This window comes from Lepidochelys kempii, chromosome 3 (assembly GCF_965140265.1).
Source record: "Lepidochelys kempii isolate rLepKem1 chromosome 3, rLepKem1.hap2, whole genome shotgun sequence".
Lineage (NCBI taxonomy): Eukaryota > Metazoa > Chordata > Testudines > Cheloniidae > Lepidochelys > Lepidochelys kempii.
Window position 1 is genome coordinate 21,110,519 of NC_133258.1, and position 144,179 is coordinate 21,254,697.

General features: G+C 44.6%; 1 protein-coding gene and 1 non-coding gene across 4 annotated transcripts; both read left to right on the forward strand.

Moving 5' to 3' along the window:
- The first annotated feature begins 6,541 nt into the window (after positions 1–6,541).
- On the forward strand, positions 6,542–84,798 carry HS1BP3 (HCLS1 binding protein 3). Of its 3 annotated transcripts, XM_073335914.1 has the most exons (8): positions 6,678–6,868; positions 17,452–17,617; positions 32,178–32,385; positions 34,634–34,838; positions 62,846–63,003; positions 63,476–63,611; positions 64,099–64,176; positions 82,988–83,075. In XM_073335914.1, the coding sequence occupies exons 1-7, from the start codon at positions 6,828–6,830 to the stop codon at positions 64,136–64,138; spliced, it is 954 nt and encodes a 317-aa protein (XP_073192015.1). In that variant the 5' UTR covers positions 6,678–6,827; the 3' UTR covers positions 64,139–64,176; positions 82,988–83,075. The 3 variants fall into 3 exon arrangements, with proteins under 3 accessions (XP_073192014.1, XP_073192015.1, XP_073192013.1); XM_073335913.1 differs by lacking the exons at positions 6,678–6,868; positions 64,099–64,176 and adding an exon at positions 6,542–6,632 and having other exon boundaries at positions 82,988–84,798; XM_073335912.1 differs by lacking the exon at positions 64,099–64,176 and having other exon boundaries at positions 6,679–6,868; positions 82,988–84,798.
- Positions 6,572–6,653, forward strand: TRNAS-AGA (transfer RNA serine (anticodon AGA)). Its single transcript has one exon. It is a non-coding gene; the product is annotated as a tRNA-Ser (tRNA).
- Positions 84,799–144,179: the final 59,381 nt, after the last annotated feature.

Sequence of the window (144,179 nt, forward strand, 5' to 3'; positions counted from 1 at the left end):
CCCTTACCTGGTGTGACAAAGTCAGACCTGACAGTTCTGAAAGGGTGGTTGAAGGCAGCTATATCAGTCAGAATGGTTAATGTCCTTTTTCCTATGAAGTGAAAGGGGTTACCTTAGGTTAATTATGGACACCTGAGTCTAATTAAGGGAAGCCTATGATCTTTAAAAACCTCTTCCAGTGAGAGAGAAAAGGAAGGAGGGATGGGAAAAGCAAGCTACAGAAGGAGGCAGTTAGGGGAAAAAGCTTATTCTAGCTTAAAAGTTGTTTTACTCTATAAGGGGAAATCTTGTTTTTACTTCTGCTTGGGGCGGGGGGCCTTAGTTCCCAGCATAGCTGGGCCCAGAGAGGGTGGCTGGTGATTAGCATAAGAAGAGGCAAGTTAAGAAAAGTAATTATTTTGGTTTTGTTTAAAAGAAGCTCTCAGGCCAAACCTAAGGCCTACCCTGTAAATAAACCAATATGAAATATTAAATCTCTGGAGTGGGATTGAGGGGTTCTTGGATAAATCAATACCAAAGGGAGAAACATTGAGCCCTGATGTGACAAAAGAGGTGCGTTTGTCACACTGCTTATTGAGAGTCTAGTGTATGAATGTACTGGTTTAGTTTAATAGGTGGCTGTAAGGAAAAACAAGCAGGAAGGCAAAAGAATGGCCTGAGATTAGCCATGTCTCAGCAAACATTTGATGGTCTGTACTTTGGGGTACAGATGTGGGGACCCTCATGAAAGACCCCCTAGGTTTATATTCTACCACCTTAGGTTAACAACTTCCCTAAGGCACAAATTCCTTTCCTTGTCCTTGGACAGTATTGCTACCACTACCAAGTGATTTACACAAAAATTCAGGAAAGGGTCACTTGGAGTCTCTATTCCCACAAAATATCCCCCCAAGCCCCTTCACCCCTTTTCCTGGGGAGGCTTGAGAATAATATACCCACCAATTGGTTAACAATGTGAGCGCAGACCAAACCCTTTGGTTTTTAGGACACTGAAAATCAATCAGGTTCTTAAAAGAAGAATTTTATTATAAAGAAAAAGTAAACGAATCACACCTGCAAAATCAGGATGGAAAGTAACTTTACAGGGTAATAAAAAGATTTAAAACACAAAGGACTGTCCTCTGGACTCAGCTTCACAGTTACAAAAACAGGAATAAAACTACTTCTTAGCATAGGGAAAATTCACAAGCTAAAACAAAAGATAATCGAACGCATTTCCTTGCCTTACTTACAATTTTTGTATCTTAGATGAATCATTTCAGGTATGTTTTCAGGAGATGTTGTCCCTGCCTGGTCTGTCTCTCCATCCAGAGGGGGAACAAACAAAGAGAGCCCAAACAAACGCTCCCCCACCCCAAATTTGAAAGTATCTTTCCTTATTGGTCCTTTTGGTCAGGTGCCAACCAGACTATTTGAGCTTCTTAACCCTTTACAGGTAAAGATTCAGTACAGCTACCCAGGAGGGATTTTATGCTACCCTTATCTGTATGTTTATGACAGGGTCATTAAGAGACTATGCCAGGACAGGAAAAGTCCTGGGAATGCAGAACAACAAAAGGACTACAGTTGTTTCAAAAGGGACTCTCTCTCAATGGTGGTAGTTGTTCAGGGGAACCAGACTAAGATGCAAGCACCTGCGAGGGTATATGAAGAAGTCAGGCCTGTTTAGGTTACCATCAGGAAGACTGTAGGTAATATGTAATACTGTTGTGCAAAAAAAAAAAAAAAAAAAGCAAGTATCATTCTGGAATGTTTGTAAGCAAGACACGAGAAGTAATTCTTCCATTCTTCTCAGCACTGATAAGGCCTCAGCTGGAGTACTGTGACCAGTTCTGAGCACCGCACTTTGGGAAAGATGTGGAAAAACTGGAGAATGTTTGAAGGAGTGCAACAAAAATGATCATGGGTCTAGAAAACATGACCTATGAGGAAAGATTGAAAAACTTGGTTTTGTTTAATCTGGAGAAGAGAAGATCGAGGGGGGACAGGATAACACTCTTCAGATATGTAAAAGGGTGCTATAAACAGGAGGATGCTATGGGGTGCTGGAACAATTTTTATAGTGGGGGCACTGAGATCCATTGAACCAAACTATAAACCTTGTATATAATGGAAACCACTTCAAGCCCGGGGGTGTGGCAGCACTCATACTTCCCGCACCTATGGGATGATACTTTGTTTTCCTTAACCACTGAGGATAGGACGAGAAGAAATTAGCTTAAATTGCGGCAGGGGAGATATAGGTTAGACGTGAGGAAAAACTTCTTAGCTATAAAGGTAGTAAAGCACTGGAACAAATTACCTGGAATCTCTGTCACTGGATGTTTTTAAGAACTGGTTAGACAAACACCTTTCAGGGGTGGTCTCGATAACATGTAATGTTACCTCAGTGAAGAAGACTGGACTAGATGACCTATCAAGGTCCCTTCAAGTCCTACATTTCTATGATTCTAAAGCCATGTGTGTGGACTTGTTTTACAGTTCTTGTTTCTCTAAATGCTTTGCACTGATAAATAAACAATACTTGGTTTAAGAAGACTGTTTGGTAATTATATGTGCCACTGGTCGCAGACTCCTGAAGTGAAGAATCACAGTCGGACCTGCTGGGTAAGAACAGTTCATACACAGGGTACTGTAACCCAGGGTCCAATTCAGGAGTGGGTGAAGTGCAGAATTCCACCTCGGAGAGGTAAAAGCATGAAGCCGAGAGGGGGTGCACCCACAAAGGGGTCAAAGGTGCAACTAGCCCTGTACCCGTGATGCTAATCTGCATATTTGTATAGAATCATAAACCTCAATTTAAAAAAAAGAAGTTGTGGGTGAATTTAGTGCTGGTGAAAAGTGTCAGATTGACAGGCAGTGGGAACAATGTCACTTGCAGGACAGCAGCCTGCTAACCTTTCCACACATATTGCTCTACCAGCCTCTCTCCAACCTGACCCGTAGGGACTCAACCTCTTGGAGCAGCAGGGATATTTCAAAGCAGGTCAACACTAAAAACACGGCATCGGCGCAGCTGCATGGATGCAGCTGTGCTGCTGTAGAACTTAAGTGAAGACGCTCCTATGCTGACAGAAGAGCTTCTCCCATCGGCCTACTTAATCCACCTCCTGGAGAGCTGATAGCTATGTCAATGGGAGAAGCTCTCCCTATCTACAGGAGAAGTGCCACCACACTGCCCCTGGAACCTTCTTGACATGAGCCCAATGGCAGCTGGCTGAAATGGTCCCACATGCTACAGACTGGTGAACAACTCCCAGCCCTGAGAACACCGATTTTCCAGGTATAACACTTGGAAATTACTGTGTGTAATAAGGGTTCTAAAGCTCTGCGCTGGAGCTATGGAAAGCACAAGTACACCCCAAATATTTACGTGTCTGACTGAGTCTCTCTTTTAGCGGCATTTTTATCTCTGGCTGATTTCCGACATAATCCAATTTATTTAGATCAATAAGGAGCTGGCACCTGGCCATCTGAGACAGCAAAAACAGAACAGATTGGAATCTTAGAACAGCAGACATCTGCTCAGGCATCTCCCTACAGCACTTAAAAGTCAGCCAAATTGTATCAACAAAAAATAGTGGTGGTGAAGGTCTGGCACACCCAAGACTGAAGTCCTTTGATTAGCCACAGGCAGCTGTCGTGTAAGCTTCATCTTACTGCTTCATCTTTGACTTGGTAGGTGCCTCTGTCTGTCTGTGTCTATCTGTCAGCCAAGAAGGCCTAGTGTTGCCCACTCTCATTATTGGATTTTGAGTTGTACAATATTTCTCAGCTGTCATTTAAAAAATGAAGTACCTTTCTCAGTATTACTAACCCTCACCGTTTAAAGGTCATGAGGCAGGCCCCACCAAATCATCAGATTGCTCTGCAATCATGATTTTTTTTTTTTGAAAGAGTGAATCCTCTTTTTTGGGTATATTCCAATTTTTGAACTCCTCATGGCCACCACCACTGTATATGGCAACTGCAGTTTGCCATTTCTTGCCACAGTTGGTGGTTTTTTAAGCCCCAGATCCTGAAATTATGCAAATATACCCAGATCTCAGCTTTCATTAAAAAAAAGGAAGAAAGAAAGTTTCTAGCTCTTGTGGTTGTGGAGCTAAGTAGAGTCCTATGCAATTCTTTTTAATTTTTTAATTTATTTTTCTGGAATTTCACTTTATTACTCTTTAACATGGGAGGTGTCTGGGAGACCATACTGGATCCAGCCCCAGGGGGTAGAAGACCTGGGGAGGTCAGGTCTTGCCCCTCAGAGAAGAGTGCAGAGCAAGCCCACCCTGCACTCACTCCACAGGAACTGCTCCTGTCCTGCAGGGCTGGGCCCAGGTTTGGCCATTGAAACCTGGTGCCTGGGGACACAATGCCACTCAGGTTTGGCCCAGCTGCACCTCCATCATGATGGGGGTGGTGGTGACCAGGCCAAATTTGAGTGAGCAGCGCTGCAACCCCATGCGCCAGGTCACAACACCTGGAGCAGGGAGCCGGGCCCGGCACCACTGTACAATGGTAAATTATATTGATTATTTGCAAAACACTGAAATTTCACTTGTGAGGACACCAGGTATTTTACAACATCTAGTAGTTTTACTTTGCTTTGTAACAGTCAGATGACTTGGTTACTAAGTTACCCACCACCCATCTTCCTTAACTTGGAACAGACCATCCTGGAGCACCAACCAAAACAATCCCAAACCCAATGCCCTGTACCTCTGTTGCATTAATTGGAGGACTCAGCAGAGGAATCTGGACCTGAAAGGGGATTTGGAGCCTGAGGACAGGTCTACACTACAGATGTATATCAGTGTAACTGCATTGCTCAGGGGTGTGAAAAATCCATACGCGTGAGCAATGTAGTTATACCAACCTAACGTCCTGTGTAGACAATGCTATGTTGCCGGGAGAACTTCTCCCGTCGACATAGCTACCAGCTCTCCGGGAGGTGGATTAACTAGGCCGATGGGAGAAGCTCTTCTGTCAGCATGGGAGCGTCTTCACTTAAGCTCTACAGCAGCACAGCTGCATCCATGTCGCATCCCTATGTCGCTAGAGAAGTGTTGGTATCCAGGGCATAGGGAGAGACATCAACAGCAAAGAGCAGCATAAGGCAGGACCAGCGGGAGGAGGGAAACAGCAGAAGTGAACCCAGAAGTAGCACTTTTTTAGGTGCAGAGAAACTGGCAGGTGGGAGAAGTTCAAATAAGAAACCAGCAACCGGGAACTGTGTTCCCTCTAAGGTGCGTGCCTGCACGGCCAGGAGCCCATGAAGGGCTGCGCATTGGATGAGGAGATCCGCACAGGCGCACAGTCACAGGGGCCTGGACAGGAGAGAGGTTTAGGGTGAGGAGAGGAATAGCGGGTGGGTGGGGAGCTTGGGGTGTGCAGGGAGAGACGTGGCACGGAGAGACGTCTTTTCCTGGCCTCAGCCCGAGCCCCGGAGCTGCTGTGGCAGGGAAAGACGCTCTCCCTGAGCCCCAGGGCTGCTGCGGGGAGAGAGGGATGGGGGGGAGTCCTCTCTCCCCGCCTCAGCCACGAGGCAGCTTACACCCCAAACCCCTCATCTCCGGCCCCACCCCAGAGCCCGCACCCCCAGCCGGAGCCCTCACCCCTGCCACACAGCCCAACCCTCTGCCTCAGCTCTGAGCCTCCTCCTGCACCCTCAACCCCTCATCTGTGGCCCCACCCCAAGCCCGCAACCCCAGCTGGAGTCCTCACCCCCAACTCCAACCCTCTGCCCCAGCTCTGAGCCCCTTCCCACACTCCAATCCCCTTAGCCCCACCCCTCCACACATCACCTCCATATTGATGCACATAACAAAATTCACTCTGCACATGGATGGAAAAAATTAGAGGGAACATTGCCTAGGAATAATTGCATATATGTATATTATGTGTAACTGTGGTTTTTTTGTTTTGTTTTGTTTTTTTTGAGGGATGGGAAAGGATGTATGTGTGGTTAGTGTGTTTCTTTCAAAGTGTGAAAGTAAAGGCTTGATCCTGAAAACATTGACATCCATTACTAACTTTATTGCCTGGCCAGTAGGAGTTTGTAAAATCAGGCCTCGAGTTTTAATAACATATTTTGGTGTTTATTTCGTTTCTACAGAAGAACACAGACTCATGGTACAGTCTGTGTTTTCATGAGTTCAGCTACTAGGGGTGCCAAACAAAAGTGCCTCTAGGTCAGCATCAAAGTGCTCCTTTTGCGCTGAACTGCAAAGAGTTGCATACAAGGCTGAATCATATTCTGTATCTCATCAGAGGGCAAAGGTTATTAAGTGGGGGCATGAATCCTTCAGTGACAAATATATTGAGAACAATTCTGACACATTTTAGTTAGTGGATTCTTTTATTAAAGGTGATGACACTGCGTGGCACTATTGCTAAGATTTGGAAAGACTATGGAGCGGGAACTAGTTAAAGTACAAACACAACAGATGAGCAGCCTATTTCAGCTGGTGACACTGGACTACAGACACCCAGTGCCAGACAAACATTTTCAACATACCAAGAACAAGAGCAAGAGCCAGGAATTTGTAGAGTCACCCTTTGAAAGTACGCCAAAGAAGGTGTAGTCGTGGCCGAGTGGTTAAGGCGATGGACTAGAAATCCATTGGGGTCTCCCCGCGCAGGTTCGAATCCTGCCGACTACGGGTTTCTTTTGGCTTCTTTTCCCCTTTGCAATTTAAACAAACGCCCTCATGGGGCAGAGCAGCCGGAAAACAGGCCGGGGGAGCGACGCCTGCCCAGCACGGAGTCCCTGCGCGGCAGCTGGCCGCTAGCCGGGGAGCGATCGCGGGACTCCGAGCCGGGCCGGGGGCGGCAGGATGCAGCAGGGCGCGGCGCCGGCCGTGCTGGTCACCAGCAGGTGAGGCGGGCCTCCGGGCGGGGAACTTTCCCCGGGCCCGCAGCGGGCAGCTGCCGCTTCCTTCGCCGGGGCGCCCCGCTCCTGCGGCCGCAGCCCGCGCTGGGACACGGCCCCGGGACTCCCCCGCGCCCGCGGGGCTGCGGCCTGCGCCTCCCTTCCGCGGGCTCTGCCCCGACCCTGCCCGGGACTCGGTCTTGGCCGGACAGGGATTTGCGGGGGGCTGCAGCGCCCTCCTGCTGGAGCCTCCCGCCCCAAGCCAGGGCAGCCTCGGCCGGGCGCCCCGCCTGAGCGCTGCCTGCGGCCACCCCCGGGCCAGGAACTGGGCGGCCGCGGCAGAGCCTGGTGCCCCCTCTGTGCCGCCGCGCTGGGGCCTCGGCCGGGCCTGGCTGCCAGGCGCCCCCCCGAGCTTCTGGGCTCTCCGGGGAGCCGCTGGCGCTCTGCCCTGGGCGGAGGAGGGGGTGGGCTAGGCAGCGCTCGCAGCAATCAGCTGTGATCCCTTTCCACAGTGCCAAGGGGGCACTGCGGAGGTGGGTGATCTGAAGGCGATCTGACCGCCTGGCAGTTCTGAATTGCCTCCCTCCCTCTGAACAGCTACCAGGCCAGCTTCCTGCTCTTGAGACTTTCTCTTTCCCAGATAGTGTCACCATTCTAAAGCCTGGCCCGCCTGGGAGGTTGTTAGTTCCTTTACTAAAAAGAACAGGAGGACTTGTGGCACCTTAGAGACTAACCAATTTATTTGAGCATGAGCTTTCGTGAGCTACAGCTCACTTCTACACTTTCCACAGTATGCATCCGATGAAGATCTTTTTATACACACAAAGCATGAAAAAATACCTCCCCCCACCCCACTCTCTTGCTGGTAATAGCTTATCGGGTGGGGGGAGGTATTTTTTCATGCTTTGTGTGTATAAAAAGATCTTCTACACTTTCCACAGTATGCATCGGATGAAGTGAGCTGTAGCTCACAAAAGCTTATGCTCAAATTAATTGGTCAGTCTCTAAGGTGCCACAAGTCCTCCTTTTCTTTTTGCGAATACAAACTAACACGGCTGTTACTCTGAAACCAGTTCCTTTACTGGTATCCAAAGTTATGGGACTGGCAACAAACTCTTGAACTTCAAAGGTTTCAGCGCTGACCCTTGGGTTCTGGGCTCTGCAGGTGAGAAACACAAACGTGTGGCAACAATCCGTCTCTTTCTGTGCAGCAGGACTCCCTTCACATTAGCCTGCCTCTGAATAGCTTTACAGGCAGGTACCGCCAGGCAATGGTTCTGCAAAGCCTGTTATGATGCTGCATGGCAATGCCAGCAATGCCTTCTTAATTGGTGTAAAGTAATCCATTTTAATTTCTGCCCTGCTAGGAATTCTGGATGTGAGATTACAAGTGAAAAATGTGTGACTTCTCTTAAAATGTTCGAGGTTCTCTGCAGCTGTAGAATACAGCTATCTACTGCTATAGAGTAGTGTATACAGTCATCAAAATTATTTATTTATAACCATAGAGCTGGGAAGAGCACAGGCTGCTTTATGGCCTTCTTTGTGATTGTAGGTAATTCATCTAAAACAATTTTACAAATGGGTGATTCGACAAATAATATCCTGAAAGTAAACATTGCTCACTCTTCAGTAAGGGCCTAATCCTACCAGGGGCTGAGGGCATTTGGCTGCTCCTCAGTCAAAAGGATAATAATAATAATAATAATTAATATAAACCTAATTTTTTATAAGAAAAGTTTAGAATTTGTAGAACGCAGCAGAAATTGCGGAGTTCCTAAAATTGTGGGATTGGCATGTTTGTTTCCACGCTTGTTGGAGAATGAGTATGTGCAAGGTACAGTAGAAATACCATCTTTTTGTTCTGTGTTTGTACAGCACCTCGCACAATGTGATCCTGATCCATGAGCAGGTATCCTTGTTGCAACCGTACAAATAATAAATAATCTTGTAAATTAAGTATAGGGAAAAATCTGCATGTGCTTTTAATAGTACCCATTATCAGATGTGCGTAGACCAGCCTTCATCTTTATTTCTGTTTATAGTCTACTGTAAGCTTGGTGATATTTAACTAGGCAGCGTGCCTAGTGGCTTGAGCACTGGTCTGGGGCTTAGGAGACCTGAGTTCTGCTTGTGGTTCTCCCACTGACCTACTGGGTCATCTCCATGCCTCAGTTTCCCCATCTGTAAAATGGGGTTAGTGATACTGCCCTCCTCTGCACAGTACTTTGAGATCTACTAATGAAAAGTGCTATATAAGAATTATTATTATGTTCTATATGTAAAATACATTAAAAGGGGAGTGTTAACTAGTGGTAGGAGATTAACAAACACAACAGATTAACATTGTACATTCCTCCCCCCTTTGCTCTTTGGCTGTTGCTCCATCACCCTCCTTATTTCAGCATAACTCCAGCTGCCCTCCACTCCACTCCCCTTTCTTTTCTCATCTCCCTTCCTTTGTTTTTCCCTTTAGCCCTCTCTCCCTTCCTTTCCCATCTCTTCTCTCCCCCCCTGCAACAGCTGTAATGGATATAATACAATGTACAATCAACAACACCCCATAAAAATCATATGAAAATCAAAATAAACTAACAAAAAATCATGGCACTAACATGTTGTTTGTGAACCATCACTCTGTTAGCTCCGCTTGTATGTTCTGTTGCCTTCCACCACCCCTTGTATGTCTTGTCTATTTAGGCCCCCAATTCTGCCATCATGCTTGCACTTAGCTTTACTGCTAGGGGCATCATTTCAGAACTGTTATGGAAGGGGGAGAAGGAGGCCAAAGTTGTGTCAGTATATAGAACATTATATATGATTATATCATATCCTGCAAAGTCTGGGCAGGATAGAGTGGACGATATATTGGCGCATATAGACCCCGGACAAGTCTGTGGGGGGGACCAAGGTCTGGTGGCAGGCAATTGCCTCCCTTGTCCCATAACAAATGATGCCCTGTTTACTACTATGATAGTCCCACTGATATCAATGGAATGACTCATGGTAAAGTTTAAGCATTTCTCTAATGTTGCAGGGTCGGAGCCTTGGATTGTAAACTCTTCTGGGCAGGGATTGTCTTTTACTCAGTGTAATTATAGAAGGCTGAGCATGGTGGGGCCCCTGGGTGCTACCAAAATTCAATTAATAACAATATTGAGAGAGCCAAAATGTCCTAGGGACATTCATTTTGAAACTTTTAATTCAAAAACTCGAAAGTCGCTTCAGATAATGCATCTGCCTGAATTTCCCTGCCAATCCTTGTGGTTTTAGGATCGCAATTTCCTAATTAAAAATAAATAAATAAATAAATGAAATTCTCTCCCCTGTTACTGTGGGAGAGATTTGCCCAAATAACAGGGAAACTGCACCTGGGAAACAATGACGATGAATCTGACCATACGCAAAGTGCTGTCAAAGGCACAAAGTTAACAAACTGCAAACAAAAATATCATTCCCCTCTCTAATCTCTTTCCGTTATAGTAATCTTAGCTGTTATTTCTGACAATATGAAAAAAGCCCAAAAATCAGTGTGATTTTTTTTTCTGGGCGGGTGGATAGCCCTTTAAGAACTCTGATTCAGTAACCCTTGTAGTTAAACTAGTGTTTTGATCCCAATACATAGAAGTCAGTTGCTATCTTAATATACAAGAATGTTGACTAGCTGCTAGATTTCATCTAGACAAAAGAGTTGTTCCATGGACTGAGGAAGCTGGAATAATGGTAGATGGTTTGTCGAAACATTTTCCTGTTCTTATTGTTGTGGGTGGGGAGAGGGAGAACAGATTGCTTTATGAATCTGCAATATAGAGATGTGTCTAAGGATTTGTTACCAGAAACAGAACTTAGTCAAAACTACCAGCCTGCTGAACTGTTGACTAACTCTTACTGCTGCAATCTGAGTGAGTAAGCATTTGGGGAGTGTTGTCTCTAATGTAAATCCAGATTTAAAACAAAACAGATTTTACTGTCAGATGTCCCTTACTCAGCATTGTTGGCTGCCACTGATGGAGAAGACACTCCAAATAACAGCCATAATTTATATGTGAGCGAAGCAATCTTTTGTGCAAACATCTAAGCAGTATGGGCAAAATTCTGTTTTCTTACATCAGGACAACCCTGGTAAAGTCAATTCACTAGTGTAACTGAGAACAGAATTTGGCTTGATTTTAAAATGAGTCTTTGCCAGTGTTTAGAGGGAAAAAAAGGGAATTTGGACAAGACAGAATACCACATAAAGCATATAACATTAGGTACCTAGGGTGAAATCCTGGCCTCAATGAAGTCAGTGGGCCTAGGATCATGTTCCTTTTCAACACGATCTGTAAAGAGGGGTGGGTGAGAAATTGGGCTAGTGTGCTTGGGTTTTTTTTTGTTTTTTTTAAAATGATTTATAAAGAAACCTCAGTCTTTTTGTTTAAAAAAAAATTCAACTTGGTTTTTACATTAGAAATTATGTCTTGTCTACTCTGGAAAACTCATCAGTATCTAAAGAACTAGTTCAATTATGACATCACATTAAAGCACACAGGGAAACCTGACATGTTGAGAGGGGGAGGGATTTGTAGTTAGATTATTTAAAACTATTTCTTTTCTGTTTTTTTTTAAAGCACATTTAAAACTCTAATACCTAATGAACACTTGGAAGCCTGCCTGTAACAATTGAGGCGTGAGAATTTATAATGAACATCTCTGAGCCTCAAGAAATTCTCAGACAAATCCAGGGAAGACCGGATTTGTCATTCCTGTTATTTTTAAGGGTAAAAACAAGGAGGAAAACAAAATTAATTCAAAAGAAACTCAATTTTTTACACATACACCCCCTTTTTTATTTCACTTTTAAAAAACAGGCAGGGAAGGAAAAACAGGGAGATGCGTGTTCAAATAATATTTAGTGCTATTGATTACAAAAGCACCACTTGGTGGACCAAATTCCTTTTTGGTGGTAGTGTAAAGCTAGAGTTACACTAACAGTGTCAGTGGAATTACTGTAGATGTACACTGGTGAAATAGGAAAACATCCCCATCTCTGTGCATAGTGTTTTATTTTCCAGCCAGTGATACTACACTGTCTGTTTTGTTGAACACAAAGTTTGGCCCTTATAAAATGTCTTGCTTTCTACCAGTGAACAAAGGGTGTAATGGGATGCTGGCATTCCCTCTTCAAAACTATTGTAGATAATTTGGGGTAGCTTCTCAGATATGGAACCAGGTGGGAGATAATACTGTGGATCTTAAAATGGCAGAAGAAGAAAACAAGTTGGAGTGGGATTAAATGAGCATATTGATTGTGTTCTTGTCTAACTTTTTAAGCATTTTGGAAAATGTGTATGTTAAAGCATCTGCCAAATAATTTTAATTTTGTCTTGTGCAAAACATTACCTTTGTTCTTACCAAGCCAGGTGTCGCTGCTCAGTAACATTTCCTTGATCTGTTGGACTTTACCATTTCCAAACAGTTTCATCTTTGTTTCTTTTTCTCTTTCAACAAACATAGTTATAGGTGCATTATCTGAGTACTGTACACAATCTTAAATTATGAACATTTTGACACTAAAATATTGTTAATTGTTTTATATTAAACTTTCTTAATTTGTTTTGGCAAACTGAGATAAAGCTGCTCATGGTCTCATTAATATAGCTTTCTTTTGCTTATGACATGATCCCTTTTTCATTAACTCTTAGGACAGTGGGTAATCTTTCACTCTATACACTCTTATCTGAAATGTCATTACTGCTACCATCTGGGTCTTTGCCTACTTAGCATTTACTTGGTAAAATTCTTCTTTGTATAATACTTGTGCTTTTCTTTCTTTTTTTAAAGTTACGTTGAAAAACTAATCATGCTATTTCTAGCATCAACTTTGGATGCTTACCCTCACGGTATTGCTGGTTTCTGTACAGCACTTTGGCATAATTGAAAAGTGTTATCGAAATGAATTTCAAATGTAGGGCTAGATCCTCCGCTGATGTAATTTGGTATATCTCTATGGCAGTCAGGGGAGCTACCGCAATTTACACCAGCTGAGGATTTACTCCAGGTTTTTTTTTATGCATTGTGCGTACACATAGTGATACAGCACATATACATCTAGCCATTCTTTTTCTCCCTTCTGAAATACAGTGACTTACTTAGGGCTTGTTTAGATTTGAAAAACTGCAGTAGCACAACTTAAGCGCTTCACTGTAGACACTCACTACAGCAGTGGTCCTCACACTTTTTCCATTGCGCCCCGCCCCTTACCCATAATGCAACCTGTCCGCCCCCACTCCCCCGAGCTGCAGCTGAGAGTGGAGCCGGGGCTGGAGCTGGGGACTGAGTGGTGCTCCCTCCCTGGCCTTTGTGGAGGCTGGTCCAGGCCCCGCCGCCTCCTCCCCCCAAAAATATTTCCCTGCGCCCCGCTAGGGAGGCACATGCCCCACAGTTTGGGGACCAGTGCACTACAGTGATGGGAGAGATTCTCCCATTGGCATAGTTAATCCACCTCCCCGAGAGGCAGCAGCTAGGTCAACTGAAGAATTCTTCCATCGACCTAGCACTGTCTACACTAGGGGTTAGGTTGGCTTAACTGTGTTGATTTTTCACACTCCAGAGCAAGGTAGCTGGGTTGACTTAACTTTTGAGTGTAACCTGGCTTTAGAATTTTTGCGTGTTGACCTACACGTAGGTACAGCCTTTCTGGGACTATCCGAACAGCCGGAACATAGTGCCTTGGTGTATACTCTGGAATTTGTAATGTTAATGAAAATACTGTACTGTACTACACGACTTAGTGTACTGCTTTTCCCAAAACCTCCCTCCATTAATCCTTAACCATACTCCACCACAAAACAATAAAGAAGGATCTTGAGAGCACTATCATATTCACATTAGAGAAAGGAAGCTCATTGGCTAGGGCACTTATCTAGGACTCAGGACATCCAAATTCAATTCCCTTCTCTGCCACAGACTTCATGTGTGACATGGGCAAGTCACTTAGTCTCCCTGTGCTTCCCTAAGGATAAAATCGGGAGAATACCTCGTAGGGGTGTTGGGAGGGTAAAGACTGAGAGGCACTCAGATACTACATTAATGGGGCCATATAAGTACCTAAAGTAAATAGCTGTCTGCTACTCAATCTGTCTAAAATATCTTGCACTTGCCTTTTGTCTTAATGGATAGGAGATCAAAGTACAAATTACTGTTGACCTATCACTCAAAGGTAGACACATCTGAGGTAACAACTGTTTAACTAAGCACAGCAACAGTGTACAATGATTAGAACAGGAAGATGAATGATACTCTTTTTGGAAAGTGAATTGGAACATCTTTCATGTCAGATGGATGCCTGGTATCCTCACTGCTCCTATTTGCTTTTGAAATGGTGCCGTAGTAACTGAAGATGGTCACTGTGGTTCTGTTTGGAAGACGAGTTTCTTTTACCTGGCAATAAACAATTTATATTAATAATATCTAGCATCAGCCCAGCTAAAGTTTGAATCAATTTCTGATTAGCTGGTAGTTCTCAATGCTCTTCTTCATCTTAGCTGCCTCGTTCACTTTATGAGCTTCAGCACAATTCCAGTGATCTGAAGAAACCTCTGAAGCACGTAAAGCGATCAGTGTAATAAGAGGGAGGGAGACACTTGGAAAGAAGCAAAAAGAACTATGAAATGTGACCTGTTTCCAAACACGTGGCCATACTGGATAGCAAATACTTAAAACAGAGGCCAAGTTTGCAAGTCCCAGACACAGCTGTTGTTTTAGAATCTACCAAGTAATGTGTAATCCAGTTCTTCTGCAGGCCCAAGTTCTATCAAAACACTAACTTGTCAGTAGGTCTGGCTTTATGATTTGTGGACCCTGTGTAAAGGCAGGGCCCCAAGCTGTCAGAAAGGGAATGGGCTGGCTGATGAACTGCAGAGTTGAGGCTTTGTCTTCATTGCCGAAAGGGAGGGTGTGTATGTCTGGTCTACAATAGAAAATTAAATCAGCTCAGCTTGAAAAATCCATATACCCACATCCAAGCCAACCTAACCCTTGGTGTAGAGAGTGCTAGGCTGACGGAAGAATTTTTCTGTTGACCTAGTTACTGCCTTTTGGAGAGGTGGATTAAATACAGTGAGGGGAAAATCCCTCCCATCACTGGAGTGAGTGTCTACACTGAAGCACTACCGTGGTGCAGCTGCACAGTTTAAAGTGTAGACACAGCCTGTGTGTGTGTTTTACAGTGAGATAACTATTGCACAATAGCTATGTCACTGAAAAATCTTAATAGAGACAAGGCACTGTAGTTTTTACTGCCAGGTAGCTAGCACTCCCCACCCGTGGTTGACCTTGCCTAGTTGCCATGGTAGAACTACAGTGCATTGCCTCCATTAGGACTTTACAGTAGGATAGCTGATGCACGTTAGTTATCCTATGGTAATAACACACTTTTTTTTATCTGTAAAGACAAAACCTTAGAATCTGAATCTCTCTTTGGCTCTCAAGCACATGTTCACATTGTGTCTCAGGCTGTCCCTGCTTTCAAGCAGATTCCTGTTTTTCCTATCAGTGTTCCTTATTCCCTCCTTACTCAGGCAGAACTCTCCAGGTGAAATGCTGGCCCCTTGAAGTTAGTGGCAAAGCTCCCATTGACTTCAGTGAGGCCAGGATTTAACCTTCAGCTGTTACTGTGGACTTTGCCTGAGTATGCAGTGTTGCATAGGTCTCGTGAATTTTAGCCAGATGCAGCTCTGCTTATAACTCGAGGTGCAAAATCCAGGGCTCCTATTCTCCTGGCCCAGAATATGAGTAACTGTCACTGTAGTTGTAGAATAAATAATTTAAGTTAGCTCAAATTTGGTTAAAGAAATATGTGTTATAAAGAAAGACCTTGAAAGTAATGAGTTATAAAGCGAGAAGGAATGAAGTAGGGAGGTTGTCTGGTCCAAAGAATCACTGATGAAATAAGGGGAAATTTCTAAAAAGAAGGGCTCTGACTGATAGGGGTGACTGCAGAGGCTTTAAATAAGACAAAGAGAATTTGTTGTAAAAAGAGCCACCGTGGGCTTTCCCACCCCACATACCAGCATTATCTCCAACACTGGGGCCTATGTGAATGCGGGTGCAAAGGAAAAACTATTGGTCAAGAAGAACGAGGGGAAGAGATAGGGAGGAAAGGGCTTAGGGAGAAACGCTGTTGTAAATTGTATCTGGTTTAAGACTGGAAATAAAAGTGAACTGTCTCAAATTGTTTTTTAGCTGAAGTCAGTAATTGGCAATGACATTGCCTGTTTAAGGGGTATAAAAAGTAAACTCTTAAAAGGTTCATTACTAATACCTGCTTGAACATGTTGGAGCCAGCCACTATGGGTCTAAGCACCACTGGGCTTAGCCCTTTTGCAAGTATCTTGATCAAAGTCTTATAAATGTTTTGCTACTGTTTGGATGCAGTAAATTGCTTGTTGTTTATTGCTTATTTTTTGGGCTTTTTAAGCATGTTTAGAGCAATTGTATAAATACCATTCAGGCTTTGGATTTAATAAAGGAATTTATGGTTAAATTAGTGTCATGATAATATCCTGCATAATAATAATAAATATTTCCAACAGTAATCAATGGAAGTTATGTGTATACCAGAGAGGAGGACAGGGCCTAGAGGTCCAGTCCCGTAATTCACTGTGACAACAAACAACCTTTGCAGCAATAATGTTGGTTGCTTTGGCCCCCGTGGTGTATGTTTAAAAAAAAAAAAAGTATTCTAAGATATCTGAGGGTTCAAAGCAGGCAATGCCACAGAGACTGAGGCTGATGGTCCTTTCTCCATCTCATCTGTGGGTGGAGCATGCTGAAGGTGAGCAAATAGCAGGAAGTTCATTTGTGCACGTTTAGGTGATGTGGCCGTGAAAATCTGTAGACCTGCTTGTGGTGATTTGCATGCTATGAAAAGTGGTTTTGCTTTGGTTAATTGGAGTTGCTGTTCCTTGCAAAGGGGCAGGCATTTTAAACAGAGTAATACAAAGTACAATAGAAGGTATTTCTCAGTAGAATAGAGGATGATTAACCTTTTCACAGATAATCTCAAATAGTATAAAGTAGAAATTTAAATGTAATATATATTTAAAGGGGGCTTAGGTGCTTCTGAAATGGGAGTTAGGTGCTGATCTGCATCTTTACGCACCTAAATACCTTTGAAAATATGACCCTTCGGCTAAAATCCTGTGGAGGTTAGTTAGCAACATATTGGAGAAGTTTCTTTTGGCTGCAGCAAATTTCAAGTTTGCGATTAAAAATGAATGCAAAATACTTTTCAGTCTTGATGCTAAAGTGTATGGGTTTTGCAGTGTATCTTGTTAAGCTGAGTATAGTCAGTGCTGCTTTAAATACTTAAATGTTACACAAGCAACATTTGTTATTTCTTTCACAGCATAGTTGGTGGTGTCATATTTTCACTAGATAGCAATGGTTTAAGGACCAAATTTAATTCCAGCTCCAAAGCCTATTAAAATGGGAGTCTTTTCATTGAATTCAGTGGACCTTGGATCAAGTGTTCTTTGAGGCAATCTATAAAGGTGTTCCTGTCAGTGCTGTCTATATTTGAATCAACATTTTGTTTTTGTTCTTAGGGAAGTTCAGAATGCTCACACAGGGATAGACTTGTCAGTGCCAGAGTACCAGGAAATCCGTGGGAAGATGATGTCTGGCCATGTGGAATATCACATTGTAGCTGTTACCCGACTGGCTGCATTCAAATCAGGAAAGCACAAACCTGAAGATGTGGTTCAGTTTATGGTAAGTAGTTAATCATTGCTGTGTTTGATAAAGAAATCTTTTGGGTTTTTTTCCTCTATCAGCGTTTATTGTTTTTATTCTGTTGTAACATTACATGTTTGATCATATTCATAATCTTCAATATGACAGTCTGGGCTGTTACCAAAATAACAATACTTTGCATCTATAATTGTGCTTTTCAGCCAAACATTTCAAAGCACTTTACAAAAGTAGATGAATATTGTCTCCACATAAGACATGGAGCACAGAGATTTCCTACCCTATCTTCAACATCTTCTGAGGCTACCTATGCTCCCCAAGCTGTTCTCGCTAAGTAATAATGTGATTTATTGAATTTAATATGTACTCTTCAGTGAGATTGGTCTAATTCCCTGTTTATTGTTAGTCATCCTGGCATTTCACCTTTCCTGGGGAAGTCATAAAGTAAAGCTGATTTATAGGAATGGAATTTTATCCCATCAAATATTTTTTGCTCAGTTTTCCTCCGACTTTGTTGGAAAATAGTTTGAGCATGTGGAAGTAATTTTAAACCCTGAGTTTATAGGGTGGTAAGGTATATGCTTCACGTTTGGTTTACTGTTATTATTTGTATTACCATAGCACCTTGGACTTAGTCGTAGACTAGGACTCCATTGTGCTAGGTACTGTACAAACACAGAACAAAAAGATGGTCCCTGCCCCACGGAGCTGACAATCTAAGTATAGAACAGGCAGAAGAGTAAAATGAGACATTATTGGTCAGTATGACAGGCAGTGATCTCAGCACACCAGCAGCCTAACCATTGTCAAATTTTTTTGTAGACATCATGGCAAAGAAGAGTTTTGAGAAGGTTTTGAAGAAGGATAATGAGGTGGATTTGTGCAAGTTTGTGGGGAGCACCTCCCAAAAATGAGGGGCAGCATAGGACAAAGCATGAAGGTGCTAATTTGAAAATGTAACAAGTGGGCAGTGGAGGCTGGATCATGGGCCTATCAGAGTCAGGAGTCAACCTTTTGACAGTGAATGAGAGATGATAGGTAGGGTGGGGATAAGCTGTGAAGGGCCTTGAAAGTGAAAGTTTATGTTTGATGTAACAGAGAAGGGGGAAGCCAGTGGAGGGAATTATTTTGGGGAAGTTTGGCCTTCATTATATAGGACGTCAGACTAGATTATCACAGTGGTCCTTTCTGGTCATGGAATCTATGAATCTGTGATTCAGGGAGATGGTGACATGAACAAAATGATGGGATAGGAAAATGATCTTTGCAGCAGCATTCTGAATAGACATGAGCAGGGCAAGATTGCATTTGTCTAGTCCAGAGAGGCGTAATCAAGACATGAGATGATAAAAGCCTGGATGAAAGTTTTAGCTGTGTGGATGGATAGGAAAGACTGCATGTTTTTGAGTTAGCTGATGTATTCAACAAAGAGAGTATTATCTGTAGTTAGTCAATTGAACTGATTATTTCTGGTCATCATGTCCTTCAAGGTTTTCGAAATAGTAGAGCTCATCCTCACACACTGAGTTTTTATTCAGAGGTTGGAAGAGGAAAACAAGCTTTCCTGATTTTTCAGCTCCCAACTAGTTTCCTAACTATGAATGAACAAGTCATTGAACTGAACTAGTTGAATAAACTGAAATGAAGAAAATAGTTTGTCTAAACCTGCAAAAGAGGCTACTGCAGACAAAAGCTGGTTTCACACTTCATAAGAATGTAAGAACAGCCATAGTGGATCAGACAAATGGTCCATCTAGCTTAGTATCCTGTCTTCTGACAGTGGCCAATACCAGACGCTTCAGAGGGAATGAACAGAACAGACAATTATCAAGATATCCATCCCCTGTCGTCCAGTCCCAGCTTCTGGCAATCAGAGGCTAGGGACACCCAGAGCATGGGGTTGCATCTCTGACCATCTTGGCTAATGCCTATTGATAGACCTATCCTCCATGAAATTATGTAATTCTTTGTTGAACCCCATTATAGTTTTGGCCTTCACAACATGCCCTAGCAAAGCATTCCACAGGTTGACTATGCATTGTGTGAAGAAGTACTCCCTTTTGTTAGTTTTAAACCTGCTGCCTATTAATTTCATTGGGTGACCCCTGGTTCTCGTGTTATTCTAAGTTATAAATAACACTTCCTTATGTGCTTTCTCTACACCATTCATGATTTTATAGACCTCTATCATATCCTATTTTAGTAATCTCTTTTCCAAGCTGAAAATTCCCAGTCTTTTAAATCTCCCCTCATATAGAAGTTGTTCCATACCCGTAATCATTTTTGTTGCCCTTCTCTGTATCTTTTCCAGTTCTACTGTATCTTTTTCTCCATCCTAATCTAGAGAAAGGTCCGAGTTGAAGATGACACCCAAGTTATGGGCCTGACTGGCAGGTAGGATGGTGTTGATATTATTACTGATTGAGAAAAGAAGTAGCAGATGGGGCTTTTGAGGGGCCGGGGAGATTAAGAACTCTGTTTTAGCCTTGTTGAAATTGAACTGGCTACTAGGCATTCACAAAGAGATGTCAGAGAGACCGGCCAAGAAAGAGAGAGGCCTGGAGTAGAAAGGCAGATCTGTGAATTGTCAGCATAGAGATGGTAGTTGAATGTGTGTTTGCGGATGAGAGTGCCCAGAGATAAGGTGTAGGTGGAGAAGAGAAGGGGACCAAGGACAGAGTCCTGTGGAGCCCACACAGAAAGTTGGCAGGTGGATGAGGAGGATCATCTGAACAACATGCAGAAGGAGCAATTAGGATGGAGAGGACAAAATCATAGGAACCAAGGGAGGACAGAATTTCAAGAAGAGGAAGGTGGTCTGTGGTGTCAAAGGTGGCTGACAGATCAAGGAGGATGAGGATGGAATATTTGTTCTGAGCTTTGGCTATCAGGAGGTCATTAGAGACTTTGGAGGCCGCGGTTTCAGCAGAGTGAAAAGCCTGGAAGCCAGATCGGAGAGGGTCTAGGGTGGAATTGGAGAAGAGGAATTGCAGACAACAATTACAAGCAGTGTATTCAATGAGCTTAGAGATGAAAGAGAGAAGGCAGATGGGGCAGCAGCAGGAGAGGCAAGTGGAGTCAAGGATAAGTTTTTTGTTTTTTGTTTAAAATGGGAGCAACTAAAGCATGCTTGTGTTCTGAGGGGAAAGGGCTAGAGAAGAGGGAGCAGTTAAGCAGAAGAGTAAGGGAGGGGGCTGAGAGTGGGTGCAAGGGAGATCTGGGAATGGGATAGGATCACTCTGACAAGTGGAGGGGGTTACAGGAGGAGAGCATATGAGAAAATTCTGCATCTGATCAGAGGGAAGGTGAAGAGAGTTGTAGGAGGGGATGGGAGAAATGGAGGCGAGCCAAAGGGCAGAGGAAGGTCCCATTGTATGTTGTCAGTTTTCTCTTGGCAGAAAATGTTGAGATCCTGTGAGAGGGAGAAGAAGAGGCTGGAGGAGGGAAGGGTTTGAGAAATGAGTCAAAGGCAGTGAACAGCAGCCGGGATTGCAGGCGTGATATTCATTTGAGTTGGAGAAGTAGAGTTGCTTTGCTCAGAAGGTGGCAGAACTGAAAGAGACGAATGAATTAGTCATAGAGGAAGTCAGCTGGTTTCAGGATTTCTGCCAGAGATGCTCTGCAGTGCGAGAGCAGAAGCAGAGGAAACAGATGTAAGGGGTTGGCAGGGAAGACCTGGTGTAACGCCGTCCGACCCTGGTCATCGGTGGGCGGGATCGAATCTGGGATCTCTGGAGCTAAATGCATGAGCCTCTACTGCATGAGCTAAAAGTTATATGGCTGTTAGCTCAGGCTGTAGAGCAGTCTCATTAATATCTCTCTCTAAATGGCCTTGGTGCCACTAGAGGGGACAGAACACCACACCCAGGAGATGTGCGGGTTACACTTGCAATGGCAGAGAGAGGCAAAAGAATCAAGGGTGGAGGAGAATGAAGCATGGAGAGGATCAATAATGATATCAGTGGAAGAGACTAGGGAGGGAGGGCTGAGAGCAAATGAGAAGTCATCAACACTGATGGACTGGAAGGCACAGAAAGGCTGAGTGACAGAGTGTGAGGGAAGGGGCTGATGGGAGATGTTGAAAGAGATTAGGTGATGGTCAGAGAGGGGCACCTTAGCAAAAGAGGGCAGAGACTGGTGAAGACCAAGTTGAGTGAAGAGCCCTTTTTGTGAGTGAGAGAGCTGAACAAGAACTACAGGTCAAATTAAGAGATGGGGTCGAGGAAACATACAGCTACGGGGTTGGATGGGTCATCAGCATGCGGTTGAAGTCACCAAGGATGAGTGTGGGAGATTCTGAGGAGAGGGAGAGAGAGAGCAAGGAATCAAAATCAGAGAAGAAGGATGATGAGGAGGAGTTGGGCAATGGTAGATGACATGGAGGAGCAGAGGAACAGTGAGAAAGAGGAAGAAGGAAGGTTTGGAAGCAGCAGGAACAGGAGAGGAGAAAGCCCTACAGCCCCACCACAGTCTGATTTAAGATGGGGACTGTGAGAGAAGAAGAGGCCTCTATAAGAGAGGGCAGCTGCAGTGTCAGATGGAGGGATCCAGGTCTCTGTGAGAACCAGGAGCTGGAGGGAGGGAGATATGAAGAGATGCTGGATGGTTATGATTTTTTTAGCGATGGAATGGGCAAAGGGGTGGAGGTGGTGGCGGCATGTGGAACAGAGATGTCAATTTTCTGTCATATCCTTGGGAGATCATATTGAATTAAGTTTAAATATCTTTGGGGTCCATTGTAGTAAATGAATGGCTTATGTATTATTGTGGGCCAGGATTGTATGTAACCTCTCAAAGGGAGAGATGTGACAGATGTGAGACCCGGGGTTCTATATGGAACAATGTGCCAGACAAGAATGGATTTTTGGAACAAAAAGTGTTAAGTGGTTTTCCTGGGGAATATCGAGGGCAGAGGTGGGAAAACTGTGGCCTGCAAGCCGTTTTAAGCCGGCCCGAGAGCTGCACCATGTGGCTCGGCCCCGCTCTGGCCGAAGCGCTGGGTCGGGGGCCACACCACATAGCTCGGACCCGTTCCAGCGAGGGCGCAGGATTGGGGGCTGCACCAGTGGCTCGGCCTCTCTCTGGTGCTGGGTCAGGGGCCACACCAGGCAGTTCAGCCCCACTCCGGCATTCCAGCCGGGGCACAGGGTTGGAGGCAGCACCACACGGCTCTGGGAAGCCACGGCATGGCCCTACTCCGGCTCCTATGCTCTCCAATGGGAGCTGCAGGGGTGGTGCCTGCGGATGGGGCAGTGTGCAGAGCCCTCTGTCCGTGCCTCCATGTAGGTGCCAGAGAAGGGACATGCCACTGCTTCTGGGAGCCGCTTGAGGTAAGCACCGCTTAGAGCCTGCACCCCCTGAGCCTCTCCCCCTGCCCCAACTCCTGCCCCAGCCCTGATCCCCCTCCCACTCTCCAAACCCCTCAATCTCAGCCCCACCCCAGAGCCCCCGCCCCCAGCTGAAACCTGCACCCCTTCCCGTACCCCTGCCCCAGCCATGATCCCTCTTCTGCCCTCCAAACCCCTCGGTCCCAGTCCAGAGCACCCTCCTACACCCCAAACTCCTCATACCCAGCCCCATCCCGGAGTCCGTACCCCCTCCCACACCCCAACCCCAATTTTGTGAGCATTCATGGCCCGCCATACAATTTCTATTCCCCTGACGTAGCCCAAAAGTTTGCCACCCCTGATCTAGGGGGAGGTGAATGCAAATTCCCCAACTCCGATTATGCAAAACCCCAGCCTTTTGAAGCTACGTCCTGGGGAGGGGGCCATTATCTTCTGCTCACTGCTCCATGAGGGCAAGATCAAAGGCCCAAGCTATATAAATGAAAGGCTGAACTATTAATGGTAGTTCAGGTTCTGAATCTGAGACAGTTATGAACTTGTCACCCAGTTGTGGGTTTTGAAGGAATTATATCTACTAAAGCCCGAGGCAGGAGTTGGGGTGACCTCTGATAAGCTTTTTAGCATGTGCATAGGTTCTTTTATTGTTTTTAATGTTTTCTCTGTAATGCTTTCACCTTAACAATAAATGTACTTGCTTAGAAAGAACTCTTAACTGCAGGCAGTACGCTGCTTTGAAGAGAAAGCAAAGTACAGATTCTGGCCTTTTTAGGCAGTCTGGCTTGCTGGAAATATCACATTGTAGGCAGGGAACTGCACAACTTTATAAAACCCCTGGTCGGGAGGGAGAGAGATGCGGGTCTCTGCCCAAGACAGGAGCAGTCAGCCTAGAGTGGGGCCTTCAAAGGACCACAGAGGGATTGGTGCAGATGCCCTGAACTGTGACAGGGGGGTAACAACCTTTTATTGACTTGTTCTACAAGGTATAATGTGTGCGTTTAATCAAAACTAGTTTAACAAGGAAGACATATTTCACTTACAAATGTGAAAAACTCTATCCCTACCATTTCTTTGATTTGAACAATATAGCTTTACCTGTTAACCTGCAGTTTGCATGCGTGTTGGTTTGCATAGCATTTGGTATCAGTACATTTAAAATGCAACGTTCATATTGAGTATCAGCACAGCAGTTCACTTCCAAGATGAGTCTTCAAATCAGAGTCTTTGTGCATGTGAAGCTATTTAAACACATCTGTTTGTAAAGCACTGCAGATTGTAGTGTGGGCTGTAGATAAGCATTAACCTTGGGGTCACACTTGCTAAACTAAAGGAAAACTCGGCTGTGTTTCCTTTTAAAGTTCAGAATGTTCTCGGTATATAGAAACAATGGAGTTGCTTTATTTTTAAAACTGAATCATACCTGCTACTGAGAAGGTAAAGCTTAATTAGTGCACACAAACTGCCATTTTCTGGGGCAGAGATACACCGGCTTCTCTTATCTCAAATGCGTTTCTGCTGTTCACGCCTTGTCTTTCCAGAAGTAACAGTCCTCCATTGCCCCCTCCCCTTTTAGAATGCACCCAGCCCTTGATATTTTGTTTTATGTATCAACCTAATACTCAGTGTAATGACTTACTAGTTCACAATTCAATTTGCTGATAAAGTTTATTAAAGGCTAAAATAACCCTGCCCTTACTGTCTCGCTGTCTTGCATACAAAATGCAGCTTTATTATGTATGTACCACACCCACTGATGGTTCTTTGTCTCTTTTATATACGTGTGCATGTATATTTTATCGATGCATGCACGCAAATTTTGGCCTAAAATCTCCTCGTATGCCATCTGTGAATGGGGGATAACATTTCCCCACTTTAGAGGGATGTTGTGCAGATAAGTTCATCGTTTGTGGAGCGCTCTAATACTAGGTGATACATGCAGCTGAAAAGCTCATGGGGTAATGAAACAACACACTCAGTGCCTCAGTTGGTTGGTTGGTGTGCAGTAAATAAGACGTGGGGCCACATCTTGCTGAAAAGAAATATTGAGCATCCTCCTATTTGCACTTAATGAGGCAGGGTGAAAAAAATAGCATGTGATCGTGTAACTATGTCATAATACTGTGGCACAAGATTGCAACCTTAATTACATCTTAACTTCTTATTTTTTGAGTGCTTGACTTTGCAACCTGGGATTGGAATCTCTGTAAAAAGAGTTTGTTTGTTTGTTTTCTCTCGTGTCCTTTCAAAGCCTGCAGTTGTTTCATTTCAAAGGCCACAATGCCAGGCCTCCATTTTCTCGTAGTATGAAGAAGTGCTTTTTTAAAATGGAAAACACAGTTTAAATGTGCATACTGTAAAATACTGCAAAATGAAGAGTTGTACTCAGAAAGCTATCGGGCAGTGAGTTAAGGATACACCATGTCTTCTGCACACTGAAATCCTTGTGAACAAAAAGCACAGGGGCATAAGTTTGGGACGAGGGCTTTGTTGTGGGGTGTGCCTGTCCTATAATGCCCCCTGCTGACCTAAGGAGGCCCTGCAGGCACTCCCTGCTCCAGGCACTCCCTTAACAACAACACAGCCGAAAGGGGGATGTAAGACAAAATTACCCTGACTGAGGTACTACTTTATTAAAGCCAAATAACCTTGAAATAAGGTCTCTCCCCAGGGGATCAGGGGTTGTACAGCCCTCCTCCTTCTTGGGGCTTGTAGTTTCAGTCCTGGGCTCTCTGGCCAGAAGTCTCTCCCTTTGGGCTCAGGGGTTGCACAGCCCCCCTCCTTGTGGCCTGTGGACTCTGGGAGTTCCTCTCTCTTGGGAGAGGTGGTCTCTCTGAGAACACTTCCCTGAAACTGAGCCCTAAAGGCCTTTTAACAGGCCCAAATGTACCTTATTCAATTAACTGCCTACATGGGCTCTTTAAATTAGCTTCTCACAGTAGCGGGGAGCACGGGGGGTACTTAACTTCACATACATCTTGATGACTTCACTGGGATTCCTCATGTGTATCACTTGTAGGGTTGGAGCCAAAGTTTCAGTCTCCACCTTGAACTTCTGGGCAGTTTTCTTACTCTTCCAGCTATTTCAGCATTTTTTTATTCATGATACATCTATGAATGTGTTTCTAGCAACAAAATCCTTCTTAGAATCATAGAATATCAGGGTTAGAAGGGACCTCAGGAGGTCATCTAGTGCAACCCCCTGCTCAAAGCAGGACCAATCCCCAACTAAATCATCCCAGCCAGGGCTTTGTCAAGCTGGACCTTAAAAATCCTCTAAGGAAGGAGATTCCACCACCTCCCTAGGTAACGCATTCCAGTGCTTCACCACTCTCCTAGTGAAAAAGTTTTTACTAATATCCAACCTAAACCGCCCCCACTGCAACTTGAGACCCGGAAGTTCAAGGTGGAGACTGAAACTTTGGCTCCAGCCCTACAAGTGATACACATGGGGAATCCCAGTGAAGTCATCCTAAAGTCTCCTTAAAGTACATGTTGTCTTTTCAAAATGAATATTGTAAATAGGACCCCAGTCATGCAAATACATTTGTGCTTAGTTTTATTCACGTGACATGAGTAGTCTCTTTGAAGTTGATTAGCCAGAGACTTAAATGGTGTGAATTAGTATAATTCTATTTAAACCAATTATGCCAGTTTATACCATCTGAGAATCTGGCCAAAGGATACTACTCACATGAGTAAAGTTAAGCACGTGTATAAATGTTTGCAGAATTGGGGGCTAGAAGAATCACAGGTAATTGGAGAATATTGTCTGAACCACATATTACAGCTTAATAGTATTGATTTTTATTTATTTGCTAGAATAAAAAAAGATATTTTAGATATTTAATCCTGAGACTGGTACATGATAGACTATTCCAGCAGAGGGCACTTAAGCACTGTCTCAAATTATTTTGCATGATGTAATAACATGCAGACTTTCAGGTAGCAGATTAGTATGCTTGGGTTAGAGTATTTAGCACATTCTGTGTGCTGTATTGCACATTATGGTTGGTTGTTGTGGGAAGCCCACAAGGATTTTCAATGGTTTAATTAGTAATAATGTACCAGGGTGCACATTTGCTCTAAATTCAATAGTATAATTAAACACAAATTGAGATTTATGAAAAATTTGCACATTTGGTTTGCATAGGAAGATTAAAATTTTCTGGGGTGAAGAGAAAAAAAGTAATATTTAAGGTTTTTTTGTCTCATCCCAATGCTCAGTTTTGAATTTGAGTGTAATATTTTTGGGGTAGTTCTATGGATTAGTTGCTCTTTCATATTAGTTAAATAAATTAACTTGCTACTTATTACAATTAATTCTACATTTGACATATTGTGCACATCACTGAAGAACAATATCTGTTCTTTTGGAGAAGAAACAAGGAATCTCCTCTCCCCACTACACTGCAGAGCCTATGCCCAGCCCCCTAGTGTAGATGCAATGTGTGCCAACAGAAGGAGTTCTGCCAGTAAAGTGTAACCCTTCTACCAATGACCTTAGGCAGCAACAAGGGCTGGGTCCTTATTTTAGGCAGGGGATTCTCTACAGTTTCTTAATTTTTGGCTCGAACGTCCACCAAGTGATCACTACCAATAACTGTTCTGAGTACCTTTGCTAGGCAAATCTGTGCCCACTTGCAAGCACAGACATTTAAACAAACAAACCTTCATTTTGATGGGGGGTGGGGGAGGCGAAGGGGGGGTTGTGGAGGAGAAAAGGGAAAGGCCAGGTTGAATGGGACAAATATTTACAATTTCACACCTTCCACCACCGTTTACCCCAGGGTGCATAAGTCACAGTCCCAAACAATTGGACCCTGAATGGCTGATGCAGTTTGTTCTGCCTTCCAGCCTCCCACTCTCAGTTCATGGTTCCCCAGCTTCCACACTTACAGTTTGTGATTCCAAGAGTTCAGGAAAATCAGAGTCCCTGTTTCGTAGGCAGCCCTGGGGCTCTACCTGTCCTGCTTTATTGCTTTCAGCACCTAGGACAGGCAGCCTCATCGGAGTCGCTAAGCTGGCACAGACAGTTGCTACAAATCTCTCTGCTCTCGCTGGAGTGCTCTCTGTTGCTCTCACTCTGCTGTTGGAAGCTGTGACCTGTGCGTGAAACCACCTGCTGCTTTTCTTTGCTTACTGAGTGCTATGGCTGGGCCCAACTCCAACCTTGCTTTGCCTGCTGCTCAGGTGACCAGAACTGCTGCTGGGCTCTGGGTTCTGCTTGCCACTGATGGGAACCTTTGGTGAGCTCTGTTCACATAAGGCAATGACAGGTCTTACAGAGCAATTTCAGATACAAGGGGTACAGTGGTTTTAAAAATCCATCAGAGTCCCTACCACCTAATAAGGTGTTCCCAGCACAGCATGTCCAGCCTTTGTACTTCTATCCCCTGGGTCTGTCTGTCCCTGGGCTCTTACCCCACCCCAGCAAACATTGGTTTAATCAGGGTGACTCCTACCCAGTCATTGTCTAGGCTTTGTGCAGGTGGGTTCCCAACAGGGTAATCTCAAAAATATGGGCCCCAAGTACAAAACTTTGTCAAATTATACCCCCGTGTCCCCAAACTACCTGTTGTTTATATGTAAATGAGATACTGTCACTCAGTTGATGGCCCTTGTTGTCCAGCAGATGATAGCAGAGAACACATTAATATTTAAATGAGGTACTGCCTCACTCAGTCTTCTTTGTCTGGCTGAAGTAAATGTAGATCAACAACTATAGTATTACATTAAGATGGTTAAGCCAGATAATTGTGTCTAGAGTAGCAGAGTGTATTGCTGTCATGGCTCCTTTGTATTTGTGGGCATTGGGTTGTTGCATGTTCCATGGTCTGTTCTGTGTGGCCACAGTCGCACGCTGGAGAGTCTTTAATTTTCCATTTGTGCAGCAAGTATCCATATCTGCCATGGTTTGTGCAGATACAGTTTAGGGTTGCCCATGAGCTTCACGGGAGACCGAAGCCAGGGATCTTCCACACTGGGTCTTTCACAAGGTGTCCATTTGTGACTTCTTGGGAATTCCATTTGGCTTTCCAAGCTTCATCAGGGTTGAAGTTGCATTGTTGAAGGTTAAATGCATGGGTCCAAAAGGGCTTACACGACTTCAAGCGGTGGTGAGGGATGTTGTTAAGGTCCTGGTGGGTGGGAAGACATTCGTTTTCCATGATCCACTGGAATTCCCAAAGTATTGCGGCATTGCGGTGAATGGATGGGGGAGCAATGTGCAACAGTACTGGCAGCCATGGCGGTGGGTCGACTTGAGGTTTCCAGTGATGCACCACATTGCAGTGTTCAGTTGGACATCAACAAGTCGAGTATGGCTACTTCTGATCCATACCAGTGCGCAGTACTCGGCTACGGAGTACAAAGGGCCATCGTTGATGTCCGTGACACTGATGCTCCCCAGGTTGTGCTTGCCAGTTTCTGGACCAGGTTGACCCTTGGTCTTTGTCACGCAGTGAGCTCCCCTTGGTCTCCAGCAGGTGGCATCAGAGAGCTCACTCAATTATGTCCCTTCTCTCATAGGCTTCAGGCCACAGAGTTTACAATAGGAACACCACCTCCCCAAGCAGCTGATAAGTGCCCTGCTCTGTTGGCATAGCTGCATGTACTCTGGGTTTTTTGTTAGCATAGTTATGTCAGTTAGAGGGTGGGGTTTTCTACAGACCCTCTGACCGACGTAACTATGTCCATATAAATTTTAAATGTAGACCAGGCGTCTCTCTCACACTCACATGATTTTGGAAGGGATTCTGGTCTGAAACCCTCTCCTGTAAGCTTGTGGCACTTAGCTAAGGATTAATGGGTAGTGACTCCAGAATACCAATGTGGCCATTCCTTCTTTCTTTCACTTTTCTGTTGATGCTGTTTATCAAAAGGAGTTCCATCTATCCTAGGTACCTCTACTACCTGGATGCTCATGTGCATTTAGATCCCACCTACAGACCTGCCCCTACAGTGCTCACAGGAAGTGAGTCTAAAATCCTAGTCAATCACTCCTCTGGGCTTCCCGGTGTATTCTGTCATCTCTTCTTGTCTTGTTTAGATTACATGCTCTTTGGGATAGGTCTACTAGGGTTTCATTATTCAGCACCAAGCACATTATTCAAATAATAAATAATAATATAAAACTTTTTAAACTCACCACTTCTGGATGATAGTTCCAAGTGGCAGCATAATATTAACCTGAGGTTGTTATTACATAAGTGTCCTTGGTAAATCTCAGTTTTGGTTCCTTTCTGCTTCTGTGCTTCGGTTCTGTGGACTTTCTTTTATCCTGGGGCCAGTTACAAATGTTTTGTTCTCTTTCCTATACCCTGAGGCATGGGGCTTGATTCTCCTCTCATTTATTCCAATGTAAATTGAGAGTCAGTCCTTTGAAGTCATTGGAATTACATGAGTGTAGAACTAATAATAAATTGCAGGAGAATGAGGTGCAAAGGGGTTGGACTGCAGAAGAGGAGCTGATGAATAATTGCTAGACAAGTACAGCATTACTTGTTTTAATTACTTCAAACTCTCTAATTGCATCTATCCATATAGATTCAAAGGTTGTTTTTTTTTAAGGCCAAAAGGGGCCATTTTCATAGAATATCGGGGTTGGAAGGGACCTCAGGAGGTCATCTAGTCCAGCCCCCTGCTCAAAGCAGGACCAATCCCCAACTAAATCATTATAATCATCTTCTCTGACCTCCTGCGTAACCATTCACCCATTCATTCCTGTGTCAAGCCCATAATTTCTCTTTGAATCAGACCATATCTTTTAGAAAGACATCTTGTCTTGAATTAAAGACTTCAAGTGATGAAGAATCCATCAGATCACTAGATAAGTTGTTCCAGTCATTAATTACCATCACTATAAAAATATTTGCCTTATTTCTAGTCCTGCTTCCAAACATTGGTTTTTGTGATGCCTTTTCTGCTAAATTAAAGAGCCCCCCTACCATCTGAGATCTTCTCCCTATGTAGGTACTTACAGATTTGTAGATTCCAAGGCCAAAATGGACCATGGTGATCATCTAATCTGACCTCCTGTGTAGCATAGGCCATAAAACTTCCCTCAAATAATTCCTATAGCATATTTTTTTAGAAAAACATCCTGTCTTGCTTTAAAAATTGTCAGTGATGGAGAATCCACCACAATCCTTGGTAAATTGTTCCATTGGTTAATTACTCCCACTGTTAAAAAGTTACATTTTATTTCTAATCAGAATTTGTCTAGCTTCAATTTCCAGTCATTGGATCATGTTTATACCTTTCTTTGCTAGATTGAGGGCCCCATTATTAAATATTTGTTCCCCATGTAGATACTTATAGACTGTAATCAAGGCACCCCTTAATCTTCTGTTTTGTTACGCTAAATAGATTGAGCTCTTTGAGCCTGTCACTATAAGACATGTTTTCCAATCCTTTATTGTTCTTGTGGCTCTTCTTTGAACTCTCTCTAATTTATCAACATCATTCTTGAATTGTGAGCACCAGAACTGGGCACAGTATTCCAGCAGTGGTCACACCAGTGCCAAATATAGAGGTAAATTAACCTCTCTGCTCCTACTTGTGATTCCTACTTATGTGTTCCAGGATTGCATTAGCCATTTCGTCCATGTACTAGGAGCTCACATTCAGCTGATGACCCCCAAATCTTTTTTCAGAGTCACTTCTTCCCACTGAAGGTAGTGACAAGTTCTGAGGTTCTGTGCTGGTTATCAGGTACATTAGCAAATGTGGCAGACATTCAGGCACCAACAGCGTAGAGCAGCTACCTACCAAGGTTGGCAAATCTGCCTTAAAGAGAAGCAGCAAACTGGGAAAAAGATCCATGCAGCTTTTTCCATTAGGATGCTAGCCTGGAGACGTTCCTACTTCCTGACCTCTCTCAGGGCAGGCAGCAAAGAGTCTGTTTGTAGCTGAATGTTAAGGGTCTGTGCTTTCAAAGAAGAATGTCTTGAGTTCTGATCCACGCCGTGTGCAACTAGCTGATGGCCATGCTGTCTGACTGAATACTGTGCTGGATTTTTATTTCATTACAGTAGGGGATCACAGTAATGCTGTGTGGTGAGCTACAAAGATGACAAGCTGACACCAAGCCAGATGGAAAGCTTTTTGGTACTGCATATTTTACACTGAGGCATCCAGGGGAAATGTTTCGTGGAGCATAACTCCCTGCCTGTTTGCGGTCTGTCTTTCACTCTTCTCTGTTCATAAACTAATCCAACATGCATATTTCATTACAGATCTCTAAGAAGTACAGTGAGATTGATGAGTTTTACCAAAAGCTGACTGCCCGCTACCCACAGGCATCTCTTCCACCATTACCGAGGAAAGCTCTGTTTGTTGGGGAATCTGATATCCGAGAACGAAGAGTGGTGTTCAATGACATCATGAGGCTCATTGCCAAAGATTTGGAACTCGCAACAAGTCCTGAATTATTGGAATTCTTAGGTAACTAAAATAATTATATTGCACATGCACTCAGACCCCCCCCCCCCGTTAAAACGATATGAAGTTAAGCACTCAAAAGTTAGGAAATACTAGAATTATGGTCTCCTGTGCAGCCTTAATTCAGCCCCCCGTGTGCATATGCATTATGGTACAGCCTTTAATTGCATGATCACATGCTATTTTTTCCTTCCCTCATTCATTGCACAGGATGGACCTGCTCTGGAGATGAATGAGGGCTGCATATTGAAGGAGGCTGTTGTCTATAGACCTTGCTTTATTTGTTGCTGAAGTTGGAAGATGTGTAGTGAAAGAGACGGGACTGCAGGAAGAGAAAGGATGGTCTTATGGTTCAGGCAGTTGAATGCCGCCCTGGAGAACTGGATTTTGCGCCTACCCCTGCCACAGGGTACCTGTGTGATCACTTAAAGCAATCTTTTCACGAGTGGTCACTAATTGTGTGTTCCTCATTTTCTGGATGCCTGACTTGAGATACTGGGGTCTGATTTGCAGAAATTCAGAGCACTCACAGCTGCAACTGAAGTCAATGGGAGCTATGCCATGAACATATAAAATGCTATATAATGCTCTGAAAAACCAGGCCTTAGGCATCTCAAATTGGGCATCCAATATTAATGAATGCTTTTGACTCTGATCTGTCTGTGCCTCAGTTCTCCACCTGTAAGCGGAGGATAATACACCCACTTTCCTCGCAGAGGTGTTGTAAAAATCAATTAATTAATGTTTGTGAAGCACATGGATACTAGAGTGATAAATGCCATAGGAAAGCCTATGAGGAAATTAATAATTCTGTCTTCATGATAGGATTTGAACAGTGTGCAGTAAATAAGGTCTGGGGCCACACACTGAACAATGAGAAAAGACAGTATTGAATAGCTGCTCCCTAAATGAATGAAGCAGAGGGTCCTGTGGGAAAAACAGGATGTGACCATATAATTAAAGACTGTATCATAATGCATACTCATAAGGGGTTGCACAGGTAATCTTAATTCTGGCATTTCCTAACTTTGGGGTGTTTGACATTGCAACCTTAATAATGTTCTTATAAACACAGTATTTTTGTGAGTAATTTTCTAGGTTTTTTAAAAAGCAAATTGGAAGATTATCTGAAGAGTTGGAACCTTTACATCCACTGCACAGACATCTGCCACTTGAGCTAACAGAGTAACTGATAGCAGTAGTAGGCCCTTATCCTCTGTGTGGACCAGCAGTAGAGGGGGATGCAACACTTTGCCAGAGGCTTTCACAGATATTTTCTGGAAGCAGAGGAATGATGAGACTTGGGAATTTTGGGTTCCGTTCCAGGTTCTGGAGTGGTGCATGCTCTAATACAGAGGTTCCCAAACTTTTCTTATTGCTTATCTCCTTCCATATCTACCAGATGCCTGCGTATTCCTATCCTTCTCATCACTGATACTTTGTGTGTTCTTCGCAACACTACCTGTCTTTAGCCATCTGTCCATATTTCACTGTTACGTACAGATATATTTATAGTGTAAGGTACATAACCGAAATAAAACCCCTTGACTAAGTTCTGAGCTCAGTTAGACTGGACAGTTGCTGGGCAACTGAACCCACGTTGTATGGTGACTGGAGATGAGGGCTGTATATGTCAGCGTCTCTGTGTATCTGTGTGTTCTCATTGGTACATCTTGAAGTAAATTAACTACCTTATTTAATATAACAAATTTCCACAGAGTTTTAAAGCTTCATCTGAGTAGCCTATTATGAAAATGCAATAAATAAAATAATTAAAATCCACATTATACAATTTCTCCCATGTGCTCCCCAGAGATGTCTTGCGTACCCCCAGGGGTATGTGTACCACAGGTGGGCACAGTCTCTTCTATCCATTTTAGATTTTAATTTATGTGTGCAAATTGAAGAATTGCACCACATACTTATCTCAGCTTCATTTTTCATGCAGTCCAGGGTTGTACTTTTAGTTTTCACTCTCTGATGGGGTTTGACCTGAGAGCAGCCCAGATATGTTAAGTCAGTATCAAATATTTCAGATCTAGAGGTGCATATAATGGCATGTTAGTGGATAGGGGGAACTAACTCTCCAGTCCAGATTGCTGGATATAGTTGACAATAGCTGATTGTAAAGCTAGGAACACATTCCCCAAGCCTAACTATTGGGAACAAGTGGAAGAAATTGACAAAAAAAGTATGGCTGTGAGTTTAAATTGGCATGCTCAGTTCTTCATGAATTATTGTTTTTTCGCAGGGACAAAATCTACTAGTGTCATTGACTTGAAAGGTAAAAATGTTCCTGAGGAGGAGGAGGAAGATGAAGAAAATGAAGAGTTAGATTTTTTCAAAGAGGAGAGGACATCCGACATACTCCCTCGGTTTGGGTTAATAAAAGATCAAGATGCTGAAAAAGAGGAGGAAGAGGAGGAAGAAGATGTAGATCCTCTTGGCATAATCAGGTATGACTGTCTTCTTTCTCTGTTTTATGCCATTTTTACGTATAGCATATGAGGCAGGTTTCACTTACACCATTGAAGTTGGAGTTGCAACAATATAAAGCATTTTTATTATGGTGTCCACGTGTGGGCTTTCTTGTTCTTCCTGACTCCGAAGACCTCATATGATCGCGAGCAAAAGCAACAGTATCTGAAGACTCTGAATAATTAAATAAAGACCTACTTAGGTAAACAAACATAGATATCTACTTAACTTGTAATTCTAAGGCAATTATTTTCTTTATTTAAATCTGAAATCCCTCACTAATTCCCAAAACCACTTCTAAATTGCAACAGAAGCCCTGCAGCTAAATTGGCTTACCTATGTAGCCAGGATTGTCAGCAGTGACAACAGCAATATTGTGGATTGTCAGCAGTGCCTAACTTGAGATACTTTAAAGTTTAAAGGATCTTGATATTCAGGAAATGCTAAACAACCCTCCTCCGAAAATCGAGCTCCTTTAAGGTATGTCAAGTCAGACACCCAGAATCACCAGTTACTTCTGAAAATCTTGTCTTAGGACTTTAACACTGCTCTGAACTGGTTCCTCCCTAGGATGGCAACATGGGATGGATCTTTCCTTTTACTTTTCCCATTTAAATCTGAATGTGACTTAACCTACGGTCATTCCCAAGCCTGGGTCTCCCACGCTGCAGTTGGGCCAAGCAGAAATGTTTAATTCTGGAAGCATGTTTTAGAGCTCATTGCCACTATTAGAACAAGTTGCAATTACTAACTTTCAGACGTTCTTTTTACTTAGTGTACTTCATTCCTTGATTGTCATTGGAATAGTTTAACTGTTATTCATTTAGCAATTGAACAGGTTCTTTGCCAAGTATCCAAATTATTTCTTTTTTTTTTAAAGATGGATTTTTAAAAAATGGTTAAATTACTGTTTACAGTGAGACTCTAGGTATAGCAATACTTCCCACAAAATCAGCCTCAGCTGGGCAATTTACAAAAGAAGCTGTCCTTTTTTGGATAGGAAAATGATCTTTTGAGTTAGAAAATGTATTGTTGGATTTGCCACTTACACCAAAGATAAGCTGTAAAGAATTCACAGTGCCAAAATAAACAAGAAGTTTGCTTTCCCGTTCTGTGGTGGTTTGACTTGTGTCTAAAAGTCTGAATCTTTGGATCTCTTGAGTGTATCGAGGGATGAACAGATCTGGCACTTAATCCCCATTTAACTTCCTGTTCGCCACTTCCTACGAAAGCAGCATTCTTGCTGAAATCAATGGAGTTTTTCCTAAGTAAGAGCAAACAAGGCACTTAAAAATATGTACTCAGCTACAGTGGGAATCTCTGCATTGTTGGTGAATTTTTTTAAAAATCAAATGCTTTGAAAAATAAACTCTTAACAGGTGGCTGTTCTGGCATCCAGCTAATCTGGTTCTTCTTCTTTTAAAAAGTTCTGCACAAAGCACCCGTATTAAGGGTGTTACAAAAGCCAGAAATTTAAAGTTGAAATGATAAGCCGGAATCTGACCTTATGTTGCTGCTACACTGGTGTAACTCCGCCAGCTTCAGTGGAAGTAACTCCCATTTTACACCAAGGTAATGGAGATCAGAACCAGGCCTCATGTCTTGAGCAGCTCCTTTTGTGCCTATATTACTGATCTTATGCTACATATCTTTATTTATTATTATTTATGTGTATTTTTGTGGTACTTAGACGCCCAGGACGCCATTGTGTGGAAGCACTGTACAAAAACATAAATATGTGCTGAACCCTGGCTTCAGGCACTCTGCCATAATTCAATGTCACAGTAACATCTCAAATAACATGGCCTGGTTTTTACCACTATAAAATGTAAAAATACCAGCCAATTACTCCCCTCCCCCACTGCAAATAACATCTGTACATGTTGATAGCCTGTGTTAAGTCTTAAGTGAAAGACTGGGTTCAACCTGACCCCACAACAAGGCGGAGAAATGGCTAGTTTTATATTGACAGTGTATTGAGTTTCTCTTTAATCAACAGTATTGTCCATCTTTTCCATTTATTGCACACTTTGAAAAGTATGTAACAGTGACATCTGTGGCTGCTTTTCCTGTGGGAGGCTTTAACTTTGGTGGTCCTGATTTTTTTTTCCTTTTTTGTTTTTTGTTGTTGCTTAACCATATGGGCGTAAAGCTTTAACTTGCAAACATGCTGTACTTGAAACGGCATAGTATGCTTGTGGTTTCCGAAAATACTCGTGCAGCCGATTCTAAAATGTTGCAGTGCGGTTTATAATGAGGAAATGGTGGTTCACCAGCTGGGTAAGGCTCAAGGAAGAAAACAAAAATGAACGTGAAGTCAAAGACATTGAAAATCTACTATTGTTAGAATAGGACGGTAGTGATAGCTGCAAGGCAGGAGTGGTCATTTCATGGTGATTAGGATACTACAGAAGGGATGTGGACAAATTGGAGAGAGTCCAGCGGAGGGCAATGGAAATGATCGGGGGCTGGGGCACATGACTTACGAGGAGAGGCTGAGGGAACTGGTCTTGTTTAGTTTGCAGAAGAGAAGAGTGAGGGGGGATTTGATAGCAGCCTTCAACTACCTGAAGGGGGGTTCAAAAGAGGATGGAGCTTGGCTGTTTTCAGTGATGGCAGATGACAGAAGAAGGAGCAATGATCTCAAGTTGCAGTGCGGGAGGTCTAGGTTGGATATTAGGAAACACTGTTTCACTGGGAAGATGGTGAAGCACTGGAATGAGTTACCTAGGGAGGTGGTGGAATCTCCATCCTTAGAGGTATTTAAGGCCTGGCTTGACAAAGCCAAAGCCGGGATGATTTAGTTGGGGTTGATACAGCTTTGAGCAGGGGTTTGGACTAAATGACCTCCTGAGGTCTCTTCCAACCCTAATCTTCTATGATTCTATGATACTTCTGGCAAACACATCTGCATAATTGAAATGGGCTACATCAGTATCATGCTGAAGTATTTAAAAATTAAACATTCCACTAAACCACTGAAAGGAAAGCCATGGCATGTTTATATCTGAGGGGCAGGGACAGGATTGAGAAGCTGTTTATTGGCAGCCAGAACATCCTAGATAAGATTGATAAGCACCAGAAAAATCTTCATTCTGCAGAGGAAAAGGGTATAATTTGTCAGCTGCTTGGGAAGAGGTTTATTTGGGGTGAAGTGACACAAGGAAAGTGAGACTCATGGAGCATTCAAATGTCTGCCATATGGGTCTGTTCTCTGTCTCCAGTGGAGTCTGATAGGGTCTCTGCAGATATGCAGGCAAGAAATTATTTTAGAATGTTTTACCTTTCTTTTCTGATGGAAGGGGGAGTGTTTCTGAGGGACCAAAATTGGCCATGTCTCACTTTGAAACTTAAGCAATTAAGTAAGTTGTGGAACCTCCTTCACTGGAGGTTTTCAAAAAGAGGCTGGATAGCTATCTGTCTTGGATCCTGCATCTTGGCAGGGGATAAAACCAGGTAACCCTTGCGTCCCTTCTAACACTATGATTCTATATTGGTTGGTTGTGAGAGGCATTTCACTATTTAAGATACTACATAGAAAGATTAAACAGGTATTAGGTCACTAATAAGATCTGTAAAGTACTGGTTAGAGGGTAGATGTCAGATTGTTGAAGGTATGCACTCTGTGCTGAATTTGATGGGAAACGGAGTCCCACAGGGCTCTGAATTCAGTAATCTTGAATATTTGTATTAATGGTTTAGTTTAGCCAAAGCTACCAAGGGTAAGAGCCTTAAATTTGCAGACAATATTAAATTAGAAGGAGGAGTTAAGAGATGTAGCTACAATGAAGGATAATCTTGATAGATTAGAAAAATGGTCAAATGGAATATAGGATGTCAAAGTGGACTTGCATCTGCTCGTAGGGTTGCCAGGTGTCCAGTTTTCGACCGGAATGCCCAGTCGAAAAGGGCGGCCCAACCCTGGTGGCTCTGGTCAGCACTGACAACCGGGCCATTAAAAGTCCGGTCGGCAGTGCTGCAGGTCTAAGGCAGGCTCTGCACTCCCACTGGCCAGGAATCACTGCCAATGGGAGCTGGGGGGGTGGTGCCTGCAGGTGAGAGCAGCGTGAGGAGCCTCCTGGCCCCCTCATCTAGGAGCTGGACCGCTTCTAGGGCGCAGCACAGTGCCAGGACGGGTAGGGACTAGCCTGCCTTAGCCTTGCAGCACCGCTGACCAGGAGTCGTCTGAGGTAAGCCCGAGCCCCAACCCCCGCCCCAGCCCTGAGCCCCCTCAAACCCAGAACCCCCTCCTGCAGCCCAACCCCCTCATTCCTCCCAAGAGCCTCCACCCCCAGCCCAGAGCCCATACCCCCTCCTGCAACCCAACCCTCTGCCTCAACCCGCAGCCCCCTCCTGCACTCCAAATCCCTTGGCCGCCCCCCAACCTGGAGCCCCCTCTTGTACCCCAGACCCCGCACCCCCAGCTGGAGCCCTCATCCCCTCCCTCACCCCAACTCCCTGCTCCAGGATGGAGACCCCTCCCTCACCCTGAACCCCTTATTTCTGGCCCCACCCTGGAGCCTGTACCCCCAATTAGAGCCCTCACCCCCACCCACACCCCCGTCCCAGCCCAGTGAGGGTGGGGGAGAGCAAGCCACCGAGGAGGGGGAATGCAGGGAGTGGGGCCTCAGAAAGGGGCGGGATAGGGGTGCGGCCTCAGAAAGGGGTGGGTCCTCAGGAAAGGGGCGGGGCTAGGGTGTTCAGTTTTGTGTGATTAGAAAGTTGGCAACCCTATCTGCTGGGCCTTGTCATCCCTGCTGCCATCAGGATTCTACCATTTTGCTAAAGTTGTTGGTCCTCAGGCCACTCATTCCTCCCCTCCCCACCCCGCACCCCTCCCACACACATGGACCAGTCCTTGAATTCACAGTTTTATTTGGTCCTATGTTAGTAGTTTGTTATGGGTCTTTGGTAGCGTGACTGTATTTTCCAAAACGTGACTGTATTTTCCCTGAGCCACCTGCATGCGAACCCTTCCCTGATCTGACCTCCCCCCGCCACCTGCAATCCCCTCCAACCTGGTCCGAGCCCCCCCGCTGCCTGTCTGCAATCCCCCGGGGGCTGGTCTGACCCCCCTTCTCCCTTGCACGCGAGGCTGGTCCTCCGAGCCCCTGAATGCAGGCTGGTGGTCCAAGCCTCCCTGCCGCACACGGGGCTGGTGGTCCGAGGCCCCCTGTCGCCTGCCTGCAGGGCTGGTGGTCCAAACCACCCCGCCCCCCCCCCCCCGCTGCACGCCTGCGCGTGGGGCTGCCTGAGGCCCCCTTGTCCCCCTGTATGCAGGCAGGCTGGCCAGCCCAATCCGCTCTTCCTAGCCCCTCCCTCCAGCACAGTGCTGGGGTTGCCATGCTCCCCCCCCAAAAGTTCCTCCACGCCCCCCTAAGGGTCCCACGTGCGGGGGCGGGGTAGGCTGCGAGGTGAGATGCTGCTCACAGCCTGCTCCCACTGCCAGGGAGCCAGCAGAGCCCCTCTGCCTGCGGGAGCAGGGACCCCCTTCCCTGGGCAGGGCATTCCCGGCCCTGGCTTCTCCCCCACGCAAGGTGGGAGCTGAGGGTGGCGCAGCAGGAGTGCTGCCCAGGAGGGCGGTGGGGAAGGTGCAGCAGCAGGAACGGGGGGTGGGGGAGTGGCGAGCCCGGGCTGCTCCTGGGCGCGCTGTCACTGCCCATCCCCGGCTCTGGTGCTGCTGCTGCCGCTGGAGGAGGCGGCAAGGGGGATTCCGTTGCGGGTGTGCGGTGGCGAGAGCAAAGTGGGGGGTGGAGGGCACAGCTGCTTGCTGCTGGCTCTGTGCCGTGATCCCAGAAAATACGGGACAGTTTGCCCATATTTAACAAAAAGTCAGGTTATCTGGAAGAATGCTTAAATACGGGACTGTCCTGTTAAAAACAGGACACCTGGTCACCCTAGTCTTTGGGTGTATGAGCTCACCTCTGAATCCAGTTGAACTTTCCCACATCAGCAGCGACCCCACTGCTCTGTCCCATTCTCTTCTACCAGGGCACTATAATTAGGAACAGGGGCCAAGGCAGCAAGGAAAGGGGAAGGCCCATGTTACAAGGTGGTTGTTCAAATGTACTTTGGACAAGAAAAACAAGCAAAGGAGAACTCATTTCAAATGCTGTATTTTCCTCGCATGCAGTTGTAGGGCAGTATGTGTGTCCAGGAACACAGCTGTGAAGCCTTTAGAGTTCTAAAACAGGCAGATCTTTATGTGCTGTCAATTGTTGAGTCACCAGTGAAGGTCGCAAACCATGCTTGGACATCACTGCTGCCAAGTGCCACAAATATTTGTGCTGATTCCAATCGCATTGCTGTCGGAACTGCAGCTTACAAACCCCAGTAAACAACCCTTCCTTTCCTCCTGTCCATTCACTCCTCTTGAGAAACATTTTAGGGCAACAACCTGAAGAGATTTTCAAATCTGAGAAAGTGGTGTGGTGCCATAGCTCTTTTTTTAAAACTGTGGAGTGTGTATTGCTGATCCGGAGAGGGGCTGAGCCACTCCCCTTTAAGCCAGCTTTCCTTGGCTTTATTTGGAGCCTCAGTTCTCAGCCTCGTGGGATCAGTTCTAAAATCTCTTTGATGAACTGGTTTCTTGGATAGGCTCCCCTGCTGTTTTTAAAAGTCTGGCTTATCATTTCTGTTCCCTTTCAAACCCAGTAGATAGGCGCATGGGAGAGGATGGAAGAGGTGCTCTCATTTCTCTAGGAATTTTATTGCTATAGTTTATCTGTATGTCTGTTGGTACAGATTGATCTGTGTTTTAGCTGTGTTCATTTCTTGGATACTTCCTTGATTCAGATCCCGTCCATCTGCATCAAAACTGAGATCCGTTTGCACAGCCCAACTCTCACCTGTTTCATCACCTTCTGTTCCTTGTTTGTCTGTCTTTGCTACATAACTTTTTGCCCCCATTATGGACTCCTCCCACTGTTTGTTTCCCTGTGGCCTCCTAGGCCTGGATCCCACTCCCTGACGCAGTCTGTATTTCTTGTACATCATGCCTGCTTTAATACACTTTGTCCAAGAGATCTATAAACCCTCTGGGGGAGAACAATGTAGATATAAGATATAATAGAAGTATCAAAGTTGAATTTGTTGCAATAGGTACCTCTGCTTTTGAAAAGATTGCCATGAGATCTTCAGTGGCTCCTATTCCTTGATTTTAATATTTTAACATAATAAACAATAAAATTTGCCATACACTTTCTGTGTATATAAAGGTGGAGGTGTGGAGATTATTTAAAAGCAAACAAGCAAATCCTGCTTCAGAGCAAAACAGAGTTGAGCTAATAAGCCACATGCTAAACCCCACTCCACTTCTGGCAATGCTTCATCACTCAATAATTGCTTCAAGAGTCAGAAAGGGATTTTTCCTGTCCAAGCAGAGCATGATGTAACTGGTGTGGAGTGCTATACAGGGGGTCAGGATGGCTCAGGGAGTGGGTCATGGGTTATAGATAGGGCTCTACCAAATTCACAGCTCTGAAAAACCCATCATGGACTGTGAAATCTGGTCTCCCCCCGTGAAATCGGGTCTTTTGTGAGCTTTTACTCTGTACTTTACAGATTTCACGGCGGAGACCAGCATTTCTCAAATAAGGGGTCCTGACCCAAAAGGGAGTTGTGTGTGGGGGTCATAAGGTTATTTTAGGGGGGTTGCGGTATTGCCATCCTTACTTCTGCGCTGCCTTCAGAGCTGGGCGGCTGGAGCGTGGCACCTCCTGACTGAGGGCCCAGCTCTGCAGGCAGCAGCGCAGAAGTGAAGGTGGCAATACCGTACCCTGCCACCCATACTTCTGCGCTGCTGCTGGCGGCTGCTCTGCCTTCAGAGCTGGGCACTTCTCTCCCGCTGCCGCCACTCTGAAGGCAGTGCCGCCACCAGCCGCGCAGAAGTACGGGTAGCAGTATCGCAACCCACCCACTACAATAACCTTGCGACCCTCCCCTTCCCCCCACACACTCCTTTTCGGGTCAGAACCCCTACAATTGCAACACTGCGAAATTTCAGATTTAAATAGCTGAAATCATGAAATTAACAATTTTTAAAATCCTATGACTGTGAAATTGACCAAAGGGGACCCTGAATTTGGTAGGGCCCTAGTTATAGAACCTTTCCTCTGCGGGGCCTCTCAAACAGTGTTGAGTGTGGATGTGCTGAAGAACGAACCATCTTCTGTAACTCATGCCCTCTGTAATGGTTTCTTCCTCAGTATAAATATGCTTCCTGAAGGTCACAGCTGAAGTCTGGTTAGGCACTTGGATTTGAATTTGGAAGTTCCTGACTCCCACTCCCATGTTCCATCCACTGCTGCTCATTCAGGATATCAAATTTGGCAGCCAAATGCAAAAAGAAAAATAGTGAATAAGCATTCTGATTTGGATGCCAGAGCACTCAAATTGGCATTGAGGTGCTAACCAGGTAGAGAAGTGTCTGCTCTATGATAATTTAGGATCCTAAAATTGGTCTCTGTGTATTCCTTTTTTTCCAGGTATAATTAATTGCTGGTTATTCCTGGGACAAATTTCAGTTCTTCCTCTGTCAGTGAGGGACCAATATTGGAGCAAGTTTTTAGTGAGGGGGCATTGTGCTGCTGCATGTGCATCACGACCACCACTCCCAAGAGGAGAAGGCGGGTGGTGGTGGTCGGGGACTCTCTCCTCCGGGGGACTGAGTCATCTATCTGCCGCCCTGACCGGGAAAACCGAGAAGTCTGCTGCTTGCCAGGGGCTACGATTCGCGATGTGACGGAGAGACCGCCGAGACTCATCAAGCCCTCGGATCGCTACCCCTTCCTGCTTCTCCACGTGGGCACCAATGATACTGCCAAGAATGACCTTGAGCGGATCACTGCGGACTACGTGGCTCTGGGAAGAAGAATAAAGGAGTTGGAGGCGCAAGTGGTGTTCTCGTCCATCCTTCCCGTGGAAGGAAAAGGCCTGGGTAGGGACCGTCGAATCGTCGAAGTCAACGAATGGCTACGCAGGTGGTGTAGGAGAGAAGGCTTTGGATTCTTTGACCATGGGATGGTGTTCCATGAAGGAGGAGTGCTGGGCAGAGACGGGCTCCATCTTACGAAGAGAGGGAAGAGCATCTTTGCCAGCAGGCTGGCTAACCTAGTGAGGAGGGCTTTAAACTAGGTTCACCGGGGGAAGGAGACCAAAGCCCTGAGGTAAGTGGGAAAGCGGGATACCAGGAGGAAGCACAGGCAGGAATGTCTGTGAGGGGAGGGCTCCTGCCTCATACTGGGAATGAGGGGCGATCAACAGGTTATCTCAAGTGCTTATATACGAATGCACAAAGCCTTGGAAACAAGCAGGGAGAACTGGAGGTCCTGGTGATGTCAAGGAACTATGACGTGATTGGAATAACAGAGACTTGGTGGGATAACTCACATGACTGGAGTACTGTCATGGATGGTTATAAACTGTTCAGGAAGGACAGGCAGGGCAGAAAAGGTGGGGGAGTAGCACTGTATGTAAGGGAGCAGTATGACTGCTCAGAGCTCCGGTACGAAACTGTAGAAAAACCTGAGTGTCTCTGGATTAAGTTTAGAAGTGTGTGCAACAAGAGTGATGTAGTGGTGGGAGTCTGCTATAGACCACCAGACCAGGGGGATGAGGTAGATGAGGCTTTCTTCCGGCAGCTCACGGAAGCTACTAGATCGCATGCCCTGATTCTCATGGGTGACTTTAAATTTTCATGATATCTGCTGGGAGAGCAATACAGCAGTGCATAGACAATCCAGGAAGTTTTTGGAAAGCGTAGGGGACAATTTCCTGGCGCAAGTGCTAGAGGAGCCAACTGGGGGGGGGCGCTTTTCTTGACCTGCTGCTCACAAACCGGGTAGAATTAGTGGGGGAAGCAAAAGTGGATGGGAATCTGGGAGGAAGTGACCATGAGTTGGTTGAGTTCAGGATCCTGACGCAGGGAAGAAAGGTAAGCAGCAGGATACGTACCCTGGACTTCAGGAAAGCAGACTTCGACTCCCTCAGGGAACGGATGGCCAGGATCCCCTGGGGGACTAACATGAAGGGGAAAGGAGTCCAGGAGAGCTGGCTGTATTTCAAGGAATCCCTGTTGAGGTTACAGGGACAAACCATCCCGATGAGTCGAAAGAATAGTAAATATGGCAGGCGACCAGCTTGGCTTAATGGTGAAATCCTAGCGGATCTTAAACATAAAAAAGAAGCTTACAAGAAGTGGAAGGTTGGACATATGACCAGGGAAGAGTATAAAAATATTGCTCGGGCATGTAGGAATGATATCAGGAGGGCCAAATCGCACCTGGAGCTGCAGCTAGCAAGAGATGTCAAGAGTAACAAGAAGGGTTTCTTCAGGTATGTTGGCAACAAGAAGAAAGCCAAGGAAAGTGTGGGCCCCTTACTGAATGAGGGAGGCAACCTAGTGACAGAGGATGTGGAAAAAGCTAATGTACTCAATGCTTTTTTTGCCTCTGTCTTCACTAACAAGGTCAGCTCCCAGACTGCTGCGCTGGGCATCACAAAATGGGGAAGAGATGGCCAGCCCTCTGTGGAGATAGAGGTGGTTAGGGACTATTTAGAAAAGCTGGACGTGCACAAGTCCATGGGGCCGGACGAGTTGCATCCGAGAGTGCTGAAGGAATTGGCGGCTGTGATTGCAGAGCCATTGGCCATTATCTTTGAAAACTCGTGGCGAACGGGGGAAGTCCAGGATGACTGGAAAAAGGCTAATGTAGTGCCAATCTTTAAAAAAGGGAAGAAGGAGGATCCTGGGAACTACAGGCCAGTCAGCCTCACCTCAGTCCCTGGAAAAATCATGGAGCAGGTCCTCAAAGAATCAATCCTGAAGCACTTGCATGAGAGGAAAGTGATCAGGAACAGCCAGCATGGATTCACCAAGGGAAGGTCATGCCTGACTAATCTAATCGCCTTTTATGATGAGATTACTGGTTCTGTGGATGAAGGGAAAGCAGTGGATGTATTGTTTCTTGACTTTAGCAAAGCTTTTGACACGGTCTCCCACAGTATTCTTATCAGCAAGTTAAGGAAGTATGGGCTGGATGAATGCACTATAAGGTGGGTAGAAAGCTGGCTAGATTGTCGGGCTCAACGGGTAGTGATCATGGCTCCATGTCTAGTTGGCAGCCGGTGTCAAGTGGAGTGCCCCAAGGGTCGGTCCTGGGGCCGGTTTTGTTCAATATCTTCATAAATGATCTGGAGGATGGTGTGGATTGCACTCTCAGCAAATTTGCGGATAATACTAAACTGGGAGGAGTGGTAGATACGTTGGAGGGAGGGATAGGATACAGAAGGACCTAGACAAATTGGAGGATTGGGCCAAAAGAAATCTGATGAGGTTCAATAAGGATAAGTGCAGGGTCCTGCACTTGGGACGGAAGAATCCAATGCACTGCTACAGACTAGGGGCCGAATGGCTAGGCAGCAGTTCTGCGGAAAAGGATCTAGGGGTGACAGTGGACGAGAAGCTGGATATGAGTCAGTAGTGTGCCCTTGTTGCCAAGAAGGCCAATGGTATTTTGGGATGTATAAGTAGGGGCATAGCGAGCAGATCGAGGGACGTGATCGTTCCCCTCTATTTGACATTGGTGAGGCCTCATCTGGAGTACTGTGTCCAGTTTTGGGTCCCACACTACAAGAAGGATGTGGATAAATTGGAGAGAGTCCAGCGAAGGGCAACAAAAATTATTAGGGGTCTAGAACACATGACTTATGAGGAGAGGCTGAGGGAGCTGGGATTGTTTAGTCTGCAGAAGAAAAGAATGAGGGGGGATTTGATAGCTGCTTTCAACTACCTGAAAGGGGGTTCCAAAGAGGATGGCTCTAGACTGTTCTCAGTGGTAGCAGATGACAGAACGAGGAGTAATGGTCTCAAGTTGCAGTGGGAGAGATTTAGATTGGATATTAGGAAAAACTTTTTCACTATGAGGGTGGTGAAACACTGGAATGCGTTACCTAGGGAGGTGGTAGAATCTCCTTCCTTAGAGGTTTTTAAGGTCAGGCTTGACAAAGCCCTGGCTGAGATGATTTAACTGGGAATTGGTCCTGCTTCGAGCAGGGGGTTGGACTAGATGACCTTCTGGGGTCCCTTCCAACCCTGGTATTCTATGATTCTATGCATCTCTTGATCTATTCTTAAATTTCTGGTTATAAAAGATCCTCTGGTCATTGTTTCCCAGGCTCTGGGGAGCGTTGCTGTGTACTCTTAAGCAGTTACCATATTTTAGCACAGTGGTATGTGCATTTCATAGATGGATGGAGTTATTCCAAATTTATGTATATAATTAAAGTTTGTAAAGCACTTCAAGATCCTTTGGGAAAGAGTTTAAGTAAATTATTTTTAGTATGCTTCATTTTCCTTCTGATTAGACCCCTGAATATATTTGGTAGTGCTTATAAATAGTAATTTTTGTATTTATATAACCTCTCTCATCCCAGAGGATTACAAAGAGCTATGCAAATTTAAACGGCACTCTGTGTAGCATGATCTCTTCATCCAGAATGAAAATGCAGCTACCTCTGGGGTAAAACACAGTGATTGTTTACTACTTTATAGCATCCCCACATTGCAGCCTAGGAAAGTAAGTGGAGAATACCTTATCCAAGAGAAATGCTGGGAGAATTGTAGGTAGATGTAATAGAAATATCTAAGTTGGAATTTGCTGCAGTAGGTACCTCTGCTTTAGAAAAGATTGCCATGAGATCTTCAGTGGATCCTATTCCTTGTTTGTAATAATTTAATATATAAAACAATAAAATTTGCCACATACTTTGTGTATAGAAGAATTACAGAGAACCAAATAACATAAGTTAATAAAACTGCAATAATATTGCCACTAGGTTGAACAGACTGTTAAATAATTTCTATAATCCTTTTGGCAAACCTCTCTGTTGTTGTTTTACCCCATTCTGTGGTTCGTTCTTCTTATTTAACAATAATATGGAGAGTCACCTGTAGCCATGTGGAGCATAACATGAAATCAAGCAGAAGCTGCAGAAAACAGCCTTGCAAGCATAGAGGACAGTCTTAGGCTAACTGATGTAAATATGTAGAAAGCAGCAGATTTCTTAAAAGCTGTGCAGGGTAATTTCACAGCTAAACAAAATCCAAAGTCCCTTCATACTCCAGCTTTGTTATGAGAGCCAAGCATGATGTAATTGGGAAGCTTTTAAACATGCTAAGTCTCATGGGCTTTAGCATAATGGGTTGACTCAAGCCCTCAATTAGAATTTTAAAAAAAGCATTACCTCATTGATTAGCCTGATGTCTGTACTGAGCCACAGGAAATGTTTAATCAATAGATCTACAGAACTGCTTTGTAGATTAAACAAATTGCTAATAGGGGATGAATTTCAGTTACCTGTTGTCTTCTATTTAATGAGTTTAAATGAATCATTTCATAGAATCTCAAGGTTGGAAGGGACCTCAGGAGGTCATCTAGTCCAACCCCCTGCTCAAAGCAGGGCCAATCCCCAATTTTTGCCCCAGATCCCTAAATGGCCCCCTCAAGAATTGAACTCACAACCCTGGATTTAGCAGACCAATGCTCAAACCACTGAGCTATCCCTCCCCATTTGCTTTGAAAGAAGCCTGTTTGTGGGAGTGAATGTTCCTTCAGTTTAAATCCTTGGAAAATCTTGCATCCCCATCCATCTGAACAATTAACGCAACCCAACAGACTGAATGTTGGTTCTATGGTTTCCTGTCCCAACATACCTGGTACAAAGATATGTACCCTATTTTAAAGGACCAAAGAATTGGCCATTGCAAAATGATTTTTGGGAGCAAACCATAAAACATTTCCAGATGTGCCATTAATTGTCTGGTATAACTATACAGTTATTAGCTGATGCAGATTAAAGTAGCCTAGGATCAGATTCTCCTGTGGTAATTGGATTGATCTGTAGTCTGGTAACACACTGTGGAACTTTTCCCATCCAGACTGCCAGCCGGGGGAAGAAGAATGGCATTGTAAAAGTACAGAGCTTAAAATACAGAACTGGGAATTGGCAAATCTAGGTTCTGCTCCTGGATCTGGCACAGGGTGTTCTTGGGTAAGTCATTTAACAGCTGTATGCCTTGGTTTCCCAATAGGAAAACAGAGATTAATACTTACTTCATAGGTGGGTTTGTGAGGCTGAATTCAGCTCCATCAAAAGCTTTGAGATCCTGTAATTGAAGGCACTCTAGAAATGCAAAATCAAATCTAGACTGTTAATGATGATGAAGGGCATAGAAGTTCATGGGAATCTTTCCATTAACTTCAGTGGGTTTTGGATCAACCTCCAAATGCTTTTTCACGTTGAGCGGAATATCTAAAATGAACAGCCAGCCTCTGGCCAGATCCTAGCACATGGACATGACTGTCATTGAAAACTACCACAGCCACGACGAGCCCCCCCATGGCAGTCTCAGGAGAGAGGACAAGGACTGATCATGTGTGAAGCGAGGTTAGGGTTGAGGAAGCTTGCCTAGCAGTAGGCTGTGCAAGATGTCCTCCTGTGACAGGGTGGGACTAACCACTGCAGTGCCTCCTGCTGGCTGTCCTGGGGATTAGCTATGTACACCAGTGCACCCTCTTCCAGTGATGTCTCACTACCATCACTTCTGCTCCAGGGGCCCACATCACTCCCAGGGCCACAGCATCCTGTTCAGGACACAGCCCTCCGGCTGCACCACACTCTGTGTTCCCCCCGTTCCAGGGGACAGTATCACAGTCCCTCAGTCCAGCCACCTCCTCAGTAGCAAGTGGGAGTGGGGACCCAGGCCCACCCACTAATCCAGGTCCTGGCTCAGGGACCCTGCAGATGGCTGCTGCTTGCAGCACCCCTTCCGATGCTCAGTATATTTCCTTAGGCCACTTCCCCACAGCCCCAGCACCCTCTTTGCCCTTGCCTCAGGGCCTCAGCCTGCAAATGCCTACAGCCCTCCAGGAGCTGCCTTTAGCTCCCTGGGTCTCTGCCTGCAGCACTGTTCTGTCCAGGGTGCTTGCTGCCTTCAGCTTGTAAGGCAGCCAGTCCATTTCCCTCCTCAAACTCCAGGGAGTGACTGAAACTGCTCTGTTCTTATATGGACCAGCCCGGCCCTGATTGGCTTCTCCTCGCATCCCCTCTCTGATTGGCTGCCTCCTGTGCAGCCTCCCAAGAGCTCTATTAACTCCTTAGAACCCAGTGTGCGGCAGGTGCCCCATCACACCTCCCAATAGCTCAAGATGTTTTGTGGGAACTAAAAGGAAAAATAAATACATAAATGAAAAAGTCCCCAGTGAGTAACAGTAGATGAGCGATAATGGGCCAGATTCTCCACTGATGTGAATTTGCATTGGTTGTGGTGGCTGAGCACCAAGTTACACCAGCTGAGGACCTGGCCCATTATCTCAGTTTTTCAGGTGAGTAAACTGAGGCACTGAAAGGTCAAACTACTTGCCCAAGTTCACACACTGAGTCAGCAGCAAGGAGCTCTTCCTGAGCAGGCCCATACACAGCCGCAGGCCTCTTTCCACCTCACTCCCCAGTGCAGAGATCATTTGGGATTCAAATGCTTGAGGTTTGTACTTGTGGGTCCATGAAAACCTATTTGTGCTCCCTCTCACACACACATGCTCCCTGGTGCATCTCTTCCCACCCACCCCCACCCCCCAATCCTTATCCCCAAATGAAGGAAAGGAGGGGGGAACCTGCAGTGAGAGACCATAGCACACCATCAGTTAGCTACGTGGGAGCAAGGGGAAAATTCTGTAATAAATCATACAGCTGTCTCAGTCGCATGTTGTATAAAATAATAATTCTCTGGGCATATGGAACCATAGAGGCCTTGCTGAGCAGATCTGTCTACAGTCTCTGCAAAGTGCTGCTGGAATAGCAAGTGTTACTGCACATTATGTGATCCTGCGGAGGTTATTGTCGATAGAAAATATGTTTAGAAATTGTGTTTTAGGAACTGTGCCATGAAAAACAGGCATAGCATAAAATACAACCTACAGCTGTTCCTTTCTGATGTGTTAAACAAAACTCTGTGTGGGCTCTGTTGGAGCTAAGATGGAACTTTTTTGCTTTTCCCCTCCCAAAGTGTGACTTCTTCCTATCCAGATTTATTATTTGATTGTACAGTAGGAATTGATCTATAGAGAGCACAATAAATCTATTCAGACTTTCAGAGGTTCATTACAAACCATAGTGTGGATATTCATTTTTCTTTTTAAAAGCAGTGATGATTACTATACATGCCCTTTTAAGCCATGGTTTTGATCTTTTCACGTTAAACTGAGACTCCTGTCTGGGACTTGATGGCTCTCAGCCATCAGGAAAGGGATGTGGAGCCTATTATGTTAACACTGTGTCTGAAGCTAGCCCAGGCCCAGTAACTGATATTCATTACAAAGCACCATAACAGGTTACACACTTAGCAGAAGAGAGGACAAGGGGCTGAAGCACACTTACTCCTAAAGTGGTCCATTCTGGTTAGCACTGAGAAGGCTGGTGGAGCAGTATGGGAAGTTTGTACTGTCTGTGCCAATGAGGTATCTGTTCAATGAATAAATAAGACACAGTCTCTGGGTCTGTCCTTTGGATGTTTTACAACCATGCTAAATTAACTTTAAAAATACTAGTCTGCTTTGGAAAGCACCAGTAACCTATTGCAGCTGGAGCACACAGCACACCTGGGAGGTAGGTCATGCTATTGTTATTGTAGAGGTGAGTAACAGTCACCAAGATAGTGACCTGTCCAGGGTCTCACAGGAGTCCACGGTGGAGCTGGAAGTCCAATGACTAGTTTTTGAGACTGTTGTGTTATGTGCTGTCAAGGGGGTTGAAGGTTGGGTTCTGACTTCAGACGCACTTAGGCCTTGTGCGCTGAGGTCTGAGTTCAACAAAACGCTTAACTCTAATTAAGTTAATTAGATGGTGGGACTGTGTATATACCAAGCTCAGAGAAGTGGGTGTCTTGAGACCAGACATGCCAAACCCACGAAAAAAAACACAGAAATTGCATTTGTTTTTGGCTTAATTGGCTTGTGAGTTGCTTGTTGGCTAGTTTTTGGCTTGTTGCTTGTTTGGCTTGTAGCTTGTTGCCTCCTTTTTTTTGATCGGCTCCCGGCAAGCAGGGGCAAAGGGGGGAGAGAGTCAGGGGTGCACAGCGGGCCCACCACAGTCCCAGACTGCACGCCGGGGGGATCTAGTCTCATAGAGTGTTGGGGTTCTTAGGGATTGGCTTGTTTTGGCCTTGTTTTGAAATGGGATTAGCTTGATTTTTGGCTTATTGTGAAAGTTGAGGTGCTTATTTACTCCGTGAAAGTTGTGCTTAAGTGCTTTGTTGAACAGGGCTGAACCTAAATACATGTTTAAAATCCTTAATGTTGGGGAAGACTGGGCCCTGTTTTACAGGTCATTCACTTTGTAATAACAGGTGCTGTTTGCAGCACTCTGTCATCAGTACTAACCTTTCTGTGGAGGCTATGATGGTGCCTCACTCATTACCCGGAGAAAATGTGGGCGCAATGGCCAACTGGAGAGAGGAAGCAAGGAGGCTAGTCGAGTAGCATCAATCCTGAAGAATGGAGTACTAACATAACTCGTTACATTGTGGAGCACTGGCATTTGGCTCTCATTCTTAGGACTTGTCTACACAAGGTATTCATGGGGAAATTAGTGTGAAATAGCTCGGATGTGAATTTAAAGCACAGTGGATATTCCGACTAAGTCTCCATGTGGACACTCATTCCGCACTTAGTGCCTTTGTGCAGTTTAGGTTGAATTATTCTTCATTTAAAGGCCTAATCTTGCCAGATGCAGAGAGCAATCAGAATTTCACCAAATAGGGTCCTATGACTCCATATAGCAGCCACTTATCCAACTATTGTGATTCCATATACAAACCTCATGTGCCCAAGTCCTGAAATTATTTACATGCAAAATGCAAAGGTTTGTGGGTTGAGAATCCAGAACACTTAGTGTCGGAGTCACGTATAAATGAAGCTAATTCTAAAAACAGTGGAAGACCAGCCTAAGCCAGGTGCTTCCTGGGACCATATCATCAACTAGTCAAGGTATTATACCTTTTAAATGGAGTAATTTTGTCTACATATACTACCTAGCTGTTGCTGGAATTTGTCCACTGCCTTAGTAACCAGCATTTGTCTTGCTTATAACAAGCTACTGAGATGTGGTGTAACAGGTATGTCAGGGGAAGTTTTAGACTGGAGCATCCCTTGTACTTTGCTAGAGGTCTCTCTTAGGACGATGGTGGGACTGTGTATATACCAAGCTCAGAGAAGTGGGTATCTTGAGACCAGACATGCCAAACCCACGAAAAAAAACACAGAAATTGCATTTGTTTTTGGCTTAATTGGCTTGTGAGTTGCTTGTTGGCTAGTTTTTGGCTTGTTGCTTGTTTGGCTTGTAGCTTGTTGCCTCCTTTTTTTTGATCGGCTCCCGGCAAGCAGGGGCAAAGCGGGGAGAGAGTCAGGGGTGCACAGCGGGCCCACCACAGTCCCAGACTGCACGCCGGGGGGATCTAGTCTCATAGAGTGTTGGGGTTCTTAGGGATTGGCTTGTTTTGGCCTTGTTTTGAAATGGGATTAGCTTGATTTTTGGCTTATTGTGAAAGTTGAGGTGCTTATTTACTCCGTGAAAGTTGGAAACTGTGCTTGAGACATAATTTTCCCAGGAACCTCGAAGGCTAGAGTGAGGGTTGGGATGAGGGGAAGGGGAATAGAAGGAAACAGGCCCTTTTCTTCTAGGTTTCTCTGTTCACTTTGTACACACAACATCAGAGATCTGCCCATGTCCCTTGTGCTCATGTCTGCTCAGCATTTGGATATAGTAGTGATGGAGCAGGCAGCAGCAGAGTGTGAATTTTGTCTCTTATGCCAATGAGCACAGCGGGTAACGGAGAGGCTGACTGGCATGTGCAGCAGGATCCACTGTGGACTGCCAGGAAATGAAGTACACTGGATGATTAGGCAGCATGAAATTAAACCCCTGCAAAGCAGTTTCTAAATGATTAAGCACTGGTCTTCCAGAAGAATAACATCCTGTATTTAGGGCTTGATGTTCAGAGGTGTTGGATTCCTGCAGCTCCTATTGCTTTCACTTAGAATTGTAGATAATCAGCACTTTTGAAAATCAGGTTAATTTCACATTCAAATAAATTCCTTGATTGAATGGTTCTGAAAAAATATTCAAATATGACTCTGAACTAGAAACAACTGTTATTGATCAGTTTTTCACCATTTCATTGTTTAAGGAACGGGTCACCAATGCCAGAAATGATTGCTGTTTGCATTCATCATTGTTAATTTTTAGAAGCTGTAGTAATCCTACTCACTGATATTAAAGGTTTCATTAAATTTGATACCGTAAATGCACACTGTGGAGACCTCTGAATTTCAGATTTTCCCAACCACAATCACATTTTCCAGCAGTGATATGTGACGTACAAAGTGAAATCTAAAGAGGTGCCAGAGCAGAGCCAAGTCAGAGAGCGATTGCCCTATGTTTAGATTAATATATTACTATAAGCTGTTTATTTGTGGAACCTTCCTCTCTCTTTTTGTGTCTGCTGCTCTGAACCTCTCCAGTACACAGTGAATACACATTTATTAGGTGAGGTGTTTTACATTCTCTCCTTATCAACTTAATTGCCATAGATCATAAAGCTGCTCAGGACATTTCAAAGAGGAGGATATATAAAGTGTAAGGTTGGTTGGATTTCATTACGTTAGTCACTCCTATTTTCTTGTGTGTATATATATATATTTTTTTCATGGTTCGATATGTATACAGCATGTGCACAGTGCTTTACAGATGTGAGATGCGGTCCTTGCTCAAGAGTTTACTGACTAAAGGCCCACACTCGGAACAGTTAGTGTTGGATGTAAATTAATGGATCTGTGTTTGGGATTAAAACATTTGTGAATAACTCCTGTGTAGGGCTGGGCCTAGAACTGGTTGGGAATTTTTTGGATGAGACAGCTTTTCATCAGAAAATGGCAGCTCATTGAAAATTAGACTTTTTGCAGGAAAGGGTCTGTTTTGTTGAAGCTTTCATCAGGAAGATTTCTCAGATCCAGGTGGAATTTTTGGTCATAGAGACAGACAGACAGACCCCAGAAAACCAAGAGCTCAGTGTTTAAGGCACTCATTTAGGATATGGGGAATACAAGGTCAGGTCTCTGCTCTGCCTGATTCAGAGGAGGGACTTGAACCAGTTGCAGAGGAGCACCAAGAAGGCTACATCTGAGGTGGCTCTGACCACAACAGTACCCCTGCCGCCCAGAAAAGGTAGACCGAAAGATTTTGTTCTCCCTGCCTCATAAGGCAAGAAGAAGGTTTGGACATATGCAGTATAGTATGTCAGACTTTATGTCCATTACCTTTATCAACCTAATTTGTAATCTCATTAAAAAAAAATATCATGTTTGTCTGAGATGACTTATTTTCCATAAAACCATGCTGATTGGTATTAATTATGGGGCCATCCTTTTAATTCTTTACTGATTGTATCCCTTATCAGCCTTTCCATGATTTTATCCAGGATTGATATCCAGCTAACCAGTATAAAGATACCCATGTTGTCCCATTTAACCTTGTTACATATTGGCACAATATTAGCATTTTAAAAAATTATTCCTCTAGAACTTACCCAGAATTCAAAACATTGTTAAAATATCAACATCAGTGGTTCAGAGGGCTTCTTGGCCAATTCTTTTAAAACTCCTGGATACAGTTTATCTAGCCCTACGGATCTGAAAATTTTTAACTGTAACAGCTGCTGTTTTAATATCAACCCTAGTTACAGTTGCAATAGAAAGTATTTCATTATCACTGTACGCTGTGAATGTGTCATCCTGATAGATTTTGAAAATTTTATCTTGTTATTTAAAACCTTGTTTTAGCCCGTTCCAAATGTCTGGACTGGTCTAGGGGATCCAGAAAGAAGGGAAAATATTTCCTGGCAATTTTCTTCCTTTGAGATCTCGTAAACCAGTCCAGGTTCCTTCCCTATGTAAATTAGTGCCTGTGTAGATTAAAATCAGAGTTTTCATGGAACTATTCATATTTATGGTTAAAGATATTGGTTATTGTATATCAACAAAAATAGTTTCACTATAGTGTGTTGGAGGTCTTCCTTTCAAATGACATAGGAGTGTAGCGGCATTAAAAGCTAACGGCCAGATTTTCAGAAGAGCTAAGCATCCAGTGGTTTCCATTCAGAACAACAGAAACTCCTCGGTGCTGAGCACTTCAAGAAACCTGGCCACGTGTTTAGGTTCCTAAATGGGAGCTGAACTCTTGTAAAACTTGCCCTTAATGATTTGTCTCCATCTGTTGGTTGGTTGGAACTATATAATCCAAGAGTGGCCTGGTCCAAAGATCTCAGAGAACAAAAATTTCCCTACTTGATAATTTTCTCACTAAAAATTGTTTCAAAACAAGGGTACTTTTCTACCTTTTATAACTTCTTCTCTTACTTTTTGAGACCCTGAAAGCATTTCCATCACTATTAACTGATTTTTCTGCCCTGGTGTCTGCAAGAAAAGGCTGACTCTTTGAGGTGAACTTGCCCTACAGCAAGCTCTTGTCACCGTTACTTAATGCTGAGCAGTCACGCTGGGTTGAGCTGGCTGGCTTAGATTTCCCATTCGGCACCCCTCCTCCCAGACAGATGAGAATGACCCTTTTGTCTTGTCGGTTATCATACAGCTTCGGAAAATGAACACTGTTGGAATAGAGAGAGAGCAGCAGATGACATTTTCAGTTCAGCACCTGCTGTCTTGTTTTCTCAGAGGCAATGACAGGATTAACCAGTGAGCAGTCAGCCAGCTTCCTAAAACTGTATTTGTCCCAGGATGTCAGTGTCACCAGACCCTGCCAGAACAACAGATGCAAAACCTGCAATCACATCTTCCCCAACAACATGTCTTTCAGGATCCAAGGGTCCTACACGTGCCTATCACAACATGTGATTTACCTCATCCAGTTCACTAAATGGCCCAATAACAACTGTGTGGGTAAACAAGACGATCACTACACTTTTGCATGAGCTCACACAAAAAATTGATAAAAGACAAAAAAAACACTGTATCACTTTTGGGTGAACACTTTTCACAAAGCACTCACTCTTTGTCTGACCTATCAGTCCTTATCCTCAGAGGAAACCTGCACAACACCTTCAAAAGACGAGCCTTAGAGCTTAAATTCATAGTGTTGCGAGACATTAAAAATCATTGGTTGAATAGACATGCTAGATTTGTGGCTTAAAACAACAATCTGTAACCCACTAACTGCCCTTCCCCCTGCCCTTCCCTTCACCTTTGACTGAAGAGGTGTTAATGGGCCACTTCTGTTCCACCTTTTATTTAGCTGGTTTCAGAGTAACAGCCGTGTTAGTCTGTATTCGCAAAAAGAAAAGGAGTACTTGTGTCACCTTAGAGACTAACCAATTTATTTGAGCATGAGCTTTCGTGAGCTACAGCTCACTTCATCGGATGCATGCCGTGGAAACTGCAGACCCTCTGAGTACATTTCCCAGACCTGAAAAAGAGCTCTGTGTAAGCTCGAAAGGTTGTGGCTACATCTACACTACAGCACTGATAGTGCTGTCTACACTGGCGCTTAGGATGTCACTCATGGGGTGTGGATTATTCACACCCCTGAGCAACATAAATTATACTGTAGTAACCTGTAGACAAAGTCTATGTCTCTCTCCCAACAGAAATTGCTCCAATAAAAGATACCACCTCACCCCACCTTGTCTCTATAAACCGCAGATGCAAATAATAGTGCCCACAAAAATGGATTGAAAATTTGGCCCTTAATGCTTACACAGATGGGTTTTATGTACATGCTTTATACAACAAAAATTTTTAGCATTGTCGAGTCTTTTTGAAGCTCATAATCTTCAAAATGTCTTAGCTTGATCTGAGAAAGTTCAGTGGCCTAATTAGCATTACACTTATGGAACTCAATAGGGGTGAAATCAGTCAGAACTTTAATAAGGGTACGTAGAAATTATTCTGAAACTTTAGCTTCAGTTCAATAGGTTATCTTAGCTTTAGGGATTTTTTGGGATCACCATATAGCAGAGGTAACATTTTGTGTTCAATCCCATAGAACGTTCCCATGAAGCTGTAGCATGCTTCAGGGCTCCAGGACTCTTTCCAAATGAGTGTCAGTTTTCTAAGGACCAGGGACCAATGAGTGGCATGGCTGATACCAGCTCTATTAGCATTTGATCCTGTCAGCTGCTGAAGGAAGTGCAGCGAGCCAAAGTGCAAGGGTGTGCTCAGCCTTTGTGCACAGAGGTCATCACATTGTGCGAAGAAATATGCACAGTGCTCAGCATTACTGCCTGAACTGTGAGCCCTGCTGTGTAGGGAGAAGTGTATATGTGATAGGACAGGGCTGAGCATAGGGGCTTAAGTGCTTCTGAAGAAATGTAAATGATTGGTTAAGAGCCATTTTTAGGAGTGTCCATTAATCCTGCTGCCAGTCAGATGCAGTATCTTATTCAACTAACCTTCAGTTACCGGATACCAAGGTGATGAGTGTAATGCAGATAGATGAGCTGTGTGAAGGAGAAATTAATAACTGAGGCAGCCCTGCGGTCCAGACATAGAAATGCTTCTGAAGGTTCCCAAGGATGGCAGAGCCTGCCCAAAAGTGTGGGGTGGGGGCAGGGCCCAAGCGCCCCATCTCTTCCGCCCAAGGCCCCACCCATGGCCAAGCTGCAAGCTGGAGCGGCCGAGAGCCATGGACCCTCCACCTGCCCGGGGATGGGGGTCGAGAGCAGCCCCGGGCCTGTGTCTCCGCCCTGCAGGCCCCCCACCCAAGGCAGGAGGGTCCGCAGCTCCCCACATCTGCCCACATACGGCTTTTATCTGGATCCAGCTCTGGCTGGTGGGCCGCAACCTGGCCAGGGTAAGAGCCGCATGGGCAGCTGTGCCATGGACCCTCCACCTGCCTGGGATGAGGAGGTCGAAAGCAGCCCCTGGCCTGTGCCCCCCCTGCCCTGGGCAGGTGAGAGTTCCACAGCACAGCTCCCCATTGCTGCCTGCACGGCTCTTACCATGGATGGGCTGCGGCCACCCCAGCCAGAGCCGGGACCAGGTAAGACCCAGGGGCAGCTGTGGAGAGCTGCGGACTCTCCTGCTCTGGGTGGGGGGAGGAGGCGCTCAGGGGGAAGAGGAGGGGTGGAGCACCTGCCAAACTAGGCCCGTCCACTTTCAAAAAGTGGGAGGGCTATGGCCTCCTGGGCCCCCCTATTGCGGCGCCCGTGAAGGCTCCCATGGAACATTACTCTCCCAGCCAGCTGCTTCATTCCTCATGACACATGCGGCGTACAATGTCGCTTTTAACCACTCTCTGTTCACCTCAGCTGACCTCCCTTGTTGGGTCATGAGTGACAGAGCCACCTTATTGGCAACTCCTTGTTTGGCACTCTTATAAGACTGAGCCCTGGATTTGTAGCAGTGCAACATTTATACACTCATGTTTCCCCCCTCAAAATAATCTTATTGTTACTACAGTGTGTGGCATGGAACCGGTCAGCTAAATACAGAACTGTGGGGATTTTTTTTGGCTTAGATTCTGGTCTCAAGAAAGCCATGTTGCTGGTAAACATGAATCACTTGGCAGCACAGTGCTGGTGTCCTTAGAAGGGCAGTAAGGTGAAGCAGATCCATCACAAAGAAATGACCTTTTCTTGTTCAGCCTGGTAATGTTTAGAAAACATGGCAAGTCACTTTCTGTGCTCTCAGTCATGGGCCATGCAACTGTCCAGTGATGTATCCTGGCAAGACTAAAAATGACCAAGGGTAACTGGGATAGTTTTGATTGCTAGACTAAACAGAGGATTGTCAGCAAGCCTTTGCAGTTCAGTTCATTTTCTTTAATACACTATTCACTGTGACAGTGTTATTCTGGCTCTACTTCCTTCCCCTGCCATTTCCCACCACTACAATGCTCTTAAATGCCAATAATCTCAGAGCCAGATCATGAAGCCCTTCCTCATCTTCTGACTTTCAAAGGGACAGCTTGCGCGAGTACCTGCTTTCCATTGGAGGTAAGGGGTTCGGAATCTCAACCTTGGAATGTTACAGCTGGGATTTCCTAAGGAGCTTAAGGGAGTTACGTGCCCAATTCCCAATGATATTTTGGCATCTAACTCCCTTAGGTTCTTTTGAGAATTCCAGACTGCATGTTCAGAGGTTGTAAGGTGCTAAAACCTATCAACTTCCATTGACGTTATCTGAGGGAGCTCAAACAGCTCTCCACTTCCACTGATGTTAGTGGACTTGACGCCTTGCAGGAGTTGCTTTCACCAGCTTCCGAGTCAAGGTTTTTTTAAAAAAAACCTTGACAATAAACTATTCCTCCCATGCCAGTGACAGCTTTGGCACAAATACAGAGTGAATGGAGCTGTGCTGATTTATACCAGCTGAGGATCTGGCCCAGAAAAGGTGTGTACCATCTAATTTGTCCAGGAGGAAATAATCATTTTCTGGAAGCTTCCTAATGATTCTCTTATCCCCTGGAGGTGCTCTCTCCATATCAGAAGTAAGACACATTGATTGATGGGGCAGTGCTTGGAAGCACTGTGCAGTACCCTGTTTTGAGGCTACAAAGATCTTCACTCTCCACAGCTGTTAAGCCAGTACTTAATAACTGAGCACTAAAATCTACTTTTAAAAAAGGAAAATCCCAGCAGAAATGCGCAATAATAGCAAAAAGAAAACATAACATTCAATTGGCTAAGTACATTTCTCTCTGTAGCAATGCGCCTGATTTTTCATCTTCACTCCTGCTGCAATATTTGAAGATCACTTACATGGAGATTTAAGGTATATTTTTCTTTTGTGTCGTGTTGTAAGCAATTGCAGGATGGAGAAGAGCTACCTCCAGAAATCTGCCTCGGCGTGTTTTAATGTTCGAATTTAAAACGTACCTCTCTCCAGTGGATGGATGAATGGTTGCATCTAGTCAAATAAAGGGAAAAACTGAGGCTGAAGGGCATGAAAGAAAGGATTACGGAAACTATGCTGCAGAACTATGCACCTTTTACTATACATACGATCACCTTGGATCAGGCAGAGAGGTGACTGGAAAGAAATTTACACATGAACTCCACTATCTACTCACCTATGTCCTAGGTGGCCATGCCATTAAAAGGCTTGTGTATTTGGAGAAAAATGGGCTCTTTGTAAGTTGGGAAAGAGAAGTTAACAGATCTGTCCATCTATCTTAGGTACCTATATAGCCCCCAGCTCTGTAGTATCTGAGCACCTCAGTCTTTAATGTATTTATCCTCAACACCACTGTGAGGTAGGAAAGTGCTATTATCTCCATTTTGCAGATGGGGAACTGACGCACAGAGAGATTAAGTGTCTTGCCCTTGGTCACACAGGAAGTTTGAGGCTGAGCAGGGTATTGAGTCTAGGTCTTTAGCTAACACCCTAACCACAGGAACCCCCCCACCCCCACTCCTGAACCACTGTACCTCTGTAGCATCTGAGCACCAAAACACAAACTGAATTTGTTGCCATTTGAAATTGTTTAGCAAGCTGTTTAGCAATTGCTTCCTTGTCATTTCCCGTCAGTATGGTACATTTCCAAAACATTCAGTGGTTAAGCATTACTTATCGATCTTGTGTAGTCATTTAAAGTGCATCTTTTGCTGTTGCTAAGAGATGAAGCAACAACAGGAACATGCTATTCACCAGGGCTTATGTTTTGTTGATGATAAACTCTTATGAAAAGTAGCCAGACTCCGCTTACCCTCTGTGTGTGGCCGCAATCTGGTGAGTATTTTACTGGCCTGTTTAATGTGACTGGAATGCACTTGTAATCTCTTCAACATTATTGCCTTGTTTTTTTGATGGCAATAGCATTTTAAATGCTGCTAATTAGTTTTACTGTAGACTGAAACCTGACCTTATACTGGGTAAAGAAGAAGAGCAGATCTTTTAGTGCAAAAGGTGCCTTTTGGGGGTGCACTGGTACCTTGCGAGGACATGACTGTTATGCTTGTGGGTCCAAATATCAGGACATTCTGTGCAAATGATTTGATGCCCTAATGAATAGGCATTTCCCCTTGTTTTGAATTAAATTCTCTCATCCAAAGATTTCCTCTTAGCCTTCCGTTTTTCTCTGGCTCCCCACATGCCGACTTCTCTCTTGAATTTTCCCCTTTCTTACCTCAGGCTGCATTGCTGTAATGTGTGGTACCTAACTGTGAAGGCCGCCTTAAAGCTTCAGCTAATACAGAACATGGCTGCTGATCTTCTGAGTGGGTCAGTAGGTTCTGAGCAGGTCACTGTTGTGCTTCTCGCTCTGCCGTGGATGCTGCTACATGTTTGCGTGATTTCCGAGTAGCAGCCGTGTTAGTCTATATCTGCAAAAAGACTATGCTCAAATAAATTTGTTAGTCTCTAAGGTGCCACAAGTCCTCCTTATGTTTGAGTGGGATTGCTACAGAGACTAAAGGGATGTGGGCTCATGGCCCTGCCTCTCCCTCAGCCAAAGGTGGTGCAGATCCTGGACAAGGCCCCCAGTGTCGTATGCCCACTGGTGGGGGTGAGTTTGCAGTGTTAAAGTATCTGCTACCTTCTCTTCACCAGTGAGGTACACAGGACTAAAAGTAGTAGCCACTGACTGGGGAGGCTCACAGGGTTTTTCTTCTAAAACATCACACAGATTTAACCAGTGTCTGCAACGTGGCCAAATGGGTCCAGGCCATTCTTTGGATATCAAGCCATTCCCTTCCCCTCACTTGTATTTCAGTGGTGCTGAAATGTATTCAGGAGTCTACCATTGCTATTCCCAGACAAATGAAAAGTCCTGAAAAGGAGGAGAAAATTACAATCAAATGTGATCATGTTGTAATTTTTAATATACATCTTGCTTCCATTTCTGGCTGAATTCCTTGATAGTTCTTGTAATGTAAGAAATATCAGCTGAATTTCTTTCTTGTTTCTTGTACTTTTAGATCTAAAAAACCTAAGAAGCCTGCACCTCCTGCAGCCAAGGAAGACAAACCCAAGTTAACCATTTTTGATGAGGAAGTAGATCCTGAGGAAGGACTATTTGGCCCAGTAAAAGATTTTTCATCTTCCAGTTCCAAGAAGAACTTGTCAGCCAAAGAGAGTAAATATGTTCCATTTTCCATTATGTACAGTTAGGTTGTGGTCCCCAAAGCTTCTATAAGGCTCTTGTATTTAAAATGGAATGGTGCAGTGCATGAAACTTGGGTTTCGATGTAAGAATGTTGGGCCAGACCTTCAGCTGTAAATTAGCTAGAAGTGGAAATAAACGTGGCTTGCAGTTGCAACAGGCATACACTGTTGGACTTTGGATTGTCAGTTGTTATGGATCTGTAGTTGTTGTCTAGCTTATGTTGATGGGTGAGTAGAGCCAGTAGCTCCTGCTAGTGCAGTGTATCAAGAATGTATTTCCTAGCGCTTTGTGAATTTTTACTTTGGCTATGGAAGACTTTTTATAAAAATAAATTTTCTATAGGATGTTTCCTTTCAGCCACACAACTTGATTCCCCTGCTAACAGTCATGGTGGTGATGTAGTTGAAGCTTGACTAAAGCTTTCTGATGATTCAATCTTTAGACCTGAAATTATTTGAAGACCCAGACCTCGGTGGGACTGTTAAACTAGGTGATTCACTGCTGCTGCCAACGGCCTGTGAGAACAAGGACTATGTGCTGAGCACCAGCCTCAAAGAGGACACAGAGGAGCTATTGAGGTATTCATCTAAAACGGTTCCTGTAGTAATGATATCCACTTGGCATTCTTGAGCAGGAAGCAATTTAGATCCCAATGCCACAAACTCCAGGGCAAAGCTTAAAAAACATTCTGTGCTGAAAGTGGATTGACATTCATACTAACCAAGACAAGCGCAGACATTTGTTTAAAAGCTTGAAAATCAAACACACATCATCTTTATTAAAGCTTAAGAATAATGGGCACTGACAAACAGTAGCACCTTTACTTTCTCAAGGTGCTTTACAAATAATCCCCAGGAGGGTAGATGGGTAGGTTAGCTCTCCATTTTCCAAATGTGGAAATGAAGGCAGAGGAGTGGCTTGTCCAAGGGTAAAGATGAACTTTGTTTCAGAACTGAGATTAGAATTTAGGTGCTCATGGCTCAGACACTGTGCTCAAGCCACTAGACTGGGCTTCCTCGTTATTTAAACAGTGTCTCTTATAACGTTCATTTATATTTTAATCAGAACTATGCAAGATCTGGATTATCAGGAGGCTCTGAGGTAGAAGGAAGCATTCATGAACATGCCCTCCTTTTATCTAAGGTACTTAATATGGCCCCAGTTACCAGAATATCTGAGTGCCTCTCAATGTATTTATCCTCACAGTACTCCTGTTGAGGTAGTTTTGCTGCTCCGATCATTCCCTCATTATAAATCGGGAATTAAGGCTCAGAAAAAATAAGGTCCCATGGGAAGTGTGTGGGAGTACAAGGAGTCGAATGTGGGTCTCCTGAGTCCCACTCTGGCCCCCTAGCTGCGGAACCACCTTTTCGCTCATGTTATTAGTTACTAACCAGCTTTTTAGTATCCTACTTTAGTAACCAGTCCTGAGTAGAGATGAAAAAATTCTGATGTGTGTTCTTAATCCCTTGGAGCTGGTAGTTTTGCAGCCTCCATTGTTTATACAAAATGCCTTAGTACTAACATATCACAGCAGAAATACCTGGCTTAATTTATGCAGCAGTTAAGTTAGGTTATATGCCATCTCCTCTTACACTTTGGGGGCACATCTGATATTTACAAGACATGATGTGGCAAGACATAACTTGATTTACTGAGGTGGCACGTTGGGAGTGAACACACACATTCTCAGCTTTTCATGTCTGCTTTATTCTGTGCTGTTAATCTAGGCATAAAACGCTTGACCTAAATTGGTGATATGACTAGAACAAAAGTGCCTTATTTAGTGCAATTCCTCCATTAGCCATGAAAGCAGTGGAAAGAGCCTGACCATTTGTCATATTATTGCATTTCAAATTACGCAGTCTTCCCTGCTCAGTCACAGTGAAAGAGGACCCTGAAGCCCGCTCTTCGACTGGCAGATTATGCCCTTATATAGATTTGGTGTTGAAGAAGATAGTGACAGTTGATCAATTGCCAGAGCTGGTGATAATGACAGAAGAGGGAGAAGATACTAATTCTTTAAGTTATGACTGTTTTTTCCCCCTGAGTTGTCACGGTGCCAGCATCAATGCCTTCAGCAGCTGGCAGTGCCAACATTCAGTTGTAAATGAGTAGGTGTAGCCCAGCAGAAAATCAAGTGTGTGACCCAACTGGAAAATGGCATGGGAATCGCTCTTGATCTAGAGACAAATCTTATTCCTGGTAGGGATGTAGAAAGATAGTGCCCTATGGATATAGCGCAGAGCAGGTAAACTGAACGGAGAGAAATAGCAGGAATAAGGAAGAGCTATTGGAAGAAGAGAAATAATGAAGGATGGAAATTAGCAGAGAACCTGAAAAACATAGAAATGTTGGAGTCTGATTATGGACCTGATGGGAAGCAAAATAGAACAGGGACGATGTGAGGTGACAAATGAGATCCTGCTGTCTTAACCTAGTGGAGTTCTTCTTTTCGCCCCAAAGAGAATTTATCTGTGAAGCCAGAAGCCTTTGTAGCTTAACTTTCACAAGTAGTCGCTGATTCTGGGTACCTCAATTTTTGATGCCGAACTAGTGACACTTGTGGCCTGATTCTGGAAGCACAGATTATCTTCAGCTCCCATTGCATTCCACTGCACCTCATGGCACTTCTGAAAATCCAGCCCCAAGTTGTCTCAAGTTCGGTGCCCAAAACTGCAGCAGGATTTATTTTTTGACAAAGTTTGTGTTAGAGTTCAAGAAACTGATATCTGTGTAAGGATCTAATGAAGGGTGAAATACTGAATTATTTAAACAGAGTCCAGAGACCACTCAGTGCACAAGTGGCCTTGAACTTACTCCCCATCCCACCCCATTAGTTCCAGAATTCCAATCAGCCCCTCCAGATACATCAACAAGCATTGCATCCCAGCTACTGCAAACCTTGCTGGAGCTGGCATATTGGGGTAGGGACAGAGGAGGTCAGACAGGGATCTTAATATATATCTCTCCAAATCCTTGTGGGATATAAAATATTTTTTAAAAGGACTTTCCTGAGTCTTCTACCAAATCTTTGTTCCCCAGTGGGAATAAGGGAGTCTCTGTGACATCACAACCCGGAGCATCACTTTGGAAAAAGAAACTCCACGGGGTGGGATATGAAATAGTGGGAAGTACAGTGGAGAAGGAAAGGGGAGGAGAGGTTAAAAACCACATGAGGTGAACAGCTCTTTTGCCCTTGTTGTTTAGTGCATGCAGCACACAACATACACTTAATATTGATCTGCAGGTCACCTTTGAAAAAGGCATAGTTGTCTCATCATATTATATATACTTGAAGCTATTTTGAAAACCCATTTTAGAGAGCGCAAACGCAAGGCCTAAAACCATCTACGAGTGCCCCTTGAAATGAAAAATGGAGCAAAGGAAGCCTGAAATCAAGTCAGTACCATAACCTAAGTGAGGTCCTGAAGTCAAGATCCTTGCAAATAGCTTGCCTTAGACCAGACAGATACATTTAGTGTAGGATAGTATGATTAAAGGATATACTGTACTAAGCACAAGCATCAGTGAAGAATGACTGTATTCTAAAACTGTGAATACAAACAAAATGTCCTGATTTCCCCCCTCTTGTAGTAACCACTAACAGACTATGTGGAGGACGGCTCACACATGTATGCCCAGTGGTGGTGTACTCAAGACCATGCCAGTACATGCCCACTTATCTGAGATTAGATTTTAGCCCTACATTGACTTGTTGTGAAGCTTGGGGTCTGTTCTCTTGTGAACACCAAGGGATTTATCCACATAACTTTTCCATAAATCAAGAGAACAGCAGATCCCTTGTTTTGTACTTTATTACATTAAGCAAGTAAACCCAATGCCCTCAGTATATGTATGTAACTAAATGGACTCCATTGGGAAACCCCCTTTGAGGTTCCTACTCCCTGCAGATACTTTCCCACAAGGATTGTGTGTCATAGTCAGATTATTGTTAATATGGAAAATGATTATGATTTAAAAAGATTAATAACTCCCGTCCCACTGGGGGCTTTGGTCACAGAGAGCAGCTGCTGCTTTCTCCTCCTGTGTAGCAGTAGCTCCTAGTAAAAGTAGATAGATTGGCACCTCCTCCTCCTTTCCACCCACTTTCGCAGGCCCCTACATCTCCCATACATTGAAGAACCCAGAGGTCTGTAGAAGGAGCTGGAAAGGAGGGGGAGGAGACTGCACCATGTGGCCTCCTATACTACCATGGGTCACAGTTTGGGGGCTGCACTTGTGTATGTTTTTCTCTCTCCCTTTGGGTCATGTAAGTTGAAAGCTGAATCTAGCCACCACTGGCAGTTGGAGAGTGTCACCTGCAAGTTTGGTTTGCATATAAGCAAGTGGCTGTAGATGGTTCAGATGTTGATTAGACATTCTCTGCAAGTGTAGAGATTTGTGGGATCTGCTGCTAGTGGTTTTTTCTTTTTGTTTCTCTTGAAAATTTTGTCAGGATATTTAATGTGGGAGAGGGGCGTCCATTTGACCATTCTGAATCCACCTAAACTCTATTCGTTGTTTTTCCTGTATCTCTTTGATGGTGTTTGGTTGACTGACTGTAAATGGTCCTCTCAGTGTACCAACAGGAGAGAGCCTCTCAACTGCCAGTTTTCACTGCAGCAGAACATGGCCAGGGTCTCTTAGGGTATGTCTGCACGGTTATAAAAAACCCACAGTACCGAGTCTCAGAGCTTGGGTCAGCTGACTCGGACTTGCAGGCCTCGGGCTGCAGGGCTATAAAATTGTAGTGTAGACATTTGGGCTCAGGCTGTGCTGTGGGTCTTTTATTGCAGTGTTGACATACCTTAAGGTCTGTCATCTCTTTTGAACATGAGCGCTTAGAATCATAGAATCATAGAATATCAGGGTTGGAAGGGACCCCAGAAGGTCATCTAGTCCAACCCCCTGCTCGAAGCCGGACCAATTCCCAGTTAAATCATCCCAGCCAGGGCTTTATCAAGCCTGACCTTAAAAACCTCTAAGGAAGGAGATTCTACCACCTCCCTAGCTTGAATGACTGCACTACGTGTGCTTTTTGTCCCTTGTACATAGTCCATTAATAGTGAAGTCATCCCAGGCACTGGACGAGGGAAAGACACAGGGTAGGATTTTCAAAGCGCTCACCGTTGGCCTATCTTTGTTCTAAATGAAGTCATTAGTAACATCCCTGTTGACTTTAGTGGGAGCAGAGTGAGGCCAGTGTTTGAAGGGCTCCCCCAAGATATTTAAATTACTGCTGTAAGTTAACTTCCCACCCACCTAATGCTGTGTCCCAGGCAGCTCAGCAATTCGCTGGCACTGGTCAAAAAATGCCTTTTTTTGTTGAAAAGTCTTCAACTAGCTGTACAGTGTGTCTCCATGCCTCATGCAGGGGCTGGTGATATGTGTCAATATCTTGTCCTCGCTCCTGAGCAGGGCTAGTGGTTTGCCATAGAAATGTTTGCAAAAAAATCATGACTGATTTTCGGCAAATGTTGATAAAATCATGGACTTGATTGTTCCATGGGTCCCTCCCCCATAGTGACCTGTGATGTTCCTGTCTCCCATGCTCTCCATCCCTCACTTATTCTTGTTATTTGTTTAACAGGGGCAATGCCTCTGTGGTTTCAGGACACAAAAATAAAGTCAGCCTCAGCCCTGACATACTTACAGTCCTGCTCCCCTCTGAAAGTGGAGCAGAGACCTCTTTCTAGCCACCTGGGGTTGAGGTAGGAGCAACAACCGATCCGTCAGTGGGCCAGAGATGTGGGGCAGCGGAGAAGGAGGCAGCCCTTCAGCCTTCTGTAGGGGACCTTGTAGTAAGAAGGTACTCGGTGGATTCTGAAAAAGCACTAGAAGTCACCCCTGTGGAGGATATGTGAGGTGACCCTTATGGAGGACACCTGAGGTCCCAGAGAACTGGAGAAGGGCAAACATAGTACTTATCTTTAAAAAGGGGAACATAGAGGGCCTGGGGACTTATAGACCAGTCATCTTAACTTTGATACCTGGAAAGATACTGGAACAAATTATGAACCAATCAGTTTGTAAGCATCTAGAGGATAATAGGATGATAAGGAATAGCCAGTTTGCTAATAGCTATTTGTCAAGAACAAGTCAAGCCAAATCAAACTAATTTCCTTCTTTGACAGGCTTACTGGTCTACTGGATGGGGTAAGCAGTAGACGTGATGTATCTTGATTTTAGTAAGGCTTTTGATACAGTCCCACGTGACATTCTAATAAGCAAACTAGGGAAATGTGGTCTAGATTAAATTACTGTAAAGTAGGTACACAACTGGAAAACCATACTCTGAGTAGTTATCAATGGTTAGCTGTCAGACTGGGGGGAGGGGGCATATTGGAGTCAGTCCTTGGTTTGGTACTCAACATTTTCATTAATGACTTGGATAATGAAGTGGAGAGCATGCTTGTGAAATTTGCAGATGACACCAAGCTGGGAGAGGTGCTAGCTCTTTAGAGGACAGGATTAGAACTCAAAAGGGGGTTCTTGATATATTGGCAAATTGGTCTGAATTCAACAAGATGAAATTCAATAAAGACAAGTGCCAAGTACTTCACTAAGGAAGGAAAAAATCAAATGCCCAACTACAAAATGGGGAATAACTGGCTAGGTGGTAGTACTGCTAAAATGGAACTGGGGGTTATAGTGGATCACCAGTTGAATATGATTCAGCGACGTGATGCAGTTATGAAAAAAAGGCTAATATCATTCTGTGAAGTATTAACAGGAGTATCGTATGTAAAACATGGGAGCTAATTGTTCCACTCAACTCAGTACTGGTGAGATCTCAGCTGGAGTCCTGTTTCCAATTTTAGGCACCAGACTTTAGGAAAAATATGGACTAATTGGAGAGAGTCCAGAGGAGAGCAAAAAAAATGAGGAAAGGTTTAGAAAACACTCTCAGAGTGAAAGAACTCCATTACAGATGACGAATGGTAAAATAAGTGTGGGCTGTTTATGTCACAACATAAAGGAGCATTTATAATCTCTCCTTCCAACAGCACAAACTGTGAAGACTCCACATTCTCTCTGAAAGCGTTAAAAATGAAATACGAAAAATTATTATGAACAAAGAAAGACTTATTATGAACAAAGAAAACACTTTATATTAGCAGCGGGGGAACTTTAAAAGGCTCTAATCAGATTATCTCCATTTAGATCAGGGGTGGGCAAACTTTTTGACCCGAGGGCCCCATCTGGGAATAGAAATTGTATGGCGTGCCATGAATGCTCACAAAATTGGGGTTGGGGTGCGAGAGGGGGTGAGGGCTCTGGTTGGGGGTGCAGGCTTTGGGGCGGGGCCAGAAATGAGGAGTTCAGGGTGCAAGAGGGGGCTCCGGGCTGGGGTGGGGGAGTGGGGTGTCGGGAGGGGGTTAAGGCTCCGGCTGGGGTGCAGGCTCTGGGGTGGGGCTGGGGATGAGGAGTTTGGGGTGTAGGATGGTGCTCTGGGCTGGGATTGAGGGTTTGGAGGGTGGGAGGGGGATCATAGCTGGGGCAGGGGGTTGGGGCACGGGGAGAGGCTAAGAGGTGCAAGCTCCAGGCGGCGCTTACTTCAAGCAGCTCCTAGAAGCAGCGGCCATGTCCCTCCTCCGGCTCCTATGTGGAGCCGCAGCCAGGCGGCTCTGCGCGCTGTCCCGTCCGCAGGCGCCACCCCTGCAGCTCCCATTGGCCGAAGTTCCTGGCAAATGGGAGTTGCGGGAGTGGTGCTTGGGGTGGGGGCAGCGTGCAGAGCGGAGCCTCCTGGCTGCTCCTACGTGTAGGAGACGGAGTGAGGCTGTGCTGCTGCTTTCAGGAGCTGCGTGGAGCGGCCCCCAACCTTGCTTCTCATCTGGAGCGCCGGAGGGGGGCCATGCCGCAGCTTCCGGGAGCCACATGGAGAGGCCCCCACCCTGCTTCCCTGCTGGAGCGCTGGACCAGGGCAAGCCCCGCTCCACAGCGGGAGCAAAAGGGCCAGATTAAAACGGCCTGCGGGCCGTAGTTTGCCCACCCCTGATTTAGATAATTTTCCACATACCACAAGGCTTTTGCTTTGCCACAAAATCCCCCTGTCCACTCCAACACGGCTCCTCCCTACCATGCATATTTGTTGTTCTTATTAAAAGACCTCCTCTGAGGTCAGCTTTCCTGGACTCTTAGCAAGTGTGTGTGGTGGTGATGGGGGAACCTGGATGAGGTACCTCCCCCTGGGTTCTGGCACTGTGGCTTCATTCACTCTTTCCTGCCCTCCGGGGCTTCCAAGTGGACTGGAGGCCTGAAACCTCATAACCCCAAGGTCCTGCAGGGCAACACACTCTGGGTAGCCCCAGAATGTATAGGAGGCAATGGCAAATGAAATTCACTGTTGATAAATGCAAAGTAATGCACATTGGGAAACATAATCCCAACTATACATATAAAATGGTGGGGTCTAAATTAGCTGTTACTACTCAGAGAGATCTTGGAGTCATTGTGGATAGTTGTCTGAAAACGTCCACTCAATGTGCAGCGGCAGTCAAAAAGGCTAACAGAATATTGGGAATCGTTAAGAAAGGGATAGATAATATGACAGAAAATATCATACTGCCTCTATATTAGGGCTGTCAATTAATCGCAGTTAACTCACATGATTAACTCAAAAAATTAATCGCAATTAATCGTACTGTTAAACAATAGAATACCAATTTAAATCTATTAAATATTTTTGGATGTTTTTCTGCATTTTCAAATATATTAATTTCTATTTCAACACAATACCAAGTGTACAGTGCTCACTTTATATTATTATTTTTATTACAAGTATTTGCACTGTAAAAATGATAAAAGAAATAGTATTTTTCAATTCACATCATACAAATACTATAGTGCAATCTCTTTATCATGAAAGTGCAATTTACAAATGTAGATTTTGTTTTTGTCACATAACTGCTCTCAAAAACAAAACAATGTAAAACTTTAGAGCCTACAAGTCCACTCAGTCCTGCTTCAGCAAATTGCTCAGACAAACAAACTTGGTTACAATTTGCAGGAGATAATGCTTCCTGCTTCTTGTTTACAATGTCACCTAAAAGTGAGAACAGGCATTTGCATGACACTGTTGTAAACGGCGTTGCAAGGTATTTATGTGCCAGATATGCAAAATATTCGTATGCTTCTTCATGCTTCAGCCACCATTCCAGAGGATATGTTTCCATGCTGATGATGGTCATTAAAAAATAATGTGTTAATTAAATTTTTGACTGAACTACTTGGGGGAAAACTGTATGTCTTCGGCTCTGTTTTATCTGCATTCTGCCATATATTTCATGATGACCCAGCACATGTTCGTTTTAAGAACACTTTCACAGCCAATTTGACAAAATGCAAAGAAGATTCCAGTATGAGATTTCTAAAAATAGCTACAGCGCTCAACCCAAGGTTTAAGAATCTGAAGTACCTTCTAAAATCTGAGAGGGACAAGGTGTCGAGCATGCTTTCAGAAGTCTTAAAAGAGCAACACTCAGATGCGGAAGCTACAGAACCCGAACCACCAAAAAAGAAAATCAACCTTCTGCTGGTGGCATCTGACTCAGATGATGAAAATGAACATACATCTGTCTGCTCTGCTTTGGATTGTTATCAAGCAAAACCCATGATCAGCATGGATGCATGTCAGATGGAATGGTGGTTGAAGATGAAGGGACATATGAATCTTTAGCGCATCTGGCACATAAATATCTTGCGATGCCGGCTAGAACAGTGCCATGCAAATGCCTGTTCTCACTTTCAGGTGACACTGTAAACAAGAAGCAGGCAGCATTATTTCCTGCAAATTGTAGCCAAGTTTGTTTGAGCGATTGGCTGAAGTAGGACTGAGTGGACTTGTAGTCTCTAAAGTTTTACATTGTTTTATTTTTCAGTGCAGTTATTTTTGGTACATAATTCTACATTTGTAAGTTCAACTTTCATGATAAAGAGATTGAACTACAGTACTTGTATGAGGTGAATTGAAAAATACTATTTCTTTTGTTTTTTACAGTGCAAATATTTGTAATAAAAATTAAATGTAAAGTGAGCACTGTACACTTTGTATTCTGTGTTGTAATTGAAATCAGTATATTTGAAAATGTAGAAAACATCCAAAAATAACATTATTGTTTAATGTGATTAATCACACAATTAATCACAATTTTTTAATCGTGCAATTAATTGTGATTAATTTTTTTAATCGCTTGGCAGCCCTGCTCTATATAAATCCATGGTACACCCTTATCTTGAATATCGCATGCAGATGTGGTTGCCCCACCTCAAAAAAGATCACTATGGATAGTTCTCTGAAAACATCCACTCAATGTACAGCAGCAGTCAAAAAAGCAAACAAAATGTTGGGAATCATTAAGAAAAGGATAGATAATAAGACAGAAAATATATTGCCTCTGTATAAATCCATGGTACGCCCATATCTTGAATACTGCGTGCAGATGTGGTCGCCCCATGTCAAAAAAGTTTTATTGGAATTGGAAAAGGTTCAGAAAAGGGCAACAAAAATGATGAGGGGTATGGAACGGCTGCCATATGAGGAGAGATTAATAAGATGGGGACCTTTCAGCTTGGAAAAGGGATGACTAAGGGGGGATATTATAGAGGTCTATAAAATCATGACTGGTATGGAGAAAGTAAAGAAGGAAGTGTTATTTACTTCTTCTCATAACACAAGAACTAGAGGTCAGCAAATGAAATTAATAGGCAGCATGTTTAAAACAAACAAAAAGAAGTATTTTTTAACACAACACGCAGTCAGCCTGTGGAACTCTTTGCCAGAGGATGTTGTGAAGGTCAAGACTATAACAGGGTTTAAAAAAGAACGAGATAAATTCATGGAGGATAGGTCCATCAATGGCTATTAGCCAGGATGGGGGAGTTGGTGACAGGGGATGGATCACCTGATGCTTACCTGTTCTGTTCATTCCGTCTGAAGCACCTGGCATTGGCCACTGTCAGAAGACAGGATACTGGGCTAGATGGGCTGACCCAGTATGACCCAGTACTTATGTTCTTATGAGAATGAATGGAACTGCCCTGCCTGCCCTGAAGAGCTTGCAGTCAGGGCCGGTGCAACCATTAGGTGAACTAGGCAGTCTCCCAGGGCACCAAGTGGTTGGGGGTGGCCAAAAGCGCGCTCTGGGGAGGAAGTGGACCGGAGGTGAACTGGGGCAGAGGGGCGCGGGGAGGGCCGTCTGCAGCAAGTAATGGTGGGGGTTGGGGGGCGGCACACAGGGCCCCAGCTCACCTCTGCTCCGCCTCCTCCTGTGAGTGCACCGTCCCGCTCTGCTTCTCTCCCTCCCAGGCTTGCGTGCCAAACAGCTGATTGGCGCTGCAAGCCTGGGAGGCAGGAGAAGCGGCGGCGTGCTCGGGGAGGAGGCAGAGCAGAGGTGAGCTGGAGCGGGGAGTTGCCACATGGCTCCCCAGGCCGAGGGGAGTTGCTGCACAGCTCCCTGAAGGGAGAGGGGGCGGCAGGGAGCTGCCGCAGGGGGGGCACCTCAGGGCAGAGGGGAGCTGCAGCGGGGGGGGGGGTGCTTCAGGGCGGGGGGGGCGCCTCAGGGCAGAGGGGGGGTACAAGGTGGAAGTTTCGCTTAGGCCGCAAAACATCCTTGCACCAGCCCTGCTTGCAGTCTAAATAGGCAAGACAGACACCAGGTGGAGGAACAAACAGACTGGTCAGTGTGATGACAGCATTATCTGTTTCTCTACATAAAATCCTTCTCCCTTTCAAAATTCACATCTCAGCTTTAACCTCACACAGCTGAATTTGTTATAAGCCTTTTATTTTTAATAGGAGATACTTTTTTATTCCAGGAAAAAAATGATATTTTCCATTACTACTTAGAATCTGCACTGTAGTTGAATAAGCACGTTATTATGACAAGAATTTCAAACACTACAGTGCTCCTTTTCCAAGAGAAGTCAGACTTTGGGAGAAGAATTCATTAGCTGGATATCTGTGCCCTATAATCTTTTAAACAAATGTTTTCTTTTTTTTTCCTGTGAGAAGAGCTCCATGCTGTTGCTAGGTTTCATTCCCCCCCCCCCCATCCCCCAGCTCTGAGTTAAATGTGATAGTTATGCATGGTAACAATTCATTTACTTGCCAAGAAATGTAAGTCCTTGGTTCCACCTTGGCCTAAGGCATTTTACGTTGTTGTTAACCATGTCTTTCACAATCAAGCAACAAAGCATCAGACATTCTGACTTGCACAACAGCACTGAAAGTGGCTTGTGAGACAAAGATTGCACGTTATATACTATATTTCTCTGTAAAAGATCTCTAGCTAACCCATGTCTTTCAAAATCTAGGACTACCAGTTCCCAGACCCGTTTGAAACTGAACTGTCCTCTGGTATCAGGTTCTGGTTTTTTTTTAAATTATTATTTCTATTAAGCAGCATTCTGAGGCCATATATTGTTTGGTGTTTTAAGACTGTGCGATAAACATTTTAGCTGCTATGACAAAAGCTAACTAAGATTAAAGTGCAACTCCAGATGAGAGTCAGAATTTCTGAAAGTCACAATAACCAACCAGGTTACTGGTCAATGGCATGCGTATTCCTGCCCTCGAGGGGACAAAATGTCTGACCTTGACAAATGCTACACTTAATGGAGAGCAACGTGAGTAATAGTTTTCATTGGACCCACTTCTGTTGGTGAAACGGACAACCTTTCGAGCTACAAAGGACAACCTACATAGGGCGACCAGACGTCCCGTTTTTAAGCCTTCTTCCAAGTGTCTGGACTTTTAGTTAAATACGGGCAAATTGTCCCTTATTTTCGGGGATCGCAGCACAGCCAGCAGTGGGGGGCAGCAAGCAGCCATGCCCCCCTCTTTGCACTCCCCAGCGGGTGCCGGAATCTTCCTTGCTGCCTCCTCAGTGGCAGCAGTGCCGGGGATGGGCAGTGAGAGCGCGCCTGGGAGCATCCTGAACTCCGCTGCTCCCCTCCCCGTTTCTGCTGCTGCTCCTGTCCCACCGCCCCCCTTACCTCCTGGGCAGCACTCCCGCCACACCGTCATCAGCTCCCGCCTTGCACGGCTGAGAAGCCAGAGCACGGTGTGCCCCCGCCTGGGGCAGCCCGCGGAGAAGGGGGTCCCTGCTTACCCATGGTGGGAGGATCCCTGCTCCTCCATATGGCGGGGCTCCGCTGGCCCTGTGGCAGTGGGAGCAGGCTGTGAGCAGTGTTTCACCTCACAGCCGACCCCCCCCCCCACGCACATGGAACCCCTAGTGGGGCACGGAAGAGCGTGTGTGTGGGGGGCAGTGATAACACCAGCCCTGCACTGGAGGGAGGGCTACAGAGAGCAGCGCGGGCAGGCTGCCCCATCCTGTGTGCAGGGAGACCTCAGGCTGCCCCATGCGCGGACATGCAGCGGGAGGGCTCGGACCACCAGCCATGTGGCCGTGCATGCAGGAAGGGTAGCGGGGGGATGGGGGAGGCATTGCTGGTGAGCTTGGACCAGGTGTGGGGAGGATGTCACAGGATGGCGGTGCGGTGACTCGGACGGGGGCGTGTTGCAGGCGGGCAGCGGGGTGGCTTGGGCCAGCCCCAGGCACCGGTGGGGAGGGGGACCTCAGGCTGGTCCCATGTGGGCGGGAGGCAGGGAGGGCTCAGGCAGGCCCAAGTGTGGTGGGGACTGGGGGATCTCAGGGAGGGCTTGGGCCAGACAGGGAGTGTCCCGTTTTCCCTTGGGGAAAATATGGTTACCCTTGACCTACAGGACTTGAAGAGGAACTCTGTGAAGCTCGACAACTTGTCTGTTTCACCAACAGAAGTTGGTCCAATGAAAGGTATTACCTCACCCACCTTGTCTCTCTCATATCCTGGGACCAACCCAGCTACAACACTGAAAGCACCAAGTCGAGCCTTTATATTTTAGTTTGAGGTCCTGAAATCTATACCTGATCTCTCTGTGTGCATTGTATATGGCCAGACCTTTGTCACTCTAGGCTGCTTATTCACTCAATATTTGTGCAGTGGGGGCGGAGGGGATAGAATTATTACTTATTGTATAGTGTACCAGAGAACAGGGAATCTGTTCTGGGGATATGTGGCAGCAGTTTGATCTCCAGTTCAATATTTTCAACTGACTGTAATACAAACATGATTTAGGGCTGATGTGACAAATTCTGGAGAGGATGTTAAGGTGAAAACCCAGAGCCAAGTACCTGGCTTGGGTAGCTGGGCTGGGTGTTTGGCAGGTGCATGAGAGAGGGAGGAGAAACCCACCATCAACATCAGGCACAAAGTTCCTGGGCAACCACTCCAAAGAGGCTCCTATCAAAAGTAACCTCAGTGGGCTGTCTAGCCTCACCCAGAACCATTCCTCATCCCCTACCCATCACCTGTGCTCTGCCATGCAGCAAGATTATATGGAGCAAGGTGTCATATAGAGGGAATCTCCTTCCCCTCCCTCTCTATTCATCCTTCCCCTTGCACAGCAGAAACCCACCTAAGCCACTAAGGCAGAGGAAAGCTCTGAATATTCCCCTAATGGGTAAAATTTATCTCTGGAACAATTCTGATGTCAGTGAAATTACATCAAGGATGAGTTTGGCTCTATGTGTAGAGCTTTACTGAAGGATGACGGAGGGCAGTTGTGTAACCTAGGGGATATGATTACTGACTAGAAGTATCTGAAGGAATTGTTTCGGGTATCCAAAGGATTAAGGTGTGATGAGGTGAAATTAACAAAAATTAAAAGAAATTAGGCCAAGGATCAGGAAATGTTTCCTCACAGTCATAGCTTTTTAGCATAGGGAATAGTCTTCCGGGTGACAGGCTAGAGGCTCAGTCCCGTGAGAGATTTTTAAGATTAGATTTGACAAAGCACCAGAGGGCGCGCTGTATTGAACAGTCCTGCCCTGAGCATTCGGGCCCTGATGCTCTTAAACTCATTCTTAGCTCTAACATCTGGGATTACTCACGTTCTTAAAGTTCAGCAGGTGCTAAAGTGCTTGGCTGGATCATGCCTGAAAAGGTCTGTTCCATCTCTGACTTTTGTGATTGTTCTACCCTGAGTTGAAGTGAAAGGGATTTTATTTAAAAAAACCAACCCACACTGCACATGTCTCAGTAACCTTGCCTAGCGTCACAGACCCTTCTCCTATCCCCTCTGGTATTCAGGGTTATTTACTTCAGATTATAATATCTGTGGTTTTGAAACATAATTGGCAGAGACTTGCAGGTTGATAGCCAATTGCCTGATCTGGACATTCGTTCATACTGTCTGAACTCCATTAAGCTAAGTATTGACTAGACCATGGCAATGGTGAACGCTGATGCCAGCTTAATTAACTTTTCAGTACCATGCCATCTATGTGACATCGGGGAATCCCAGTTTATGGCATCAGCTAGGAGTGAGAGAGACCAAGGTGAATCTTTGGTTCCTCTGATTCAGTGCAGATGAAAAAGTTGCAAATTTCTTCTTTTTCAAATTTTCTTTTCAAAAGCTTCCTATGTTTGTTATTTGAAACTATTTCTAATTTTTTTTAAAAAAAGTTTTTTGAACGCCTTAATAATTTCCCTTCTGAGCTGCTGGACAGCTACAAATGTCTACGCATATTTGCTATGTTAATAATTCAAACGATACTTTGCATCTTGAGCACAGGCACAGCTAGGCCAGAGAGAAGAAGGGAGTGGGAAAGGCAGCTGGCTGGACACCTGGCGAGAGCTAGTGAAACTGAGGTGAAACTGGCTTCACTAAACTGCCTGGGATACTAGGGGAAAATTTTCAGAAACACTGAAGTGACTTAGACTCTGAAGTCCCATTGCCTTTCAGTGAGGCTTAGGCTGCCAAGTGCTGGCCCAGATTTTTAAAGGCATTTAGGTGTTGCTGTACTCAATGTTGCAAGTTAGTCTCTAAGGTGCCACAAGTACTCCTGTTCTTTTTGCTGATTTAGAAGCCTAAATCCTATTGACCATCAATGGGATTTTGGCTCCCAAGTGCCTGTCACTTCTGAAAATAAGACATAGGCTCCTAAATCGGTTAGGCATTGTGACGCTAAGCACGGTAATGCCTAAATACTTTTAAAAAACTGAGCATGTCACTCTTGAAAATGTGATTTAGGCACCTAAATCACTTAGATGGTTTTGAAAATTTTACTTTAGAACTTTTGATGAAAACAAGGACATCTGCTCACCCTACAGTCGAGTGGAGGATACACTTCCCAGTCTTAGTACATGATCCATGCTGCAGAGGATAGTGAAAACCCCAAGATCACTTTGAGATATTCCTGGAAGTCAAGTCCTTGTCTACCTTAAAGTTAGCAATCAGCTCTATCCTGTGTATGTGAGCAACACTCAGCACAGCTAGTTAAATATCTTATCCCACTTTTACCCTCATTATTACAGATGAACAACTCTGTTTTTGTCAATTTGGATGACAGCTCAAACCCTTCTTGTTTGCACACGCAGTATATTAAGGTGTGTTGTTTTGATTTAACACAGGAAAATATAATTCAGTGCCTAAGGGAAAATAATTGGGGAAAGCCTTGATGTACCATAGTCTTTCTCTGTCCTTTACGTCTTTGTGGGTTGTATATTTCTGGTTCATTTGTTGCATTGTACTGTGTGAACACAGGGCCTCTTTTTCCTTATGGCCTAAGAATATTCATGCAGAAAATGTATTATTTAATTGTGGCCTGCTTTAGAATTTAATTCAGTCAAAAATGAAAGAGAATTGTCATTGTGCAAAGGGATACCTCTAGGAATGGGACTCACCGTGAGGCTAGCAGACAGATTATTACAGAAAATACATGTGGACATTGAGAAATGGGGTAAGAGGAGACACATCCTGTGTAAATTTTACAGGAAATTTGCTGATAATTTTTTAAAAAGTCATACATGATAAAGCTTTTTCCGTTTTTATAATCTAAGATGAAGATAGTAAAACCCAGGGCATGATAAATATTAGTTGTTGGTTGGTTGGTTCTGTGGTATTGCCCACAATGTGCTAGGTGGTTTTCAGACAGCCTTCCTCTGTAGCATGGAGCACGGGTCACTTGCTGGAGGATTCTCTGCTCCTTGAAGTCTTTAAACCACGATTTGAGGACTTCAATAGCTCAGACATAGGTGAGAGGTTTTTCGCAGGAGTGGGTGGATGAAATTCTGTGGCCTGCCGTTGTGCAGGAGGTCGGACTAGATGATCATAATGGTCCCTTCTGACCTTAGTAGCTATGAATCTATATAGTTCCTGACCTGGAGCTCACAATCTGAGGCCCCAGTCTGCAGACAACAATGTATGTGTTTGACTCAAGGATGGGCAGGCAGACAGAGCGTGGTGGAAAGGGGAGCAATACCTTCATACGGTGTTTTTGAACTGGTGGGTCACTGCTAGAGCTGAGAAAATTTTTTCAAACTAATAGTTTATTTGACCAAAAATGCAGTTTTGGTCGACCTGAAACTATTCACAAATTGAACATGAACATTTTCAGCCATTCACAAAACAGCCAGAGGTGAAAGTGGTGCTGCTTCCCTCTTCCCCCCACCATATAACCTTTACCTCGTTGGTTAGGGTGCTCACAGTGGATGCTGGAGACCCAGAATGCACTTTTTTGACTAATCAAAATTTGTATACATTTCAGATTTGATTGAACCGAAATCAAATTTATTTTCAATTTTTTTGGAACTGCCACTGTACAGAAAAATCATTTATTTGCCCTGCTCTAGCTGTAACTCCTACCGGGACATGGAAGGCAATCAGGGAGGTTGCAAGGCATTGAAAATGTTATTACGATCTAAAGCAGAGAAAATACAATTTTCAGAATTATTTCATGGTTCACAACACCTTCCAAGTTTGTGAGGTCAAATGTAGTTGTATTATATAGGCTTATCATTTATACACTTTTACTTTTATAGTAAACGTAAGGGGTTGTCAAAATGTTTGACTTCAAATAAGGAGCCAAGTTCCAACAACCTTAAAAGGCTGAAAAACCCTTGTGAAATAGAAAGGTCAAGGTGCTACTTAGCCATTGCATGGTCCAAATGATGTTAAGTTCAACTAGATTCACTCTACACGAGTGGTTTTCAACCTGTGGTCCCCAGACCACTGGGGTCGGCAGACTATGTCTAATATTTCCAAAGGGTCTACATCTCCATTTGAAATTTTTTAGGGGTCTGCAAATGAAAACAGGTTGAAAACCACTCCTTTAGGCAGTGCAGTCAGAAATTCTATGTTGTATCTTTCAGGAAAGGCAAACTAATACTATTTCTGCTAGTAGTAATAATGACGAGGGAGTTCTTTGAGTACCTGGTATTTTAAAATTCAAATATTTATAGAATTGTAACTGTGATGGATGATGTGATGAGAGAAGCGTCCCAGATTTGTTGATTCTTCTTTTGTTATTGCCTGTGTGGAATAATGGCCATGGTGCTGGAGCCATAAGCAGAATAAACTGCTTCTATGGTTATGGGACTCCTCAGCGTTGCTTTGCGTTTAATAACCTGCAAATGGCTCCTTTATTGCTCTGCTGTACTTAGTAGAGAGACTTATTAAATCTCTGCTAGGGGACACCAGTAAATAAATATTTTAGGGGTGAAATTCTGGCCCTATTGAAGTCAGTGGGAGTTTTACCATTGACGTCGATGGAGCCAGGATTTCACCCAGTATATCCCAAAGCCATCAGCTAGCGCAACAGGAACAGATACATGGGTGGAGAAAATATGAACAACAAAGAATAAATGACATTACAGGGAGCCAAAATACCGGCTAACTAATCTGAGATAAGGACCAAATCCAAGGCTCGGGTCACCACCCAACGAGCATAGAGTGTGAAAAGGGACACAATTAAAAGGAACTTTGCCCACCCCAGGCAGTAAAGTGGCTGCAGAGCTGCTCTGCCAAACCCATTTTAGCCACTGGTGTCACAGCATTAGCAGGAGGACCAGAGAATCCCCACAGAAGAGAAGATTCTGGCTTTGCCCCTTCCCTTATCCCCATCTCCACTTGCTCTGCGCATATTGCTTCTGGGGAGCCATGTTTGCTGCAGAGAGGGGTGCACCCTATCAATCTAGCACTCCCAGTGCGTGGCAGAACTTCCCCCATCCTGTTGCCAAGGGGGGAGGGGCCTTTCCAGCTGCAGCTTTCAGAATGATCAAAGATGAGATTTTTCAAAGTGTTCAGCACTGACCCTGCTCCCATGTTTTGCCACTGACTTCAACGGCAGTAGAGTTAGACCAATGTAGAGCGCTTGATCCCACCCTGAAATCTCACACTAATACCTACAGCATTCAATCCAGCCGAACAAATACCATTGACACTATAAATTCCAGTAATTTATTTTAATTTTTCCTTCTATGTTTTGATGTTGTTTGAATATTATTTGATTAGAATGTTGGGAAAAGTTACCCTAAAAAAGCATAGTGCACACAGATCAAAAGAGCCTTCTGTTTCACAGGAGCATGTGTGAACAAGCCATTCTGTGGTTAACTTTATCCAGATCAGCGTTAGAGGCTAGATATGTAGTTCATCTTGTTCATCTGAGAAGCAGACTTGGGCAGGAAAGAGTTTACCTGTCCTGTGAAAAATGGTGAGATTTCAAAAATATTTTCCCATTCCAAATTGAGGCAAAAAATCAATCTCAAACTTTTGTGAACAGGAAAAAAAATTTTCAGTTTGGTTCAACGGAAAGGGTTTTATTTCCATTTCAATTTTTTTAACTTTTTCTTTATTCTACATTAACTTGCATTTCTAAATAAAAAGTCATTTCACATTTAAAAAAATGGAACTTTTCATTTAGTGTCTCATTTTACTGGTTTCTGTGACAATTTCAAAGTTTCCAGAATTTTCAGAATGGGAAATGTTGAAATCAACCCTTTCCCATTAAGTTTCAGTTTCAGTGAATTGGCATTTTCTGAAGAAAAATATTTTTAGTCAAAAAATTCCCAGTCAGCTCCAATGAGGAGTCATGTATGTTTTTGTGTTTTTATTTTCTTTCCTTAGGGTTGAAGAGGATTTAGAGAGGCTCTGGAGAGAGAGTTCCAAGCCAAAACCCAGGCTGCCACATAAACCAGCATTGCTTAAGAAGCCATTAATCACCACTAAGAACAATGTTAGTCCAGCCCCTCCAGCAAAGCTGAAAGAAGACAAGATTCAAACCATGGACGAGGTAGACATTCTCCAGTACATTCAGGACAATGAATCTATCAGCAACCAAGACATGAGTCTCTTTTGAAGAGTCTGTTTCTTTTCTGTCTTCTGAGGCTGCCTTATCCAAGTGCCATTGACCTCTTATGTGAGGGAGGCAGGAGTTAGCTCAAATTCTTCATTGTCGCTACATTTGCCAACTTGTCATGATTAGGAGAGCAGAAAGTCTGATTATTTCACAAGCTCTAAGTGGTAAAGAGTATGTGTTTCTACTCAGTGTAATTATGGTCTAATGTCTTATATTTTCAGGCTTTTTTTTTAAGAGGTGTAAAAATATACAACACTACAGATTCTGTGTACTATAATCATATCAAATTATTGGATAACTGATTACTAGACTGAAAGGGCTCACGCAAACAGCCGAGGCTACAAGCATGAATACAGTCTGGTGGGGCCCCCTTCCCTCCATTAGCTGAATAAGAGACGGTATGTTTCAATTAACTGGAAATGTGATCCTTTTTCTTTTGTCCATCCTTGTAGTAACCTGCCCTCCCTTGCTGTCATTTTAGTGAGATGCAGCCAGTCAGTGCTTCTGTGGATACACTAAAATCCGCCTCCATTGTATCTCAGAGAGAGATTAAAATCCCAAGTTGCCTGACTGTTCTTCCCTTATTCAGGCACTCATTTTGTCCCAGAGAAAGTTGTCCCTACCCCCAGATAGATACAGCCATATAGTGTCAATGTCTGGCCATTGGTTGTTTAGGTACACAAATTCCAGCTCAGGGGAGATCTAGTGCAATAGTGAAACAAGGCTAGACACTGCAAATCTATGTACAGATTTTCTGACTACGGATAGTCAGCACAGGGACATGGCGCAGAGTTAGCAAATGACTGGAGCTGTATTTCAAGCCATCTGTAGATACACAGACACTGAAATGTTTAGGAAGTTTGGATCTTTCTCCTGATCTAAACTTCAGGGCTTGGGACCATCCCTATAAAGACATGGGAGTGGAATGATGCTCAATGGTGGTCCCTTTGGTATCTGTTTAATTTTTATAGCCAGGCAAGAGCAACTCTGGGGTGATAAGACATTTTTTTTAAAAAAAATCTGTATATTTTGGTGAAATTTTAGTGCCCGTGAAAAGTAAGAAATTAACCCAGCACCTCACCAGCAGCCTGCACTGCCCCTCCTATTCCAGAGCTAGGGCTCTCTTCTTGAATGTGCTGAATTATAATTTGGGCAAGTGTCTGTAACCTCAATTGAGACCACTGAACGCATCTTACCTGCGAACTAAATCAGACTGGAGGCAAGGTCTCCAGCCGTGAAATGCTAGTATATTTAAGCCATGTCACACACCCCAGATCTGCCTTTTTAATGCATAACATCATAGCTTCTAAAGCGTTTTAAAAATATATTTTTAATAATTATCATGTTCTCTATTAATAATTTTCACTTTATTCCAAAAGATAATGTATTAAGTACATTTTTGTTTAAATGAACAAAAAAATCAATATTAGATCTGAACCATGTAAATAAGATTCACTATAATAAAATGACATGTTAACCTGTAAATACTGTTGTTCTTTATTATATCCTAAAGTAAGGGATGATGAGAGTAGAAAGTTGGGTTCTAATTACCTAAGCTGTGATGAATGTTCCATTTTTATTGCCATATGAGTGCAGTAAAATATGTGTTTAAATAAGAAAATATTGAAGCACTGTTCAGATAAAGCTTACTGATGAACATAGAACTCTGTCTATGGTTTTTATGTGGCTTCCATTAGTATCTGAGCAAAATATTTAATTAGCCTCCACAAACTTTTTTTCCTCGTCTGCAGATTATAGTGATCTCAGCCCAAGAAGCCCTGGAATGCAATTCCTTCCGAGGACATGCTCAGTTGAGACAGAATATTGACTTGGTGTCCAACAGAATGTAATAAGACGAGCATGAAATGGATTTTTATTAACACTATTGAGCTGCTTGTGAATAATTTTGGGACTATACTTGTCTAAGCATGTGTGTGTGTATAATTCTCTGTTGAATTCTCTGGAAATTTTGTTTAGTGGCATTTTTGACTCCTTTTGAGTGCTTAAACAGCCACATCTAGTGACTTTTCAAGGTTTGTCTGGTGACTTCCTGCTATGTAGAGTTGGCAACAAACTAAAAAAAAAAAAAAGCACTCAGTGTTGGCCTAACTCTGCTCCCTCAAAATTAACAATTACAGTCCCTTTGACTTCAGTGGAAGAAGAGTTCAGCAGAGCATTTTTGAAAATGCTACCATATGGTATCCTGTAATTTATATAATTAGAAGCTATCATGAAAGTTACTTGGTTCGGAGGGGTGAATAACAAATCACAGATTTTCCAAGTATCACTTCACTGTTGCAAGAAATGTCATTTTCTTAGAGCTATATAGGAATAAATTCCAGCAGAGTAACCCCTAAATAGAACTTCTGCAATCAAAGAATTTTCTTTTTCAACAGGATGCTCAAGGATTCTGGAGTCAGGTTTTTCAGGAAGACATGGTAATCTCCAGCTGTTTGGTAATAAAAACAATACACAAGAGTGGCATACCACAGAGAAACACAGGGCTCTCTGATGTGTCCATTCACTAAAGTGATGATGGACAGGCAATTGTTTAGATCAGTGGTCTCCAACCTTTTTACACCCAAGATCACTTTTGGAATTTAAGGGCAACCCAGGATTTACCCCGCCCCTTTCCTGAGGCCCCACCCCTTGCCTAATACTCCTCCCCACTCGCTCCATCCCACCCCTCTCCGTCACTCACTCTCCTCCACCCTCACTCACTTCCACCGGGCTGGAGTAAGGGGTTGCGGTTCGGGAGGGGGTGTGGGCTCTGGGCTGGGGCCGAGGGGTTCGCAGTGTGGGAGGGGGCTCTGGGCTGAGCCTGGGGCAGGGGGTTGGGGTGCAGAAGGGGATGAGAGGTGCAAGATCTGGGAGGGAGTTTGGGTGCAGGAGGGGGCTCCAGGCTGGGGCAGAGTGTTGGGGTGTGGAGGGGGGTATAGGGTGCTGACTCTGGGAGGGGATCAGGGCTGGGGCAGGGGTTTGGGGTGCAGAAAGGGATATGGGGTGCTGGCTCTGGAAGGTCAGAGCTTGGGCAGAGTGTTGGGATGCAGGAGGGGGTGGGAGTGCTGGCTCAGGGAGGGGGGTCAGGGCTGGGGCTTAGGATGCAGGAGGGGATTCAGGGTGCAGGAATGCATATGGGGTGCTGGCTCTGGGAGGGGGCTCAGGGCTGGTTTGGGGTTCTGACTCTGGGAGGGGGCTGGGGGTTGGGGTGCGGCCTCCTGCTGGGAACACTTACCTCGGTTGGTTGCGCAGCATGGCTTCCACTAAGGCAGGCTCCCTGCCTAACCCGACCCCACGCAGCTTCCGGAAGGGGCCAACGTGTCCCCGTGGCCCCTGGGGCAGGTGTGGGTGGCAAATGACTCTGTGCGCTGCCCCTCTCTGCAAGTGCTGCCTCTGCAGCTCCCATTGGCCACAGCTCCCTGTTCCTGGCCAAAGGGAGCTGCGGGGACGGTGCTTGCAGGCAGGAGCAGCACACAGAGGGAGACCCCTGCCTCCCCCTCCCCCCCCCGCCCCTGGGGCTGCACTGGCTGCTTCTTGGAGCAGCATGGGGCCAGGGCAGGCAGGGAGCTTGTCTTAGCAGCAGCCCCACTGTGCCACCACAGATTGCAATCGACTGGGAGATCCTCTAGGATCGACTAGTCGATCGCGATTGACCCGTTGGTGACCACTGATTTAGATGGTAGCATGCTCAGTCTAATGAGTAGTGAAACCAAATCTGGACAATACCTGAAACATACAACTATTTCAACATGTGTTGGTAAAAATCTAGGGCTAGATGATCAGCTAGCATAAATCAGCAAAGCCGCATAGAAATCATTGATGCTATGCTACTTCATGACACCTGAGGATTTGCCTCCTAACTTTCTTTCTGTGAAAATGTGTCTAGAAAAATCTAATATTTAGAATCTCATGTAGATGATTAGCAGCTTTGTGGTTGCCAATCAATCTGACCTGATCTAAACAGATGGGATGTGACTAGTCTGATAATCTTGGGTCTATGATAATGGGTGAAATTTGATGACAAGGTGTAATTGAAAATGTATGCCTGCCTGATATATGTAGGTTGTTACAAAAACCTGATTTCCCTTTAAGAAGCAAGGTTGGGACCCTGAAATGAATAGGTTGTTAAGTGTTTCTATTGCAAGATGTGCTTCATCCTCTTTTAAATGTTTATTAACATCTTTCACAAAGCTATCTGTGCTCTATATTTACCCAAATAGCACATTTCTTATTGCTCCTACCATTTCTGTTCGCTCTTTGAGTTTCTTGGGCATTGTCACTAATGATCCCAAAATTCCCATATATTATTTCATTGGTGGTAATTATTAATGCCAATAATCTCACCTCAAAAGAGCTAACAATAACTTTTCATTATGTTAGCAATCACTCCTTGGCCAGGCGTGCCAAGGATCCCAGCTATACATTGCTGACCCTAAACAAGAAAGTCTCAAGGCTTCTATGGGTTATTTCTCTATTTATTGTTTTGTGCACCTGGGCCTTTCTTAGCTTATCTTTTTTTTTTTTTTTACCCTCTATTTGCTGTGTCTGGCTATAGTTGTAGTTTTCTGCCTAGAAGCACAACCTCCCGAGATGGGGAATAATGGGGAAAATTAGGTTGTTGCTTCTTGTCTGAAGAGTCAACAGGTAGGCCCTGGAAAACTAGGCTTGCATTCTGGTAAAATGAGCATCTGTTTGGGCTGTCAGTAGGATTTGAACCTGGAACCTTTAACTTTAAAAGTATGAGCCTGTATCAGGTGAAATAAGGGAGCAACCTCCTTACCTGGCAGCAGTGACAGGCTTTTATCCTTTTGAGGATCAGCCATTAGAGGAAGACAAAAATAACACTGGTTTCAGAGGGGTAGCCGTGTTAGTCTGTATCAGCAAAAACAATGATGAGTCCTTGTGGCACCTCAGAGACTAACAAATTTATTTGGGCATAAGCTTTCATGGGCTAAAACCCACTTCATCAGATGCATGGCATGAAAAATACAGTAAGCAGAATATATACTAGAGCACATGAAAATATGGGAGTTGCCTTAACAAGTGTGGGGTCAGTGCTAACGAGCCAATTCAATTAAGGTGGAAGTGGCCTATTCTCAACAGTTGACAAGAAGGGGTAAATACCAAGGGAGGGGAAATTGCTTTTGTGGTGCTAATGAGGCCAATAACACTGGGCTAGTGTGGATTATACTGGTTCAATCCTACTAATCCACTCTATAGAGTTAAGTGCCTTCACATTGAGCCCAGATAGCTCTTTATCAGGGACAAATCCAGAGAAGGAACAGGAAATTCCCATAGAGGCAGACATTTTAGATCCTATATTAAAACAAAACACAACCATGCTCACAGGAAACTGGCAGACACATGAGAAAACTGGCAGACACATTTACTGAGATACACTTGTCAGTCTTGCAACAGTTCCCCAGGTTCTCATCCTGTATATTATTTCATCAAACTATATGATGAGATAAATACAATGATACTGACCTATTTCTTTACAGAGTGGTAATTGCAGGATTGACTTAGCCTTCCAGATGTTGGCCATGCAATAGCTCATGCCTGTCAGGGCTTTACACAGTAATTATATTGAATGAAATCTGTACCATTTGTATTTCACACTGCTCCTTTATCCATTTCTATTTTCTGTGCTTTTCCACTTTTGGTTTGACCTGGCAATAGCGTGTCAGGGTTTTTATAATGCTACCAAATGAAGTGTGTGGATTTGTATTTAACACTGTGACTTTTGCTCTATTCTATTTCTAGCTAATTAGTAGCTTTCTGAAAGAAGTGTGTGTTTCATGACTCACCCACCTTCTGAGGTGAGAGACCTTAAAAAATGTGAGTGTACTAGAAAAAGTCAATGTTTTCCTTTCCCGGGAAGAGCTGTATTTTAGTACTGCTACTTTGGAATTCTGCAGCAACTGCTAGTAGAGAACCCCAAAGGGTCTCAGACATACAAACACTAACAAACTTAGCATTACAAAACCCCTATGAAGCAGGTAACTATTTTTATTACTATAATTTGTGTTACAGTAGCACCAATTAATAGTGGGGTTTCATTGTATTAGGCACTCTGCAAACATAGAGCTGAGAAAGAAAAAGAGCTGAAGAACTCATAATCTAAACTGACAAGACAGGATGGGAGAAAAGCAAATATCATCTCCATTTTACAGATGGGGTACTGAGGCATAAAGAAACCAACTGTTATGTCTAAGGTCACATGGGAAATCTGTGGCATAGCTGGAAATTGAACCTAGATGGCCTGAATCCCAAACTAGCAACTTAACCACAAGACCAGCTTTCTTCTCTAGTATTATACCCGTTTGACAGATGAGGAAATGGAAAGATAGGCTGATTTACCGTCACACAGTTAAACGAGAAGCTGTAGCTAGGAAAAAACACAGATCTGCATCCTACCCTGGTCATGAACCTTTGAGGTGACCTGAAAATGAAAAACAAATGGGCTTGTGGTATTTTTTTAGGGTGTTTGTTTGTTTGTTGCTTCTTTATGATGTATAAAGATGGCCTGAAATATTTTTCCAAAAAAAGCTTTATTGCTTTTTTCTTGTATTAGAAAGTCAGGAAAACTCTATAGTCACTAGACAACCAGTAAAATGATGACATCACAACTGACAAAAGTGAAAGATGAACAATTTGAGAGAGAGTGGGACTTTTATACAGACTGTTGTATTTTGTTTCTGGTAAAACCTATTTAATTCCAAAATGTGTAACTAACAGTTGGGAGAAAAATGTCTTTATTAAAAATTCAGTACTCCTAATCCTTTAATAAGGGTGTAGGAACTCACAATACACAACACTGGCATCTCCAAGCAATCTTCTGCGAAGCTAAGGAAGACCACATTTGAGATGCCTGGAACTTTTTAAAGTAAAACACTGGAAGGAAACGAATAAACTTTTAAGTGACTGGTCTCTTGGGACTGGAAGCAACATGAATATTTTGTGATCTTGGTGTATAGCAACCATCACTAAGTCCAGCTTGCCTGGGTGGCAAGATAGACTGGAATGTCCAAGGGGACTGTGACAGGTTCGATCACAGAAACTCCCTCAATACTGTCACTAGATGTTCTGGGATACCATGAGAACAAACCCCCCTGCCAGAGAACAGTTCCCTACACTCCTGTCTTGCTGAGTAAGACACTGCAGTCAACTACAGCACAGACCAAGTGGTGGGCCACGCCCCCCCCCCTGCAGTTCACTGAAACTGAGATCCACTCAGCTCAGGGGCTTCTTAGTTAAAAGAGACTTTCCAAGCACTCAATATTCAGTCTTTCTGGTAGCCCACACCCCAAATGAATCCGTTTTACTCTGTACAAAGCTTATACAGGGTAAACTCATAAATTGTCCACCCTCTATAATACTGATAGAAAGATATGCACAGCTGTTTGCTCCCCCAGGTATTAATTACTTACTCTGGGTTAAATAATAAGCAAAAGTGATTTTATTAAGTATAGAAAGTAGGATTTAAGTGGTTCCAAGTAATAACAGACAGAACAAACTAAGTTACCAAGCAAAATAAAACAAAACATGTAAATCTAAGCCTAATACAGTAGGAAACTGATTACAGATAAAATCTCACTCTCAGAGATGTTCCAATAAGCTTCTTTCACAGACTGGACTCCTTCCTAGTCTGGGCCCAATCCTTTCCCCACTCCTTTCCCCTGGTACAGTTCTTGTTAGCTCCATCTTAGGTGGTAATTAGGGGATTTCTCATGACTGGGACCTCCTTTGTTCTGTTCCACCCCCTTATATAGCTTTGGCACAAGGCGGGGGTCTTTTGTCTCTCTGGGTCTCCACCCCTCCTTCTAAATGGAAAAGCACCAGGTTTAAGATGGATTCCGGTACCAGGTGACATGGTCACATGTCCTGTGAGACCCCAAGCCTTCATTCTTCTTGGCCTGACTCACAGGAAGACTTGCAAGTAAACAGAGCCATTTACAACCAACTGTCCTAGTTGATGGGAGCCATCAAGGTTCCAAACCACCATTAATGGCCCACACTTTGCATAATTACAGTAGGACCTCAGAGTTATATTTCATATTTCTAGTTTCAGATACAAGAATGATACATTTATACAAATAGGATGACTACACTCAGTAGATTATAAGCTTTGTAATTATACCTTACAAGAAACCTTTTGCATGAAGCATATTCCAGTTACATTATATTCACACTCAGTAGCATATTTTCATAAAATCATACGGAGTTCAACGTCACAGGGACTGTCTGTGACTCCATGGTAAGATGGTTATAGTGCTTCGGGAGTTCACTCTAGTTACTGCGTTGGAGAAATCTAATGATAGAAAACACAATCCAGGCCATTTGGGGTCTCTGTCCTGCGTCTTGACAGTCTGCACTGAAGGTGGCACTCATGGTTGTGAACCACTCCAGACAGTGTGACAGGGCTCATTCCCTCATTCAAAGTCATACAGAAAATCAGTGGCTGAGCTGGACGGAGGCTTAGGAATTGTGATGCTATCTGTTCCCTAATCTGAATAATGATAACACTCTCTCTCAGCCATTTTTGATGCGACATATGAGGTTGACGTTTGGTTGGAGGAGTTGGCTACAGACATTCCTATCACATGCATATGGAGAATCTTAAGCATTATCCCAGCTGAATAATTTTGCCTACAGCTGGCTGTAATGTTGTGTTTCCTTAAGGCTCCCATGTGGCTGTAATGTGAGAAGGATAAACATTGCTAGTAGCTTCAATGGTTTATACACAAACTCTTATAGGTTGTGGAGGCATTTGCTGGAACTCTGCCAATATAATAGTGTTGAGTCTGTTCTGTGCATGTGCCTGGAGTCATTGCCAGACACTGACTGTCCAGCCAAAAATATATTGGCAGCAGGTACAGGAGGGATTTCTTTCTTGTCTATCCATTCAGACGAAAGAATGGTGTGCCATTAGCTTGTCATGGATGAAGCACAATGCTGTCTCTCAGACCAAGGGAAGAGATTGTGTCATCTCCTGTATGAAATCCCCTCCAAACATAGCTCCCTCTCTATCTGCCATTTGCTCCTCTTCCTAGCAAAAACTTGTAAAAAGGTCTGAGGTCCTCCAAAAGCTTCTTGCAAAATGGGCCTTTGTAACTTAATTCATATAATGTCATCCAGCAACAAAAAGGGAAAAAAAGTAGAGCAGGGTGGGAAACGGTTTTTCCATCCTGGGAAAATTTTTGATATTATAAAAATGTTTGAGTCCCAAAAAGGGACAAAAAGTTGAAAATTTAGTGAACCAAAACTCAAAAAATATTTCAGTTTGGGTCAGTCTCAATGTTTCAAGTTTGATTTTTATCTTTTTATTTAAAAAAAGATACAATACATTAACTTACATTTGGAAATGAAAAGTCATTTTGAACTGAAAAAACAGAACTTTTTTTTTCAAAAATGTTGAAATGGGACTTTTCAACTATTTCAAAACGTTGTTTGAAGTGTTTCCGAAATGGGAACTCTGTTCCTGATGAATAAAAAAAAAAAATGTTGTTGAAAAATTCCCGACCACCTCTAGAAAAAATGTCATTGTACCCAGCCGTGAGTATTGCCTGAAGCATCCACTGGGGAGATGGGCTAGATTGTCTCCTATGGGGGCTTTCCCCAGTAGGGGACTGTACGCTGCGTATTAGACTCTCAGAGCCTGATGGTCAATTACCACCAACATCCCTGTATGCCACTCTGGCAGCATAAAGGAACCTTTAAAAGCAGCTTCATAAGGCTGTCCCCCCGCACAGCAGCCTCCCGGTCAGCACACATCTAGCATTAGGGCTCTATGCCAGCTCTACTCTCAGACCAGGTGTATAGCTGGAGGGCATCCATAGGAAAGTTCCCTGTGCCAGGCCCAGAACAGGGAATGCAAAGATCACATAAAACAACCTCTACTCCTATCCCTCCATCTCTGCACCAAGCTCAAGAACAGAGGACTGACTGAGAATGTGGTTCTCAGAACTAATCTCTCCCTTTGGGGTGGGGTATCCCATTCCATGGAGAAAGAGGGTTTTGCCCCAAAACTCTAAAAACTGCTAAGAAGTGAACATACATTCTCTGTCTACAAAGCTGTTGAATATTTACAGCCAAGCATACATTAGCTGCAGGGTTATGTGGGTGGGGAACTTATCACAAACACTAGGGATACATTTGATCCTGTTTGTTATGGGCATTTTGTTAATTAACCATACATCAATTGTAACATTTCTGTGTTAGGATGACACAGGGTATACAAGCCCTGGTCTACACTACGAGTTTAGGTTGAATTTAGCAGCATTAGGTCAATTTAACCCTGCACCCATCCACACAACGAAGCCATTTTGTTTGACTTAAAGGGCTCTTAAAATCAATTTTTGTACTCCTCCCCGATGAAGGGATTAGCGCTAAAATCAACATCACTGGGTCGAATTTGGGGTAGTGTGGATGCAATTCGACGGTATTGACCTCCGGGAGCTATCCCGGAGTGCTCCATTGTGACCACACTGGACAGCACTTTCAACTCAGATGCACTAGTCAGGTACACAGTAAAAGCCCCAGGAGCTTTTGAATTTCATTTCCTGTTTGGCCAGCATGGTGAGCTCATCAGGGCAGGGGACCATGCAGTCCCAGAATCGCATTCTACCACCATTCTGCACTTGCTCAGCCTATAGTTGAACTGCTCCTTACTACTGTCCAGGCTTCATGAGCCATGGGAGCAAGGGGTAGGCTGGGGTAGGTGCAACCACGTGGTGCTGCCAGCTGGGAGAGCAGCCTGAGGCAGAAATATCAGAAATACAAGAAATACCAGGAGAAAGGGTGGTAGGCAGCCACTCAATGGAGGGTGTGCAGTGATTACATGAAAGGGAAAGGAGACAGTACAATGTAATAGCCAGTAGGCTATCACAGTTTTTAAAATGCACATTAAGATTAGTGTCATTGGGTCTGCTGATGGGCAACTTCTTAGAAAGGGGCTCTCATTTTTAGCGAGAGCTATTTGTACTAGGTTGAATTTGTCTTTGTCTTTTAAAGAAGAATCATTTGAATATTATAAGTGGGGGAATTTGAGAAGAACAATATATTTACCTCCATTGCATTATATTAGATTGGATTAGCAGTGTATTTTGGAAGCCCTGAATGGTGAATTCTTTAATAATGATAAAAGGGACTACACCATCTAAGGAGTACAGCTGGTGTATATGATTTTCATGGGAAGCTCCCTCTTTTGTCTACACTATCATAGATGAACATGTCCAAAAAAAAAAAAAAAGATTGATCCTTTGTGTAAACTCCAAAATAGAGACCACCCTCTACGACTTCATTTCTTAAAATGACAATTCCTTTTTGCTGCATTTACAATAAATAGTACTCAATGTCACCACCTGCTGGCAGAATAATAATACCTAGCACTTTTCATCAGTAGATCACAAAGCACTTTACAAAGGAGTTAAATATCATTATCCCCATTTACAGATGGGGAATAAATTTGTTCCAGCTCTTCAAAGGTATTAAGGCTCCTAACACCCATTGAAATGAATAGGAGTTTGGCCCTATGTACCTTTGAGCCTCTGGGCCTACATCACTCCAGTGATAAAATAACATTGAAATGGACTGTTAAAATATTTTACAGTCTAGACATTTAACTAGGAAACCATCCCAAGGGCATCACACCTACATAAAATCTTGTATATAAAAATATTTTGCCTTTATATGGTGTCTTCTATCAGAGGATCTCAAGGTAGTCCACAAACATTAATTGAGCTTGCAAAACCCTTTTGGTATGCTAAGTGTTATTTTACCCAATGGGAAACTGAGGCACAGAGAGCTCCTTGGGCCACCCATTCTCCACCCCCACTCATTGAAATAAGTCTAATTTGTTGGGTGAACACCATTGCCTTCTCAGTTTGTTTTGTAAAATAAAAAGTCTTCGGGATTTAAAACAGCAACTCTTAGTCTGGTAGAGCATCCTAGTGAAGTCAGTGAGAGTTGCTGGGTGCTCAGTACTTCTGAATAGCTGGGGACTTATTTAGGCATCTAAAATACTGTTTAGGAGCCTAACTAGAGACACCTATTTTTGAAAAAGTCTTGGCCTATGTACTTAACTGAATCCCACGTATTTTTAAAAAACTTGGGCTCTTCTAGCCATGTTGCCCAAGAAGGTAAAAAGCAGCTACTCCAAACATAGGGAAAAATGACTGGAAAAAGGCTAATGTAGTGCCAATCTTTAAAAAAGGGAAGAAGGAAGATCCTGGGAACTACAGGCCAGTCAGCCTCACCTCAGTCCCTGGAAAAATCATGGAGCAGGTCCTCAAAGAATCAATCCTGAAGCACTTGCATGAGAGGAAAGTGATCAGGAACAGCCAGCATGGATTCACCAAGGGAAGGTCATGCCTGACTAATCTAATCACCTTTTATGATGAGATTATTGGTTCTGTGGATGAAGGGAAAGCAGTGGATGTATTGTTTCTTGACTTTAGCAAAGCTTTTGACACGGTCTCCCATAGTATTCTTGTCAGCAAGTTAAGGAAGTATGGGCTGGATGAATGCACTATAAGGTGGGTAGAAAGCTGGCTAGATTGTCGGGCTCAACGGGTAGTGATCAATGGCTCCATGTCTAGTTGGCAGCCGGTATCAAGTGGAGTGCCCCAAGGGTCGGTCCTGGGGCCGGTTTTATTCAATATCTTCATAAATGATCTGGAGGATGGTGTGGATTGCACTCTCAGCAAATTTGCGGATGATACTAAACTGGGAGGAGTGGTAGATACGCTGGAGGGGAGGGATAGGATACAGAAGGACCTAGACCAATTGGAAGATTGGGCCAAAAGGAATCTGATGAGGTTCAATAAGGATAAGTGCAGGGTCCTGCACTTAGGACGGAAGAACCCAATGCACAGCTACAGACTAGGGACCGAATGGCTAGGCAGCAGTTCTGCGGAAAAGGACCTAGGGGTGACAGTGGACGAGAAGCTGGATATGAGTCAGCAGTGTGCCCTTGTTGCCAAGAAGGCCAATGGCATTTTGGGATGTATAAGTAGGGGCATAGCGAGCAGATCGAGGGACGTGATCATTCCCCTCTATTCGACATTGGTGAGGTCTCATCTGGAGTACTGTGTCCAGTTTTGGGCCCCACACTTCAAGAAGGATGTGGATAAATTGGAGAGAGTCCAGCGAAGGGCAACAAAAATGATTAGGGGACTGGAACACATGAGTTATGAGGAGAGGCTGAGGGAGCTGGGATTGTTTAGTCTGCAGAAGAGAAGAATGAGGGGGGATTTGATAGCTGCTTTCAACTACCTGAAAGGGGGTTCCAAAGAGGATGGCTCTAGACTGTTCTCAATGGTAGCAGATGACAGAACGAGGAGTAATGGTCTCAAGTTGCAGTGGGGGAGGTTTAGATTGGATATTAGGAAAAACTTTTCACTAAGAGGGTGGTGAAACACTGGAATACGTTATCTAGGGAGGTGGTAGAATCTCCTTCCTTAGAGGTTTTTAAGGTCAGGCTTGACAAAGCCCTGACTGGGATTATTTAACTGGGAATTGGTCCTGCTTCGAGCAGGGGGTTGGACTAGATGACCTTCTGGGGTCCCTTCCAACCCTGATATTCTATGATTCTATGATTCTATGATAGGGGGAGCTCTTGGCTTATTGTTTGATTTTCATGTTGTAAGCAAAAAATCCCAGAAAAGCTGCCTTACGCAACCAGATTCAATAAATACAATGTGCTCTTGGCAACCAGCTCCACAATACAAAATTCACACTCAGAGTACTCAGAGTCTGGAAATCAATTAGATGGGTTTGTTCAGACAGAAGCTAGTAGGGAGACCTGTTTCACTGAACACATCCCTATAGATGTATAGTCCTGGGTGTCTGTGTATGCTAACACACACATGCCTGTACCGGTGTCAGCTGGATTCAGTACAGTAAGATAGAGAAGGAAAGGGAGATAATATGGGAAGTTCAGCCTCCAGGTGCCATACATCGTCTGCCAGCTTTATACTTTGAATTTTATAGCTTGGAAGTGGAAATGGTTGGTGGTAGGAGTGGAGAGGAAGATGCGGAAATGGGGAGGGGTCTGTTCCAGCATAAAAGTTAAATTTGTCACGCAGAATTGCTGCGACATGAGGGTTGGACTGGACATGTGTATTGTGTAAGGTCGATTGCTTCCAGACAGCCACACGTCTAAGTGGGATTTCTTGCCCCAATTCAGCAAGTGTCTCATCACCTGAGTAATCCTATTTATTTCAATGGGATTGCTCATGTGAGTGAGGATTTGCAGGATTGTAGAATAAACTTGATATGAGAGACAATGTTTTAGGAACCTAAATCTGTGTTTAAGGATTTGAAGTATCCCTTGCTGTTCACAGCAACACAGTGCTACCAGCTTAGAGTTACAGAGAGAAAACGGCAGTAATGAATGAATGGACAGAGAAGGCTTTGGCTCACAGGCTCTGTGGGCCCTTTCATCCACATTTAGAAATAATACCCTGCCACCCCACTCCTCTGAAGACACCAAACCCAGGAAATTCCAGTGTTATTGGGACTGAGAAGGAGAAACTAATTTGCTTGAGGTGCAGCTAATGTGCCATGGCAACCATCAGCTCACTTGTGTTTGTCTTTTTTTGTGACTAGAACTACTGCTGCCTGACTTCCCCTGCCTGGGTGGAGACTCTCAAATACCAGTGCATACAGTGATGGAGGAGGTTTTCTCTTAAAGAGCTTTGCAGCGTGGTGACTTGCTGGCTGCTTTTTTAAAGTGGAGACTAATCTATGTGAAAGTCTCTTTATCACTAAATATCATTCTGGTCTGGCCAAGACAGAATGGTCTAGTGATCAGAACGTGGGATTGTGAGACGGGACTAAATTCTGTCTTGGGCCAGTCATAGAATCATAGAATATCAGGGTTGGAAGAGACCTCATGCAGTCATCTAGTCCAACCCCGTATTCAACGCAGGACCAAACCCCAACTAAATCATCACAGCCAGGGCTTTGTCAAGCCTGACCTTGAAAACCTCTAAGGAAGGAGATTCCACCACCTCCCGAGATAACCCATTCCAGTGTTTCACCACCCTCCTAGTGAAAAAGTTTTCCTAACATCCAACCTAAACCTCCCCCACTGCAACTTGAGACCATTACTCTTTGTTCTGTCATCTGCTACCACTGAGAACAGTCTATATCCATCCTCTTTGGAATCCCCTTTTCAGGTAGTTGAAAGCAGTTATCAAATCCCCCCTCATTCTTTTCTTCTGCAGACTAAACAATCCCAGTTCCCTCAGCCTCTCCTCATAAGTCATGTGTTCCAGTCCCCTAATCATTTTTGTTGCCCTCCGCGGGACACGTTCCAATTTTTCCACATCCTTCTTGTAGTGTGGGGCCCAAAACTGGACACAGTACTCCAGATGAGGCCTCACCAATATTGAATAGAGGGGAATGATCACATCCCTCAATCTGCTGGCAGTGCTTATACAGCCCCAAATGCCTTTAGCCTTCTTGGCAACAAGGGCACACGGTTGACTCATATCCAGCTTCTTGTCCACTGTAACCCCTAGGTCCTTTTCTGCAGAACTGCTGCCTAGCCATTCAGTCCCTAGTCTGTAACGGTGCATGGGATTCTTCCGTCCTAAGTGCAGGACTCTGCACTTGTCCTTGTTGAACCTCATCAGATTTCTTTTGGCCCAATCCTCCAATTTGTCTAGGGCCCTCTGTATCCTATCCCTACCCTCCAGCGTATCTACCTCTCCTCCCAGTTTAGTGTCATCTGCAAACTTGCTGAGGATGCAGTCCACACCATCCTCCAGATCATTAATGAAGATATTGAACAAAACCAGCCCAAGGACCAACCCTTGGGGCACTCTGCTTGATACCAGCTGCCAACTAGACATGGAACCATTGATCACTACCTGTTGAGCCTGACGATCTAGCCAGCTTTCTATCCACCTTATCGTCCATTCATCCAGCCCATACTTCTTTAACTTACTGGCAAGAATATTGTGGGACACCGTGTCAAAAGCTTTGCTAAACTCAAGGAACAGCATGTCCACTGCTTTCCCCTCATCCACAGCACCAGTTATCTTGTCATAGAAGGCAATTAGATTAGTCAGGCATGACTTGCCCTTGGTGAATCCATGCTGACTGTTCCTGATCACTTTCCTCTCCTCTAAGTGCTTCAGAATTGATTCCTTGAGGACCTGCTCCATGATTTTTCCAGGGACTGAGGTGAGGCTGACTGGCCTGTAATTCCCAGGATCCTCCTTCTTCCCTTTTTTAAATATGGGCACTACATTAGCCTTTTTCCAGTCGTCTGGGATCTCCCCAGATTGCCATAAGTTTTCAAAGATAATGGCCAATGGCTCTGCAATCACATCCGCCAACTCCTTTAGCACTCTCGGATGCAACGCATCCAGCCCCATGGACTTGTGCTCGTCCAGATTTTCTAAATAGTCCTGAACCACTTCTTTCTTCACAGAGGGCTGGCCACCTCCTCCCCATGCTGTGCTGCCCAGTGCAGCAGTTTGGGAGCTGACCTTGTTCGTGAAGACAGAGGCAAAAAAAGCATTGAGTACATTAGCTTTTTCCACATCCTCTGTCACTAGGTTGCCTCCCTCAAGTAAGGGGCCCACACTTTCCTTGACATTCTTCTTGTTCTAACATACCTGAAGAAATCCTTCTTGTTACCCTTAACATCTCTTGCTAGCTGCACCTCCAGGTGTGATTTGGCCTTCCTGATTTCACTCCTGCATGCCAGAGCAATATTTTTATACTCTTCCCTGGTCATTTGTCCAATCTTCCACTTCTTGGAAGCTTCTTTTTTATGTTTAAGATCAGCAAGGATTTCACTGTTTAGCCAAGCTGGTCGCCTGCCATATTTACTATTCTTTCTACACATCGGGATGGTTTGTCCCTGCAACCTCAATAAGGATTCTTGAAAATACAGCCAGCTCTCCTGGACTCCTTTCCCTCTCATGTTATTCTCCCAGGGGATCCTGCCCATCCGTTCCCTGAGGGAGTCAGAAAAGCAGACTTTGAAGTCCAGGGTCCATATTTTGCTGCTCTCCTTTCTTCCTTGTGTCAGGAGCCGGAACTTGACTATACTATGCCACCCTTACTTCTGCATTGCTGCTTTCAGAGCTGGGAGGCTGGAGCATGGCGGCTGCTGACTGGGGGCCCAGCTCTGCAGGCAGCAGCGTAGAAGTGAAGGTGGCAATACCGTACCCTGCCATCCGTACTTCTGCGCTGCTGCTGGCGGCCGCTCTGCCTTCAGAGTTGGGCTCCCGGCCAGCAGCCGCTGCTCTCCAGCTGCCCAGCTCTGAAGCCAGCGCCACTGCCAGCAGCAGCACAGAAGTAAGGGTAGCAGTACCGCAACCTCCCCTACAATAACCTTGCGACCCTCCCCTTCCCCACACACACTCCTTTTTGGGTCAGCATCCCTACAATTACAACACTGCGAAATTTCAGATTTAAATTGCTGAAATCATGAAATTTATTATATTTAAAATCCTATGACCGTGAAATTGACCAAAATGGACCATGAATTTGGTAGGGCCCTAGCTGTTAGGGCTTGATTTCTGATCAACATGCATCAGGATGTGGAGACTGCACAACGTGACTGCAGACAACGTTAGAGAGACAGTCACAAGGTTTGAGCCAAGAGATGCCCAAATTTGAACAACCGAAGAGGAGGGGTGTATCTTCAAGAAAGTATTGATATGACATGCTATGTGGATGCCCTACGCTGGATGGACCATGATCTTGTAAAGAATGGTGGTGGAACAAGGAGGTGCAGAAAGCAGTAAGAAATAGGAGAAAAGTCAGAAAGGTGAGGGAAAATGATCCTTCAGAAGAAGCGGTTGCCACTGTGGCAGATATGGCAATTTCCTGCAATATCCTTGGGAGACCTTGTTGAACTAAGTTTAAGTATCTTTGGGGTCCATTGTATTAATGAATGGTTTATGTATAATAGTGGGCAGGGATTATATGTATTCTCCCAAGGGGGGAGATGTGACAGATGTGATACCTGCGGAATATCTAGGGGGAGATAAGTGCAAATTTCCCACCTCCAGTTATGAAAAAAAAACATCCTTTTGAAGCTACACCCTCAGGAGTGAGCCACTGGCTGTTGACCACCTGTTATATGAGGCCAAGACCAAAGGCCCAACCTGTATAAAGGAGAGACTGAACTCATGTTTTTTCTGAATCTGAGACAGTAACCCCATTGTGTATTTTGAAGGAACGATACCTACCAGATCCTGAGGTTGGAGTTGGGGTAACCTCTGGTAAGCTTTCTAGCATGGGGGTAGGTTCTTTCATTGTTGTTAATCTGCCTCTATAATGCTTTCACCTTAAAAATAAATGTGCTTGCTTAAAAGGAGCTGTGTGGTAACTCATAACTGCTGGCAGTTACATTGTTCATAGCCTTCAGAGAGAAAGCAAAGCACAGACCTGGGCCTTTTAGGCAGTCTGGGGAACTCACTATGCAGCCTGGAAAAAACCCTGGTCAGGAGAGAATGAGACATGGGTCTCTGCCCAAGAGAGATGAGGGCTGAGGAGCCAGGAGCTTGGAATGGGTGCCCTTGAGGGACTATGGAAGGGGACTAAAGATGCAGTTGCCCAATACTGTGACAGCCACTTACAGAGCTTCCAAGCAAGCAGTTAGAAAAGTGAGACATTTAGCTTTAGATAAGCTGCATAATGAGTTGAATAACTGCCCTAAGCTTGCCAAAAGGGAAATAGATGTGATTGTGAGGACAAGAAACAAAAAGAAGGAAGACAGATTGAATATGCCATTCCTAAAGGATGCAGGGGGCAGATGGCTTGTGTCAGGAGACACGGTAAATGGGCAATAGAGTGAATACTATTAGGGTCTTCTTAATGAGGAGAACCCTTTATATGCCACACTACCATTGTGGGAACCAATAATCACAGATGTTGACCTGTGAGAAGCAGACATCACTGCTGAAGAGGGCACCTGGCAAAGCAGCAGGTCTGAATGAAGTCCTGGAGGAAATGATCAAGGAGAGAGGTTAATTTACGGTGGGTCACATGAGTCCTGCATGCAGTTTGAAAGAGAAGGAAATCCCAAGAGCCTAGAGAAAGTCCACACAGGTACCAATATATAAACAAAATGGTGACCTACACAACTGTTCAAAGCATCAGGGAATTAAGTTGCTGTTCCACTTCATTAAACAGTTAGAGAGAATCATAGATAGTCACATTTGTCAAATAGGGGAGCAGTTTGGCTTTGGGAAAAGAAGCTGGAGGGAAACACTGAGCATGGATGGGCTTTCACTGATTTGGAGAAAGCTTTTGACAAAGTACCTAGGTGACTGCCTCTGCTATGATTCTATGGGGGTACCAGAGGCCCTTGTCCAGATGGTGATGGATTGTCTGGTGGTTCTATGACAAAAGTGCAGATGCCCTTTCAAGATGAAAGTTTCAAGGTGAAGGTTGGGCCCCACCAGGGATCAGCACTTAGTCCATTACTAATCATAATTGTGATGGACTTCATGAGTAAGCAAACCCAAATGGAAGATGGTAAATAGCTGATCTATTCAGACAATATTGCATTAATGACCAATAGCGAGGAAGCTTTGGTCCACGCGACTGATGCCTGGAACAGGAAACTAACAAACTGTGGACTCAAAATGAATAAAGAAAAGACTGAAGTCACATAGGTGACATGCACGGAACCAAGACAGATGAATATCAACATTGAGAACTTGTGCCTAAATCAGGTTTCTGCATTTAAGTAGGGACTGGTTAACAGCAAGTGGAGAAATCAACAGAAAAGAGCAAGCAAGGCTGCTGAGTGTGGGGAAAATCAAGTGCAAGTTAAGTGGAGTGATTTATGATAAACAGATGCCCAGACTACTTAAGGGACAACTATACTAAATCACGATAAGACCAGCTCTTCTGTACGGATCAGAGAAATGGTCAATCAAAGAGAGGCACTTGAGAAGACGGGAATCCATTGAAATAAGATGTCTCAGGGCAGTCAGGGGAGATAAAATTGCTGGACCGCTTGTGGAATGATGAAATCAGGAGTGAGACTAAGGTCATCAGAATCAGAGAGAAGCTGCAAGAAAGGAGGCTGAGATGTGTGAAGGATAGATGAAGGGATTCCTGTTTGAGGATACAGTTTGTGTGGGTGGAGAACAAGAGGACAGCCAAGAAAACAGTGGATAGACTGTGTGTGGGAGGATGGAGAGGATATGGAACTGGTGTTGGACCACAAGCCTGGAAAAGATGGTGTCACCCATGGTGCCTAGGGCAGCCCTCACTGGAAATGCCAATGTCAGGGCAGGCTGCAAAAGGGAGAGCAGATGCTCCCAAGACTAGTGGTTAACACTGAAGTTAAACTCTCTGACCAGTCACAAACTGTGCTTCTGATTCCCCACCATGGTTATCAAGAAGCAAAAAAGAAATCATACAGCCACCTTTATTGCATTCCAGTTCTCTGGCTCCCAGTCAGCACCTAGGTCCAGTACAATGAGAAGTTATTTAAAGAAACTCTGCTCACATATAAAAATGTTCTTCTGACCCAAAAGGGTCAGCCACATTACCAGATCAGTAGAGGTTTGGATCTTACCCAAAATACCACGCTGCCAGCCAATCCTTTAGTGTCTAAAACTAAAGGTTTATTATAAAGAAAAAAGAAAGAACAAGAAGAGAAAAGTTAAATGGTAAAACAGTCACATACATACAAAGACTTCAAAGTCCATATATCAGGTTCCTAGCAGTACTGTTGAGTTTTCTGGCTTGAAAGTCCCTCTGGAATACATCCGCAGCTTGGCTGGGTCATTCAGTCCTTTGTTCAGCACTTCAGTTTGTAGCAAAGTTCCTCCAGAGGTAAGAATCAGGATTTAAGACAAAATGGAGAAGATGCAGCTGCCTTTTATAGTCTTTTGCCATGTGGCCTGTGTTTCCTTTGTTTCAAACACAAGCTGCCCAGAAGAAGTGTTTTCTGTCTGGGTCATAAAGTGTATCCCTTGCCTTCTCTCAGTGGGTCAGTTGTATAACTGATGGTCCTTAATGGGCCATCAAGCAGGCTAGGCAGTGCTGATGCCAAACCGTCTGGGGGTGTCACCCAGAAGCATAGCACAAGTTTGAAATGCAGACATACATACATGTCTATAACTCATAATACAAAGGAGATACAAGCACATAAACAGGATTATCATATCTGACAAATTATAACACTTTTGCAGATATCTTATATGGCCTATCTGGCATGACTCATTGCAATTTTACAATATTGGTATTCATAATATCCTAATGTGTCACCCAGGTTCCATACAGCGTCACAGTTGGATCCAGTGACCTGACCCCAGCTAACTGGGAATAAGGGAAAGAAGAAGATTTCTGATCTCACTTACACCCTGGTCGAAATGAAGTCAGAAACCATTATTAAGCCATTATTTTTATCCTGAAAGATGTGTGGAACCAAATAAGAATCTTCAGGAACAGGAGAACCTGTAAGAATTAATACAGACTGTTGAACCATTTTGTGGCTTAATAGCCAGATGCTTCTATCCTTCAATTCTCCATTTCTCAGAATCATTAACTAAATAATAGTGACATGAAAAAATATATAATGGATACATTTGGGTGATTGGGTGGTGGGTTGATACATACAAACTCACACTTAGACCTGAGGCAAGTGGTCAGTGGAGTCATATCTACTTACACCACATCTAGATTTAGCCCTCAGGAAAACAACCATACCACTGTAATTGTTCTGGCCCTGGCATAATCAGGATGAATTAGCTTATCTATTTATGCCCCAAAGGTACATCTGGTCTGTTGCAGAGTGCTGTGGATTAGTGACAGGTGGAAGGTGTTGGGATCTTTGCTTGCTTGGTTAAGTGGCACTCAGTTGTGTGTGCTCTCTGGCTGAAGTCACACATGCCTGGGTCTTTAAAGTTCTGCTAACACTGATTCTACCCTGCTCCCATTTGGGCCGGTGTTCTCATTCCATCCATAGCAGGAGTCAGGGAACCTGCTGTGAACAGGACAGAGGAATGTGCCTCAGGAGTTTCAAAAATGCCATAAAAGTGCATTAGAGAGACAAGCAGGGTGAGGTAATAACTTTTCTTGAACCAACTTCTGATGGCAAGAGAGACAAGCTTTCTAGCCACACAACCAGCCACCAGCATGCAGGCTATGCCCAGATGTGTTTGTGTAACTGTAGCCTGCCAGTCACATCCTGGCTTTCACCAGTCTGGGTTATACTGCAGGGCCACCCCAACACACTCCTGGTCCTGGACTTTCCCCCAGAAATATATGTCCAATACTGCCCAGTCCTTTCCGGGACAGTCCAAATATATTAAATCCATTATTCCTTTAAGGGAATAATATACACTAGCCTGCTATTCCCAAATAGAGTTACCCAGACACTTTAATTTAAACACACTGGATTAGATAACAATAAAAGAAGTTGATTAATTACAAAGAGAGAAGTTATAAGTGAGTACAGGTAATCAGGCATAAAAGTCAGAAATGGTTACAAGAAAAATAAAGATAAATCACTTTCTAGTGTCTAACTTAACAAACTGTATTTGATTCAAGCAAACTTTCTCACCACATGCTTCCAGTAATACTGACCAAACTCTTCAGGTCAGGATCCCTCCCCCAAAGCTCAACAGCAGTTTCCTTTTGTCTTCTCGGGTGTGGAGAATGCAATCGGCAGGGAGAGAGAGACAAAGAGGTGTCTTGTCTCTGTCACCAACAGAAGTTAGTCCAATAAAAGATATTAGCTCGCCCACCTTGTGTCTCTCTTATCCTGGGACCGACACGACTACAACTACACTGCATACATAAAAGGACATGAACATTTTGTTCCTGACTCCAAGGTAAATATCCCTAATGAAAACATGCTATTTACATGTAACATGTAAAACTATCTGTTATAAACATTTCAGTCCAGAAGTTAGTGGAATCCTGCTCTGTGGGTTTTAGCCACCTTATTTTTAACCAATAATAGATTAGGAGCAACAATAAAGATTTCTGTATTGCCTGTGCCTACTGAGTAAATGTTGCGCTCTTAGCCACACAGACACTGGGAGATGCCTCAGCATTGTTATGCTGGTCAGAACCAGGCCACAGGGGATGGTGTCAGCTAGAGGTGATACTGCACAATGCCTAGAGTAAACTTGTGATACTTATAAAACCTTTAGCTGATGGGGGCTGCCATAGTCCCAAATGTACAATGACTAGGGGTTCTGTCCCAAATGTACAATGACTAATACATTGCCAAGCAAAAAGCAACATGGAATTTATTCTCTCTGGGGGGCAGGGGAAACACTCCTCTGTGCCACCATGTGGAAGAAGGGAAGAATAAGATTAATAATACCTAGCTCATGTAGAACATCTCATCTAGGGAGGAACCCAATGGTGCCAATTCTCATGGTTTTGATTATAATATGCTATTGGATGTTTTAGTTAAAGCCCCAGCACTTGGGGACAAGTGATAAGATGTGAATCTCAGCTTTCGTTTAAGAAAGGAAGGCCCTCATGGGTGCAGAGAAAAGCTTGAGAACATGACCCAAGTGCACCCTAAAATTCAGAAGCTAGAAGGCAAATCAAAAGAGTCCAAAACTTATTTTAAAAATCATATGATTTTTAAATCTATCTCATGCCCAGTTGGGGCCTGACTGAATGCTTGGGGTTAATAATGTTTGACCCCAGTCTCCTGAGTCCCAGCCCCAGTGCCTTAACCATTAACCTACACTGCCTCCTACCTCCTATTGGAGAAAATCTGATAGCTCCAATGTGGGTGGATAATAGATAGAGGATACAGACTGGGGAAAGCGAGAGAAAGAGATTTGTGGGGTGTCAACATATTAATGGTATGGGAACCCCCAAAACTAATGTATATTCTAAAATCAGTTCTGTTCATCTTTAAGAACATGGCTGTTTTATTCTGAAATGATGAAGAAAAAGACAAAGCATGTGAAAGACTTTACCCTAATAAATATCAGAGGTGAGAAACCTGCATGCTGAAAGGTACCGTGCTTACATCTTCAAGTAGCTGAACTTCTCCTTCCCCAGAGAAGGCAAATTCTGTTATGGGTGTATGTCTCTTCGATTATAAATATGTTCACTACAGACAGAACTTACCTACACACAGTATATTACATTTCTATGTAAAGGGACAGTAGATGCATTATATCCATATGTTTATCTGCTTCTAACAAATGCCGTTTCTTTACTGTGTAAATGATTATATCCTTTATTAAATGAATGTTTTGTGTAGAGACTGAAGAGGTTGAGAATGTCGCTTGCTGCTTTGCAAATACCTGTGAACTGAATACAAAGCACTCCCTCTTCTTTTAATATCAGTGCCTTTGATAAATTCCTTAATAGACAGTCACCCGGTTCCCCATAGGAGAGATAAGAGTGTGCATATAATGATGACAAGGAGCAAATGATTAAAGAAGCCAAAAGAAAAATATTCTCAGTGCTGCGGTTTTGACACAGTGGAATTTCCAACAATGAACCTTGACTCTAAGAAATAATGTGTTCTGGCAGCTGGTGACACATGATAAGCAGCTGCTAGCACTTTGAATGGGTGGAAATGCCATCTACCTAGTGTAAAAGGCAATGTATTAATGGTGATGGTAGTGCCTTCATTTGTGAACCTGCCTTTTGTCCTTCCCAAGTCAAAATATATATAAAACACAAACTATTGCATTAAGACTTGGATATGTTTAAACTTACTGCCAACAACCTGACATTTAAAGAAAATATAATGGAAATAGGACCCTTAAAAGAACCTGAAACCTGCTATTACTTTTTTAAAAATACCTCCACAGATATTTTGATTTTACAGGGATTAAGATGTGGTTTTTGCATCTCAAACAATTATTTGGTGTCTCCTTCACTACATCATAGTGGGGGAAATAATCATTTTACTTAGCTAAAGAATCTGGTAATGAGTTTAAGAACAAAGAGTCCGATCCTTATCTCCCTCACACAGGGTTTGCACAAGTGTAACTATTGAGTTACTCCTAGTTCATATTACCAACATGAGGGAAGTCAGAATCAAACCCAAAGCAATTTTGTGTGGATAAAGCTCAAGGCTCCTATGATTTGCAGTATTATGAAATTGGAGCTCCAAGGAATGGCTTAGAGGATATTGACCATTGTTCATTTTTTCCTGTCGCCAACTTTCATTTCCCTTAGATATGGTTATGGAGAGGGAAGTGAAATGGCTTTTCAAATGTTCCCCTGTCCTTTAGGGTAAAATTGCAAGCTTTAGAGGCCAGATTAAAAGATCCAGTAAATTGGCTCAATAAATTCAATAAACTGGAATTCCTGCTGATACTGAGAACTTTCAGAATGGCTTGCTGCTTTTGGCCAACTCCACCGTTAATCCTAAACTATCAAACTAAAGACTGCGGGGCTGCATGACCACTGGTAGCACTTTCAAAGAGAAGAAGGGCTGAGAAGATGATAAGGCTAGTTTGCGGCTAAATTAGCATCTTTCATACAACTATGTGTTAATCCTGCTGGTTGCAGCGAAGAAGCCACCTTTGCCTTTTTATACCCCCTTTTCCTCTTCCAAACACAGGAAGGTGCTTGATGTGAAATCCTGGCTTTGTTGAAGTCAAGGTCAAAACATGCACTGTTCTCAGTGGAGCCAGGATTTCACTCCAGAAGAGCCATTTCCAAAGCCCACTCCAGGCTTGATCCCTGAAATTAGTTGTATGTCGCCACAAGGAATGCTAACAGCAGAATAACAAATCCAGGTCCTGGGAGAGGCCACTGACTGCTTTGTGAAAAGGACTTATACCCAGGCCATAGGCTGGGGACTGTTTCATTGCAGGTTTCAATGTAGCCAAGTCTAGTACCTGAGATTTTGATCAGTAGTTTTGAATTCCTCTCCAGACTACTAAATACTGGGGTATCTAAAGCATGCTTCTCAGTTAATTTCTCTGAGGATCTCAGAGCATTTTACCAACATTAATTAATTAATCCTCAAAACAACACAGCAAAGCAGGATGGCCTGTAATTCTACTTGATTGGGCCCTATAGATGCTGATTTGAAGCTTAAATGATGCTGTGTTTTAAGGCAGAGGACAAATTTCAGTTTGAGCTTTCAGTAGCTGATCCTTTGCTGGAGTAAATCACCATAACTCCATTGATGTCAATGGAGCTATGCCAATTTACACCAGCTGAGGATGTAAAGTGATAGTTAAGGACCTCATTTCTGGACTCCCAAGAACTTGATTTCTTAGCCTTAATGTTGCATTAATGGTTTCTTTATTAGCTATTGTTTCTAGACTCCCTGTTCTGACTTTTCTTTTGTCAAACTGGAAATGCACCAAACCAGGGTGACTGAAATATCAGAGACACAAGGTAGGTGAGGTAATAACGTTTATTGGACTTCTGTTGGTGAGCGAGACAAGCTTTTGAGCTTACACAGAACTCAAATATCAGAGCGAATTCTCTCTATCTACAAATTATTTTTGTTTAAAAAAAAAGTATGCTGAAACAAAATCTTGTGACAAAAAGTATCCTCAAGAATAATAGGGAGAATAGATGTATCATTGCAAATAACAGACATTAACATGCTAGTGCACATAGATCTGATTCCCTCTTGGATTCTTGCTGATGGTTAGAAATTGCTCCTGTTGTGTTTCTGTGGTTTGTGACATAGTAGAAACTTCAACAAGAAATTTATATCCTCTCTGGGAACATCAGTTATCATATATGTGACAGATTTCAGGCTCTAAATTTGACTGATTTCATAATTGTTATAATCTGATGGGAAAAGGTCTCTGGATTCTAAATGACATCCAATAAAATGAAACTGGAGTGACTAGTCACAAAACTATAGGGCCTGATTCGATGCAGTCACTCAACACTGTGAGGGACAGGACGCTTAGCTAAAGAATTATGTGTATATTACAGAGAGAAATTTCAGAGCACTTTATAGAAATATCTTTCTCTGTTTCAGTATTTCAACAGGTCTCTTTTCTCTCTTGACAGGTTCCCATCTAAATAATACTTACCAGTAAGGCTTTATTCACCCCTTAGATGGTGAAAAAATCAGACTCTATATGACAGGGGTGGCCAACCTGTGGCTCCGGAGCCACATGCGGCTCTTCAGAGGTTAATATGCGGCTCCTTGTCTAGGTTTCCACTCCGGGGCTGGAGCTACAGGTGCCAACTTTCCAATGTGCTACAGGGTGCAACCTGCTCAACCCCTGGCTCTGCCCCAGGTCCCACCCCCACTCCACTTTTCCCCCCAAGGCCCCCGCCCCTTCCCCTGACTCTGCTGTGCCCTTGCTCCTCCTCCTCCCGCCCCCCACCCAAGCCTCCTGCACACCACAAAACAGCTGATCGCGGTGGGCGGGAAGTGCAGGGATGGAGGGTTAGGTGCTGATCGGCAGTGCTGCTGGCAGGTGGGAGACACTGGGGGTGGGGAGGAAGCTGACTGGGGGCTGTTGATGTATTACTGTGGCTCTTTGGCAATGCACATTGGTAAGTTCTGGCTCCTTCTCAGGCTCAGGTTGGCCACCCCTGCTATATGAAAGTTTTGGACATTTTGTCATTGTGTGAAGAAACAAACACATACTGTGTCTACAATGATTTCCATTTTAGGTTAAGGAAAAGCAACAAGGAAGAACAAAAGTCAGTCTTCTCCATTCCTTGCTACGACAACTCTGAAAATGACACCTGATCTTTGCATCGAGGTAGACAACATATAAACGTAAAGGTGTGGTGCAAAGAAAAAGCTGCACCAGCTTCATAGCCGCCTACACACCCAAATCATTTGTAAGTTCTACAACTTTCCTTTAAATGTGCTTGGGTTAATTAGTGTCCTGAGCAATGTCTGTTTCTATGTAAATAATTACCCGATAAAGTGCCAGTAGGTGGCACTCAAGAATTGTAGCACAGTCCCTAAGTTTTGTAGGACGCAAAAAACTAGTTGCTGTGCATTGGGAAGGGCTTCCTCTCTGCAGCTCTTTACATCAGCTCTTAACAGTAAACTGATGGTTTCACCACTATTTAACTTCTCTAAAATTATGGAACTTAACTGTGACAAATTCCATTTTCTCGAGTTTTCAACTAGAAAGCAGATTCTTTTCTTTCAATCTTGAGGGCTGGTTCCACAGAAACAGCCTGTGTAACCTTCTTTACTATATACTTTGCATAAATTAAGATAAGGAGGAATAATTTCTGTCATTACAGTAAGATAAGCAAAGTTTTATTTCTAGTGTATTATTCTCTCCCCCCACTCCCTGCCCCACCACTACTGCTCCTGTCAACAAGACAGCTTCTGCTATTCAGGTAGATTCTTCTTTCTTTCTTTCAAAATCAAAACCCAGGACATTCATGGCAACATTTGTCGGGTCACAAAATTCTCATACAAAAGAGAAGAGAACAGAAGTGGATAGCTCAGTGGTTTGAGCATTGGCCTGCTAAACCCAGGGTTGTGAGTTCAATCCTTGAGGGGGCCATTTAGGGATCTGGGGCAAAAATTGCAGATTGGTCCTGCTGTGAGCAGAGGTTTGGACTAGATGACCTCCTGAGGTCCCTTCCAAACCTGATATTCTATGATTCTAAGACAGAAGTGACTTGATCACAGTCTATATGTAGTAAAGTGATCATCAATACTCAGCGTATTATGTGTTGGAATTATGCTCCACCCCTTCCTTTCTTCATGTTTAGCTAGTGGCTGTTTCTCCCCACTTTGTTGCGATGTATTTATATAGAGCAGCAAGTTCTCAGCTTTCTCACCTGTGAGTAGCCTTATTTTTGTTGTACTGAGCAGTATACAAAATGTAGGTATCTACAAGATCCCTTTACAAAATGATAGGTATCTACATGGGGATAAGATTTCTGATAGTAAAGGGCTCCTTAATCTAGCAGACAAATGCTGGTGGTTCATGGATCATGGTTTGAGAACCAGTTACCATTCTAGATTATTGAGACCGAGAATGGCTGAAAGTTCTGCTCAGCTATCTTTCCTTCCAGTGCAGTGTGATTGACACTACACAAGACCTAGTCACACTTTTTTCTACAGATCCCCGTGGGACACAGTTTTAGAACATGGTTATTGTGTGAGTGCAGACACTGCCTGTGACTGCCTTGTTTTTCCTACACTTCCCTACATTGACTCAGACCCAAATCCAGATCTCATAAAAAATATTTCCCAAACAAGAAAATTCCAGGAACTGCCCGTTAGCTCCCATGGGCCAAATAACGACATTACAGTAATATATTTGTAGTTGCCATGTTGAAAAGTGACTGGCAAAGCCGCTTGGAAAGGGGCAAACTTTATGTTATTTAGTAACTTGTGGACTATGGGTAAAAGAATTGTTTCCCATTACACGACCCATTTCTCATAAATTCTAGCTTGAAGCATTTATTTTCTTGTGTTTCAATCAGGCTTTTTGTTCTGTATGTACAGTTGTGAGTAATGATGACTAACAGGCTAGGCCACCCAGTGTGTCCTCAGGTGGCCTGATTCTGATTCACACTAGTTTTACACTGGATAGCTACATTGACTTAAATGGAGTTAATCCTGATTTACACCAGTATGAGAGCAGAATGAGCGCCTGAGGGTATGTCTATACTATGAAATTAGGTCGAATTTATAGAAGTCGGTTTTGTAGAAAGCGTTTTTATACAGTCGATTGTGTGTGTCCTCACACAAATGCTCTAAGTGCATGTAGTCAGCGGAGTGTGTCCACAGTACCGAGGCAATCGTCGACTTCTGGAGTGTTGCACTGTGGGTGGCTATCCTACAGTTCCCACAGTCTCTGCCGCCCATTTGAATTCTGGGTAGAAATCCCAATGCCTGATGGGGCTAAAACATTGTGGCGGGTGGTTCTGGGTACATATCATCAGGCCCCCTCTTCCCTCCCTCCTTCCCTGAAAGCAAGGGCAGACAATTGTTTTGCATCTTTTTTCTTGAGTTACCTGTGCAGACGCCATACCACGGCAAGCATGGAGCCCGCTCAGATAACCGTCACTGTATGTCTCCTGGGTGCTGGCAGACGTGGTACTGCATTGCTACACAGCAGCAGTTTATTGCCTTTTGGCAGCAGACAGTGCAATATGACTGGTAGCCATTGTCGACGTAGTCCTGGGTGCTCTTTTAACTGACCCCAATGAGGTCGGGGTGCCTGGGCAAACATGGGAGTGACTCAGCCAGGTCATTTCCCTTTTAAGTTGTGTCTCATGGCGATTGAGTCCTACCGGCAGTGCACTGTCTTTTAATCAGCAGCAAGCAGAAGATGATGGCCAGCAGTCATACTGCACCATCTTCTGCCGAGCACCCAGAAGATGAGGATGGCTAGCAGTTATACTGCACAGTCTGCTGCCAGCAAGATGTATAAAGATAGATGAAGTGGATCAAAACAAGAAATAGACCAGATTTGTTTTGTATTCATTTTCTCCTCCCTCCCTCCGTGAAATCAACGGCCTGCTAAACCCATTTTTGAGTTCTATCCTTGAGGTTTTGAGTTCTATCCTTGAGGGGGCCATTCAGTTTCTCGCAAAGCCACCCTCTTTGTTGATTTTAATTCCCTGTAAGCCAACCTGTAAGCCATGTCGTCAGTCGCCCCTCCCTCCGTCAGGGCAACGGCAGACAATCGTTCCGCGCCTTTTTTCTGTGCAGACGCCATACCATGGCAAGCATGGAGCCTGCTCAGATCACTTTGGCAATTAGGAGCACATTAAACACCATGCACATTATTCAGCAGTATATGCAGCACCAGAACCTGGCAAAGCGAAACCGGGCGAGTACGTGACATCAGCGCGGTGACGAGAGTGATGAGGACGTGGACACAGACTTCTCTCAAAGCACGGGTCCTGGCAATGTGGGCATCATGGTGCTAATGGGGCAGGTTCATGCGATGGAATGCCCATTCTGGGCTCAGGAAACAAGCACAGACTGGTAGGACCACATAGTGTTGCAGGTCTGGGACGATTCCCAGTGGCTGCGAAACTTTCGCATGAGTAAGGGCACTTTCATGGAACTTTGTGACTTGCTTTCCCCTGCCCTGAGGCTCAAGAATACCAAGATGAGAGCAGCCCTCACAGTTGAGAAGGGAGTGGCAATAGCCCTGTAGAAGCTTGCAACGCCAGACAGCTACCGGTCAGTCGGGAATCAATTTGGAGTGGGCAAACCTACTGTGGGGCTGCTGTGATGCAAGTAGCCAACGCAATCAAAGATCTGCTGATATCAAGGGTAGTGACCCTAGGAAATGTGCAGGTCACAGTGGATGGCTTTGCTGCGATGGGATTCCCTAACTGTGGTGGGGCCATAGACAGAAGCCATATCCCTATCTTGGCACCGGAGCACCAAGCAGGCGAGTACATAAACCGCAAGGGGTACTTTTCAATAGTGCTGCAAGCACTGGTGGATCACAAGGGACGTTTCACCAACATCAACTTGGGGTGGCCGGGAAAAGTAGCTGACGCTCGCATCTTCAGGAACTCTGGTCTGTTTCAAAAGGGGCAGGAAGGGACTTTATTTCCAGACCAGAAAATAACCACTGGAGATGTTGAAATGCCTATAGTTATCCTTGGGGACCCAGCCTACCCCTTAATGCCATGGTTCATGAAGCCGTACACAGGCAGCCTGGACAGTAGTCAGGAGCTGTTCAACTACAGGCTGAGCAAGTCCAGAATGGTGGTAGAATGTGCATTTGGATGTTTAAAGGCGCGCTGGCGCAGTTTACTGATGTGGTTAGACCTCAGCAAAACCAATATTCCCACGGTTATTACTGCTTGCTGTGTGCTCCACAATATCTGTGAGAGTAAGGGGGAGATGTTTATGGCGGGGTGGGAGGTTGAGGCAAATCGTCTGGCTGCTGGTTACGCACAGCCAGACACCAGGGCAGTTAGAAGAGCACAGGAGGGCGCGGTACGCATCAGAGAAGCTTTGAAAACCAGTTTCATGACTGGCCAGGCTACAGTGTGAACGTTCTGTTTGTTTGTCCTTGATGAAACCCCTCACCCCTTGGTTCACTCTACTTCCCTGTAAGCTAACCACCCTCCCCCCTCCCTTCGATCACTGCTTGCAGAGGCAATAAAGTCATTGTTGCTTCACATTCATGCATTCTTTATTAATTCATCACACAAATAGGGGGATAACTACCAAGGTAACCCAGGAGGGGTGGTGGAGGAGAGAAGCACCAGGAGGGGTGGTGGAGGATGGAAGGACAAGACCACACAGCACTTTAAAAGTTTAAAAGTTTAAAACTTATTGAATGCCAGCCTTCTGTTGCTTGGGCAATCCTCTGGGGTGGAGTGGCTGGGTGGCCGGAGGCACCCCCCCACCGCGTTCTTGGGCATCTGGGTGAGGAGGCTATGGAACTTGGGGAGGAGGGCGGTTGGTTACACAGGGGCTGTAGTGGCAGTCTGTGCTCCTGCTGCCTTTCCTGCAGCTCAACCATGTGCTGGAGCATATTAGTTTGATCCTCCAGCAGCCTCAGGATTGAATCCTGCCTCCTCTCATCACGCTGCCGCCACTTTTCAGCTTCAGCCCTCTCTTCTGCCCGCCACTTACTTACTCTCTTCAGCCCGCCACCTCTCGTCCCGGTCATTTTGTGCTTTCCTGCACTCTGACATTGTCTGCCTCTACGCATTCGTCTGTGCTCTGTCAGTGTGGGAGGACAGCATGAGCTCAGAGAACATTTCATCGCGAGTGCGTTTTTTTCGCCTTCTAATCTTCGCTAGCCTCTGGGAAGGAGAAGATCCTGTGATCCTTGAAACACATGCAGCTGGTGGAGGGAAAAAAAAAAGGGACAGTGGTATTTAAAAAGACACATTTTATAGAACAATGGGCATACTCTTTCAGGGTAAACCTTGCTGTTAACATTACATACATAGCACATGTGCTTTCGTTCCAAGGTTGCATTTTGCCTCCCCACACCGCGTGACTAGCCCCTCATCCCTCCCGTCTCCCCGTGACTAGCAGCGGGGAACATTTCTGTTTAGCCACAGGCAAACAGCCCAGCAGGAACAGGCACCTCTGAATGTCCCCTTAAGAAAAGCACCCTATTTCAACCAGGTGACCATGAATGATATCACTCTCCTGAGGATAACACAGAGAGATAAAGAACGGATGTTGTTTGAACGCTAGCAAACATACACTGCAATGCTTTGTTCTACCATGATTCCTGAGTACGTGCAACTGGCCTATCTCCAGAAGATCTTTCCCTACCACACTCAAAACTGCTGCTATCTCAACACCCTGATGGGAAAGGAAATCTTTGTTTGAGGTGCAGGATTGGCACTTGGGGATGTGGATATCTCAGACTACAATGGGTGCCAGAATGGACCCAATTCAGAAGTGGCACTGTGCCAGCACCCCGCCCAGCAGCAGGTCGGCTCAGAGTTCCATTAGGTTCATGTGAGAATGTTGCAGGGGGAAATCACCAGTTGACTAGCCAGCCATATTGAAACCAGGACCAAACCTCCACTGAAATGATCAGCAGGGTCACCCCCATCTCAGAGAATAGACCCCAGAATTGCAAATCAGCTATGGGCACTTTCAAGAGGATGGGACCAGATCTGCAGTTAGGGATAGACTTAGCAAAACACTTAAGCACGTGCTTAACGTTAAGCATTTGGTTTAATCCTATTGAAGTCAATAGGAACTAAGCATGTGATTGAGTGCTTACTGAAGTAGGACCTTAACTTGCAACTGGAACTCCCTAGTAAAACCTGTGTGCCTGCTAATTGACCCCAAGTTTCTAACTTCCTGCATCTGAGACCTCACTATAAAACTGTGCTTTAGAGTACAAAATTACACTGGCTGTATTCTGGCTTTTCAATGACTTTTTCACGTCAGGGTAACCACCAATCCCTATTTTAAGGGGCATCCTCTATTTGATGACTAATGTCCTGCATCCTGCATCAAGGGTGCAGTTTGGCCTTTATTTAATTATGGATCATGCAAAGGGTCAAACATGATAATACAAAGAGAGAAGGCCGCATGAGGAAGCAGCAGAGATGGCTGTGAAGACAATGGAAGAACAATAGCTAGACAGTGCAGGGAAACATCTGTGCAAAGGTGAGAGAGACCAGCCAGGAGAGACCGAGAAATGCTGAACTGTGGAGTTTTACTTGTGATTTTTTGTGTAGGAAACTTTCCCAAGATGTATTTCAGTGTATTGCATGTTCCATGGATATATGTGGCAGCCTTTCCAATAGCCAAGAGTGGTTAATAAATATAATGCTTTCTCCCTCTTCTTTTCTCTGACCTTTAGTTCAAGAACTAGCCCAGCAAAGCCAGGGAAAGAGAGAGAGAGTAAGAAGAGCATTTTTGGCAACAGCAACCTCTTAATATGCCACATTTAATGGTAGTAATAAGTACACATAATCCCAGGATCTATACAGGTCTTTTCACAGGGAGGCTAATTTGCATCTCCCTTGGATCTCTGACCCTAATTATCTTTTTTTCTTGCTTTATTTATTGTTGGGATGAGTACTAAGGCATTTCCTCTGCCAAAAGAGAGGCAGAATGATTAACACCACTTGATTACCGAACTGGGCCACATTTGAGCAGGCCGGTTATCAAGATTCCTGGAAGGCTAGTGCCAAGCAGGAAGTGGAGCGTTGGGGGCACAAAGCTGTGGCTTTGAATGTCTTGAATGTTTTTTTCTGCCATAGTTCTCACAGCATTTTGTAAACTGCAAGCATGACTGCGACCAAGAATTGCCAGCTGTTACTTGTGAATGATTGGATGGAGTCAAAATAGCAAAGGCTGGAGTCTGGAGTCATAATAATACTCTTCTGAGGCAGCCTTTATTTGTGAAGTATTTTACAAACATTAAGGGCTTATTCGTGCCAGGAAGGCACATGCCTGGGAAGGGATGAGGGGGGTTGGTAGTACTCTGGAAAGGAGTCCAAGTCTTCCTGGAGTTTCCATAGTGATGTGCTGACAATATATTACCAAGGTCTTCTGGGGAAAGGGTGCATTGGCTTGAAAAGAAGAGGGGAGGCTTGAGAGCCTATTCATTGTTTTCAGAGTTGCTTTGTTGTCCATAACTGAAGAGGGGAGGGCACCAGAAATTGGCAGCCAAACATAGATTAGGTTTGTGTGGGAAATGTTCCTGTAAAACATACCAAGTGTCTGAATACACTGCACAGCAGCCAGTGTATAGGGCTTGAAGAGAGGGTTGGGGTAAAGAGCTTGTTGAGGGTCTGGGTAGATACCCCCATATTGGTGCAGTGTGATTCTCTCTCCATGGCTGGTTAGCACATGGGGGAGTGCAAAGGCCACACCTATTATCTGTCGCCTTTGGAGTGGCTTGCATTATGGAGGTGGTGTTAGGAGAGAGCAGTCTGTGTTGGGGGGGGGCAGGACACTGGGCACTGTGATTGATATTTGCGGGGGTGGGGGAGGAGGGGAGGGGTATTGCTTCAGCTCTAGAGGATGGCCAAGACACAATCTGTCCCTTCACAATACACCTGTGAGGTAGTACAGAAAATTTAAGTGACTTGACCAGGATCCCACAGGAAGGTGGCCAGAGAGCTAGGGAAAAACCCAGATCTCCTGACACCCAATCCTGTGCCTTGACCACAAATTCATCCTTCTTGTAATAAGCGTGATAGTGTCCAAACAAGACCGTGGGAAATGTGTCCAGCATAAGTTACCCAGAAGCAGCTGCGTCAGTGTGTGACAAGAAACCACAATCATAGTGACTGGCCTCATGGCTGTACTGTAAATGAGAACTGCTTTCAGTTTCATTAAGGACCAGCCAATCGTTCGCTCATTTACTGGTGTTGGGTTTTACTGAGGGGAAGGACAGGGTCCAAAATGTTTGTCATAGAAACAGAGACAAAGGGTAAAGTGTTACAGCAGCTTATCATCCAGCTGCCGCAAAGTACAGCTGAGTGCTACAAGCCAGGGAGAAGAGATGCAGGCTCTGCAGCTGAGAGGCTAAAAACAGCATGAGATTGTGTTTGTGGGGAGGACACCTGGGAAGAAAGTCAGGAATTGGGAGGAGTCATGCGAACAGTTGCCATTTAGGACATCCTGACAAGGGTGAATTAGCTCAGCTTTTGGCATATTTAGATTTCAGCAACTCAGGATGGAGCCTTGTCAAGGGAAATGAGTAACAAGTATGGAAAGTCATATGGCTTCTATAAGACCAGGAAAGGCAAAGATAAATTCTAAGGTTGTTCAGTCCCCCCAGCTGAAAGTCCATTTACAGAAGGCTATGGTGTCACCACTGTTACCTTTAGCAACCAAACCTGTATTCTCAAAGGAAAGAACTAGAGTGTGCTACTGAAATCAAAGAACCCTGGTGGAATTCTCCCTGGCGGAATCAACATCAATGACTTGCTGCTGGGAACCATTTTATTATTCTGTTTACTCACTATAAACTGACTGGCTGACCTGAACGTGAGTCCATCCATTTCCCCTCTTATGCAGCTACCTGTACCAGACCTGAAAGAGCAATTGCAGGAGTGAGTGGCCAAGGAAGGGGCATCTACCCTCCATATCTGAAGATGAGCTTTCCAGATGAGGCATATTTGTTGGGGAGCATGCTTTACTGCCACCTGTGGGGTGACTAGGGCGAGGACATCAGTTACTGCAGCCCTCTGTGTGCATCTCCTTAAAGCAACAAGCACGTACAGCTGGAAAGAGGTTGAGTGCCTAGATAGGCCTTGAGGTTTCGAAGACACCCGTTCATGAGTGGATCCGCAGCGTCTCAGTGTTTTCGCGTGCATTCTAATGTAAAGGCTGCCTGTTAGCGCAGCTCTCCTCCTATAAAGCTGTCTGTCCTCTGCATTCAAATCCCACACTCTTTATCAGCGAATGCTCAGGGTGCTTCTTTCCTATGAAGCAAGGTGAACAATTTGATTAACACTTACAAATTGAATTTCAGCTTGTGCAAAACAGACTCTCAGTTCGAGATGAGGATTAATATAGAGCCTTTTCCTTTTCACGGTTCTCGTTTTGGCCGGCTTTACTTTCTTTGCACGTCTGTGGCCTGCATGTTTGAACAGGCAGCGACTGTTCTCAGGCAATTCTGGCATATGCTGGACTGAGCTGGTCTTTGTTTTCTGTGCCCAGGTGTTAACTTATGTATCTTGCATTCATTATAATGTGTAGGGCTCAGTGCTGTGAGCTGAGAGTGCTCAGCTCCAGGCAGGATAGAGCTCGTTGTGTCTTAAGGGAGAACAGATTAACGCATTTCTACTGTCACAGCCAGCACCCACCTAAATTGTGGGGTGTAGGTTGGACACACACACACACAAATGTAAGTTTTCTGAAATAATTAGACAGGCTGTACATCCTGATATTGGCTTCTCTACTTCTCATAGGGGCCACAGTTGGAGGGGAGGAAGGGATGATGGGGGGAAGAATTGTGATCAATCTGCAAAAATTTAAATGAGGAAGGGTCATCCCAATCATATTCCCCTGACTCTTCTAACCCGCTATACCCCAATCTCATTATCCTGACACCTGCTCAAGTCATTTTCTCTCCTGGTCCCCAGGTCCCACCACTCAACACCACAGTGGGATTGCTGGGGGCAGTTCTTGTGTAGGTTGGATTTGCAGGAATTTCCTCAGGGGCCTGAGAGTATGGTCATTTCTCTGGGACTCCTGTAGGGAAAGATTCTTCTCAGACCAAGGACTGAAGTTAGAACTGCAAAGTTATTTTCTTCCCTCTGTTTGAGCCTATACCCCCTTAGTAGTGAGCTCCCACAGCACCCAAACTTCCATAGGCCCAACTCTGCAGTCCCTCTGCTCTCAGGGGGGAGGGATAGCTTAGTGGTTTGAGCATTGGTGTGCTTAAACCCAGGGTTATGAGTTCAATCCTTGAGGGGGGCCATTTAGGGATCTGGGGCAAAAAATTGGGGATTGGTTCTGCTTTGAGCAGGGGTTTAGACTAGATGACCTCCTGAGGTCCCTTCCAACCCTGAGATTCTATGATTCAAGTTCCTTCCACTTTTGTAAGTGCAGGATCCTTCCAGGGTCATCCTGCTGTTTGGTTCTTGAAGTGCTTCCTTCTGCACTCCACCACGAAGGCTTTCATGCAGAATGGATGAGCCACAAAAGACCAAAGGGAGGGAGCCACTGGAATACATTAGTTTTTATATTACATGTGTATATAAGTAAAAGCAGAAAGTCTCATTTCACTTATTCTAGCTGTTAAGAAGTCCCTAGAGGTTTCGGTTGGATGCAGGGCTCATAGGCAGATCACAGCAGGCTGAAATGCACACTCGCAGAAGTTAATGTTGCTCAGAGCATCAATAACAAGTTTTGCTAAGTCCTCTGTCACCCACATGGGTGGGGTTAAATGAGGAAAGATGAGGGCACAGTCAATCGTAACAGCAATAGTGTCATGGGCTGTCACTGCTAAGGAGGGAATGGGGGTACAAACAGGGACAAATATTCTTCATATACTCTATGCCTTCCTTTACACCTTCCATCCCCCTAGGCAAAAAGATGATCATATGGAAGTTGCAAATATTCTAGGTCAAGTTTTCCCCTTTCCCATTTCTTTTAATGGCAGATAAACATTTTTGGGTATTTCCTCTAGAAACAGAACTGCAATACCAACTCTGTTTATTAAGCCTCGCTCATTTTCTAGCTATTCTAGGGCAACTGAGGAATATACTTTAGGGACCAACGAAGCAAACCCATGGGATGGGCAAGATGACCCACATGGTCTTTACCATCTGTAAACTTCTGTGATTCATTTGAAATTGAAAGAGCATTTCCATTCCTTAAAAAAATACAATAACGTTCCCTAAAATGCCATGTGGATGGACGCACTAGCAAAATTCCTACAATCAGTCAGTCAGAAATCATTTTATTCATGAGCTCTCAGCAAGAAAAAACATGAAGGTGGAACTTTAAAGAAAGGCATAAAGATGGGGCCTTGGCCATGGCTGCTGTTGAAGATATTTGAACTATGCTGTAGGGAATAAGCCTTCATTATCAGGGAGATGGACTTGTAGTAAAATTTTTAGAAGTGCCTAAATCCCATTTTCAAAAGAAGCTTGGGCTCTTAGCAGTCTAAGTCCTGTTGACATTCGTGAGGTTTTGGTGAATAGCAGTTGACACCTAAATATCTTTGAAATCTGGGCCTAAGGATCTATTTCAGTTTAGAAAATGATATTTAGGAGTCTAAGTCACTTAGATGCCTTTGAAAATGTTATCCTAGATTACTTAATAAGTGTTTTCCATCTTTAATGTTTAAGCTTCTTGTGAAAGTCAAGAGTAATTAGCCATTGGAATAACTTAGGTCTAGATGTGGTGGATTCCCCATCACTTGAAATCTTTAAATCAAGTTTGGATGACTTTCTAAAAGAGATGCTCTAGTTCAAGCACAAATTATTAGGTTTTATGCAGGAAATACTGGGTGAAATTTAATGATCTTCATAAAACAGAAGCTGAGACTAGATGATCAAAACGGTTCCGTCCATCCTTAAATTCTGTGAACTCCCATTGATTTCCAGGGGCTGAGTTTATCTTATAGTGCATAGATATAATGACTGAAACAACTAATTTTTAAGTTAAATATTTGTGCAGGGAGGCAGGGGGTGAGGAGAGGACACACACAACACATTCTGAGAGCATACACAGTCATCAATGTAATTCATTGTTCTCAGGGAACATGACTCCATTTCAGATAACAGGTAGTTTCATATAACATAAGTTTGGATAATCCAGGTCTCAGTGTAATATACAAAGGGGTATCTATCATATTCACTCATATATTCTTTATTGTATTGCCTCACATAGTTAAAGTGGACACATAATGTTGGTCATAAATGTAGAATCATGAAGGCTTCGGAAATGAGAGATCACACAAGTCCTAACTGTAAAAGGAAAACATATAACTTGAGTCCAGCTACTGTAACTAACCCACAGGTCTTGCCATTTACTATTCTTGGACAAAGCGGCCTTAAATAATTTGTTTAGAGACTCCTGTTTTGAAAAGTCCTTATCTAAATCCAGATTAACACCTCTGAAGCCAGTGGAAATGAGACCTGAATCAAGTCCAAAGAGACTGAGGTGTCTGATATTTTTCCATATGATGAGCTGGTTACCTTCTGAGACCATATGAAACTCAGGCTCCTGTTTATCTGGGCTATTGAGAACTGGTTTGACAGAGCTGACCCACCTGTAAGCATTACTGGAAGATAACCCGCGATGCTAAACTTCCACAGGAAACCCTCCCAAAGGGGGACTAAGAATGTCCCATCTTTCTACTATCATTTCATGAGTCTGGGAGCCCACTTGAATTGTTTTCCAGCTAATTAGCAGACTGGGCTACTGGCAAGATGCAACTATGTCTGCCAACTGTGTTTGGAAGAATGATCAGTGTGGACATTTTTGGTACAAGTAGGTTTTCATTCATGGGATTTATTTGAGGTAGCAGAAGAGTGGCGAGAAACTGTCCAGAGAGTTTCTGCCTTGAGGTATGGAAAGCAGTCACCCTTTCAATTAGCAATTAAACTAATATTGCTACAAATGCCAATTTCTGGCTTAAGCTTGATGTGGATGGCTGTACATTGCCCTTTTCTTATAAGTTGGTTTCAGAACTAATGCTTTCATCTCACTGAGATTATTTTACTGTAACGCTCAGTTCTGTTTCTACAGAGGCCCTAGCATGCGTGGAAATAGTCAGTTTTTAATTCAGTTATTAAAACTCATAAGATTCCCTTGTAAGTAATGTAAACAATGAGAAGATTGGAAAAGTCTCTTGCTAATCAGTAAATTGCTTATGATCATATTGAAACCTTACACCAGAGAACACAACCAATTGGTGCAGCACAAAACCCCATATTCTATATGAAATTTCATTGTGCCACTATGCCCCCATATTCTTCATTGAGATATTCTTATGATGTGAGTATGGCATAATTAGGATCTATTTTGTGCAGGATAAGGCATGTGAGGTATCATTGGAAAGCTTGTGATTTACTGAATATGATTATCCTACTTGTATGCAGGTATCATTTCTGAATCTGAAGTTAGGGATATTGACTATGTATCAATTACAAGTGTGTTTACACTGAGGAACGCCCACCAGACAGAATGCAATCAGTCTAGATGGCTCACTGTGAGGAAGAGCCACTAAAGAGAACAATAGGTCTCAGAAGATGTTTATCTCCCACAGAGAAGTCTTCCTGGGGACGCTACAAACAGCCTTTGAGTGATGGCTGCAGGGTCATGTGATCAAGTCACCTGATACTGGACACCATGATAATGCTAGTATTTTTCCACAGATAGGGGTGAGGGGAATCACAATGGAAGACAAAGGATTCCGGCCATATGTAAAACCTATTTAAGTCAGGGGAGTGATATAATCAGGGGTTGTTCTTCACTGCATCCCCGCCCAAGATGAGAAACATCTAAGAAACAAAGACTGAATGAGAGGAAAAGAACTGAGCCCAGGCTGGAAGGTCGTCTAGCCTGTGAATGAAATATCTGAAGATTTAAGCTGCAGGCAAGTGCAACTGGCCTTCAAGAATCTCTTCAATCTGCCTAAAACAACATTTAGGGTGAGAAATTACTACTTGTAACCAGTTTCTTTAGTATCTCAAGCTTAGATTGCATTTTTGTTTTATTTGTTGGGTAATCTGCTTTGATCTGTTTGCTATCCCTTATAATCTCTTAAAATCTATTTTTTGTAGTTAATAAACCTGTTTTTGTTTTATCTAAAACCCAGTGTGTGGAATACATAACTGGGGAAGCAAAAAGCTGTTGCATATCTCTCTCCACTTTGAGGGAGGGGGCGAATTTCATGGGCTTACACCAAGGGTGGGCAAACTTTTTGGCCTGAGGGCCACATCTGGCAATTGAAATTGTATAGCGGGCCATGAATTTTCACAAAATTGGGGTTGGGGAGCGGGAGTGGGTGAGGGTGAGGGCTTTGGTTCGGGTGCTGGCTCTGAGGTGGGACCGGAAATGAGGAGTTCAGGGTGCAGGAGGGGGCTCTGGGCTGAGGCGGGGAGGTGAGGGCTCTGGCTTGGGGTGCAGGCTCTGGGGTGAGGCGGGGAATGAGGAGTTTGGGGTGTAGGAGGCTGCTCTGGGCTGGGACTGAATGGTTTGGAGGGCGGGAGGGGGATCAGGCCTGGGGCAGGGGGTTGCGGCGTGGGAAGGGGTGCAGGCTCTGGCTCGGGGTGTAGGCTCTGGGGTGGGGCTAGGGATGAGGAGTTTGGGGTGCAGGAGAGTGCTCCAGGCTGGGACTGAGGAGTTTGGAGGGGCATCTGGCCTGGGGCAGGGGGTGGGGGTGGGGAGAGGTTCAGGGGTGCAGGTTCCAAGTGGAGCTTACCTCAAGCAGCTCCCAGAAGCAGTGGCATGTCCCTTGTCTGGCTCCTACGTGGAGGTGCGGCCAGGCAGCTCTGCATGCTGCCCCGTCCCCAGGCACCACTCCTGCAACTCCCACTGGAATGCCAGAGGGGGCTATTGGAGTGCATAGGAGCCAGAGGGGGGCCATGCAGCTGCTTCCGGGCGCCACGTGGAGCTTCCCCCGACCCTGCTCCCCAGCTGGAGTGCCGGAGTGGGGCCATGCTGCTGCTTCTGGGAGCCACGGAATATTAAGCAATATGCCGTAATGTGTCACTCATTAACAGCTGTGTGTGGTTCAGTCACTTACATCAGTGGTCACCAACCAGTTGATCGCAATCTCCGGCAGCAGTGGAGCCTGGCTACTGCTAAGGCAGACTCCCTGCCTATCCCCACACCACTCCCGGAAGTGGCCACTGCAGCCCCGGGGGGCGGGAGGGCAGGGGTCTCCCTCTGCGCTCTGCTCCTGCCAGCAAGCACCATCCCTGCAGCTCCCATTGGCCGGGAGAGCTGCGAGGGTGGTGCTTGCAGAGAGGAGCAGCACGCAGAGCCATTTGCCACCCGCCCCCCTACCCCAGGGGCCACGAGGGCATGTTGGCTCCTTTCGAGAGCAGTGTCGGGCTGGGGTAGGGAGGGAGCCTGTCTTAGCCTCACTGCGCCCGCCACCGACCGGGAGACTCCTGGAGCCAGTACCCCATACCTTCTCCTGCACCCCAAGTCCCAGCCCTGACCCCTTTCCCAAAGCCAGCAACCTGTACCCCTTCCTGCACCCCAACACTTTGCCCAAACCCAGAGCCCCCTCCTGCACCCAAATTCCCTCCTAGAGCTTGCACCCTCTCACCCCCTCCCGAACCCTCTGCCCCAGCCTGGTGAACATGAGGAAGGGTGGGGGAGAGCGAGCGACAGAGAGTGGGGGGATGGAGTTAGCAAGGTGGGGCTTTGGGGATGGGTTGAGGCCTCAGGGAAGGGGCGGGGTAGATCCTGGGTTGCCCTTAGATTAAAAAAGTGATCTTGGGCGTAAAAAGGTTGGAAACCACTGATCTACTTTGTTACAGTTGTAGTAGAAGAGTCAGTATTCATCTGACTCCTAATAAATGAGCACAATATATGTTTCAGGGAAGATGGAGGTTCTCTATGAAACGTATTTTAATGCTGAACATCCAACCACCACCCACAGAGGCTCCGATTTGAAAATCTGAATTTTGTTTTTCTTTGCATCAACAGAAGACAAGCACATTAAAACTAGGTCAAGGCCACTTCTTGTTATCATAAAGATAGATTTATTGGGCCAGGTTTATCCACTGGCTTCGCAAGAGATTAGCCAGGGATAAATCAGGCCCAAATTCGGTTAGTGGATTATGAGAGGAAATGGAGAGTCTGCTCTTCAAAGTTTTTCAGTGGCATTTTTCGTTTGAGCCAAGGCCAAAGCCTCGAGACAAACAGCTTTAGTGGAAGATGGATCATCCTGAAAACATTAACAAAGCTTTGCCTGATGTCATAGGGCCTTGTGATGGGGTGTTTACTTCACACAGGTTGTGACAGGCTTAATATGGGCCTGAGAAGCTGATTAACTAGCCTGCATATGCCTGGAGGGTGGGCCAGCACTAATTAGAAATAAAGCCCAGCTTGGGGGAGAGGAGGATTTGACTCCAAAAAGAGTTGGGTGAGCCCAACTGGGGAAAGAAGACCCAGAGGGCAGGGGGTGGGAAGTGCCCTTTTGCTGGGAAAAAAACTGAAAAGAAGGCTGAGAGTATGTCTACATAGACATATGTCTATGTCTACAGTGCAGTTAGACACCCGGGGCTGGCCTGTGCTAGCTGTCTCCAGCTCGCAGGGCTCAGACTAAGGGGCTATTTAATTGTGATGGAGATGTTTGGGCTCAGGCTTCAGCCTGAGCTCGGGGAGCCTCCCACTCCAGCCTGAGCCCAAACACCTATACTGCAATTAAACAGCCCCTTAGCCCAAGAGAGCTGGCATAGACCAGCTGGCATAGACCAGAGTCTAATTACAGTGTAGCCATACCCTGAGAGGGAGTAAGGGGAAAAAGGCAGGATAGGTTTCTCCAAGCGAGAGCTGGAAGCCTGACTGAGACAGGGCCCTGATGAGCTGGAGCATGTTAGACACGCTGAGTAAAGGGAGGAGTGTGTCAGCCCCTGGGTTTGAGGGACTAGTTGAACCAGACAGCAGCAGTAGTAACAGAAGCATGCATGCACTGAGGTGACAGTCTGTTGAACCCAGCGAGGTCTGATTTGTGTAGACTTTTGTTGGGCTTTGATCAAGGAGTCTGTGGTCCCAGAAGGAGCTGTGCACTGTAAAGTGGCCTGGCTGGAGGGCCAGGACACTTCTATGGCCAGAATAGGCCAAAAGAAGGTTGGGGAAACCGAGGCAAAAGTTGTTGAAACACTACAGTTTATTGGGTGTAGCAACTTTTCCATAGGCCTGCAGAAGCCAGAAGAATGAGCTACACAGGAATTGTTGTGAGTATTAACTCTTGAAGGTAAATTTACAAAAGAGGAATTTATGGTGGAAAGCTTTGCTTGAGATTAGCAACCCACATCTTTAAATCAGGGCAATGAATTTGTGTCCCATATCCTATCCTGCAGCAGCCAGGCAAACGCACAACTTCCTGGAGCCAGGAGTGAGAGAAAGACCTTATCTTCTATTCTGCTTAATTTCTGTACTATACCCAACCCTGAGATAGCTGAGTACCTAATAATCCTCCCCCACTAAAAAAATCCGCACTATCCGCAGCCCCCCCCCATCCTACACATTCAATGCTTCTTAAACCCTCTTTTTTAATAGTCATGTTTTCTCTCCTCACCTGAAGAACATAACTTGTTACAAAAAGAGTAGGTTTTTAATCTCCCGGAGATGACCCAGAAAGCCTCCTGACCCAGTTATTTATATCCTTGTTGCTTTAGATAGGATTCTAATATTGCTATCTGCATTGTCCCCATCCCTGTCTAGCATTGCTAATACAGCCATACTATAGTGTGTTTGGGGATGGAGGTTCCCCATACACACAGGGTAATATGCCCAGAAGAACAAAGGCTGGCCTAACTCTGCTCCCATTGAAGCCAATGGTAGAATGCCCATTGACTTCAAATGCTGAGTGCTTTTTGAAATCTCAGCCAGGCTATAAAATGCTATTTTTGGATTTTTAAAATGAAAAACACTGTATAAATACAAGGGATTGTTATTAGAAGCAGACGTGCCTACCTTTTCTCATGGATCTGCATTTTTTCCAGAAATATTTTAATATACATCGAAACAGAAACGTTTAAATTTTGCATTGAATAAGCTTCCTTGGTTTGTTTACAACCAGTGATCCTTTGTTTTCCTGACAATTGGCCAGACTAATTTAAATGATTGGAAAGAACACATAAACATTATTTTGATTTTCTTTGAAAGATTGTGAGCACTCCAAGCAATATTTAAGAGCACTTCTGCCACTAGCTTTTAGGAGGAAGCTGATCACACTAACATGAATGGATTAGAATAGTTAAAAAAAAAATCTTTAGCTCGATCGGAAAACGAACTAAAAAGGAGAAACATCTTGAAAGAGAAAAAAAGATGGATCGGATCTGAAAAGGCCAACTGCTGCTTCTGTGATTGTAAGAGAGGCTGATTTTTCTCCCCAAGCCTGTAATTTGTCTTTTCCTTTGGCTATGGTTATGACTAAAGGGAAGACAGCCATTCAAAATGAGTTTCATCTCGGTGGATTAAATGGGCTCAAAAGGAGGCTCCATTTGTATTCATGAAAGTGTAATTCCACATGCCGCAGGGGTTTCATACATAGTACAAGGAATTGGTGTGGTCTCTGTGGATTCTCACGACCGCTCCTTGCACAAGTTTTGATTACTTCATAAAAGCAAATCCCAGTGACCCCAGAAATGACCCTGCCCAAGTAAAATGAGGCATTTATAAAATTGCACAATAAATACATCATTAAAGCAATGTGGCTGCACACAGGCTCAGTTTCTAGTTTATTGAGGGATGGTCAGATTAGCTGCTTAGATCTTGCCTGCACTCGGGAAATGTTCTGCTGTTGCTAATACCAAGTCAGCTGAGCCATGTCAGCATACTTGAAAGCTCTAGAGGAGATGGACTCTGGTGGCTAGCGCCACTTCGCACGCTACGGTGCTGATTCAGCAAGGTATTTAGGCAAATATGCAATGTTAAGCAAATGAGTACTCTCATTATTTAAAGTTAGCCACACACTTAGGCCCTGATTCAGAAACATACCGATGTTCATTAGACTTGCTCCCAGCTTGGTTAGATGGCATGCTGTGACGCTGGAGAGTCTGCACTGGCGGTTTCAATGAGTCGGGGGAACTGGGTTCCGATCAGCTATACGGAGCACAGTCAATTCTGCTGCAGTGGAATAAGAAAGCCTGGAATAAGTCCAAAAGAAGAACTTCAGCAGGGTTTGTTGGCGCCTGCATGGCCCAGCACACGCTGCCAGCGCCATTCCTGCTTCCTGGTCTCTGCTGATAACATCTGGGAGGTCGAACTGTAGTTCTGTTGGGTTTTAAGAGGGTTTCCAATGTGCAGACTGATGAGCTCCAGTCAGATGCATTTTTCTGTGGTCTGTGCATCACTTGGTCTCTTACACATGTGGGTCTCCCATGTTATAAACATCATTAACTGTGTTTAATTATCAGTACTGTTTTGTTGCATTTACATTAAAGGTCTGATCACGTGCGTTGGTTGCAATGGAAGTTTTGTGTGCAAAAGGACTTCAGGATCAGGCCTTACATTCTCTAGGGTGACCACGTGTCTGATTTTTGACTGGATCACCTGGTCAAAAAGGGATCCCAGTGGCTCCGCTCAGCACCACTGACTGGGTCGTTGACTGTCCAGTTGGCGGCACCGCACAGTACAGGTTGGCAGGCTCTCTGCCAGCCTTCATGCCACGCAGCTCCCAGGAAGCAGCCGGCATATCCCCCCTTTGGCTCCTATGCGTAGGAGCAGTCAGGGGGCTCCACACGTTACCCTCACCTCCAAGCACCACCCCAGCAGCTCCCATTGGCCAGGAACCACGGTCAGTGGGAGCTCTGGGGGTGGCACCTGTGGACAGAGCAGTGTGCAGAGCCACCTGGCCACGCCTCTATGTAGGAACCGGAGAGGCAACATGCTGCTCTTCTGGGAGCCGCCTGAGGTAAGTGCCTCATGGACCCTACACTCCTCACCCCTTCTCGCGCCCCAACCCCCTGCCCCAGCCCTGATTCCCCTCCACCACCCTCCAAACCCGTCAGTCCCAACCTGGAGCACCCTCTTACACCCCAAACCCCTCATCCCCAGCCTCACCCCAGAGTCTGCACCCCCAGCCAGAGCCCTCACACTCCCCCGCACCCCAACCCCCTGCCCCAGCCCAGAGCCCCCTCCCGCACCCTAAACCCTTCAGTCCCAGCCCAGAACATCCTCCTGCACCCCAAACTCTTATCCCCAGTCCCACCCCAGAGCCCGCAACCCCAGTCGGAGCCCTCAAATTCCCCCTGCCCCAGCCCTGATCCCCCTCCTGCCCTCTGAACCCCTTGGTCCCAGCCTGGAGAACCCTCCTACACCCCAAACCCCTCATCCCCAGCCTCATCCCAGAGTCTGCAGCCCCAGCCAGAGCCCTCACACTCCCCTGCACCCCTGCCCCAGCCCAGAGCCCCCTCCCACACTCTAAACCCTTCAGTCCCAGCCCAGAACACCCTCCTGCACCCCAAATCCCTCAGCCTCAGCCCCACATCAGAGCCTGCACCCCCAGCTGGAGCCCTCACCCTTTGCACTCCAACTGCCTGCCCCAGCCCAGAGCCTTCTCCTGCACCCTGAATCCCTCATTTCAGGCCCCACCCTGGAACCTGCACCCCCAGCCCAGAGCCCGTACCTCCTCCCACTCCCCAACCCTCTGCCTCAGCCCAGAGTCCCCTCCCATACTCCAAACCCCTCAGCTCCACCCCCCAGCCTGGAACCCCCTCCTGCACCCCAAACCCCTCATCCCTGGCCCCACCCCAGAGCCCGCACCCCCAGTTGGAGCCGTCACCCCATCTCACCTCTGAACCCAGTGCCTCAGCCTAGAGCTCCCTCCCGCACTCTGAACTCCTAATTTCTGGCCCCACCCTGGCGCCTGCACCCACAGCTGCAGCCCTCCCCCCCTCCGGTACCCCAGCCTCCTGAGCCAGCCCGGTGAAAATGAGCAAGTGAGTGAGGGTGGGGAGAGCGCGCGACAGAGGGAGGGGGGATGAAGTGAGTGTGAGGTGGGGCCCCGGAGAAGGGGTGAGGCCTGGGCGGGGCCTTGGAGGAGGGGCGGGGTAGGAGGCAGGGCAAGGGTGTTCGGTTTTGTGTGTGTAGAAAGTTGGCAACATTAGCTCATTCGCAGCCTTAATTTAAACCATTACAAAGCTGTTCCTTTTGTTGAGGATCACCAATATGAAAGTTCAATACTGGACGAAGCCACTGAGTGAGAAATGACAGTTAGTTGAATTACTTGACTCTAAAGGAAGAGAGATAAGATAAATAATGCACAGTAAGCACGAGCCAAGATACCACTTTTCATGCCTTAACAATAACTTCTCGGCAAACACTCTCATTTTGAAGATTTCCAGAGTCGCTTGTATTTTGTAGAGGATTTTCAGACTCTTACAGGATGCAGAAAGCTGTAAAGTGTTGGCTGTGTAACTCTGTGACTAGGCCCTGGAGTGGGGCAGGGGGCTGTTCCTGGCTCTTTTCTTGACTCTGTGCATTTGACTGGGGACCAGTCAGGTAAACTTTGTGACTCAGTGATAAATTGTTTTCCTTCTATAAAATGCCTTGAAATCTATGGATGAAAAGTGTAAAGCTGGTAAAAAAAACTATAAAGATTTTTCCGGGAAAAAAATCAGACAATTGTGATGCTTGTCATGTGGATTTTGAAAAGGAACAGGTTTTTTTGGAAAATTTTTGATTTTGAAAATGTGAAGGGTTTGGGTTTTCCCCTCCATTATTATTTTTTCCCATCCCTCCCTTTTCCCGTTTCTATTTTGCCACTGGGAAAAAAAATGAGAAAAATTTTATTCGGGGCTCTGCAAAAAATGAAAATTTAAAAGAAATAAAAAGAAATCACTTTAATTTTAAAAATAATTTAAAAAAGTTAGTTTGAAAAAATTTGACCAGCTCAAGAGGACTATTTTTATTATTGATTAATTACAGTGATATCTGATGAAACTACTGGACAGGTTGGATACAGATTTGAACTGTAGGATGAGGTCAACGTTTTTGCTTTGTCTAAGTGAATTGAAACATAGAGGCATGAAGTACCTGAGCTAAAATTCCCATGAGGCACAATGGAAGGTCAGGCGGATGCAGTTCAATGTCGACATGAACTGAAATGAAATGTTTTTGCATTTCCAAATAGATTTTTTTAAAAACTTTCTGTGAAAAATGGTGGTATTTTTGACTCCTCCCCCTTTGCTCCCCGTTTTTGGGAGGAAAACGAATGTTGAACAATTGGAATTTCAACCCAGGATGGAAATTCCAATTCTGAGCAGCTCTTGTACAAAGACATAAGGTGCCACTTTTGTGTCCCGTTGGGTTGCGTGTGGGGGAACAGCAGCCTGCACAAGGCTGTTATGGGCTCTCTCCACAGCAGAGTGGGCAGAAAAGGGGAATAGACAGAGCCTTGCCTGTACAATCTTCCTTGCAATGCACCGGCCAGCACAGAGGGCTAAGCTGTGCCCACTATAGTGCTGGCATGCAGCTAGCTCGGGCCACATTACAGCTTATTTTTCAGTCTGCTCCTGGGACAGTGCAACTGTGCACTGCCCTTCACTCATGCCCCTCCACAGCCTATGCAACCTTGCTTGCTGTGAGCTTCTCATTTTCTTTAGCCTTTGCAATCCTCTCAGAGGAAAGTACAAACCAGTTTTTACCAGCACATGGAAAAATTTCAAAATTTCTCTATAAAACAGTTTTCCACCAACTTTAGCCTATGACTTGCTCATCACCCACCTTTGCTCTGGTTGCTCCAGAGGCACCGACTTGTGAGTTGCCAGAGGGTGTTCGATCCCCACCCTGCCTCTTCCCACCCCTGCTCCACCCTTCCCTGCCTCTTCCCGTTTCCTACCCCGTTCCACCCCTTCCCCGCCTCTTCCTGCCCCTGCCCCTCCCCCGCCCCACCAGTGCCTCCTGGACGCCTCTGAACAGCTGATCATGGTGGGCAGGAGGCGCTGGGAGGGAGGGGGAGAAGCTGATCGGTGGGGCTGCTGGTGGGTGCTGAGAGCGCCTATGGATTGCCCTGTTTCCTATATTGCTTCTTCCCATCCAAACACAACCTAGAAAGTGATCTCAGGGGTTGAGGGGCCCACTCCTGGCCCTCTGGACTTCCCTATCTCCACGGCATTGGCCAGAAAGTTTCCCTAAAGTTCCAGCTGCCAGAAGCTGGCATTAGACAAAATAGGGTATGGATCACTCAAAATTGCCCTATACTGTTCATTCCCTCTAAAGCATCTGACACTGACCACTGTCAGGGACAGGATACTGGGCTAGATGGACCATTGGTCTGACCCAGTGTGGCCGTTCTTATATTCTTACAATAAAAATTAGGACCAGATCCTGAGAGCTGCTGCACCTCCTATTGAACTCAATGCTGAGGAAATAAAAGAGAAATTCTGAGTAGCTAAATCTTTCTGCTATAAGAATCATTACTAGGATAAATATCTGTCACTCTTCTCAGTCAGGAAAAGTACAATGACCCTCTTATGCCATTAGCTACAAAGTAGGGTGAACATATTTCCTTAAACTGAAAACAGGCCACTGGGTAAGTGCTCAGGGGAGTTTACTTACTGTATGCAAAAAAGATAAGGCAGTTTCATATATTTTATCTATATGCTCATATTTTTTTTTAGTTTCACATATTTTACTCACAATTCACTAGTTACTGGTATTGCTCCTTGTCTGCTGCTGTTCTTCAGGGTGTGAAGCTACACAGGACTGCCCAAGCCCGGTTAGGTGTTGCTGCTGGCCCGAGCGCCACTGCATGGGGCAGGCATGAGCTGCCTGGCATGGCTGCTGGCACGAGCTCTGCCTAGGGGGGCTGGTCCGAGCTGCCTGACATCACCACTTGCCCCACCCCCCTCCCAAAACATTCCTCTGTGCCTGCCCCACAATTTGAAAACTTCTAGTTTATGATGTTGAGGTAAGCCACCACTTAATTGATCTAAATGCTTTTTAATTTTTTACTGTATCCTGGACGGTCTGAATAATAACATAAAAAAAGATTTTCTTACGAGTAGACTAGTCTATTCTGAATAGCATACAAGTCATCATTTGGCAAGAGCAAACGGGACAAATGCCCGGTTTTGCCAAAAAAACATGGCATCTGGGACAGAACTTAAAAAGGGGACTGTCCCAGCCAAAATGAGACGTATGGCCACCCTACTACAAAATCACTTTTAAATAAAGGTTCAAGCCAGATGTTAAAAGCCCATTTGTAACCCTCCTTTGAAAGTAACTTTTGCCACAAAGAAATACTGCAAAAGATCTAGTTTGTGACTAAATTGCCTTTTAATGTAATTGTGAATATTTCAACAGCAAGTATTTATTTCTAATAAAACCAAAAGCTTCTTTCTTTAGAATTAAGCTAGTTTCTTAACCTTTTGTGTAATGGAGATCCATAATTTTTTTTTCTTCTGACATCACTCAAATTGTTGTCATGAAAATTACTCCACAGAAAATGGTTGTGAGAAAATAACCTCTTGAGGAAGATTGCTGCTTGAAAAGCATATATTAATTCTAATAATTTGATCAAAAGCATAAAGTGCTCAATCTAAGAACCTATGCAAGTATAATAATTCAATTCAAGAGCCTGGTCTTTCTCTGCTGTTCATATCTGCTACACTATTGTTAGAAATCTATTAATAATTAATCTGCTAGTATAGTTTTCCAGGACATGACCCAGTTGGCCAGTGAAAGCACTTTGCAAAGGAGACATTGACGCGTTTGCTGTCTAGTGAAATCTCACCTTTGCTTTTTCACTTGATGATAAAACCAGTTTTCATTGGATATAATGTTCTTCATCATGTCCTTTCTTAAATGGCTGAGGTGTTTCTGCTTAATGGGCTGTTTAATGAAGTGGCTTCACTTCTGCAATGGGTGAGTTATCTACATGGGACTGATCTGGACCTCACTAAAGTAAATGGGAGTCTTTCCATTAACTTCAATGTATTTTAGATCAGGCCCCATATTTCCAGGAGGAAAACTTTGTTTGCACAGAATTGAGAATAGATATATTGTTGAAAAAGTTTTCATTTTTAAAGTATGGAAATCTAGAGTAAAGGTTAAAGGAAGAAAAACCTGGACATTATAGAACAAAACAAATACCCGACAGTCTGGAAAGGTTTTAATTTAACTTTTGCCCTGCTCACGTCCTCTTGTTTAATCTTTTACTAAAGGTTGGGACATGAAAGAAAATTTCAGTCTTCTGTAACTATATATGTAACTATCATGGTATGTTGGGCTCTTCATAGTATAGATAAATAGGGACTATGTTATCATTTAACTTATTTGTCCTTCAGTTTACCCATCTGTAAAATGGGTTTACTGTTACTTAACCCCTGTCTAGTTTTTAATGCCATGCTCATCATCCTAATAGCTGAACACTTATACAGTGGCTTTCATCCAAGAGAGTCTGCATGCTATACACACAGTAAATCTCTGAATACCCAGGAGAGATTTGTAATTATTCTGCTAATTTCTAAGATGAACATAGTGAGACATAGAGCTGTTAAGGGACTTTCCCATAGTTACATAGATAGTCACTGACAGAGCTGGGACTAGAACCCAGGATAGCAAATCCCAGTTCCCTGCTCTGACTCACTCCCTTAATGAATTGTAAAATGCTTTGAGGTCTCCGGGTGATTCACACTATATAAATGTGAAGTGCTGTACAAATAGGAAAGCTATGACAACTAATAAATTGGAGGAGAAGGTGGGGGAAAGACAAATACAGCTAGAAAAAAACATGAAATATAGAATGAAAAATAAGCTTGACGTACCCTGGGAGAGCAGTATTAACTGGAGAGACCTGAATGCATATTTATAATGTATGCTCCAGACAGAGACAGAAATGATTATTCCTTGAAGGAATGATAGTGGGGAACCAGTCTAAAAATAACAGAATATCAGAGTTATTAGACCACTGTTTATCTGGCTTTAGGACTGAAAAGTGTGGACTTTTACATAAACTGGCGATCAGATTTACAGGTAGAGAAGCTGGAGAATTAGGAAGTCTGCAGATAAATCCTTTGAAGATTTAGAGCCTCTTGGTATTGACAAGGCATTAAGTGCAGACAACATCCGTCCAAGAGTGCAAAAGGAAGTGGGGGGAGGTAACGGGAGAAGCCTTGGCAGAATTTTCCAAGGTCAGACGCTTCAGAAGAGAATCATTACACTGATGTGGGGATAGGACAGTATTAGCTTAAGCAAATAAATAGTACTAAATGAAAGGCCCAGGAGCGTAACAGCCGCAGCTTCTAAGTCCATTTGATATTAACTGTGAGGGAAGTTTTAAAGGAACAAATTAGGAAGGGTATGAAACAATTTCTAATTGAGAATAAGGAGAGAGTAGATCCAAGTATTTGTTAAAACAAGTGGCCTTCATTCAGCAAAGCACCTGTATTCAGAACAGGATTTAGGCACATTCTGAAGTCCCATTAAAGTCAATGGAATATTTGCACATGTTTAAAGTTAAGCACGTAGTTAAGTGCTTTCCCAAATCAGGGCCAGTGATAGTTACAAATTTAGCCCTTTCATGAACCAATCCTGATTTCAGTGAATGAATTCATTATTGATATGTAATCACCAAATAGTTTCATTTAATGTTCTACCTCAGTGGTTCCCAAACTGGGGATCATAAACCCCTGGGGGTTCGTGAAATGTTACAGGGTGTTCTCAGGGAAAAATTCCCTAATGGCGGACAGAGATGTCTCTTGGGACCCCAGAGAGCATGGGGCCAGCAGCCCGGAGCCCCTGGACTTCCAAGAGCTAAGCATATCAAAGCAAGCATATCTATCACACTGAGGAGATTTAAACTTCAAGACTCCTTATAAGAAATGGAAAGGGAGGTGGATATTTTTTGCTGTTTTTAAAATTAAATAGGCAACTAGTATTGTTTTTAAAATTATCATGAAGAACAAGTTTAAGCTTTGTTGTAATGTGAGTTGTTTGCCTGGACTGCTCAAGACCTGAATGCTTGTGTAAGAGGAACGCTTTGAGTTGGCTTCTTAAATTCCTTCATGCTGTTTCACATCTGATACTCCTTGATGAACCATAGGAGCATTGTCTTATAACAGGCTTATTCAAAGTGATACAAGCTACGAAAGTGAGATCTTGGAAGAGTGTTGCTTCCGTTTTCATAATGTAATAAAAATACTGTAATGATTAATAATAAATAGTGTGTAATAAGCATGTCATAAAAACAAATTTTATATTTCCAAGATCACTGCTTTATGATTTATACTCAGGTAAAGGAGAAAATGCCTGGTAATATTCATTTTTAGGAGGGGGTTCGTGAGACTTGACATTTTAGTGAAAGGAGTTCACAGGTTGTTAAACTTTGGGAACCACTGTTCTACCTAAAGGTGGTTCTCATTCTGATGATTTTGTTATTCATGTTAGGTGATTGGTCCCCTAACCATATGTTGTTGTTCCAGCTCCCTGACAGGATGATTGAAACTTTTTCAATGCAAGGAAAACAAATAATGAACTTTCCTAATGAATTTCGGATGAATAATTTGTACTAAAATTGTAAAATTGCTTGGACTCGTAAATACTCAGTAGTCCTATGAATAACAAATAAAATATCCCCAGGAGTCACAGGGATCCAAACTGAGCATTTTTATTCACAAATTTGTTTTTCTACTCAACCAGCCCTAATAAAAAGGATCATTTCAGAAAAGGAAGTACAGGCATCCCTGACAAGCTGGTACATTTTTGTGTATGTGTGTGTGTGTTTTTTTTTTCTTTTTAAGATACAACCATTGTAAAAGAGTGGCTTTGATTTTCAGAAAGCATTTGCCTTGGATTCATTAATAATTGAAATGCAGCAACTATGGAAAGGGGAGACGACTGGAGCATAACCGGCCATAGATAAGAAGACTATATTTAAGCTAAAAGAAAAGGAGCACTTGTGGCACCTTAGAGACTAACAAATTTACTAACAAATACATTGCAGTGTAGACATATCCATAAACTCCTCAAATGTTGGGAATCCTGCTTTTAGTATAGTACTAAGTATATTATGCAGCTGAGAGGCCATAATTCAGTAAGACACTTAGGGTATGTCTACACTGCAATTAGACATCCGTGGCCAACTCGTGCCAGCTGATTCTGGCTAAGGAGCTCGGAATAAAGGGCTGTTTAATTGTGGTGTAGATGTCTGGGCTCAGGCTGGACCCTGGGATCTAGAACCCTGCTAGGTGGGAGGACTCCAGAGCTTGGGCTGCAGCCCAAGCCCAAAAGTCTACACAGCCCCATAGCCTGAACCCCTGTGACCCAAGGTGCCTGGGGTAGCCTACACTATAAATGCCAAGGTCAGGGCATGCTGCAAAAGGGAGAGAGATATTCCCAAGACTGGTGGCTAACACTGAAGTTAATCTCCCCAACCAGTCACAAACTGTGCTCCTGATCCCCAACACTGGTTATCAAGAACCAAAAAAAGAAATCACACAGCCCCCTTTATTGCATTCCAGTTCTCTGGCTCCTAATCAGCACCTAGGTGCAGTAAGGTGAGGAGTTATTTTAAATATCTGCTCACTATACAAAATGTTTTTCTGACCCCCAAAGGGCCAATCACATTGCCAGGTCAATTTTAGGTTGGATCTTACCCAAAATACCACGCTGGCAACCAATCCTTTAGCATTTAAAACTAAAGGTTTATTATAAAGAAAAAAGAAAGAAAAAAATAGAGAGTTAAATGGTAAATCAGTCATAAACATACAAAGACTTCAAAGTACATATCTCAGGTTCTTAGCAGTACGGGTGAGTTTGCAGGCTTGAACGTCCTTCTGGAACACATCCATTGGATGGGTCGTTCAGTCCTTTATTCAGAGCTTCAGTTTGCAAAAAAGGTAAGAAGCAGGATTGAAGACAAGATGGAGAGGATGCAGCTGCCTTTTAACATCTTTTGCCATGTGGCTGGTACTTCCTTTGTTCCAAACACAAACTCATAGCACATGGCATTGAAAGGCCTTAGAGTCTCACCATAGGCATGCCTTACTGAGTCATAAGGTGTAGTCCCTGGCCCTTTTATGAATTCATTGTACAGTTGATGTCCCTTGGTGAGCCATCAACTAGGTCTAGTGCTGATGCCAATCTGTCTGGGGGGTGTCACCCAGAAACACAGCACAAGTTTGGAAATACAGATATAGCAGACATATCTATAACTCATAATACAAAGGTGATACAAACATATAAACAAGATTATTATACTTGGCAAATTATAACATTTTCACAGATACTTTACACAGCATATCTGGCACAACTCACTGCAATTTTACAATATTTGTATTCATAATATCCTAAAGTGTCCCCCAGAATCCATATAGCGTCACAGCCCCTTAGCCCAAGTCAGCTGGCATGGGCTAGCCCTGGGTGTCTAATTACAGTGTAGACATGCCCTTAAGACATACCCTGACAGAACTAGGAGTAATGGCCTCAAGTTGCAGTGGGGGAGGTTTATGCTGGATATTAGGAACACTATTTCACTAGGTGGATGGTGAAGCACTGAAATGGGTTACCTAGGGGTGTGTGGAATCTCCTTCCTTAGAGATTTTTAAGGTCAGGCTTGACAAAGCCCTGGCTGGGATGATTTAGTTGGGGATTGGTCCTGCTTTGAGCAGGGGTTGGACTAGATGACCTCCTGAGGTCCCTTCCAACCTTGATATTCTATTCTATGATTAAGCATATCTGTAACTTCAAGTATGTGTGTTAGTCCCTGTGAATTCGAAGTTAGGTAAATGCCTACGTATGTTGCTGAATTGCGGCCATAATGGGGAAATATGGAAAATCCAAATAAGTTGCATAAAATACTTTCAATGCAAAATGCAAAATATAAAATCTACCCAGAGATGTCACAAAGGAATTCTGAACTGAGGTTGCTGTAGGGTCCTAGTGAGCCAAAGTTGTCTGTTGGTTAGAGAAGGGCATTAGGACTTATGACAGATGGGTTCTATCCCTAATTTGTTATTGTCTCACTGTGTGGTCTGTATAGGGTGACCAGATAGCAAGTGTGAAAAATCGGGACGGGGGTGGGGGGCAATAGGCACCTATATAAGAAAAAGGCCCAAATATCGGGACTGTCCCTATAAAATCGGAACATCTGGTCACCCTAGGCCTGTGCTAGTAGCTTAACTTCTCTGTGTCTTTCTTTATTCTTTCTTTACTTCTGTAAAATGGGTTTGGCTAGATCCATAGTGTCTAAATGTCAGAGGTGCAGTATAGACTGAAAGGCTTAAATAGCTTTCTCAGGATCTCTTAAAGGATTTTAAACTTTTCATCAGGCTATTCCCAACAGGCTGTTAAATCCTTGATGAACTTAAAAAGCTCAAGAAGTGAATAGTGTAAAAAGCCTTTTTTTCCTTTACTATCTTTCTTCTATCTATCTATCAAAACCAGATTAGCTGTTCAATATTACAAGCTTCAGAGATCTTTCTCCTTTCATGTAACCAATGGAGGAAAAGTAACCTAACAACTTTAACATTTAATTCAGCTAATAAATTCTGTAAAGAAAAATAAATAAAATTGGCACTTTGCTTTTGAAAGCATTGTGTTCTTTTCTGCAAACATTTTACAAGCTTGGAAGCAACTCTTTCTCCTTATCAGGCCCATGGACCGAAGGTGGGTGGGGAGAAAGGGGACAATTGCCCAGGGGTGATTTAAAAGGGCCCAGGGGTCCCCAGTGGCTGCCACCGCCAGCAGCGCAGTGGAGCTAAGGCAGGCTTCCCGCCCACTCTCACTCCACGCCACTCCCAGAAGTGGCCAGAACAGCCCTACAGCCCCTTGAGGAGGAAGGGGGTCTCCGCACACTGCCCCTGCCCTGAGCGTCGACTTCGCTGCTCCTATTGGCCGGGAACTGCGGCCAATGGGAGCTGCGGGGGCAGTGCCTGTGGGCAGTGGCACGCGGAGACCCCCTGGGTCCCCTGCCTAGGAACTGTTGCCAGAGGGTCACTTTTGGGAGCCGCCCGAGGTAAGCACTGGCCCCCAGCCCCACTTCTACACCCAACCCCCCTGCCCCAGCCTAGAGCCCGCACCCAGACTCCCTCCCAGAGCCTGCACCCCAAAACCTCTCCTGCACCCAAACTCCCTCCCAAAGCCCACACCCCTTCTGCACCCAAACTCCTTCCCAGAGCCTGTACCCTGTCCTGCACCCAAATTCCCTCCCAGAGCCCGCATCCTCCACCCCCTCCCACACCCAAACTCCCTCCCAAAGCCCACACCCCTTCTGCACCCAAACTCCTTCCCAGAGCCTGTACCCTGTCCTGCACCCAAATTCCCTCCCAGAACCCGCATCCTCCACCCCCTGCCACACCCAAACTCCCTCCCAGAGCCTGCATCCCAAACCCCCTCATGTACTCAAACTCCCTCCCAGAGCCTGCACCCTGAACCCCCCCACACACCCAAATTCCCTCCGAGAGCCTGCACCTTGAACCACCTGTGCACTCAAACTATCTCCCATAGCCCGCACCCCCTCTCATACCCAAACTCCCTCCTGGAGCCTGCACCCCGCACTCCCTCCCGCACCCAAACTTTCTCCGAAAGCCCGCACCCCCTCCTGCTCCCAAACTCCCTCCCAGAGCTTGTAACCCACACCCAAACTCCTTCCCACACCCAAACTCCTTCCCAGAGGCCGCACCCCACACCCCTGCCCGCACCCCAACCCCCGGCCGCAGCCTGGTGAAAATGAGTGAAGGTGGGGGAGAGTGATGGACAGAGGGAGCGGGGATGGAGTGAGAAGGGGCGGGATGGGGTGGGGCCTCAGGGAAGGGGCGGGGCAGGGGGGCGGGGCAAGGATCTTTGGGTTTGCGCAATTAGACAGTTGGCAACCCTGCCAGGTGGGGTATGTGGAAGCCCTGGCCCTGCTAGAAGAGTGCACCAGGCAGTGCAGCCAGCATAGATGCAGCATCTGCAGGTGCGGCTTGTGCGTGTCGGGGGGCCCATTGGCTGTTCTGCCCTGGGGCCTGGAATAGCTGTCGGCAGGCCTCTTCCTTATTAGAGGCCTGATCCCGAGTGATGAGGAGTATCCGCCTCTCCCACTGCTGTCAATGATGTCACGATTTGTGCATTTAAAAAGTGGGGGGAAGGGTGTAAGTATCAAATATCTTTAAGCTGACCTCATGAAGCAAGCATTCTGTTGGGAGGGCAAAACTACTGCAAACGAGCCTAATTGCATAGCGTATAGGGGGAAAGGGAGAAAGCTAGCCAAAAAAGGGCATTTCAAGGGAAAAAACACCCTAACACCATTAATTAGATGCACACCGTTTGGCAAGTGGATAAATTGTGACTCCAGAGTATTCCTTGATAGCGTATGCGGCGTTTTACCCAGTCCTGCCTGTTGCTAGGGAACGTTTGCCATTGGCCATGAAACAGCTGTAACGAATGGGCCGAGCACAACTATAGAGAAGCAGGCAGGGCAAGGTCAGAGAAGAGGGGGCGAGGACAAACAGAAACAGTGGCAGAGATGCGCGGCTGGGGAACAGGAAAGGTCCTTTAGTCATATGGTTCGCTAACCTGTGTAGCCAGCAGAGGGCAGGCAGTATCCATAAGGTAAAATAAGTAATGCAGGGGCAAGGGTGACCGTACCAATTACGTGTTACAAGAGTACAGAAGGCTCACTAGGTATCGACAGAAATAGGGTTCACCACCCCCAGTGGAACTAAGGCATGCCTGTGATTTGAGCATATGCTCGCACTCACACAGTTGCGGAACATAAATAGTTGTTATCAGGGCCGTCCCTACCCATACGCAAAGCATGCAGCTGCGTAGGGCACCAGGAAATTTGGGGCACCACATTTCCTGGTGCCCTACGCAGCTGTGTGCTACTCCAGCCCCCACTCCACCTCTTCCTCATGGCTCCCACCCCTGCTCTGCCCCAGCGCCCCCTCTTCCCACCTGCTCCACCCCACTCCACCCCTTCCCCAAAGCCCCTGCCCCTGCTCTGCCCCCGCCCCACCTCTTCTCACCCTTGCTCCGCCCCAGCCCCTCCCCCACTCCAGCCAGCCCTTCCCTTGAGGACTACAGCAGGGGTTGGGCTTCCTTCACTCACCGGCGGTGGTAAGTAGAGCAACCCGGCCCCAGCCTGCTCCGCTCCCCTGGCTCCCAGGCACGCCGCCAGCGAGTGCTGGTGGGGTGATTTCCCCCCTGCCCTCCAAGCCTGGGAGCCAGGGGTGCAGAGCAGGCTGGGGCCGGGTCACTCCACTTTCCGCAGGAAGTGGCCAGCCCCCCTGCAGAGGCTTGGGGCCAGCCCCCCCCCGCCCACGGAGGCCTGGGGGGGCTGCGTAGGGCACCAAAATGGCTAGGGACTGCCCTGGTTGTTATGTTTGTTTAGCTCACAATGGCTCCCACTTGTTTTTCTGGGTGGCTGTTCCCATACCCATTGCAGTTGGTATGTACAAAGTTACCACCATTGTGCAAATAGCAACACACATGGTTCTAGGGGGTATTTCACTACCCACTGCAGCTGA

Coding starts and splice junctions, on each gene's coding strand:
- HS1BP3 (XM_073335912.1), top strand. CDS start 6,828: ATGCAGCAGGGCGCGGCGCCGGCCGTGCTGGTCACCAGCAG. Junction 34,839..62,845: donor GATCCTCTTGGCATAATCAG/GTATGACTGTCT, acceptor TTGTACTTTTAG/ATCTAAAAAACCTAAGAAGC. Junction 63,004..63,475: donor GAACTTGTCAGCCAAAGAGA/GTAAATATGTTC, acceptor TTCAATCTTTAG/ACCTGAAATTATTTGAAGAC.